Source organism: Erpetoichthys calabaricus, unplaced genomic scaffold (assembly GCF_900747795.2).
Source record: "Erpetoichthys calabaricus unplaced genomic scaffold, fErpCal1.3, whole genome shotgun sequence".
NCBI lineage: Eukaryota > Metazoa > Chordata > Cladistia > Polypteriformes > Polypteridae > Erpetoichthys > Erpetoichthys calabaricus.
This window is the reverse complement of record NW_026261601.1, coordinates 4,258-148,436: the sequence shown is the minus strand read 5'-3', so window position 1 is coordinate 148,436 and position 144,179 is coordinate 4,258. Positions and strand designations below refer to the sequence as shown.

Below are 144,179 nucleotides of genomic sequence, written 5' to 3'. Positions count from 1 at the left end.
AGACTTATAGTAATCTCTAAATGTGTGCATTATTTTATTATGGTCGATGATTTCTTCTCCATTCTTGTTGGTGATTACTGGTATTGCATTGTGAACTTCTTGTTTATGAATTTGTTGAGCTAAAAGCTTATTAGCTTTTTCTCCGTGTTCATAGTAATGCTGTCTAGACTTATAAATAAGTTGTTCAGTTTCTTTAGTTGTTAAGATGTTAAGTTCTGTATGCAGGGCCTGCCTTTTCCTGTGAAGAGCTTCACTTGGACGCCTGGCTTGTTCTTCATCTATTCTAGTAATTTCATTTCTTAGCTCTGACACTTTCTTGGTTTCTAATTTCTTTCTATGGGAAAGATATGAAATAATCTGGCCTCTTAAGAAGGCCTTTAGAGTTTCCCAGAGTGTTCCTGCAGAAACCTCTGTGGACGTGTTTGTCTGTAGGAAGAAGCTGATTTGTTTGGATATAAATTCTGTGCAGTTCTCATCTGCCAATAAAAGAGGGTTAAGACGCCATCTGCGAGGTGAGTATGAGGGGCTTATTGATTTTAGCTCCAAGACTAGAGGGGCATGGTCAGAGATAACAATTGTGTCATATTTGCATGATTTAATTGTAGGTAGGAAATTATTATCTATAAAAAAATAATCAATTCTTAAGTAGCTATAATGCACTGGTGAGTAGAACGAATATGTTCTTGAGTTTGGGTTAAGAAACCTCCAGGGGTCTGATAAGTTGTGATCATTTAAAAACTGTGTAATTATCTTTGCAGTATTAGATGTCGTCCCCCCTGTCACGGGAGTCCTATCTAAGAGTGGACTTAAAACACAATTAAAGTCCCCAGCCATTATAATTTTATGAGTGTTCACATTGGGAATGGATGCAAATAGATTTTGCATGAATTCCTTAGCATCAACATTGGGTGCATAAACATTTATCAAAATCATTTTACTGTCATATACAGTGGTGTGAAAAACTATTTGACCCCTTCCTGATTTCTTATTCTTTTGCATGTTTGTCACACAAAATGTTTCTGATCATCAAACACATTTAACCATTAGTCAAATATAACACAAGTAAACACAAAATGCAGTTTGTAAATGGTGGTTTTTATTATTTAGGGAGAAAAAAAAATCCAAACCTACATGGCCCTGTGTGAAAAAGTAATTGCCCCCTGAACCTAATAACTGGTTGGGCCACCCTTAGCAGCAATAACTGCAATCAAGCGTTTGCAATAACTTGCAATGAGTCTTTTACAGTGCTCTGGAGGAATTTTGGCCCACTCATCTTTGCAAAATTGTTGTAATTCAGCTTTATTTGAGGGTTTTCTAGCATGAACCGCCTTTTTAAGGTCATGCCATAGCATCTCAATTGGATTCAGGTCAGGACTTTGACTAGGCCACTCCAAAGTCTTCTTTTTGTTTTTCTTCAGCCATTCAGAGATGGATTTGCTGGTGTGTTTTGGGTCATTGTCCTGTTGCAGCACCCAAGATTGCTTCAGCTTGAGTTGACGAACAGATGGCCGGACATTCTCCTTCAGGATTTTTTGGTAGACAGTAGAATTCATGGTTCCATCTATCACAGCAAGCCTTCCAGGTCCTGAAGCAGCAAAACAACCCCAGACCATCACACTACCACCACCATATTTTACTGTTGGTATGATGTTCTTTTTCTGAAATGCTGTGTTCCTTTTACGCCAGATGTAACGGGACATTTGCCTTCCAAAAAGTTCAACTTTTGTCTCATCAGTCCACAAGGTATTTTCCCAAAATTCTTGGCAATCATTGAGATGTTTCTTAGCAAAATTGAGACGAGCCCTAATGTTCTTTTTGCTTAACAGTGGTTTGCGTCTTGGAAATCTGCCATGCAGGCCGTTTTTGCCCAGTCTCTTTCTTATGGTGGAGTCGTGAACACTGACCTTAATTGAGGCAAGTGAGGCCTGCAGTTCTTTAGACGTTGTCCTGGGGTCTTTTGTGACCTCTCGGATGAGTCGTCTCTGCGCTCTTGGGGTAATTTTGGTCGGCCGGCCACTCCTGGGAAGGTTCACCACTGTTCCATGTTTTTGCCATTTGTGGATAATGGCTCTCACTGTGGTTCGCTGGAGTCCCAAAGCTTTAGAAATGGCTTTATAACCTTTACCAGACTGATAGATCTCAATTACTTCTGTTCTCATTTGTTCCTGAATTTCTTTGGATCTTGGCATGATGTCTAGCTTTTGAGGTGCTTTTGGTCTACTTCTCTGTGTCAGGCAGCTCCTATTTAAGTGATTTCTTGATTGAAACAGGTGTGGCAGTAATCAGGCCTGGGGGTGGCTACGGAAATTGAACTCAGGTGTGATACACCACAGTTAGGTTATTTTTTAACAAGGGGGCAATTACTTTTTCACACAGGGCCATGTAGGTTTGGATTTTTTTTCTCCCTAAATAATAAAAATCATCATTTAAAAACTGCATTTTGTGTTTACTTGTGTTATATTTGACTAATGGTTAAATGTGTTTGATGATCAGAAACATTTTGTGTGACAAACATGCAAAAGAATAAGAAATCAGTAAGGGGGCAAATAGTTTTTCACACCACTGTAAGTTGCCCATGACCATCACATATCTCCTTTCAGGGTCCGACACTACCTCTGATGCTACAAATGGAACTGTTCTATGTATGAGAATTCCCACCCCTCTAGTTTTCTTTATAAAGCTAGAATGGAACATTTGGCCAGTCCAGTCTTTTTGTAATCTGAACTGATCCTTGGTTAGTAAGTGGGTCTCCTGTAGAAATACTATTTTAGCGTTTAAGCCTGTTAGGTGAGAGCATACTTTCTTTCTCTTTAATTCGTGATTCAGGCCTTTAACATTCCAGCTCACAAAGTTAACTGTCCCATCATGGAGACATTGATTCTGAGTTTTTAATGTCATTTATAGTTTTAATTGGTAATATGGCAGTTTTAATCTTAGTTTCAAGATTCCCCATGAGTTGTTGCATTTTAGCCTGTTGTTGCATTGATATTTATAATTATAAGGATTACAAGAATAGATTAGATATAACCTGCTCTCCTTCTCTCCCCCCTTTATCCCCCCACCCCCCCATTTTGCCTCCCCACATGAGGCTAGATCCCACTTCGCGATGTTCCAGTCCTCTGACATACGAAGAGACAGAGCACGTCCAAAACAAAATAAACCCCACCCTGCAGCGGCGTTACAGAATTAAAACAGAGATATCTTTTACAGTTATATCCTTAATACTATCTGCCGAAAATGTTCTCATTAACAATATTTAAGCTTGAAATAATCTTCAGCGCTTTTAAGTTAAGATATTAAGATTTAAAAGAAAAAAAAAAAAAAAACAACCCTGGGAATTATTTTAAAAACTAGTCCCGGATAAACCTGGTAATTCCTACTGTAATAGTATAATGGTAATTATATAAATAGTAGAACAAGCAATAAACCAAGGGTATGAAGTTAAACAGTCTACTTTAAGGTATAGTAAAATAAAAAAAAAAATAAATAAAAAAAAAAAAAATAATAAAATAAATAAATAAATAAATAAATAAATAAATAAATAAATAAAACGAATCCTACTTTAATCACTTCCACATTTTCACACTCACGTCTATAACTCTATAACTCTAAAACATAAACATATAACATATAAAGTCCAGATAAAAAGAAAAAAAAAAAGAAAATAAGGGATGTATAATTATAATACCAGTCTCTTTAAACATGGATCCAGCGATCAGATCATAGGTCCTTCCCGTGCCTTGATAGAATACGGCTCTTTAAATTTAATTAACTTTCAAAAAAGTGTCGGAAACAGCTTCTTTAATTCGTTTTCAGCTTCTTCTTTGCTGAAGAAAATATAATGTTGATCTTGAACTTCCACTTTCAGTTTGGCAGGATACAAGAGGCTATATTTGATATCGGCTTCCCGTAGAATCCTTTTAATGTCGATGTAGGATCTGCGTTTTGCAGCTGTTGATGGTGAGAAGTCGGGAAAAATACGAATAAGATTATTTTCGAATATAATCTCTTGCTTGTGTCTGAGAAGTGCCATCACATCAAGCTTACATCTTAGTCGCTCGAAGCGGACAATAAAAGACCTAGATTTAAAGGCGCTTGGTATCTTTGTGCGATAAGCCGTGGCTATCTCATTGTCGAGTTTAAAGTCATCTCCAATTATTTTAGACAGTAATTCTACTGCAAATTTCACTGGGCTTGAGCTTTCTCGTTTCTCAGGTATACCCTCAATTCTTATATTATTTCTTCTGCACCCATCCTCCAGGGCTGCAAGTCTGTCTCCAAGTTTTTTGCATTCCGAGTTCGCAGCTGTGGCTTTTTCATCGGCGTTAGGTGCCAGTTGGTCCGCTGTTTCCACTCGGGCCGTGAGTCCCTGCTTAACGTCTTCCAGCTGATCTGAAACGTCATTAATATGATCATCAAGCCTTTTCAGTTTGGAATTAGTTTCTTCAATGTGTTCCACTAATTTCTCCAACATGCCTTTAAAGTTCACGTCGAAACGTTTAAATAGACGCGTTTCCTTATCTTTGTTATCCTTCTTGAGCTCAATGGCCACCTTCTTAAGATCATTTGTGCTATCTTTCTTAAGCTCCTTCATGGCCGTAACCATGGCAGTTGACTGTGTAGCGATCATCTCTTTCAGTTCGGACAGTTCGCTTCGGCTTTCGTGCTCCGCAAGTGAAAATGCAGCTCCTGTTACAGGCTTGCGATGAGTAGATGAGAGCACGTCCTGCAGAGCCCTTTCTAGTCTCGAATGATCCTCAGAAATCGGCGATCCCTCGCGACCTGTATCACTTGCGCCTTCGCTCCCATTTTCACTCTCGACTGGAGACGATACAATGGAGCGGGGTCCCAGGAATTCTGCGCACTCTTCTGCCTGTTCCAGGTCAGTCTCCGTGAGGCCATACCTTACACTTGCACTCAGGCCAGAAGTCTGTCCGGACTTTGATGCAGCTTTAAGTTTCTTTTCCGGTTCCTTCTGACTTTTCTTCTTGTTACTCATGCTTGTATATTGTAGTGGAAGTTCCTTGGTCGGGTTAAATACAGGATACCTCTAAATAATATGAAATACGTGGGAAAATAAAGCCGCTGCTAGCGGAGCTCTGCTTCAGACGTCCATCTCCTATAAACGGACGAAACCAACACTGTTGCTTTCTAATACATTTCGTTACATTTGTTATGAGATTTGAAATAGACCTGTACTGCACCATCCTGGTAATAAATGGCCCAGCAGTCAACATGTTAAAAGTCCATGCTCTCCATCTCTGTCCCTTTTTCCACACTCGGTACTAGAATGCACTGCGCCGTGCCATTGCACAAGGAAAGAAAGATGGCGGATGAGACGAAAAATACCCGTGGGAATGGCATGAACTTCAGTGGTTGCTTAAACTTGCTACTATTTCATGAACTGTTTGCAAAACAAAGCCTCGGGTTTCACTGCAGATTCAGTTCCCGCACTAGTGACTGTGTATCGAGGAGTTCTCTTCGTGTCCTAGTGGGTTTATCTCCAGGGACTACGGAGTGCCAAGTTGGTGGGAAGCTCTCGTTTTGCCCTTCATGATGGAGCAAGTGTGACCTGTCATGGGGACCTCCTACCTGGAATCCTGAACTGCCACCCAGGGTTAAGAAGTGGATATTCTTTGTCTTTTTGTTTTTGTTTATGTGGTTTCACTTCTGGGTGTTCCTGTTCCTTCCATCATGCTGTGTTCTGCTATGTCCACTCAATTCATTGTTTTACTTTCTGGTTTTATCCACAGGCTCCTCAAGTCTCAGTGGTCCATATTATTCAAAAAGTAAGAATGCGATGCTTTTGGTCATTCCGTAATCCTAACGATTTTCCTGCAATTTCCAGCTAATTTGGTCTTTTTTTGCCACTGGAATTATTTTATGGTGCCTTCAAAAGTCTTCACCGAGCAAGTTTTCACATTTTCTTGTTATGCAACAATGAATCACTGTGAGTTGAATTCATCTTTTTGATGTCCATCAATAGAAAACCAGATCTCTCCAAAGTGGTCAAAATTAAATTCAATTTTAAAACATAAAGTACTTGATCTCATTAGCATTCACCTCCTTTAATATGACACCCCTAAATCCTCACTGGTGCAGTCCATTGGCTTTAGAAGTCCCAGAATTAGTTCAATGGAAGTCACCTGTCCGGGGTCTCGTTTTCATTGTCATTCAAATGCTCTTGAATGTGAAGGACCAGCTTGTATGGTGGACTAACCTACACAATGAAGACAAAAGAACACTCCCAGAAACTCCATGATAAGGGGATTGAAACTATCCAAGTTACTGAATATCCAGTGAAATTAGTCATGAAGAAATGAAGAGTATGGCACAGAGGTGGTAAATCTACCAGTGCAGACCATCCACAAAAACAGAGTGATTGTTCAAGAAGAGCATAAGTGAGAGGGAGACCACCAAAAGACCTCTGAGAACTCTGAAGGAGTTACAAGCTACAGTGGGTAGGACTGGCGAGTTGGTGCAGACAACTGTGTTTCACCAGTGACAGCTTTATGGTAGAGGGGAAAAGAGAAGAAGCACACAGGACATCTCAGCTAGAGTTTGGCAGGATTCACATGGTAGTCTCAGGTGGAAGAAAGTCTGATGAGACCAAAATTGAGCTTTCTGGCCATCAGACTGAACACCCCACAATATGAAAAAATGCACAATCCACACTGTGAAGCCATGGTGGTGTGAGCATCAGACTGATGGGGATGCTTTTCTGCAGCAGGTCCTACAAGGCATGTGAGGATAAAATGAATGCAGCAAAATATGAGGAATGCCTGGAGAAAAACCTGATGGAGTCTGCAAGAAACCTGCACCTTGAGAATATTGTTTGTCCTGCAACACAAGGAGTTCCAAGCATAAAGACAAAGCTATACAGGAATGGCTTCAAAACAAAAATGCGAATGTCCTGGATTGGCCGAGTCCGAGTCCAGATCTCAATCCAACTGAAAAAAAATCTGTCCACTCACGATCAACAGGCAACCCGTCAGAGGATGAGCAGTTTTGCGAAGAAGAAGAAGAAGAAGAAGAAGAAAGAGCAAAATGGCAGAACTGATAGAGTGAGAGACATGAGCACAAGGACTCCAGGCTGTCATGGCTGTCATCTACTGCAGTGGTCTCAAGCTCCAGTCCTGGAGAGCCCCAGTGGCTGCAGGTTTTCATTCTAACCCTTTTCTTAATGAGTGTCCCGTTTTTGCTGCTAATTTTGAACTAATTTTAATTGACCTGCTCTTGAAGACTTAGACCCCTTAATTATTTCTTTTTCCTTAATTAGCAGCTAAACAATAATGAGATACAAAATGTGCCAAAACAGGACCAGCAAACTGTGTCCGTCATACAATACCTGAAAATAAAGAAAGACGAAGGTCTCAGGAATGTTAATCTGCTGAGGTCCACTAAACCTTTGACAAGCGCTGCTTAGAAAAGAGAAAATCAGCAATGTCTGAAATGTCTGCTACTGCACAACGAGAGCAGCAACAAGCCATGGAATTAAAGAACGAGTTCAATTAACGACAAGACTTGGCGTTTGATTAAGCAACTGGTTGGAGTATGAGGCCGTGATTTAGTTAATCTTCTGTTGGCTCCCTGACTTCATATTTCATTTCTGTTTGGGTGCCATTTAAGGAAAGAAATGAAGCAATTCAGAGGAACGATCAGGGGAGCAAATCTTAAAAAGCAAGCAAATTAAAATAAAAGGAAAAGGAGTTAGTTAGCAGCAAAGACTGGTCAACAATTAAGAAAAGGGTTAGAATGAAAACCTGCAGCCACTGCTTGAGACTTGAGCTTGAGACCACTGATCTACTCAATACTAACCTGAAGGGGGTGAATACTTATGTCATCAATCATTTTGTGTTTTATGGTTCTGATTAATGTAGGCCACTTTGCAGAGATCCATTGTCACTCTGAAATCAAAAGGTCTTTTTCTACTGATCAGTGTCAAAAAAACCAAACTAAACCCCACTGGGAGGCAATGTTATTTAACAATAAAATGTGAAAACTTCCAAGAGGATGAAGAGTTGCACTGTACGAATGGGCCGAACTCTTAATGTCTTTGCCTTTGAATTTCTGACATTCTTCTTAAGCTTCAGTTATTGGGATAACCTCGCACAATGCCCACCATGCTACCATCTGTCTGCTTTCACAATCCGAATGGCATTCTGTAGACTAAGAAGACTTAAGAGAACTCATCAGACATTAGTGTAATCTGTCCATCACTTGGGAAGAGATTTGGTGTCTCTTGTTTCAAGTTTAATGGTGGTGGCACAGGGATTACTGCCAGCGCTCCACAAATCCCACTCCTGGTTGTAGTGAATTTCCCATTGGGATTAATAAAGTATCTCTATCTATCTATCTATCTATCTATCTATCTATCTATCTATCTATCTATCTATCTATCTATCTATCTATCTATCTATCTATCTAGTGTGTTAGGAATCTGCATATCCTGTCCTGTCTCTGTGGCTTCTCCAGTTCTTGCTTTTAGTTTTCTTCTACATCTCCAATTCTCGAGGTTCTACAATGATCTGTAAGGTCAGAGCACTGTCCCTTAGCCAGGCTAGTCCCACGTCTTGTGCCTAGTGTCACCAGGCTCCATGAGAATACGAGTAGGATAAAGCAGGTTTGGGAATGTAGTGCACGTACATAGGAAGCTTTACATTTGTATTTCTTTATAAGCCTAAGTATCTTGTTACCTGTTTTGAATTTTATTCTTGCTCGCTTTATAAAGCAGTTTGTGGTAGTAATCACTGTGAATGGCACTATATCAAATTGTGGCAGGCAGAAAGAATGTCCAGCAGCATTACCACTTGCAAAGTCAGAAGGCATCTTGGGGTTTGACATAGAGGGGTCTGTCTTTACCTCAGCTTCTTAAAACAGAGATCTGTGTTCAAATCCCACTGCAGGTTTGTCTTGGTGCAGACACGTAGCAGCTGAGAGAGAAGTCAGCCAACACGCCGTCAGCAAATTTCTTGTCAGTGGCACAAATAAAGATGGATATGCTGTCTCCCCTAATTTACTAGCCCTTTGCATTCCTCACAATCATCTTTGCTTGAAATCCCCTGGCATAGCATCACACGTTCTTCACAGACAATCTTTGATCAAAAAGTTACAAAGTAGTACTAAAGGGCTTTGATAGAGTTGTGACTCCATTGTCACATTAGTAAAAATGTTTGCTGCAAAAGGCACTATATAACAGAAAGGGACTGATTGATTTGTTCTTTCTTTCTTTCTTTCTTTCTTTCTTTCTTTCTTTCTTTCTTTCTTTCTTTCTTTCTTTCTTTCTTTCTTTCTTATAGCATCCTCATGCTCTAACCCCATTACTCTTAAAATTCTTTCTTTCTTTCTTTCTTTCTTTCTTTCTTTCTTTCTTTCTTTCTTTCTTTCTTTCTTATAGCATCCTTATGATCTTACCCCATTATTCTAAAAAATTCTTTCTTTCTTTCTTTCTTTCTTTCTTTCTTTCTTTCTTTCTTTCTTTCTTTCTTTCTTTCTTTCTTTCTTTCTTTCTTTCTTTCTTTCTTTCTTTGTTATTGCTGACCTCTTCATCTTTTACCCCACAGATGGTCTTTGCTCACAAAGCCTCGGCACATTTCTTCAGAATTTCCATAGAGCAGTGTCGGCTGTTTGCCAGGAGCTCTTTCATGCTGGATGCCACAGTGCTGCCCCCAGTGGTGACATTCAGGTAAGGTTGCCATGAATGAAGCAACCCATCCATCCATCCATTTTCCAACCCGCTGAATCCGAACACAGGGTCACGGGGGTCTGCTGGAGCCAATCCCAGCCAACACAGGGCACAAGGCAGGAAACAATCCTGGGCAGGGTGCCAACCCACCGCAGGACACACACAAACACACCCACACACCAAGCACACACTAGGGCCAATTTAGAATCGCCAATCCACCTAACCTGCATGTCTTTGGACTGTGGGAGGAAACTGGAGCGCCCGGAGGAAACCCACGCAGACACGGGGAGAACATGCAAACTCCACGCAGGGAGGACCCAGGAAGCGAACCCGGGTCTCCAGGTCACCCAACTGCGAGGCAGCAGCGCTACCCACTGCGCCACCGTGCCGCCCATAAAGCAACCTAACATACCATTTGTTATGACCGTGTGGTATGGTGGACTGGTGTGTCTCCCTGTCTGCAAAGCCCCATCTACCTTCTAATCCAATGATTACTCACTCTTCTTCTTTTTCTCCTGTCCAGGCGATTAAAGCGGCCTGCCGGGCCCAGTCTGCATTTGAAGACTTCATCAATGTTCGAATTCCACCAGAGCGCAGCTACTCTACTGGCCAGCTGAATGAAAGGTGGGCAGACCGAACGACCCCCACCCCACCCCCCCAGGCACTGCCTGTGATGATGGTATCACAGCTCACTCTCAAGTCAAGTCCACATTGAGGTGGAGGAGGAGGAGCTTTGCTTCTTCATCTTTCATTTCTACCAAAGAGTATTCAGGGCTGACAATAATTACCACACAGATTGAGTCTGCAAGTGGAGAACCCCCTAGAGACCAAAATGAGGATGCGTGCTTGAAGAACTCTGAGGCTAATTTGTTATTTCAGTTCAACTAGTAGGTGACACAAGTGTGTGATGTACAGATACCCCACCTCACAGAGCTCAGAGCCACTGAAGTGCCTTCTGAATTTTAGTAGGGGTCTCCCCAAGCACACTCATTTACTAAATTGGCCTGCGATGAGTGTGTGAGAGAGTGAGCCCTGCATGGCACTAGTGTCCTGTCCTGTCCTGTCCAGGATGTCATCCAGGAGTCCTGATGGCTTTGATTTACTCCTGAGAATGTACTGTACACGTAGAGCACAAATCAACAGAATGGCAGATGGATGAATGGATGAGTGGATGGACAACCATTTCTCTGAAGAAACGAATAGAAGGATGGAGTCACTGGCATTGAGGATATACAGATGGATGGATGGATGGATGAAAAGCTTGCTGTCTGAGTGGATGGGTGCACTGATGGACAGATTGACAACCAAATGAATAAATGGATGGACTGGTGGAACTGAATGGTTAGAAAGAAACAAGACCACATCTGTTCTCCTGATCCTTATCTTCTTTATTTGCTATTTTTCCTTTCTTAGCAAAATAGGCTTGATGGATGGATGAATGGATGGATGGATTGATGGATAACTGACTAACTGAAAGGGGGCACTGATGCATGCCTAGACATACAGATGGACTGATGAATGGGCAGAAGGACAGATGAATGGGTAGAAATATGGATACCTGACTGAAGAGACAGATGGGTGAGCGGATAAATGAATGACAAGCTTGTGTGAAATTTGCCCCTAAATTTCCAGGTGTGTCCCCGTGTTCTTGTTGAACTCACTTTAAAGTGGTATCCGTCAATAAGGGCGCGCACATAAAGGCGACCTTCAAAAGGGCGACCTCAATTGGGCGCGGCGAATAAAAGCGCACAAAAAATAAAATCGATCTTCAAAAGGACGACCTCAATTGAGCACCGAATAAATGCACGCGCAAATAAAGGAGTGCTTCAAAAGGGTGACGTCAATTGGGCGCAGCGAATAAAGGCAAATGCAACAAAATTACAGAAAATGTATTAGATAAAGGCAATGATTGAACATATAAAAAAGGTGAAAGCAAGAATATTCCATCCATCCATCCATTTTCCAACCCGCTGAATCCGAACACAGGGTCACGGGGGTCTGCTGGAGCCAATCCCAGCCAACACAGGGCACAAGGCAGGGAACCAATCCTGGGCAAGGTGCCAACCCACCGCAGGACACACACAAACACACCCACACACCAAGCACACACTAGGGCCAATTTAGAATCGCCAATCCACCTAACCTGCATGTCTTCGGACTGTGGGAGGAAACCGGAGCACCCGGAGGAAACCCACGCAGACACGGGGAGAACATGCAAACTCCACGCAGGGAGGACCCGGGAAGCGAACCCAGGTCCCCAGATCTCCCAACTGCGAGGCAGCAGCGCTACCCACTGTGCCACCGTGCCGCCCAGCAAGAATATTAAAACATCCAATTAATTAATGCATGAACTTCTAACGAACTATTTCTAAAGCTCTCTATATTTCGTTGTTTTCAGAATTACAGAAAATTAGAGTAAGGCAATGACTGAATGTATAAAAAGGTGAAAGCAAGTTACACTTGAAGCTGTAGATTATGTGCAATGCCACGTAGATATTCGAGATGCGGTCTATTAGCATAATCAAGGACAATTAATTTAATTCACTCCGAAGGTCATCCTTTTGAAGCGCTCCTTTATTTGCGCGCGCATTTATTCGGCGCTCAATTGAGGACGCCCTTTTGAAGATCGATTTTATTTATGTGCGCTTTTATTCTCCGCGCCCAATTGAGGTCGCCCTTTTGAAGGTCGCCTTTTTGTGCGCGCCCTTATTGAATAGAACCCTTTAAAGTAACGGTCTCAATCCACCGAACTAATTCTCTTTAATTTTTCAAAAGCTTGACCCTTATCATCTCCTGGTTTTCCTTATTTTGTGGTTGTTTTGGAGTCGTGTAGCGCAGGATTTACAGAGTGTGCAGCGCAACGTTTTGCTGTTAATTGTGCTGCACGTCTGAGATTTTTACCAAGACAAATGATGTTAAGAGAGGAATGTGCAGCTTTTCTTCCCAACTACAATTCCTGTTCATGTGTAAGGTGAGGATAAAAACCTTCCTTTAACTCAAATGTTACTGAATGAAATGAGAATTGCACTATCTGACTTGTCGCATCCTGTTTTCTGCGCTTGGGCACGTTTAGCAATCTCACTGTTCCTGAATGCTACTGAACTGTGCTCGGGCCCTCCTCTTCCAAGCTGGTCATTGCATGGTATGGTTGGCCCAGCAGGGAACGATCACACTAGTCAAATGAGCTTGACTTTGCAGGGTTAAATGTGGATAAACTTGCTTGGGCACGGAATTGCCAGCGTGAGTACACCTCCACTTGTTTAAACTGAGCTCCTTAATTCTCACCTCATACCTCTTAGTCTTAGTTGCTCTCCTCTGGACTTTCTCTAGTGCTGCAATGTCTTTTCTTTGTAATATGGAGAGCAAAACTGAACACAATAGTCCAGGTAAGGCCTCATTAGTGTGTTATAAAACATAAGCGTAACATTCCTTGACTGGTAATTCACACATCAGAGTGCGCTATATGACTTAAACTCCTCTTAGCCTGTTGGATTGCTTCTGCATACTGTCTTGATATAGACAGTGACCAGTCCATGATGACTCCCAGTTCCTCTTCATAAGGGGTGATGTCATGTTTCAGACCTCCCACTGCATATTCAAATCTAACATTTCTTCTTCCTACGTGTCAGTTCTTACATTTACCTACATTAAATTTCATCTGCCCAAGTCTGTCTTCTGTTCAGGTCCAGCTGAATCAACATTATCTGCCCTTCCTCCTAGCCTGGTATCATCTGCACATTCAAACAGCTCTCTATTTCTATTCTTATCAGGTCACTTATGTTTATTAAAAAGATCATCAGCCCCAGCCCTGACCCCTAAGGAACACCACCAGATTCTGATAAGGCTCCTCTCACCATCACCCTTTGCTTCCCGTGGATGGATCACCAGCTGACTGCTTGGATGCATGGGCATATTGAAGGGAATGTGAATGAACAAATGATGAAGGCAAACCTGGAGGACTGCTTGGCCGAATGGGCAGGTTGATGGACTGAGTGATCGATGTTTGCATGATGGGCTAACTGGCTGGATAGAAGGGTCTTCGGATGGATGAACAGCTCACTGGATTGGTGTCATAGTGGACAGAAACATGCAGATGAAGGGACTGATGGGCTTGTCTCACCTTAATAAGCCATAATGTACACATACAGTAGTTGCTAAAGGGGGACATTGTAGAACAGAGAAGGACAACAAGAACTGTCATGGCTAATGACACACTGGGCACAGGGCTATTTATTTCCTCGCATTTAGCTCCCCATCCTTCCAGGCTGGCGTGCTGCACATTGTAACATGGTCCATACAGTCATTTTGTTCTAGTTTTTATCCCCCTGATTTGTGCACAGGAGTTAGCAGCTCACCATTTTGCTTAATCTTCACTTCTGTGTCTGTTGTCTTAATTCATCATACAGACAATATGGCAGGGAAACTTCTGCGAGAATCAGCAATAAGAAGGTGTCTTTGGGGAGGCGTGATGGAGAATTTTGCTGATGTGTTTATTTATATTTTTAAGCTTGGGGTGGGGTGGAGTGGTGGCTCTGAGGCTAAGGATCTGCGCTGGTATCCAGAAGGTTGCCGGTTCGAATCCCTGTCACTGCCAAAAGAGATCCTACTCTGCTGGGCCCTTGAGCAAGACCCTTAACCTGTAATTGCTCCAGGGGCGCTGTACAATGGCTGACCCTGCGCTCTGACTCCAAGGGGTATGCGAAAACTAACAAATTTCTAATACGAGAAATCGTATAAGACGAAATAAAAGAACAAAAAAAAAAAAAAGCTGGAGAGGAAGGGAGTGGGGGGTTTGTGTGGATAACGTAAGAGGCACCAATGGTGGGCTCCACCACTGTGATATCTATGGGCTGTGAGGAAACAATGCAAGAACATGGGCAGGTGCCAACCAATCTGAGAGAAATAGCAGTCTATATGGGCAGGTCTGACATTATGGGATAAGTTTGCTTTCTACATGCCAGTGCAGGGTGCCCAGGCAGAAGAAGGGCAAGAAGGGTACATCAAAGTATCTTCCCATAATGCCACCCCACCTGGGGAAACACTCCTATAAAGCCTAGTAAATGTTGGGGATGCAGGGGGCACATTCAGACATGATGACAGGGCATACAAGTGAGATGTGGGTGGCAATAAGCATTTAAAACAGCTTTGGGGTTACAACCAAATGAAGACGTGAGTTCTGTTTGCCCTGAGTTGGTGAGCTAGACTGGCACTCTCAAAGTCCAGATAGAGGGTACCACGAGGGTCAGGAGGTGTCAACGTAATGCATGTGTGGATAAGTGGATAATCCCGAGTAATGCAGCATGGTGACCCTATGGTATCACAAAACACCCAATTTGTCCTTCAAATATGAGTTTTTAGTGTGGACACGTCATCAGAGTAGCTTGTGATAGTCAGATGCGTACTTAGGAGGTTGTCGCCAGTGGCATGCAGTACCTCTGCTCATCTGAAGGGGGCCTGGGGTCTGCTCACTCTTTCAGTTATTTCCAGCCCACTCACTGGGTTTTGAACTTGTGATGAATTCTTAGCTGTCACTCATTTCTTCCACTTGCTTTATTCGTGTACTTTGGGGGCCTGGGGGCTCAGCTTCTTGTCCATTTTACTTTTTGTTACCCTAGTGTTGATGATGGTGACTTTTTTTGCCACCCGATGGCTAGTTTAATGGATTACATTTGTCTTCCAGGCTACGAAAGTTCTCCGCCTACATGCTTCGTGAACATCTCAGAGAGGCGAGCAGAGAGCGGCGTGAGGATGGTGAGCCATGTTGGGGTGGTGTTGAGGCGTATCTGTTAAGCAATGATGGCTGGAAAAGCAATATGGCCTTAGAATTGGCAAAAAAAAGTGATTGTTAAATGTGTCTGGTTATAAAAACAAATCCTCAGCCTCAAGTGAAGGCGCTTTTTTGACATTCGGCACTTAGCTTAGGTTTAGGTTTAGGTTTCTTTATTTAGTCATGTTTACACAAGAAAACATGAAATTTGCCTTCTCAGTTGCATCTAATAACAGACAGAATGAAATAAAACAGACAAATAGAAATAAGAAAGCTTAAGGTAAGGCAGTTAGATAAAACATATTAACATCAAAAAAAAAAAAGGTTACAGTATATATATCAAAACCTTAAACATTATCTCCGATATTTCTAATTGAAAAGTCGTATGGCACTAGGAAGAAAGGAGTTTCTGGAGCGATTTGTGTGGGTTTTCAAAGTGCCTATCCTTCCTGATTTACTGAAGTTTAGTTCTACAGTACATGTAATGGATGTCTGTCATCAGTTGAGATGATTTCCAGTTTCTTTAGCATTGCCCTCTGACACACACTAGTCAAATCATCTACATCAGCCCCAATAACTTTAGCTGCATACTTCGTAATCTGCTGGAGCTTTTTTGAGTTTTGGTTTGTCAGACTATTAAACCAGGCAATGAAACTGAAAGTGATCACAGACTGGATCATACTGTGATAGAAGGACAACATGAGGTCCTTGTCTACTTTAAATAGTTTGAGTTAATGGAGGAGAAATAAGCGCTGGTTGCATTTAGAAAATATTTTTTTTTGTATTTGTATTCCAGTTAAGATTGTTATCTAGGTAAGTTCCTAAGTATTTATATCCATTCACTATTTCTACCTCCTCTCCCAGAACTACAATAGGTGAACATACAGATTTCTGTCTCTTAAAATCAAATATCAAAACGTCTCTTAAGCATCACGCATGTGCATGTGCACAACGAGGGAAATATTTGATTTGATTCAAACATCAAAATGATAAACTTACAATGTGTACACAAACTGACAGACATACAAATATACACCTGTGCCGGTGTGAGGTTATTTTGCACCCTAGCCAACTGTTCGGTGGCTAACCCACACAGCTGCCTAGTGCTTTCATTTTAAAAGCAACAAAACAGTGTCCAAATAAATAGTGCAGTGAATCAAAGCCTTAAATGAATAATCCATTAAAAATTGAAACATGGAGGTTAAAAAAAAACCACAATAAATAAATCCTTTAAAACAAGGTTAAAACAATGGCTGGAAGCAGTCTCTTTAAAAACAAAGCCTGGTGCCTTCTTTTAACCTGGCGGCTCCCCTGCTTCTTCCATTGGACTTTGTAACAGGGGAGTCGCCCTACCTGCAGCTAACCTTCTCTCTCCATTCTGATCTGGTTGCTTCCCGATCCCTGGCTTCGGTTCCTCACTCTCCAGACCGAGATTGAGGTTCTCCCAATGGCCAGGACGCTCATGCTTGGGAATCCATCTCTCAAGCCTCCCGACTCCCGCTGTCTTCCGCGGCGAGCCATCCTTCTTCTGGTCACTCCTGCTCCTCACAATGCTCAGCGGGAGCGACCCTGCCAACTGCCCTAGGTGTCGGCCACACACCCCGCTATGGCTCACTGTCCAGCTATCAGTGGGCACTCACCTGCTCGCTCTCTCTCTCTCCCTCTCACTCACGCACTGGCTTTCTCCTCGCTACTTGCTGCCGCCTTCTTCTCCTGCAACCTCCGTCTCCCTCTTTTCTTTTTTTCCATCTTTTCCTGCTAGCCGCTTCACGCTTCTATTTATCACGGGGATGTGGATCAGCAGTGGCAATCAGCAGCTTCCAGGAACAATCACGGATGTGGACGACTCCTCACCTGTGCACTCCCCAGGAACCACTCGGCCACACACACACACTAAGCCGCGAGTGCAGCGATTATTTATTTTAAAAAGTGGCCTTTTGACATGAGCTGTGGACCTGCTATACCACAAGGATCCCCAGCTGTCCACCACACTGGATATGTGTCAAGCATTCGCTCAGTGTTGCCCATCTCCTCCATGTCATCATTTTATCCTTGGCGACATTTTCAGCATTTGAGATACAATCAGATCTATTTCTGTTGTTTGACTGCTTGTACCACAGAAAGGTGAAGTGACTTGCTCAAGATCACACAGTGTCAGTAGCTGCATCTGAACCCCCAATCTCGGGGTCTGACGTCCAAAACCTTAACCAATATGCCAGACTGCCTACATGTTTTAAATATCAACAGAGAAAAGACAATTCTGGGATGCTGGCTTTGGGCTGGGGGGGGGGGGGGGGGGGGGCATTGGGGGGCGGTCAAAGAAAATGCCATATCTGAAAATGGCAAATAAAAAGAAAAGGTTAAAATATGCAAAAGAACACAGACATTGGGCAGAAGATGACTGGAAATGTGCATTAAGCTCAGCATCCTGGAGTCGATGTTTCTCTGTTGCAGATGTGTATTATCATCATGGTATTTCCCTCTGCTTACCCTTTACCTGTTTTCCCTCAAGGGTAAGTCTACTTGTCAAGTTCGTTATCAGGTTGGTCTACTGTTGCACTTTAAGATGAACACACACATACATAGCTATATGCAAACATACAGATCCTAACCACAACAGTGCCCCATCAATGACACACACACGCTGATTAACCTTTAGCACTTTAAACCACACAAGTGCTTTAGGTGTAACACTGCCTGTCACTCAGCACTTCAAGAGACTTACTTATTATCAGCATGAACAACATACAGTGGAACCTAGGTTCACGACCATAATTCATTCCAAAACTCTGGTCGTAAACCGATTTGGTCGTGAGCCGAAGCAATTTCCCCCATAGGATTGTATGTAAATACAATGAATCCGTTCCAGACCGTACGAACTGTATGTAAATATATATTTTTTTAAATTTCTAAGCACAAATATAGTTAATTATACCATAGAATGCACAGCGTAATAGTAATCTAAATGTAAAAACATTGAATAACACTGAGAAAACCTTGAACAACAGAGAAAACTAACACTGCAATAGTTTGCGCTATAGTGCTACGAACCGCTCGCTAAAAACACTTTTTTTTAATTAATTTTAAGCACAGGGGAAAAAATTAACACTTTTAAAAAACTGTAATTTAATAAACCACCAAGAAAAGTAACATTGCAACAATGCAGGCTACGAACCGATCACTGTAAACAGAACTGAAAACAAAAACAACCCTTCTCTACCTTATGCGTCCCTCCCTCTCTTGCTCGCTCCCTCTGTCTCTCTCTTTTGCGAGCCTGGAGCGCCTGTGTGTGTGTCTCTCTAGCGTGCTCCTGTGTGTGTGCGCGGCTCTCTCTCTCTTGCTGCCTGTGTGTGTGCGCGGCTCTCTCTCTCTTGCTGCCTGTGTGTGTGCGCGGCCCTCTCTCTCTCTGCCTGTGTGTGTGCGCGGCTCTCTCTCGCTGCTGTGCACGGCTTTCTCTCTCTCTCTCTCTCTCTCTCTCTGTCTCTCTCTCTCGGGCTGCCTGTGTGTGTGCGCGGCTCTCTCTCACGCTGCCTGTGTGTGTGCTGCCTGTATGTGTGTCGCGCACTCTCGCTCTCGCTCTCTCTTTTGCTCGCTGCACAGGAAATGCACAGGGAGAGACTGAACATGTACAAACCAAAAGGGAACCTGGCTTGTTTGTATACTGAGTGTGTGGTCGTGAACCGAGGCAAAAGTTTAGTGAACTTTTTGGTCATAAACCGATTTGTACGTGTACCGAGACGTTCGTGAACCACGGTTCCACTGTACAATGTTTTAATGATATCTCAGACCTAAATATTACTTATGCTCTACAAAAATACATTTAAACATACAAAGACTGGGCACTCTTGACTATAAGCCATTTATCAGCCAAGAATACTTTCTTTTCCTACTGTTCCAACTATCGAGTGGAGCTCTCACTCTCAGCCTTAATAAACCTTGCAGCACACATGTAATGGCAAAAAATCTGGCTACACCAGGTGCTCAAAGAAATCCAACTTATTAATTCAATCACTCTAGACATTATGACAAAGCATAGAAAGTTAAAAGCAGCATGGTATTTATTACAAGAATAATAATAATAATACCAGTGGAACAGAGAATAGTAGAAAATAGGTACTGATAGGAAAGTCTGAATATATATAGTCTTTAGAAAAAGCTTACGAAAAAGTTACAGATGACAAGGATGAATGTGCCAGGGCGGCGTTTGATTCATCAATCGATGTTCATGACGCTTTTCTGACGACCAGTGCTGTCTTTGTCTGTTCCTCTTCTCCTCTCTTTTCTTACGTCTTTACTTTCTTCTTCTCTGACGTTGCTTTCAAAATGAGGCATATCTATATATATAATTCACAAAGTCCATGGCAAGCAAGATGCACGCAAGACAGCCACGCCCGCCAACTCACAGAGCCCCGCCCACCAACAATTCACTAAGCAGCCGACCATGGCACACGCACATCAGAGCCCCACCTACCAACAATTGGCACGAGAGTGAAAGCATTTGCCAACAATGTTTTCATTAATCAAAAACGAAAGTCGGAGGTTCGAAGACGATCACATACCGTTGTAGTTCCGACCATAAACAATGCAGACGGCACACCCCGTTCCGCCCTCCACGCGCGACTGCCGTCCAGCCTCGTCCCTTGCTCTGGGAGCTGGGGGCACGGCGGCGGTCCTCCAGTTTTCAGTAACGGACAATTGTATGTTGTTCTCTCCAGAGTTCCCTTACAGTCGTATCCTCAAACCCACCCCATAAGAAGAAGCATGTTTGTCGCGGATGTGAATCACTGTATGCAGCGTGTAAAACAGTTTGCGAGGGGCATCCCATGGTCTTAAAGTTGGTGGGCGGGTCTCTGTTAGTTGCTCTTGTGAGCGGGCACATGACCAGGAAGTGTGTATGCTTCGAGAGCGAGGGTGGACGCGACAGAACCATCTAAGAAGAATCATATTTGTCGCGGATGTAAATCGCTGTATGCAGCGTGTAAAACGCTGTATTGTATGTTGCCCTCTCCAGAATTCCATCTTTTCATTCACCTACAGTCATATCCTCAAAACCAACCCCATTTGGACAACTGTGTCTTTCAGGAAGTGTTCACCCATCAATACATAATTATGCGGCATATGCTACGCCGCGGGTTGGTTAGTTTATTATGAAATGTCATGCCGTGGTTTCACAACAAATGCACCTGATTGGTTGGTTGTCAATATAATTGATGAATTTTGCTCAGACTCTTTCCCAGATAATACAGTTTTGTGATGTTGCCTCATGTCCATCTTTCACAGGCTGTAAACCAAATTGTTGTCCCAGATGTCCATATCAATAGCCTGAGGTGTCGGCTTAGTCTTCCTTTCCCAGGTTATAAAGTAATTGAGCCTCCAGCATGTCTTCCTTTCTATGTTGGAACAGCTGTTTTAAAAGTGAGGTGTAAGGGAAGAAAACCTGCTTTGATTTTTTTTCAGCTGTTGTCTTGTCTTGAACAAAATATAATGGAAAATTAAACCAAAATGTACAGATTTTATACACCATAACAAGATGCCATTGGTGTTTGGTGTGTATTTAAAGAAGGAGCCAAATGAGGACCTGAAAGGCTTTGTTTTTTTTTTTTCTAATGTCTTTCTCCTCTTATGCAATTGTCCATCTCAGCCTTCCCCTTCTTTCTCTTTCCTGGTCAGATCCTGGCTGCCCTTTCCTCTCAAGATAGTAACAGACACCATTAGGTGAAACCGTCAGTTTCTTGGCAATCGGACTCATGGATGAACCTTCTTTATACAAGAACAACAATAGACTGACATGTTTCTTGAGAAAGGTGTTTCATTTTGGCCATTTTTGAACCCAGAACTGAATTTTAGAAATGCCTGTACCTTATAACCCAATTGATCAGAGTAACTCGTTTCAGCAGTGCTAATGCAATTTTAAAGGCTTCTCGTTACTTAGCACGTAAACATGACGAATTAAGGATAAGCTAAAGGGATTTACCACTAGGACACTGAATGAATAGCCTCTGAGAATGAGTCAGATTGGAATAATAAATTAAAAATCCATCATTTTAAGCAGAAATAGCCATTAGCAACATTAGTAATGCCTTGGCCTAAATTTCTACATCAGTTTAATTGTATCTTGCTAATTAAAGGTATCAGTCTCTATCAAAAACATGAAAATTTCTGGGCGACCACAATTGTTTCAATGGTAATCTATACGCACAAACAGGCTTAACGGTACAATGGTAAGTTCATCAGTTTCGATCATGCCCTGTATTTATGAATCTCTGCCAGCCCTTACATCCATCTGTCCTTGTGATTCTTGTTGCCTTTCTATGTCTGACTTTCCAGTCCTGTTGTGGACAGCGTGATGCCTGGACACACAAACACATGCCATGCGGTTTACTGTCTTATGCTGGTTACTTGTCTTTGTTCATTGGAAATTTCTGCTCTGTTATGATTGCCGGGTGACATTACTCCCAGCAAGGGCAAAGATGCGGGACAGACAGATGGACGTCTTATCGCTGTATATAAATAGAGAAATATAAACTGCTCAAAACAATTAAAGGAACGCTTTGAAAACACATCAGATCTCAATGGGGAAAAAAACCCTGCTGGCTCTCTCTACTGATCTGGACTGATATGGTGATGTGTTAGGAACGAAAGGATGGCACATCATTTGATGGAAATGAAAATGAACAACCTGCAGAGGGTGGAATTCAAAAACACCCCGAAAATCAAACTGAAACAATGATGCAGCAGGCAGGCGAGTCCACTTTGCTGAAATTTCATTGCAGCAACTCTAAATCATACTCCGTAGTTTGAATGGCCTCCACATGCTTGTATGCTTCCATGACAACATCGGGTAGTGGCATGCTCTTAATGAGATGACAGATGGTGTCCTGGGGGATCTCCTACCAGATCTGGACCAGGGCATCACTGAGCTCCTAGACAGTCTGAGGCGTCGCTTGGACTGAAACATAATGTCCCACCCAGAGGTGTTCTATTGGATTGAGGTCAGGCGAGTGAGGGTGGGGGCCAACCTAATGGCAGTCATGGTGCCATTGTCTAGCCTGTAGAGGTCTCTGCGTCCCTCCATTGATATGCCTCCTCAGACAATCACTGAGCCACCACCAAACCGGTCATGCTGAACGATGTTATAGGCAGCATAATGTTCTCCACGGCTTCTCCAGACCCTTTCACGTCTGTCCCATGTGCTCAGAGTGAACCTGCTCTCATTTGTGAAAAGCACAGATGGCACCAGTGGTGGACCTGCCAATTCTGGTATTATATGGCAAATACCAAACAAGCTCCATGGTGCTGGGCAGTGAGCACAGGGCACACTAGAGGACGTCGGCCCCTCAGGCCACCCTCATGAAGTCTGTTTCTGATTGTTTGGTCAGAGACCAGTGGCCTCCCTCCACCTGTTAAACAATTCCTGTGTTGGGGGTCATCTCATTGTTACTCATCTAGTGCACCTCTTGTTAATTTCATTAACCCCAAAGCAGCTGAAACTGATTAACAAGCCCCTCTGCCACTTAATTGACCAGATCAATAGCCCAGAAGTGTCATTGACTTGATGCTATACTCTCATTAAAAGAGGTCCTTTCATTTTTTGAGCAGTATAGTTGAAGTCAGACGTTTACATACAATTAGGGTCAATTCTTTTAAACTCACTTCATAAGCCCTACACAGATTGTATACTAACAAACTAAATTTGGCATATCGTTTAAGACAACTACATCATGCAGGGCAAAAGTAATTTTTTCCAACAATGTATTTCACTTTTCATTGACTAGATCACAATTCCAGTGGGTCACATGTTTCCATACACTTTGTTAACTGTGCCTTTAAACAGCCTGGAAAATTCCAGAAAATGATATTAAGTCTTTAGGCAATTAGACAATTAGCTTCTGCTGGCCACTCAGCCTAATTGGTGTCAACATGTGGATGTTGGTTAATTCCTACCATCAAGCTCACTGCGTCTTTGCTTGACATAATGGGGAAATTCAAAAGAAATCAGCAAAGACCGCAGAAAATAAAAAAAAATTGTGGACATCCACAAATCTGGTTCAGCCTTGGGAACAATTTCCAAACACCTGAAGGTACCACGTTCATCTGTACAAACAGTAATACATAAGTCTAAACACCACTGGAGAGGCACATTCTGTTTGCTAGAGAAGAATGGACTTTGGCACTAAAAGTGAAATCAAGCCCAGAACAACGGTAAAGGGCCTTGTGAAGATACTGGAGGACACAGGTAGACAAGTCTATATATCCAGAGTAAAACAAGTCCTACTGTATAATAACATAACTTGAAAAGATGCTCAACAAGGAAGAGGCCATTGCTCCAAAGCCACCAAAATGACTGCAGTTTGAAATGGCACATGAGGACAAAGATCTTACCTTCTGGAGAAATGTCCTCTGGTCTGATAAATCCTAGATTGAACAAACTGTTTGGTCATAATGACCATCATTATGTTTAGAGGAAAAAGGGTGAGACTTGCAAGCCAAAGAACACCATCCCAACCGTCAAGCATGAGGGTAGGAGCATCATGTCGTGAGGGTGTTTTGCTGCAGGAGGGGCTGGTGATCTTCACAAGATAGAGGACATCATGAGGAAGAAAAATGTAGATGTAGATATACTGTGGCAACATCTCAGGAGCTCAACAAGAAAGCTGAATCTCAGTCGCAAATGGGTCTTGCAAATGGACAAGGACCCCAAGCAGACCTCCAAAGTTGTGGCAAAAAGGCTGAAGGACAAGAAGGTCAGGGTATTGGAGTGGCTGTCACAAAGCCCTGACCTCAATCCAATTGAAAAAGCATGTGTGAGCAAGGAGGCCTACGAACCTGCCCCAGTTGCCGGTTCGAATCCCCATCACTACCAAAAGAGATCCCACTCTGCTGGGCCCTTGAGCAAGACCCTTAACCTGTAATTGCTCCAGGGGTGCTGTACAATGGTTGACCCTGCGCTCTGACCCCAAGGGGTATGCGAAAACTAACAAATTACTAATACAAGAAATTGTATAAGGTGAAATAAAGAACAAAAAAAAAGTAGATGTCTTAAACAATATGCCAAATTTATCGTTTGTTAGTATAAAATCTGTGGAAATAAAGTGAGTTTTAAAGAATTCACCCTAAGTGTATGGAAACCTGTGACCTCAACTGTACATTATACATACAAATTGTAAGAGACGCCTGGCAGCTCAACCCAGCCGGGATGCCACAAGATGGAAGGATGGGGGAAGGCAGTTTTTCAAGGACACTGCCTCCCCCAAAACGCTAGATGGCAGCTCCCTTGGACTGCATCTGTGCCCCAGATTCCCGCAGGGTACTAAAGGGACATGGAGTTCGGCAACACAGCCCTGCTGGGTACCATGGATGACGCCAGGGGATGCTGCAGGAAGATGGTGGGAGAATAAATTTTCACCTAGCCCGGAAGTACCAATGGATCTCGATGAAGTACTTCTGGGCTGATTAAAGACCTGGAATTCTCCATTTGACCCGGAAGTGCTGGCAAGTCATGTGGGAGGAAGAACAGAAGCACTTCTGGGTCAAGACTATATAAAGGACTGCTGCAAATCCAGCAGGAAGTTGTGGACAACACTTGCTGGGAGGTGTGAAGGAGAAAGAATCGAAAGAGAGAAGAATATTGTGATTATTGTATTATCTGATTGTGTTATTGTGGCTGTGGTGCTTAGGGAACACTGTGCAAGAAGAAAAAAATTATAAATTCTATTTGGTGCTTTTACCCAATGTTCTGTGTGTCCGTCTGGTGGGTTTAAGGGGCAACAGTGCCACCTACCGTCCACTATATATATCTGATTGTATGGGTGATTCAGACTACGAATGCTATGAATGTAATTACCACGATCTCCAGGCTGTCAAACAAATGAACCACACGCCGTGGCACAACATAAAGAGGCTTCGCCGCTGACGTCTGAGGTTCGATCCCCGAGAGGGGGATGCAGTGAGTGTGTATGCCTGATGGGTCCAAATAAGGGCGAAACATGTGTCGTGTACTCTTTGCATTATTTGACAGTAAACTATGCAACATTCTATGATCTGCTTGTCGCAACTGAGAGGGCACCATGGCAGATGTTTACCAACCTGCAGACCAACCACAAGCATTACCTGGTAGGTAACCACCCATACAATCAGATTGTGATTCAGACTAGGAATGATATGAATGTAATTACCCCGATGTACATGTTGTCAAATAAATGAGCCAAACACTGAGGCGCAGCGTAAAGAGGCTTCGTCTCTGACGTCCGAGGTTCAATTCCCGAGGTGGGGTGCAGTGAGTGTGTACTCCTGATGAGCCCAAATGAGGGCGAAACATGTGTCGCGTACTCTTCGCATTATTTGACAGTAAACTATGCAACATTCTATGATCTGCTTGTCGCAACTGAAGGAGGGCACCGTGGTGGATGTTTGCCGACTTGCAGACCAACCACAAGCGTTACCTGATAGGTAACCACCCATACAATCAGATTGTGATTCAGACTATACTATGCTATGAATATATATATATATATATATATATATATATATATATATATATATATATATATATATATATATACTAATTAATAAAAGGCAAAGCCCTCACTGACTCACTGACTGACTGACTGACTGACTCACTCATCACTAATTGTCCAACTTCCCGTGTAGGTGGAAGGCTAAAATTTGGCAGGCTGATTCCTTATAGCTTACTTACAAAAGTTAGGCAGGTTTCATTTCGAAATTCAACGCGTAATGGTCATAACTGGAACCTCTTTTTTGACAATATACTGTAATGGAAGGCAGCTTGATGGCCGTGGGAGGCGGAGTTGAGTGTCACGTCATCACGCCTCCCACGTAATCACGTGAAAAGACTGTGAATGCAGTAGGGAGAAATGAAGTAAGAGCCGCAAACAGCGAAGAACAAAAAATTCATTAAACAATTGAGAAGGGAGCGAGTGAAGCATACAAGCATCTTCATAAGGGAAACAAAGCACCGTGTAAAACGTAAGTTTAAATTAAGTTTATTGAAACGCTCCCGTTAAGGATTGCAATAACATATTCGCGAGATAAAAGAACTCAGTAGGGAGCAATGAAGGAAGAGCTGCAAACAGTGAAGAGCAAAAAATTCATTAAACAATTGAGAAGGGAGCGAGTGAAGCATATAAGCATGTTCATAAGGGAAACAAAGCACGGTGTAAAACGTAAGTTTAAATTAAGTTTATAGAAACGCTCCCGCTGCGGATTGCAATAACATATTCGCGAGATAAAAGTTTAATGAGAAGACACGAGGTATAAACGAACCACACGCCGTGGCGCAACATTAGGGGCAACAGTTTCAACCATTCTATGATCTGCTTCTCGCAACTGAAAGACGGCACATGGCGGATGTTAGCCGACTTGCTGACCGCAACGTTAGGGGCTTCAACTCTGGCGCTGACGATAGAGATTCGATTCACGAGAGGGGATGCAGTGAGTGTGTATGCCTGATAAGCCCAGAATTAGGGAGAAACACGTGTCGCATACTCTTTGCATTATTTGAAAGTAAACTATTAAAACCATTCTATGATCAGCTTTTGGCAGGTAACCACCCATACAGTCAGATTGTGATTCAGAAAACGAATGCCATGAATGTAATTACCACGATCTACATACTGTCAAATAAACGAAACACACGCCGTAGCGCGACAGCTGTAAAAAGCGAGGTTCACAAAAAAACAGATCCTTAACAAATTGTTATTGGTATATTTTCGATCCGTTTAAAAAGGTTTTCTTTTCTTCTTAAAAAATTAAAAGCAGTACTTTGCCGCAACGAAGCGCGAGAATCTGGCTATATATATCTGCTTCTCGCAATTAAAAGAGGGCACGTGGCGGATTTTAGACGACTTCATGACCAAACATAAGTGTTACCTGCCAGGTAGGGTTACCACTTTTAATACAAAAAAATAAGGGACGCATACTGCAGCAGGTGCCACATCTCAGTGCCAACAGTTTGCAGACTCTACTTAAAAGACCCGCCCTCCTCACTGGACAGTTAAAAAGACCAATCAAACTAACGATGACATCAAGTATTACCCAATCAAAAGTAGGAAAGGAGGCATCTTCATAAAATGCGTGTGGGATGATTTGCATGAGACGCTGCTTTAAAAAAAATGATAAAAAAAATACGGGACAAATCCCGTCCCGTTTTGATTCAAAACGGGACGCGCAATTTCATTCTCAAATGCGGCACGATTACGTATTTTAAAGGACGGGTGGCAACCCTACAGTGCCAGGTAACCACCCATATAATCAGATTGTGATTCAGACTAGGAATGCAATGAATGTAATTACCCCGATCTACATACAAGGCGAAAGTCTTGCAACATTCAAAGATGATGGTTTGGGATAAGTACACCATACAACATAAAAGAGCTTATGAAGCCTTGAACAGAAAAAAGCAAGATCTCAGAGATCGTAAAAAAAAAAAATAGGAGGTAATGTCGTTTTACTCGCTGTAGATTTTAGTCAAACATTACCAGTTATTCCACGAGGGAGACCAGCACATGAACTCAACGCGTGTTTAAAATCCATGCTTCTCCCACGCTCGGTTATATGTCGCGTGTTCTCGGGTACGTACACCAAAAAATGTATACATTTAAGCATGTAATGGGCAAACAAAAAATGAGGTATACCCGAAGGCACTGCAGTAGTACTTAATGTAACTTTACTTCTTAAATGTTAATGTTTTACTGTTTAATAATTTATACGCTTCTTATATGTTGTTCAAATTCTTATATCAAAATACCAGTGACAGCGCAATGCACGATAACATGGAGTGAATACACCATACGCATCCACCCACGGCCGCCCTGGTGTGCGCAGATAGGAGTTGATTCTACAATAAAATAAAATAAAGATAAAAAGAGTAATACAATCATCACCCATAAAGCGGATAGTAGACGTGACGTACTATATGTGTACCACATTTCAAGTCAATAGGTGAAACGGTTTGCGAGCTACAGGTGATTTAAAATCCTGGACAGACAAATACATAGCCACGGTAGCAAATTACAGAAGAAGATTTTACTGTTTAATAATTTATATTTATATGAAATGTGCTTCTTATATATTACTTCATATTCTCATATGATAATGATGTTAATGTTGTTTATATTGATTTCTATGTTATTGAAACTGCATGTATGTGTGTATATGTATGTATATATATATATATATACTAGCAAAATACCCGCGCTTCACAGCATATCAACATATATATATATACACATACATAAACATACACATATATATATATATATATATATATATATATATATATATATATATATATATATATATATATATATATATATATATATATATATGTATATATATATATATATATATATGTATATATATGTGTGTATATATATATATATGTATATATATGTGTGTATATATATATATATATGTATATATGTGTATATGTATATATATATATATATATATGTATATGTATATATGTGTCTGTGTGTGTATATGTATATGTATATATGTATATGTATATATATATATATATATATATATATGTGTGTGTGTGTGTATGTGTATGTGTGTATATATATATATATATATATATATGTTGATATGTGTATATATATGTGGATGTGTTTATGTGTATATATATGTAGATATCTACATATACACATACAGTATGTATATATATGTATATGTATATATATGTTTATGTGTGTGTGTATATTATATATATATATATAAATATATAAAAGACAGCAACACTTATAACTATGACAACACAATTACATTGACAATCATGTTACGTTATTTTTAAAATGTTTCCTTTTTTTTTCATAACCTCTTTAACACACTACTTCTCCGCTGCGAAGCGCGGGTATTTTGCTAGTGTTTCATAAAATATAAAAAGGCAGAATAATCATTTCATTTTTTTCTGGTAAATCAACTAGGCAGGCACTTTAACAGCAGGAACAAAAGCAGACGTACTTTTTGCTATCCTCAAACACTTTGTTCCTTTCTTCGTACAACACAAAGATTAAAGATCTAGTCTACGACTTCATGACGACCTTCCAGGAAACCTGACTGACAGCTATCAACACCTTTGTTTTGGTATTCATTTAAAATAGAAAACTCCAAAATAAGGGCTTGGTATGGAATTTAGTTTAATATTGCATGTAGGTAAAATTTTATACAACTGACCAGCACAACAGGACTATCTGTATAAATGTGGGTTTATAAAGATAGGATTAGTAGTTTTATTTATTTATTTATTTATTTATTTATTTATTTATGTGACAAGCAGACATACTCATCCCAGCACTCTTTTCCAACTTATGGCTCTCTCTACGGATCAAATAAAAAAAAATCTGCATATGAGATGACGAAGATAAACCTTTTATATTATTTTGTTGATAATTTAGTATTAAAAGTTAACATTTACCAACAATTTTTTGGTAGATTGTAGGTGTGATCATTGTGGCATTTGTAACAATGCAAATGAGTGGCAAATAAACATAGCAGAGACAGCTCTTGCAGTGAATTTTATGATTTTCTTCTGAAATGTCATTACATAACCACACCTAATGATTACCCAGGTAAAACCATAAAATGTCTAGTAAAAATGTAAATAATATTATATATTATAAATATACATTTCAAAAGGGTAATGTAAATCAAAAGGATATTAAGATTGCAGTAAGCAGAATAAAAACGCAAAAAACAGACCAAAACCATACTGACAAGAAAAATTCCTGTATAGCCCAGTGTGGATAGCAAGGGGCAATCTTTTGACTGTAATCTAAATATGTAGAGTAGGATTAGTGCAAAATAAAAGTAGAATGGAGGCTACATAGCCCTTTGTTTTATACCTTTACTTCAATACATTATTTCAATCCAATACTAACATTACACATCATAGTGGAACAGTTTAATCCATGCTGTTTTATCAGCCTAACAACCTGTCATACTAAAAAAAGTCAATAAACTTTTCTTTCACATTATAAGCCCATGTGGAAATTAATTTAGTATGTTTTCCCTCATATCTTTCTCAGTTGTCCAGTAAACAGCCAGACCTTATTACATTTCTCTAAATTATTCTTTATTAAGCAGATCTTCCTTTACAACATCCTAGATTTTGTATGCATCTGTTGCCATTCATGAATCTTAATATCACATAAAAGGCTAGTATATATATATATATATATATATATATATATATATATATATATATATAATAAAAGGCAAAGTCCTCACTGACTGACTCACTCACTCACTCACTGACTAACTCATCACTAATTCTCCAACTTCCCGTGTAGGTGGAAGGCTGAAATTTGGCAGGCTCATTCCTTACAGCTTACTTACAAAAGTTAGGCAGGTTTCATTTCGAAATTCAAAGCGTAATGGTCATAACTGGAACATATTTTTTGTCCATACACTGTAATGGAGGAGGCGGAGTCACGTATCGCGTCATCACGCCTCCTACGTAATCACGTGAACTAAAAACAAGGAAGACATTTACAGCACGAGTCACACGCGGGAACGAAGGTAAAATACGTTAATTTTTGACTGTCTTTTAATACTGTGTGAGCATACATATTAACACATGTGCAATTAAACGTGTGCATTTACGGGGTGATTTCTCAGGCTTAAAAGCTCACCTTTTATCAAACGCGGGAAGAAAGGTAACTGACGTTGTTCACTGTCTTTTAATACTGTGTAACCATACATATTAACACATGTCCAATTAAACGTGTGCATTTACGGGGTGATTTCTCAGGCTTAAAAGCTCGCCTTTTACTCAAAAGGTAAATGCAAAACTATTTTCAATCAGTTTATTGAAACGCTCCCGTTAAGGATTGCAATAACATATTCGCGAGATAAAAGAACGAAGTAGGGGGAAATGGAGGAACAGCCGCAAACAGCGAAGAGCAAAAAATTAATTAAACAATTGAGAACGGAGCGAGTTAAGCATACAAGCATGTTCATAAGGGAAACAAAGCACGGTGTAAAACGTAAGTTTAAATTAAGTTAATAGAAACGCTCCCGCTGCGGATTGCAATAACATATTCGCGAGATAAAAGTTTAATGAGAAGACACGAGGTATAAACGAAGCACACGCCGTGGCGCAACGTTAGGGCAACAGTTTCAACCATTCTATGATCTGCTTCTCGCAACTGAAAGACGGCACATGGCGGATGTTAGCCGACTTGCTGACCGCAACGTTAGGGGCTTCAACTATGGCGCTGACGCCATATCTCAGTGCCAACACTTTGCAGACTGTACTTAAAAGACATGCCCTCCTCACTGGACAGTTAAAAACACCAATCAAACTAACGATGACATCAAGTATTACCCAATCAAAAGTAGGAAAGGAGGCATCTTCATAAAATGCGTGTGGGATGATTTGCATGAGACGCTGCTTTAAAAAAAAAATGATAAAAAAAATACGGGATAAATCCCGTCCAGTATTGATTCAAAACGGGACGCGCAATTTCATTCTCAAACGCGGCACGATTCCGTATTTTAAAGGACGGGTGGCAACCCTACAGTGCCAGGTAACCACCCATACAATCAGATTGTGATTCAGACTAGGAATGCAATGAATGTAATTACCCGATCTACATACAAGGCGAAAGTCTTGCAACATTCAAAGATGATGGTTTGGGATAATTAGTACTTATTAAGTACAACATTGAACATAAAAGAGCTTATGAAGCCTTGAACCGAAAAAAGCAAGATCTCAGAGATCGTAAAAAAAAAAAAGGAGGTAATGTCGTTTTACTCGCTGTAGATTTTACTCAAACATTACCAGTTATTCCACGAGGGAGACCAGCAGATGAACTCAACGCGTGTTTAAAATCCATGCTTCTCCCACGGTCGGTTATATGTCGCGTGTTCTCGGGTAGGTACACCAAAAAATGTATACATTTAAGCATGTAATGGGCAAAGAAAAAATGAGGTATACCCGAAGGCACTGCAGTAGTACTCAATGTAACTTTACTTCTTAAATGTTAATGTTTTACTGTTTAATAATTTATACGCTTCTTATATATTGTTCAAATTCTTTTATGAAAATACCAGTGACAGCGCAATGCACGATAACATGGAGTGAATACACCATACGCATCTGCCCACGGCCGCCCTGGTGTGCGCAGATAGGAGTTGATTCTAAAATAAAATAAACATAAAAAGAGTAATACAATCATCACCCATAAAGCGGATAGCAGACGTGACGTATTATATGTGTACCAGATTTCAAGTCAATAGGTGAAACGGTTTGCAAGCTACATGTCATTTAAAATCCTGGACAGACCAATGAAAAGCCACAGTAGCAAATTATTGAAGAAGATTTTACTGTTTAATAATTTATATTTATATGAAATGTGCTTCTTATATATTACTTCATATTCTCATATGATAATGATGTTAATGTTGTTTATATTGATTTCTATGTTATTGTAAGTGCATCTATGTGTGTATATGTATGTATGTATGTGTGTATATATATATATATATATATATATATATATATATATATATATATATATATATATATATATAAAAAATATATATATAAAAAATATATGTGTATATGTATATATAATATATCTGTATATGTGTGTATATGTGTGTGTATATGTATATATATATGACAGCAACACTCATAACAATGACAACACAATTACATTGACAATCATGTTACGTTATTTTTAAAATGTTTCCTTTACTTTTTCATAACCTCTTTAACACACTACTTCTCCGCTGCGAAGCGCGGGTATTTTGCTAGTATATATATATACTGTATATACAGTATATATATATATATATATATATATATATATATATATATATATATATATATATATATAATATCTACACAAAACAGTATGTGTATTTATTTATATACATAGACATAATTTATATTGTGAAAGAAACACAAACATTAAAGGTTTGGGCCCCCAGGGCAACCCCTTTTTAATGTCCAGATGTGAGGAAGGTCAATAAGTTGTTGCTTTTTGAAGTTCTCGCAGCACTGCCAGCATGTGTTGTTCTTTGCTGATCCAAATTCAAGCTTTCTCTGTTCTTTCATTGAATGCACCAATTCAGTCAAACTCAAAATTGGCAAATAAGAGACATAAGACACAGATCAGGAGATAACTGAGTCCAAGGGGGCAAATGCTGATTAGAGATTCCCATGTATGTCTCCTGTACCCTCTAAGTTTGTTTGTTTTTTTCTGTTGTCATTGCAGAGGGTGACTGGTCTCCAGGAAGCGATTCACACTTGCAGGTGAGCCAAACTTTTCAATGTGACTGTTCAGACTAACACCAGAAGTTAAAATGGTGGAGTGGGTCAATAAAGAGTTCAGGCTGTGGACCAGCTTTGTGTCAGATTAAAGTGACCCCTTCTGACCAGCTGTACATCCTGAGGGTGCAGGTCAACCAGTATTCGTTTCTCTCTCTCTCTCTCTCTCTCTCTCTCTCTCGCTATCTTCAGGCCAGTGTCACAGACCTGGAAGGGCAAATGGACACTCTAAATGAAGAGTTTCTTCAGCTCACAAGACAGCTGCTGGAGCAGAAGGGACGAGCAAGCAGAACTGAAAAAGAGTGGGCTGCCCTACAGATGCGATCAAAGGTGGGTCACAGTCTGTTAGGGGATAAGTTAGTATACCAAGTGAGTCTTCATCAGTGTCAACTCTCCTTCAAATCAGCAGGGAGATGCCGGACCCTCGGAAGAGATCTCCACCTCCTTGAAGCTTCTTTCCGAAGAGCTGGCACAATGCAGCCATGACACTCTGCTGCTGACCCTGAAGCGACGCTGTGTGACTGACAGGCTGGTCGAGGTGGAAAAAGACCTGGCCAGATGCATCCAGCAGCATTCTGAGAGGGTTTAAGTTTCAATAAGTGAACTGACAAACAGGATTAACAGGTAAATAAATCTCTGGGCAATGGAGGAAAAAATGAAAATGAGCAGTTCTATAAATACAGCTCTGTCACCGCAGAGAAGAGCCAATCAACAACAGGCGAGCAGAAAAGCTGGAAGAGCAGCATTTCGGTAGGACTAACAAAATGACAAGAGTATGATTTTTGACTCTGTTCATTTTCAGCTTGCTCTGATGAAAAGGCTAATTGCTGGCAAAATGCCTGATCTTTATCATCGATCTTATGTCACAAGGTGCTCTAGAAATGTCAAGAGTGGCTCCAAAATTGTTCAGACTTCCATCATCATAGTGTTCAGCTGGCACATAAATACTCTTGGCATATAAAGATTTCCTTATGAATGACATTTTACATGACATTGCTTTGAGATTTTTATCTTCTGTCCATTTACTGAACCTGTTGATTCCAATCTAGTGACACAGGAACATCTGGGGTCCCAGCAACACTGGGCACAAAGCAAGAACCAATTTTGGATTGGGCACCAGTCCATTACATGGAACCCAGCAGAATCACCAGTGTTAAATGAATACTTGAAACGCTGTCTCCAAACACAAAGTTTAACACTGTAAGAGTGTAGGGGTCTGTACATGTGGTCTTGGAGGACTGTCCCAACTCAACTTCTTAATGACTAGTAAATAAAATAACTTGACAGCAAAACTTCTGTCTTCTTAACCTAGGAAATCCATCTGTTATGATACACTGGTGTCAAATGGCTGTCTTAAACAAACCAGGACATGGTAACTCATAGTCGTGGTTTAAAGGAAATGTCAGGCCAGAGCCAAAAGTGACAGATGATAAAGGCAACTAAAACATGGGGGGTGAAAGCAGTTCTTGGTTAAAGACAAAAAAAGGGAGTTCAAAACAGAAAACAAAACTTAATGGTAGGCTTACTTGCTCAAGAAATGAGCTATCAGTAAAGAAGTTGTTGTTTATACTGCCCTATTTATACCACCATCACCATTGACGTCACAAATGCAACGATCACGGGATGAAATAAAAACCGAAAATGAATAAATGTGAATGGTTAAATAATATAAAAACAATAATAAAAAAACAAACAAAGCAACACACATGACGCACATAAGCATTGCGTTTTTTGTTGGTAGGCTCCATATTGTCACGTGTGTGGAGTCCAGTGAAACTCTGGTGCTAATCAACATGTGGCGCATTGCTAATCTGATCAGTGACTTTGAACCTTCTTTACCTGGAAAAGCACTGTGTACCATGAGGAGATGCATTAAGTCACACACACACACACACAGATGTGACCCTTCAGGTTATCCTTAACTCACCTCCAATTACAGCGGTCACACATTTGAATCCATTTACCTCTTCAGGGTTTCTATAAACCCATTGCGGTGTTTGAGGAACTGACATGGCACGCCATTGACTCACCCACTTAACCCAACTCATGGTCACGGTGGGCTATCCTGACAGTATTGTGCTACTTTTTTTTATTGTGTTCTTTTGTTGTTGATTTCCTGGTTGCTAGAGCAACACTTGTGATGAATGACATCTTTGGATTTTCAGTATTTAAGATGGTGACGTTCTACTGTTAATTCTCAATACCTGTAGTGCTAGTGTTTTTCTCCTGTTTTATAGCTCATTCCGAACAAAAATGTTTGGTTTGTGTTTTGAGCTTTGGTGGTTCAGTTGGTTGTTTTGTTCTTTTTTTTAATATTAGACTTGTGCCCATTTCAGAACTTTGTTTTCTCTCCTCTCTCTGTATATTGTCATATTGATGAACTTACTGGCAAGTGTACCACAGAATGGTGGCGACCATGAGAAACGTTGTGATTATAAAAGTACTGTGCATCAATCTCAAACAAAATTCGGTAACTAAAGGTAAATTCAAACTCTCTGAGGGTGCAAAGTTAACTGGAAATATGTTCACCTACAATAAAATAAATGCTACAACCTTAAAAAAAATGAACACAAGCTCCTGAATTCTAGCATGTCATGCCCTGATATCACTGAGACAGAGAAGAATGAATGAAGACAAGCTGCAGGTCTTCAGATTTCTCAGAGATGTCCTTAAAAATGAATCCAACTTAGTGAAATTGGGAATCACACCTGAAGATATCTAATGCAGCGGTTCTCAAACTATGGGGCGCACCCCCAAGGGGGGCACGAAGTAACAAAAAAGGGAGGAGCGAATGTTGCCATATGTGGCGTAATTTCGCTATTCGTAGGAAAATTTTAAACTTGTAGCAGTGTATCGGCAGCAGAAAATATAGGAATACATTTTATTAGGGTTTCAAAAAAACATTAGGGGGGCGCGATTAAAACTGTTATGAAAACTCGGTCGCAAATACTTAAAGGTTGAGAAATGCTGATCTAACGGACACTAAAGGATGTGCATCTAAGGCAGGAACCGAGAAGGACTTCTCAACCCAGAGAACCGTGGGATTCTGGAAGTCATTGAGTTGACGACTTGATAAAATTATTTGTTTTTGGCTACATCCGCACTTCTGTGTTTTCATTATAACAAAAATGATCTCCAACCAGGCCGGCACGGTGGCACTGCTGCCTCGCAGTAAGAAGACCTGGGTTCGCTTCCAAGGTCCTCTCTGCGTGGAGTTTGCATGTTCTTCCCGTGTCTGTGTGGGTTTTCTCCCACAGTCCAAAGACATGCAGGTTAGGTGTATTGGTGATTCTAAATTGTCCCTAGTGGGTGTGTGTGTGTGTCTTTCGGTGGGTTGGCGCCCTGCCCAGGATTGGTTCCTGCCTTGCGCCCTGTGTTGGCTGGGATTGACTCCAGCAGACCCCCGTGACCCTGTGTTAGGATATAGTGGGTTGGAGAATGACTGACTGACTGATCTCCAATCACATTAGCCTTTTCACATCACTTATTAAGGTATCAGCATCCACACTTAAATGACTGAAAATTCATGTGACGTAGATGCTCGTCTATAATAGCCATGTGCTAAAAAATCTTTGAAGGGCTGCCCACAGGATTTATTGCAAAACTGTAGTGACCAGAATATTCTGATTTGCCACGCTGAAATTGTACAAAATGTAAATTAGATGCGTACAAGTCCTCAGTGTCCGCTATGCTGGAATAAGGTTTTCTTACATGAAAGGTGACCAATCAGGGGATGAGATGTTGAAATGAGAAGGATCTAATCGGCAAAGGGCTACATAATAAGCACCAGCAAATCAAAGTGCAGTGCAGAATTCAAAATATATACCTGTCCATATTGCTGTGGAGATCATCTCCATTTTCTGGAGTTAAAAATACCAGAACAATGTGGAGGAAAAGTAAAAATGGAGACTCATTTTTTTGTTTTTGTGAACGTAGCCTGAGATACTGGAGGCTCTGAGCTGATGCAGTGAAACATCCATCCATCCATTTTCCAACCCGCTATATCCTAACACAGAGCCAATCCCAGCCAACACAGGGCGCAAGGCAGTAACCAATCCCAGGCAGGGTGCCAACCCACCGCAGGACACACATACACACACACACACACACTAGGGACAATTAAGAAGGAGGAAACCGGAGCACCTGGAGGAAACCCATGTAGACACGGGGAGAACATGCAAACTCCACACAGGGAGGCAGCAGCCCTACCACTGCGCCACCCCATTTTTGAAACATCCCATGTTTTTCTCAACTAAGTGGCTCCCTCCGCTGAAGAATAACAGCAAACGTCATTTTGTGTCCCCCGTAACAAGGATAAGGGCGCAGAACTCCCTGTTGCGGCCTTGGCAGTCGGTGCCACAGGGATCAACGCCAGGGCACATTCATGTTGTGTTCTGCCTGTCTGTCATTACCACTATTCAGTCTTTGTTCACACCTTTGGAGAACCCATCAGGAACATGAGAAGTGCAGCTCAAAATCATTTCAATAAAGGCTGTCAACATCCATGCTGTAAAATTACTAATGGAAAGTCTGAAACTGTCATACAAATTCCTCCTGAAATGAGAATCTGCAAGATTATTCTGTTTATGGAGATCACATTACAGAGCCATCAGCTGAAGAGTTAGTGTTAAACAGTGCGTGTGTCAAACTTGTGTGTGTCTGTGGCACCAAATCCTAATCCTCGATAAGAAGGATGAGGCAGACCAGAATTAAGGTAGAAAGATCTCAATTAACCGCTGAACATTGCAAAGGAAGGAATAGTTGCAATGGCTTTATAGAACTAAAAGTTTATTTGCAGACAAATATTTATGATGTGTGGTTTATCTAACAGACGCACACAAAGTCAACAAACAATTGAATAAATGCGGGTACGTAGCAGACTCCTGAAAGTGCAGCGTTTTCCGCATATCAGATACAGAAACAGCACGTGCGCCCGCTCACGCATAACCTGTGAGTGTGATGACGCAACAGACAACGTGCTCAAACTTTTGTACAGTTAGCATAGACAGCTGCAGCCCGGGAAGCCTTGGATCAGGGGTCCTCAATCACGGTCCTGGAGGGCCGCAGTGGCTATAGGTTTTTGTTCCAGCCAGTGTCCTAATTAGAACTCAGTCCTTGCTGATAATGATAGTTGGTGTTTAACTCTATGTCTTGTTCGCACTTTCATTCATCAAACACAATGTTTAGTTACTTTGTAGATCAGAGGTCCTCAATTACAGTCCTGGAGGTCCACAGTGGCTGCAGGTTTTCACTTTAACCAATTTTTTTCATTAGAACAACTTATTTACTATTAAAGCAATACATTTTTTGGGCTTAATTTGAGTTCTCTTGCCTGTTGCCATTCAGAAGCCTTAATTGCCTATTTTAGATTTTAGCAGCTGCATTTAAGTTTTAATTGTTGCCCGTTTTCTTAATCAGACATTAGTTAATAATGAGGCACAGATAACCAATAAACCAGCAGCTCTCCAGCTCATGTGCTTACCATGGAGTAACTGTGATAAAAATGTTTAGAAATGAATGAGAGAGGAATTGGAAGGACCATTAAGTTTAAATCTGTTCTGGTCCATAAAATAACATGGATAATGTTCTCACAGAAGGAAACTCTACAGTGCCATTCAAATTTCTCTTGGATGAATGCAAGCATGAATTAGCCAAACAGTTCAATACCACGTATCATCATCAACATGGACTGTTTTCTAATTGGGAAACTAATTGGAATAAAAATCTGCTGCCACCGTATCCCTCCAGGACCGTGATTGAGGACCCCAGCTCTGGATGGTAGCAGTGTTGTCATTGTTGTCCTGCCTGGTGAGCTGAGTGCCTCCTGCAACTCCAGTTCAGTCATTTCTGAGGAGCGTGAGAGGCTGAGCAGTGGACTGGCAGAGTGTCACCCACTCTACCAACATGAAAAGCCAGCTGAATATGATTGTCTTGATATGGCTAGAAAAAGTCTTCACCCTCTTGGGAGATTTCCCATTTTCTTACTGTACAACATTCAATCACAGTGAACTGCATTTGGCTTTTTTGATGTAGATCAACAGAAAAAGACAAATCTAAAACACAAAATAATTGCATGGATTGGTATTTAGTGCACAACAGTCTATGTGCCCAGGTCTCTCTCATTCTGTCATCTCTGCCACTTTTCAACATCTTCGTCTTTACAAGGCTGCTTGAGCCGTGTCAGGCTGCATGGAGATCATGAGAGATCAGCTTGGATTTCAGATGGATTGACTTTGGACTCGGACTCGGACTCGGCCACTCCAGGACATTCACATTGCCTTTTTAAGTCATTCCTGTGTAGCTTTCGCTTTATGCTTCTGGTTATTTCTTTGATGATACACAAGTCTTCTGCCAAGTGTCCGGTGTTTTGCAGACTCCTTTATGTTGTCCTCCAGGATTTCCCCGTGTTTTGCTGCATTCATTTTACCCTCACAAGCCTTTCAGAGTCTGCTACAGAGAAGCATCCCCAGAGCCGGTTGCTGCCATCCCCGTGGTTCACAGTGAGAAGGCGTGTTGTTCAAAGATGACGTCTAGATTGATGACCAGGAAGCTCAATGGTGGCTTCGTCAGACCACGTATCCTTCTTTTAGCTGACTTCAGACTCTCCCATGCGTCTTCTGCTTTTTTGTCTTTGCCATGAACACACAAAGCTGCGACCATTGAAGCCGAAGGGCACAGCTGTTGTCTGCACAGTCTCTCCAGTCTCAGTCACTGTAACTTGTAATGTCTTTCGAGTTCTTGCAGATGTCTCAGTGGTCTCCATCACTCACCTTCTCTTTGCCCAATCACAGCAGATTTACAGTTGTGCCACACACGGTTGATGTAACTGGATATTCAGTTCTCGACTCCATCCCATGACTTGTGCTTTTCATGGAGTGTTCTTGTGTCTTCATTGTGTAGATTAGCCCACCATACTGAATTACTACCGGCTAATTCTTCCATATACAGGAGCATTTAGATAACAATGAAGTGAGACCCCAGGTAGGTGACCTCTATTGTTCTAATTCTAGGACTTGTAGAGCCAGTGGGCTACACTAGTGAGTATTTAGGGATGTTGTTTTGCATTAAAGGGGGTGAATACTAATGTGATTGATTATTTTGTGCCTTATATTTGTAATGAATTGTAACCAGTTCACCGCAATCTGCCTTATTTTGACATTAAAGAGTCTTTACGTATTCATCAGGGTCAAAAAAGCCAAATTCAATCCACTGTGATTCAGTGTTGTAGAACAATAAAATGTGAAAATATCCAAGGGGCTAAAGACGTTTTATAAACACCATACCGTCTTGGAGGCATCACAGGCCTCTCCTTTTTATTTAATTCATGAGTTGTCTATTTGGTCCGGTATACTAATACGCTCCTGGTCCCATTCTCACAAGGCGGCCTTTTCCTGTTCGGATGGAGCAACCCGTTTTTGTTGATTTTTGGCGTCGCTAGCTGAACTTACCATTCTTACAGTCAAATTGTTTTGCTGTGAAACATTGTGAAGCATTGGCCTAGTTGTGTTGGGGCTTTGGGGTCCTGACATGCATGTCGATTTATTCTTATCTTCATTAGCATTACAGCTATAAACCTCACTGATGTGGCCTGAGAGGGTGCAACAAAGTTGTGACCACACTACTTGTTCGGTCAACTAAATAAAACTGGGAAATGCTTGTAAAAAAAAAAAATAAATACAAAAAAAAAAAATGATAAAATGAAATGAAACTGAAGTCCAGTACAAGAGACAATAATCGTGGTTGGGTGTGCAAGAGGGTACACGTGAGAAAAGGGCACAAACTTTGAATGTTTCAGAGATTAGGGATCAGCAGATTGGATCAGGATTTGCACCCAGAGCCGTCTCTTTATCTCATTGCATCGATTATGCATGGGTCCTCCCCTCAGAGGTCACGCCCCTAGCAATGCCTGGAAGAGGAGCTAACGATGAAAAAACACTGGTGGCATAGCGTCATAGCAAATCATGAAACTACATAACATCAGACAACAGAATAGGCCGAAAGCACCAATTTTCTTATTTTTTGGACCGTTATTTTGGTGTTTCTACTATCATTTTTTGTCATTTCTTGAACTTACTTCCACACATTTTACCTATTTTTTTCCTAACCCTAGCAACCAAAAGGATACACAGACACCTGTCCTTTAATTAAGGTGGATTGGAATTGTGTAACAATGTCTTCTCTGTTTTCTTGCACTTTCCTGCTGCTAACAACTTTCCCTCTGGGATAATAAAGTCTACCAAACCTAACCTAACAAAGTCCCTTGCGGTTCATTGAATGCACTTGGTGTTGTTGGTGAGTTTCTCTTTTGTTTATTACTGTGATGGTGGGGATTTATTGGATTCCTTTTTTTTTAAGCCTCTGTGCTACATGTTTGATTTTGCCTATTGGGTTTGTGTTTTCGGGACTTGTTTGCTTTGGATTTCTTTTGTTGCAGAAGGCAGTTCCACCTGGGCCTTTTTGTGCTCTCCAGAGCATCCTTGTTTTAAAGCATTTTTGAAAATAAATCTTTGCTTTTTACAAAGTTTTTCTGTGTGCCCCTTTTGCCGACAACTGATGACTCCTTTTACTTGTGGGTCTTTTTGAAATGTTTCATGGGACGTTAGTACTCAGGAACTCCTAGTTCACCCAGAAATAAATATTCAGCTGTAAATAATCTAATCTAATAAAGGTTAGCTGAAGATTTTCAGTTAAAGGACTGGAAGACGAGACATAGTCAAGAGGAAGGCAAGTGTCAGAATCCAAAACACTAAACAAAAATCGTGATCATCAGTCCCAGCAGAATTCCTAAGGTCTAACTGAAAATTAACACAGGGTTTATTTAAATATGAACAACAAGGAAAAGCATAACACTGACCATGATGATGACGTTCACTTCCAGTCATCCAAGGAGGGCAACATCATAAATTGGTGCTGTTCATGAAAACAAAATGGCATATAAAAAAATACTAATTATATCAAAACTAAACTAAAAACAATACTGAATTCATCATAACAAAACAAAAATAAACTCTAAATAGACCATAAACCTAACCCTAACTCCTAACCCAAACCCTACTTTTTCAGAATTGTTTGGTGCCCTACTCAAAACCTTTCCATCTGCAGCCCTGGATATGACACAGATCCCACCATATTCGGGAAATCAAAAAATAAATCAAAGGATTTCCAAATTTAATGGAAACATTCTTCATTACTTTAATGTACTACACAATCTAAATTTTCCTGTCGTAAGAATTCCAGACTCAGTGGTGCAGATGTCTGTGGATTCGACCAGGGAGCCTTTCCTGTATTTGCTTTTTCAGATATGGATCTCACCAGCATTGTAAGCAGCCTTCATTCATTTATTTATTTATTACTTTCCTTACTGTTTACCCATCTACCCATCCATTATCCAACCTGCTATATCCTAACACAGGGTCACGGGGGTCTGCTGGAGCCAATCCCAGCCAACACAGGGCACAAGAAATTGAAAAAAAAAATTGATTTCAGCCCTAATTTTTATCCCCTATCATTATATCCATTTTATAATAATTTTAATACTATTTATATTTTTTTATTAAGGATTTATTTATGTATCTACATTATTAATTTTTACCTTTTGCTGTTTTTTTTAAATACCCTGACAATACCTTTATCAATTTTTTTAAAACTATTTTTTAAAGATCTGGAAGACTTTTATTATTTTTAGCTTCTGGATTTAAAAATTACATTTTATAGCATGTTTTAAAATTGGGTATGAATAGTCAGTCAGTCAGTCATCCTTCAACCCGCTATATCCTGACACAGGGTTACGGGGGTCTGCTGGAGCCAATCCCAGCCAGCACAGGGTGCAAGGCAGGAAACAAACCCTGTGCAGGGCACCAACCCACCACAGGACACACACACACACACACACCAAGCACACACTAGGGACAATTTGGGATCGCCAATGCACCTAACCAACATGTCTTTGGACTGTGGGAGGAAACTGGAGCACCTGGAGGAAACCCACACAGACACGGGGAGAACATGTGAACAAGAGAACCCAGGTCTCCTTACTGCGAGGCAGCAGTGCTACCACTGCTCCACTTTGCCGCCCGGGTATGAATATTTATATGAAATTTTATGTCAGCAATATAGCAGTATTATATTCCCCAGGTGGATGAACCCAATATATGTTTTATATGTAGATTAGTGTGCCCGTGCCATACTGTCCTCGCAGGCAGAAATCTCCACTACCCTAACCTAACCCTAAAGAAATAATCCAAGAAAAAACATGGAAACAATTTAAGATGGAACAGCAAGAGAAAAGAAAACAAACATTAAAAAGAAGAGCAGGACAAACACCCCCCCCACACACACACACACACCAGTGCCCACAGACAATTGCTAAAAACCCTAAACAGGTGAAAGGGAGCATTTCAAATGTCAAGACACTCCAAGGTGAAGACAGCACCCGGGACAAGAAGATTATCAAGGAGAGTGACGCCAAGGGTCTCAGCCTACCGGTCTCTGGGTCAACTGCACCATGATAGGCCATTTTGTAATGCTAAGGTCGGAAGGCCCATTAATCCTCACCTCTAAAAGTTCAAGACTGAGATTAAAAAAATGAATGGAGATATTCAGCAAGAGGCAAGCTGAACAGACTCCCTGTAGCGTTCGATTCAAATTCTGGATGCTTGGCTACAGCGTAATCAACGGGTCAGCACCTTTATATGGAGACATTGTAAGATCCTGTTCTCCTTCTTGCCCACTTAGATCTGCTGATGAATTTCGATCTGGTGATAGCACCTCTCTGTGACTCTTACATTGTAACTCCTGGCTGGTGGAATGAGCTGCCCATCTCCATCTGAACTGCCGACTCCCTCAATGTGCCTAAGAAACGTGTGAAGACTCTCTTGTTATACGCATTTCTTCCTAACAGATGATGGCTTTCATAGATTCTTGTAGCTATGGAAGTGTAACGAGTAGTTTGATTTTAGTTCTGAGCTCTTCACTTGTAATGATCTGTTTTGTACACAAGATGATTATTTTTAGTACCCTTTAGGGCAGCCTAAAATCCTAAAGATATCTGAGGTGATAAAGACCTTGTTGTACCTTCTTCACCAAGGTGTCGATGTGCTTGGATCAAGTCAGGTTCTCTGTGCTGTGGACACCAAGGTATCTGAAACCGTCCACCCTCTCCACCTGAGTATTGTTAATACTCAAGGGGTGGTAGTCTCTCAGATGTTTTCTCCCAAAGTCCGCAATCGGCTCCCTCGTCTTTTTGACATTCACCAATGTGACAGACTCTCCACTTTATTCAGGCAAGCCTGTTCATTGTTGTTAGAGATCTGACCCACCACAACTCTATCATCAGCAAACTTGACAGGAATGTTAGTGTCACGGGTGGCTGTGCAGTCATTTATATAGAGAGAGTACAGCAGATGACTCAGCACACAACCCTGTGGAGCAACCTGTGTTAAGCGTGAGGGATGATGGACGGTGGCCACTTGGGATCTGCCTGCCAAGAAGTTAAACATTCAGCGGAACAGTGAGGTGTTCAGACACAGGACCCTCAGCTTGATGATGACCTTAGAGTGGTTTATTTTGCTAAACACTGAACTTTAGTCTATAGACAGCATTCACATGTAATTCCTTCTTCTGTTCAACGCTGTATGTATAGTCAAGTGGATCTACTGTATGATATGCAGACCTTTAAAGGTCAATTCCTTGGTCCTGGGGCAGTGAAGTACATATGTCGTTCTTGACTAACCTCTCAAAGCACGTTATTGCTACAGGCGTCAGTACGATGGGACGGTAGTCATTTAGGCAGTTTAGTTGTGATTTCTTAGTTAGGAACAATGGTGGACTTTTCAAAGCATATTGGTAAGACAGATTTGGTTAAGGAGAGATTAAATATTACTGTGAACACTGGTGCAACCTGATCTTAAAAACACATCCTGCACCTGCTGCCTTACTTAGAGCTTCCCCAAACGCTCTTGTTACGTTGTGTAACAGCAAAGTGAGCACTGGTTCCTCACTGTGTTGTATCGCTAGCCGGTGTTAACAGCATTCAGATCGAAGAGTGTACAGAAATTAATAAATTCGTCCAGAGAGGTGTCGAGGTTTCAATGTTTACTGTAGTTATTAGAGAAGAAAAGCAAGAATCAAGTAACAGAGCCAAGAACATCAGAGCAAAAAAAATCAGTCACAATTTGAAAAGAGAAAGAGAGTCCACACCGAGAATTGACAATTAAACTGAACCAAAATGATTGTTGAAGATTGTGTGTCAAAGTTCGTAAACAGAGTTTAGCCAAAATTTTCAAATAAAATAACACAATGTTCTTTAGGTTGTAAGAAGTGTCCAGTGCCAGCCATTATACCTGCAACCCGGTGACTCTTCATGTTGGACCTTGCCTAACAACTGCCTAGTAACAAAAGATAAAAGAAATGGTGGCACCCATTACAACAACAGAATGGCATTGTGGGAGAAAGTAATTATGAAAATGCCATCCAACAGAGACAGCCTCTGGTATATTCTGAGAGTGTATGGCACGCTGCTGGACATCCACAGTTCATCACATGTTTATGTGGGAACTTTGCCTGCAGCCTGGATGGCGGTGACATTTGCTTCAAAGTGAACACCAGGCTTAGGCAACGTTGTGTGATATCCAATTTGCTCCTGAGCCTAGTCATTGACTGAGCAACGTGACGTCCAGTTGTTGGCAGACCAAGAGGCATCAGTTGGATGCTCTGCTCCACCCATGAAGACCATGATTTTGCTGATGATTTTGCCTTGCCGTCACATATGGCAAAGGATACACAAACCATCATGAACTATTTGGCACAGAAGGTGGGACTGCAGTTGAACCTGACCAAGACTGAGGTCTTGACACTTAATGTAAACAGCCTGACACCTGTGAAGGTTGAAGGAGAAAACCCACCTATGGCTGATAGCTTTTCCTTATCTGGGCAGCACCATAAGCATCTGATGGAGGAGCAGGCCATGAAAACTGGAGCAGACTGTGCAAAGCAAGGAACACCTTCTGGACCCTCGACAATGTGAGCAAGTCCCCACAGTACTCTAGCCACACCAAGCTGAGGCCGTACCAGCGCTTCTGGACCCTCAACAAAGTGTGGAAATCTCCATAGTAGATTACTGGCCTTTGTTATGTCTAAGAGCATCTTTGACTTTTGATTTGTAAACCACAATACAAATTTCCAGAAAGATGAAAGTCTCAGCTACAGGCCTTACATAACCCAGTGTAGATTTGTAGAATTTGCCGTCTTTCTATGGCTTTTTCTCATTACATCTTCTTCAATTTTAATGTCACAGGCAGGGCATAGTTTAGCTCACAGAATACAAAGCCCTGGAGAAAATGAAGTGGCTTCAAGAAAATATGTCAGGGGGAACAAAGAGCAGCTATTAGCTCTGGAACCAGAGTTTGATGCAAAGTGTTAAACATAAAATCATCAGATTTCTCAAACATGCACATACATATGTCAATATGGAAAGACTTTTGACTTCCGGGGCACCTTCTAGTGTCCTGTCTTAATTCCACCCAGACATTTGTTCACTTGCTCTTTCAGTGTTGAGCTTATAGGTCCGTTTCTCATGTAATGTCCTTCTTCACCAACTGGTGAGATTGCACACCAGCTGGGCCGTGTGAGAGGTTGAGTTTTGAGGTCCATGGGTGTCACCAGAGGGCGCTGCCTGCAGAAGACCTCCCTACTTTAGAGAGCTTCTCCAATACCCAGAAGTGGTCCTACCATACAATGCTATGGCACCAGACATACTCCTGGGTCCAACATAAAACAAGCAAATCTTCACTTCGATGTTAATTTATCAGACATTTTACAAAACAGCTGAGCCAATTTAACATTTGTGTCTCATCCTTCACCTGCAGGCAGAAAGTACAGAAATGAACACTTCCTCTGATGAGGATGTGAAGCTTTCATTTGAGAGAACAGGGAGGTAGCTACTAGAAAAGATAGTAAGAATGAGGAGGATGAGAAGGAGGAAGGTGTTGTCAATTCAAATATCCTTCAGATTAATTCAAATGAACCTCCATGGAAATGATGTGCACCTGAACAAGAGATTCTTCTCCATGTAAAGTATGCAAAGCGGCCCTCCAATAATGAATCAGACTTGTTTAGAAGACAGTTCTGATGACCATATCTCTTGGGTGAGGACCCTGCTCACAGTCCTCTTGCTTAGCTGGTCTACACAGGGTTGTCAGGTAGCCTGGCTGTTTAAGTATTTTATTTACTCCTCACTTTAACATGGCACTGATTAGACTCGCCAGTGTGGTATAGCGGTCAAGGCTTTGGACTTCAGACAATGAGGTTATGGATACAAATCCCACTACTGACACCTGTATCACCCTGAGTGAGTCACTTCACCTGCAGGTGCCCCATTACGGGAAAACACAAAAAATGTAACCAATAATGTCCCAAATATTGTAAGTATAGGCTAATGAAAACAGACCAATTATAATAACAGCCGTGGAGACTGTCATGTGAATTATGTACCGGGTTTGAGAAATCTTTACTGGTTTTACACACAAAATGGTGCACGCTCGTGTGTGTGTGTGTGTGTGTGTGTGTGTGTGGAGAAAGCTGAATGTACAACAAGTTGCAGGGGCTCAGCCCATGCCTTTTTCAACATTACTCATATTTCACAATTCTAGGTAATGTGCACCCTCCTCCCTTGACACTCCAGAACCTGAGATGCACCAACACGTCATAAGGCTTCTGCATTTTGACTTCAGCCATTAGGCTGCCAAGGTGACAGAACAAGTTATTTTCCTCAAGGGTCTGAGCCGTGCATTCCAGGCAAACCAGTCTCCATTTTACCAATTCTAAAAAAAAAAAAAAAAAAATCCTGAATGTTCTGGTTCAGTTTCTTTATCCAGTAACCTGCAACTTCTCTCTCTCACACACACGCACACGCACACACACTCCTACACGCAATGCCTCCACCACCAGCACCACTTCTTCTTATTTGCTTAAAAGACACTTTATGGAGCACTGATGTAGAATATCGGCTGCAGGAGTAAAATGGATTCTGGAAAGAACGAGTTTATTCTTGCTTGTCTTACAATGTTTGAAAGTTGAAGTCAACATGAGGTATCAGGAAATGTCCTTATGGTTGAGATAACAGAGAAAAAATTCACTTACCCATACCAGTGAGGAAAAGAAAGAACCTGCGATAGCCAAAAAAAAAAATCCAAGCAGTGGAATGAAAGATCACCATATACAACCATCTTTGGTATGATGTAATAATGGCAGAATAAAACTCTATTTAGGGGAAAATGAACAGAGCCTATGGATCAACAGGCAGTTCTGGCACTATTTCCTAACACCTTTAGGCATTTGTACTGGGATGACAATGGTGCCCTCTCTTTGCTTATCCATGTCTTTCATTTCCCAGTGCTAGTGCATGACAGGCAGCAAATGTGGCTTGAAAGCTGTGCCAGACGGACCTACCCTCCTCAACTTGTAATGTCATTCTGTTTCACAAAATAAAGGCGGTTTGTTGCCATGCACATGCCTTATGTTTTAGTCGATCTGTAAGGATCTAAATACTCTAAACAATGGAATGGAGACAAACCTGTCAAAGAGAACCTCATAAAAAAATACAGCTACAATGAACTTTGGTTCACTTACTCTAGGAAAAAAAAGAAAAGAAAAACAAAACAATAAACCATTATTTGATCACTCAGCCCGAGTGAAATACTGACCTGCGTTCTTAATGAAAGACAAACATCTCAAACGACGCTTGAAGGGCGTGTCCGTGCGATGTGGGCGGGTGACCGGCGCATTGGGGGCGTGGCTACACATGTATTTGAACAGCGTGTCGAAGCGACTTGGCTCCACTGTTCCAGGTCTTGGAGAGAGTCAAACATGTCAAAGTGCGGGGAGGTACAGAGCTAACACAGGCTTTGCCGTTGGGAGCAAGGGCCACAACCTCTGCGAGCGTTTGCACTTGGAAAAAAAAATCTTCCTCGATTTGTCGGTTTATCCGCACCAAAGCGAGAGTTAAGAGTCCGAGATCCCTGCGCCTGACAGCTTCTCTCCAGCGATCATCTCAGCCCTGAGTAAGAGCATCGACATGGATGACAAAATCCCAGTAAGTATAGGGGACACGAAGTGCCAACTGGAGCATTACGTGACTGTTTTACATTTCTTAATGAGGTGCTTCGACCAGTGAGATGGAGGTGCAGCCCGCACCTTGCAATTGTGCCAATAAATTGTCACAACTCACCAGGTTAATATATCAAGAACAATATGGGACATCGTAGTAAATATAACATGTTAAAGGCAGCGTGTGGCGTAGTGGTTTAAGGCACTGACTTCAACTTCTGATGTTGTGGGTACAAATCCCGCTCTTGACAGTTTGTGACCCTGAGCAAGTCACTTCACCTGCGCTCCGATTAGTACGCCACAAAAAATGTAACCAGTTACCTTAAAGGCGTGTAGCCCAATAACAAGAGTATAAAAATGACCACCAGTCCATTCATCCATTTTCTAAGCCAGCTGGCTCACTCACAAGTTAGTAGGAAGAAACTGGGGTCTCTCTGGCCGAAAAAACAAAGGTGCGCAATGAGCGCTGAACGACGATCAGCATTAATAGCAGGCTTTTATCAAACAATCCACATATTATTTTGGTGACTGCTATGCTCAATACTTTGTATATAATCACTCATGCAGTATTTACATATTGTACGGCTCGCGGAGAGCTTAAACCTGCTGATGTGACGGTCAGTTCGTCCACACGATCGCCTTCATCAGCCTCTTTAAGTCTCCGCGTCCGGGCGCTTTTAGCCTTGCGTCCGTTACTTTCCCGTTAAAAACTTCCAACATCACCAGAACAGAAACATCATATTTTTTTCACAATAATTAAGCAACCAAACTCCCTTGATGCGGGTATTTAATGTTTCATGCGCCACAACTTCGGATCAGCCTGATGATTTGCCAATATAAATTGTATCACATTGCACTAGTGCTCATTATTTATTATTCCAACCCTGAATAAATGACTTCATTAAAGAAGTTCGCATTATCGCTCCACGAAATGCAGGATCAGAACAACAGAGGAAAAAAAAATCCCTAAAGCCCCTTAAGTCCACTAGTTTCGAACACTCCGTGATTAGCGTCGCGGACCGGTGGATGGACATGGAGGTCTTTGCCGCTGATTGGTGCTCCCAAACTTTTAAAAACAAAGGCTCATAAATTGCTCTTTAGGATATATGGTTCTACACAGAACCATAGCTAGATAAGAACCTGTGAAAAGTTCTTTCCGACTGAAGTTGCTGCTTCAGCTTTCCAATGGTTCCCATGCACTGCGTGGGCAAAGCAGAAATCTCTAATTGTATGCAGCGACGGTCATTTAAAAATGCGATCACATTTAGTTACTTTGGTGTGATGTCCCCGAAAGTCCGCCTCGTTTAGGTAGACGATGTTAATTTCTCCTTGGGATTAATAAAGTATCTATCTATCTATCTATCTATCTATCTATCTATCTATCTATCTATCTATCTATCTATCTATCTAGACGAGAACACACCAATCGCACTCGGTTGCGGACCAAGGGAACGGTACGGCAGCAAGTGAACCCTGGAGCGCTTCGCATGAGGGCTGAATGCGATCCGACACGGGACCGGTCTAAATGCAAGAACTGCTGTGCATTGTGGGTGAAATTGTCTATTTTTGTGCTCTACTATGGAAATGTAACCAATTGTTTCTCAAATGTTGTATGTCGCCTTGGATAAAGGTGTCAGCCAAAGAACACACACATATTGTGGCTAGCGCTTTGAGTACTGACAAAAGCGCTAAATGTAATGAATTATTATTATTTATATATATACCAATTATCAAGTGTAGCAGAGAGGAAGGCTAGGGACCTTCAAAGTCTCTACTGTAATTTTGAGCTTCTTGACTGAATGTCCTGTTCTCGTCACAATTTATTCTAATGTTCTAATTTTCAGTCCATGTAAAGGACAAAATCAGTAGCTGCGAAGTGGCACATCACAAATCCATGTGTAAATATCGTTAAGCAGTGGAAATGTGGCAATAATATAGAGCGCTCCTCCGAAGACTACTAGTCTAACTCAACGTGGTAAACAATTTGCTTACGAGATTCGCAGTAAAAAAAATATTTGAAATACGTCGTTGTTGGGCATTTTGTGCCATTGAAGGGCGAGCGGCTGTGGTATAGCGCCTAGCACTGAGGGTTTGAATGCGGCAGTTGCGCACTTGTTAACAGAGCTGGGTCTAAGGATATACTTTCAACTCCAAGCCCGAACCCTTAAAAAGTGCCGGTTTGCTGTCATACGCCAAAGGACACTCGCGTTAGACGTCATTTGATGACCCATAAGCTGCCGCTCTGTGGAACGCTTGAACCCGCACTGAGCACAAGAAATGGTATAAAGGATTAAAAAAAAAGGTCGTTGCACCTATTCAGGATTGGGTTGGGTAGTGGAAGGATGCGAGGAGTCCAGCCGTGAATTCTGATGGACTGTAAGTGTGCAGAGTGGTACGAACAAAACCTTAGTGTGCTTTTGTAGCCAGCAGCATCGAGAACCTGTAATTCAAGGCCGCTCTAAGCCGTGGCTGCCAAATGTGTCTTCTGGGCTGTTTAGTGAAAACGAAGTTGGATGATGATATCAGAGTCTGCGCTGAAATCTGTAGCCTGCAGCCGTTCTCTTTTTTCCTACACTTCATGGCGTTTGCTTAACGACTCGAGAAAGTGGCAACGTTTACAAAGTGACGGAGACAAACAACCGTGGGGACAGCGAAGCGGTCCAATAATTAACGTTGACCGCCGACGTCAGAACACTTGAGGTGTCAGCTAGTCCACACAGAGCGCCGGGCAGGACGACAACCCCCGCGGGATTCGCTGGTTAGGCCCGCCGACTCAGTGTAATCTGCGCCGCTGCAATGGACGAGATATTCTGCTGTCATCACGCGGTCATGAGATAATCACGCATTCATGATCGGATTCGCCAAAAGCTGGACTGTCACTCTGTAGCCTACTCTGCCTTCTATAACATTGCGGCCGATTGTGGCTTCCCAGCGACTCTGCGAAAAATGGGAATATAAGGTAAAAAGGGGGCGGGGGGGTAGGGGGCTACTCGATTATTTTGGCTGGTGGGATGCAGACCACTGATCTCCATGAAAGCCCGAATAACACAAATAACACCGCAAGGCTTTGGAGAGAATCGTAAGAAGTAAGACCTTAAAATGAAATATACTTACGTGCTGGTGTAGAGAGAACCGCTACTCTCCTTACCAGAATTCGGTGTCAGTTCTTCCTGGCTTCAGGGCGACCTCGTTGGTTTAGCAGACTGAGTCCTCGGTCTAGGCACACAGAGATGGTCACCCCAGTTTGTGGACTACTTGCCAATTGTATTTTTATTTCTTTTATAACACAATGGTGAAGATACAACACTGAGATACCCAAGAACACATCTCTTTTTTCTTCTACAGTTTTTCACCCATTGCTCCTCCCTTTTCCCTTAAATAATCAGTTTACTTCATTAAAAACCTCCTGACATGAACTCAGCAAGTAGGACAAACCGTCAAGAGACGGGCCGTTAAAAATATCAGGATTAAAACTGTCATCGGGATCTTTAAATGGACCCAAAGACTGGAGCGCTGAAAGGAAACTGCGTTACTAATGAGGGAGACGCGCTTGTCACAAATTACTTCCAGTTCAGACCACCCCTTGTACTCAGCTCACTTGCATAAGACCCCCAATCCTTCTTTCAATCCGACATTAGTCTTCAACTCCTATATATCAGTGGCACTGTCTTTAATCATCATCATCATCATCATCATTACATAGCATAATTTACCACTCTGAAACCCAATTTCCCCACTTAAAGGGAACTGAAGCCTACACTGGCAACACTGGCTGCAAGATGGAATCCCATCAGTCAGTCACCTTCCATCCCCTCCTCTCTCTCTCTCTCTCTCTCTCTCTCACAAGCCGTCACCCCCTCCTCTCTCTTTCTCGTTCTATCTATCTCATTCTCTCCCTCAATTCTCTCTCTCTGTGTCTCTGGTGGCCTCTCCCACCCTCTACCTCTTTCTCACTCTCCAGTTCGCTTGATCCACGGTTTCCTTCTCACTCCGAGTGCCTGCCTGGCGTACGCAGTCTGCACTGCTAAACTCGTTGTGCCGTTTTGAGGGACTTTCATGGCAAAGGCAGCTCCGTCCGTTTCACTGAATATGAAAGGGAATGGATTGTCCTAAAGAAGGACACTCTTCAGTTTGGTCATCGAGATCAATAAACTGGGCGAAGTTCCAAAGTCTATTGATCGTGCCTGTGTGTCGTTCATCAACAGGGCTGCCAAGCTATGTTTAAATCACAGTGGGAAAGACACTGGAGATGCTAGGAGCCTTAGAATCAACGGATGGAAAAGATGAGATTGCCCAACACAGAACCAGAAAGGGTGGGCAGCCAGATGACCGAGGTCTCCAGGACTGTCATTGTGTCTGACTTTGTCTGTTCTAACTGACTGCAGACCCCCAAAAGTTTATTTTCTGCAAGGATGCTGCTGATTGGAGTTTTTTTGTTTTCTTCTCCTCCATTGTCATCTTCACTCAGTTCAACAATTAAATTATTGGCCAGTTATTATTAACTTCTGTTTAAGTTAATCAGTTTAGAAGTACTTTGGTTTAAACACGCGTCTGCTCATTAGCAATTGGTAACGCTCATAATTACGTATACGGTATATGAAGAGAAACACAGTGATAACAGACTCAGTGAATTCTTTCTTTCTTTCTTTCTTTCTTTCTTTCTTTCTTTCTTTCTTTCTTTCTTTCTTTCTTTCTTCACTTCATATATTCTACTTTTTCAAAGTCTTTTTTATTGTGTGTTGTGCTTGTTTTCCACAGAAGAAACATGCAATCTACGCTGTAGAAACCCATGGCACCGATGACTTAAGTAAACCGCCTCCTGATGGCAAGGAGAAGAAGTACAAGGGCCTCTGGAAGAGGAAGAAGGCAGGCCGGAATATGGACGATCTCAAGAAGGAGATTGACATTGTAAAGCACTTTACTTTCAAATTCTTATTTATTTATTTGTTTATTTATTTGTTCACCTTTCTTTGGTTGGACAGGCTAGCTAAGACTTACAAATTTCATATTTACCACCACTGATGGCCCCCTAACCTGCCTGTCCCCATTTAGGTGGTCTCTGATGTTGTCACTTCTCTTTGTTTTGGTTTTAGCCAACATGGCCTACAAGGACTAAGCAGTTGTCTGTTTTAATGAAGACATTTTTGATATTACAAGGGAACTGAGTGGAGCACGCAGGCTGTGCAAGGCGCTATATGAGACTCTTTGGCAAGCTTTTCATTTCAGGCTGCTCTTGCTCCATTTTACTTTTACAGTATATGTGGATTCCTTAGCTCCATAAAAACATCAAGCTACTTACAGTGTGTGCTTCCACCTGTCTTCATCGTGTACAGCACACCTGAGAGGGCACACTGTCAAACTCACAAAGCAGTTGGGCACAGAGTGGTACCAAGTGGGCACATCAGGGGGCTGTGATGAGTCAGTGTGCCAAAGTGGGATATGAGCAGTCCTTCAGGGAGCCCAATAATCTGCTGTGCTGTGTCCAGCTCCAAATACTTACATGTGCTGGGACAATTCACTGGTGTATATGTGGGGGGTCCGATAGTGAAGTACTCTGAATGAGCCTCTCAGCAGACAGAGAAGTGAGGCGTAGCAGGAGCTGACCTAAAGGTGTGATGAACCTCTGAGGCACTTTGAGCTCCCAATAATTCTGTCAGACTCTTAAGGAGCAGGACACCGGCAGGTTACAGAATGGAGCTCGTAAGATGTAAGATCGAGCAGCTCCTGAGGAATAAAGAATTAGTGAGATGTTACAGGAGAAGAGACACAATATCCTGATGTGCCAGGACAAACTGCTAGGAGGTCAGACAATGAATTTCTCCATGTGAGGCTTCCCAGTGGGCAGAGTAGTGAGGTGTGGCAGGATCAGACTTCAAGGAGCAGCATATCAAGTGATGGATAGATCTCTTTGAGGTATGCAGTCATATCTTGTGAAATGTGACTTGGTCAGACTACTGTGATGTGACCAGATGAACTGCATGGTGCAGGGCATGGCTCCTAAAGAGTGAGTGACCTACAGAAAGGTCTCAGGATCAGACCTCCAAGGGAGAGGATGTGAAGGTTTAACAGGATCGGGTGCAGACTTGTGTTAAGCTGGGTTGATAGTGCAATGTCACAAAGGGGGGGGGGGGGGGGGGGGGGGGCTTTTACTACCCCTACAAATGATAAAGCACCGGCATAACCCCCACAAACTCAACCTAAGCGCCATTAGGTTTAATAAAAACAATTCCAGACATGAAAAGACTGAGGTACAAACCAAATAGCAGCTCAGTCCAACAAGTGGCGCGTTTATTTAAAATAAATCTTTACTCGATACGTCGTAAAGTTTAACAATCCCGGCGGTGCGAGGCGTTTAAACACCGGGGTTCTGGGGGCCTCGAATAACCAACCCAAATTGTTATCTTAATACATGCTCCGTGCACAGTAAAGCCGAGGATTTAACATCTGATCGTTTTCATCTCTTTCTCTAGCCGTTGAAGTTTTCCTTCACCTTGTTTTCCGCTATTGTTACGGTCGCTTTCTTCATTGGGTAGTCCATCACTCTCAGTGCACCTCGTCACTTTACTTCTCTTTCTCTTTGACCAGGTGGAAGTGTCGATTGGCTTAAAGCAAAAAAGTCAATGTGTGCGGAATCCAAGTTGATTACTGAGAGCTTTTTTTAAACCCAAAGCAGGCTACCACGTAGAGTTATAGGCTTGGAGCGACGCGATTTGTTTACGTCATCAACGTGTACCCCGTTTACACTTGGCTGCCTTGTGTTACAACGTGCTGACCTGATCGTGGGTTGAAGAAAGGCAGGCGCCACATTTCGCATGTATGATCAACCAAAAGAACAAATGATTAGGATATGAGTCTCAAAGCACAAGAAACAGAGCGCTGATACCGCGAGGAATCGCTTAGATTCTTAGAATGATAAAAAAAAGTCCAAGAACGGCGCACAACCCTCTGACTAATACCTGCCATTTGATTGACTTGGGTATCTTGCGGCTCTTGCGCATGCTCAAAGTGGTGACCAGTGGCGCCACGGGGGTTGGTGTAACGAAGTGTGCTAACCAAAACCGGATTAAGACCCCAACAGTACTTTAAATAATGCGGTGCGTGGACACCCTGCCGTTTAATACTATGCGGTAATTTCCACTATTAAAAGCGCTCGGAGACTCGACCTTTGAGCTGTTGGTTGGTGGGGGATGTTGTTAGGAGCGTTGGTCTCCTTTGGATGATGACTTGATCGTTTCATCGAGCGGAACGTGGGCAATTTTCAGGGACTCTTCAAACACAGCACACATTTTTTAAATAGACAATAATTTAGGCATCACTTCCTTTGATGGTGTCACCCGGTGCGGGCCAAACCCCCCAACTGACGCCACTGGTTGTGACCGTCGGATACGAGTGGAATAAAAAGCTACCCAGAATTACTTTGCAGAGCGACAAATTTAATTTAAGAAACACCGGAGTCTCCATTTGAAGCGCATGCTGTAAACGTGGCACTTGATGGCGTGAGGTTTAGCTTGGGACCAGGGATTCACCAATCAAAACACAGCACTCGCTTAGGCCCGCCCCCTCAGCTTTGACGAGTGAAAGTGACAGTTCCGGGCGGATTGCAAGTTGCGGCGGCGCCACAGAAATAAATAACCGGAGAAACAGTTAAATAATCACATCCAAAAATAAGCTGCAAAGTATATTTCGTGACACATTAAATTAGTTATACTCACATTTCATGTTCTTATTGTCTCATTGTCACTTGCCTGTTTATTGAATTTTGTCTGACATATTAATAATTCATTACATTTATATAGCGCTTTTCTCAGTACTCAAAGCGCTATCCACACAGGGAGGAACCGGGAAACGAACCACAATCTTCCATAGTCTCCTTACTGCAAAGCAGCAGCAGCAGCACTACCACTGCGCCAATTCCACAATTAAGCGTGCTTTTATTTTCATTTTATTCACACATTGTTTTAGCTCTCGTCGCAACTATTTTTACCAGAAAACAGTTCCTGTTTCAAAACAAGATCGGAATCTCTAGATATGCACTGAAGGGTGACTGCAGTAAGAACTGCAGCGATGTAACTATATGTTGGTTAGAAATGTCACCAATTGTGTGTCACCTTGGATTATGGCCGCAGCCAGATAAGCAAATGTAATAAATGTTGCTGCTCCATGATTAAGATAGTAAGGTGTGACAAAATGAGACCTCCGAACTGCAGGGCTTTGGGTGTGTATAGGATCAGGCTACCGGGGAGATCGATGGTGATGTATATGCCAGAATCGGATCACCAAAGAGCAGGACAGTCTCAGACCTTCATGAGATAAAGTTCTAGCAACATCAGGCTGTTTAAAGGGGACCAGATTAGGCATGTGAAGAACCCTAACTCTAAAATACAGAGTACTGCAACATCCAGATCCAGTCAGATTTTCAAGGAGCAAACAAGAGTGAAGTAAAAACGACACACCATAAGGAGCAGAGAACAGGGACGGGACTCCAAGGTGCGCAATATTCAGAGATGCAAAGGCAAGTTTCCAGGGCGTAAGGACAGCGTGAAGAAGCTCTTAAGATGTAGGACTCTGGGGCAGTGGGGCAGCTCGAGTTCGAGCCACGCGGGGCGGGGCGGGGCTTCAATTTGCCGCCCTCCAACGTATCTGAATATGTTAACCTATTTAAATAAAAAATTAAAATGACGTATAGAGAAAAATTAAGGTACATTTTGCATAGATTTATTTATATACAGATAAACAGCAATATTTTTTTCACATATAATTATTTATAAGCATCAACTAGACAAGAATATAATATAGACGCACTGATATACCGTGTTCTATTAGTGTAATATAAATACGCTGCGAAAACCAGAACCGGTGTGGTGTACAAGTGATAGGTGGGGATGAGCAAGAACGCATTAGCATTGATAACGTAACGATATTATACATTGTGAATTAGTTGTTTATCTTCCTAGAAATTAATTTCGGTGTAATGTTTCTGTTTATTTTTGTTATTGCCTCATAAATTTCAACTGCTGTGTCTGATGCCGTCACAGAAGGACTGTCTGAAAATGATTTTTGAAGCATTTATGGATGAAAATCAGAGAATTTGACTTTTTTCATTCATGAGTGATGCTTTTCCGAACCCTGCTGCTTACACGTGAAGTGTTCTGAGCCTTTTGGCCAATAATGCCGTCCCCAAAAATGTGCCGCCCGGGGCGGACCGCCCCCTCCGCCCGCCCCTAGCTACACCACTGCTCTGGGTGTGTTACGGTCCGGCAGAGGAGTAGAGAGAACTGAGGTGTACAGGCGCAGGTCTCTAAAATGTAATGTTACTGACGACACACTTTTTGTTTTTATTTTATTTTATGTTTTTATTATTATTATTTTTTATTTTTATGAGGCCTCGTGTTGAGGTGTGACAACATCAGTAGCCATTAAAGTAAGGAATTCAAGTCCCCTACTGAAGGGCTGTGACGCAGGTAGACCTCGCTGAATGTCTGCTCTGACAAGAGCAGTTTAGGCTGATTAGGAAGTTTTTGGTTTTTAACCTGGTAAATGCATAAGGCTGTACACCCTTAGCTAATCGTGACTGTCATTATTTTGTTTTTGATCTTGTAGGATGATCACAAACTGACTGTGGAAGAACTTATTGATAAATACGAAACAGATCTTGTAACCGTAAGTGTGACTTCTAATTGAATTCTACTTCATGTCCTGCTGCCTTACTGGTATCAGTGCTGTGTGGCTCCTCACAGGTGACCCAAAGATTCATCTGCCTAACCTTTAAAGATAGGAATCTGACTGAACTTTACTGAATTTATATGATTGGCTTCAACATGTTCTGCTCCTGCAGGGTGTGACCATCTGAGGTGGACACGCTCAAAATGGGCAGCAAACACTAGTAGTGATGGTGGCAAAGCTCGTGTCTCTTTGTTGATGGCGCTGCTGGTGTAACAGGTATCACCTTTGATCAAATCTAAAGTTCCTGCAATAACAATATTGGCAGGTTTTATTGATGGATACACTCCCTGATACCAAACCCAGGGTCAAATTACAAAAACTAAATAACAAGTAGAGAGAAAACCGCAGAATAAAGCAAAACAAATACACAACCAACTGTAATAACTTAATAAAACACAGCAGCATTGGCCATTGTGCCAAAGGTCACCCCTGAAAGTTGAAGACCCTGCTGAATGTGACATGTGTGAACACTGCTCAGCAAAAGCTTTGAACCATTTGGCACAGGGGTCCTGCTTGTCATTTTGAAGAGAGCTGCTTGTGCTGTCACCCGGGACCTAATGGCCCTGCTCATGGTCTTGGTGACTTTGTTATTCTTGATTGCCCACTGGCTGACTGTGGAACATGTGACCTCTGCTTGACACTTGCCATGCTGACCTTGTTGACTTTCTAACAACGAATCTGCTGCTCGCTGACGGCTTCAGTCAGTTGGTTGTGTGTCGCCGTAGCTTGTTGGTGGCTGATGTCACTTTGTCTTGAGTGGCTTTGATCACATTGTCAAATTGCTTTTATTTGTTATGGGATCTTAGAACAGGTGTGACCTGCTTTTAGATAGATAGACATGAAAGGCACTATGTAATAAATAAATAGATAGACGTGAAAGGCACTATATAATTGATAGATGTGAAAGGTACTATATAATAGATAGATATGGAAGGCACTATATGATAGATAGATATGGAAGGCACTATATAATAGATAGATAAATAGATAGATATGGAAGGCACTATATAATAGATAGATAGATAGATAGATAGATAGATAGATAGATAGATAGATAGATAGATAGATAGATAAGGAAAGGCACTATATAATAGATAGATGTGAATGACACTATATAATAAATAGATAGATAGATAGATAGATAGATAGATAGATAGATAGATAGATAGATAGATAGATAGATAGATAGATAGATAGATATGGAAGGCACTATATGATAGATAGATAGATAGATAGATAGATAGATAGATAGATAGATAGATAGATAGATAGATAGATAGATAGATAGATAAGGAAAGGCACTATATAATAGATAGATGTGAATGACACTATATAATAGATAGATAGATAGATAGATAGATAGATAGATAGATAGATAGATAGATAGATAGATAGATAGATAGATATGGAAGGCACTATAGATAGATAGATAGATAGATAGATAGATAGATAGATAGATAGATAGATAGATAGATAGATAGATAGATAGATAGATAGATAGATATGGAAGGCACTATAGATAGATAGATAGATAGATAGATAGATAGATAGATAGATAGATAGATAGATAGATAGATAGATAGATAGATAGATAGATAGATAGATAGATATGGAAGGCACTATATAATAGATAGATAGAGGATTTTGCTTGTCCCAAGTGGTCCTTTTGATAGGTCTGGCTTGGCTCTGGGCACTTTGTCACAAGGATTCTTCTGCTTGTTCTTCTTCACATATGTCCCCTTACCTTTACGTGGCTGTGTTGTCCTGTGTGATGAGCTCCTTTCCAATGTCTCTGGTCACTGTTGCCCATGTTAATGACTGTGTGTACTTTGACATGTGCGACCAGCTTCTGGTCAAAGGTCTCAGACCTGCCACTTGCTGAAGACCCTTGTGACTGCTGACTATGGCCGCTTCCTTCTCCGTCACACACTTTTCCTCATTGCTTTTGTCCCTGGATGATTATATTAAATAACTTAGTCACATATGGCCTTTGACATTTGTCACATGTGGCCTTCTCCTGGTCCCATTACTTTTGCTCCACTGGTCGGGCTCTTTGCCAGGAGGGCACTTGGCTGGGTGTTTTCCCTTGGCAGCTCCTCAGCTACCTCTCAGTAATTGATGTGCTTTGTCTGCTTTTAAACCGGTCCTGTGCAGCTCAGTCCTGCTCAGACTGGTGTGAGCCGACACACTGCAGGCCTTCTCAGAACAAAGCTTCCTGATGCCTTGGTGAATACCAGTTGACGACTGTAATGCTCTGGGCTTCCATCAGTCTGGCAGTTCCCTTTAGTGTGGCTGCTGGTCGCCTGCATCTCCAGAGCTCACTGGACAGCTGTCTGCTCCCTGGGGCTGCAATTTCAGATGTCAGCTTTACATAAACTTCATATGGAAATGAGCTCTAAAGAATAAGGGGGTCATCATCAATGAGATTTTGATGGAACTAAAACCAGTTTTCAAAGGACTTGGGGCATTTGATACCCCCACAAAGTGACTCCAGCCAGCAGAGACCCCTGCTCTTTAAATCAAAAGAATTGTTGCCCACTGTGTTGTAAGTCACTTTAATAATAGCAACACGAGGGGCTCTGCAGAGCGAGTGCTGCAGAACATGGGGCAACGACAGGGGGGGGTAGTGGTGAAGGCTTCAGGCCTCAAACCCTGGGGCAGTGGGCTCAAACCCCACCACTGACACTGGGTGACCCTGAGCAAGTCACTTCACCTGCCTAAGCTACATCTGGAAAAACAAAAGAAATGCAACCAATAAGCGAGTCAGCTAAATACCTGAGTGTAAGGCCTTGGAGGTTTCCCTTTGTATCAGTCCTGTTTCAGCACAGGCCAGCCTGCATTCTCAGGTGCCTCCACCATGTGGCGCTCTGGCTGCAAAGGGGGCTGAGCCTATAAAGTGGGTCCAGCGTCACGAGGAGCTTTAAAGCCTGTCCTTCATCCTTTGTTCACCTTTTTCAGTAGCACTGTCATTTCCAGCATTTTTGATAACCTAAACCTATTTTGGGACCCTCCTACCTACTTTTTGCCCACCAGAAATTTTCAATTAGATACAGAATTTTTTTGGGGGGATAACAATTTGGTACACTTTAGAAATCCCTGAGGGGAAATATATATATATATATATATATATATATATATATATATATATATATATATATATATATATATATATATATATATATATAGATAGATAGATAGATAGATAGATAGATAGATACTTTATTAATCCCGATGGGAAATTCACATTCTTCAGCAGCAGCATACTGATACAATAAATAATATTAAATTAAAGAATGATAATAATACAGGTGAAAAAAAACAGACAATAACTATGTATAACGTTAAATATTAACGTTTAACCCTCCTGGTGGAATTAAAGAGTCGCATAGTTTGGGGGAGGAACGATCTCCTCAATCTGTCTGTGGAGCAGGACAGTGACAGCAGTCTATACATACAGTATATATATATATATATATATATATATATATATATATACTATATATATATCTATATATATATATATATATATATATATATATATATATATATATATATATATATATATAGTCATATGAAAAAGTTTGGGAATCCCTCTTAATTCTTTGGATTTTTATTTATCATTGGCTGAGCTTTCAAAGTAGCAACTTCTTTTAATATATGACATGCCTTATGGAAACAGTAATATTTCAGCAGTGACATTAAGTTTATTGGATTAACAGAAAATTTGCAATATGCATCATAACAAAATTAGACAGGTGTATAAATTTGGGCACCCCAACAGGGATATGACATCAATACTTAGCTGAGCCTCCTTTTGCAAATCTAACAGCCTCTAGACACCTCCTATAGCCTTTCATGAGTGTCTGGATTCTGGATGGAGGTATTTTTGACCATTCTTCATACAAAATCTCTCCAGTTCAGTTAAATTTGATGGCTGCCGAGCATGGACAGCCTGCTTCAAATCATCCCATAGATTTTCGATGATATTCAAGTCAGGGGACTGTGACGGCCATTCCAGAACATTGCACTTCTCCCTCTGCATGAATGCCTTTGTAGATTTCATACAGTGTTTTGGGGCATTGTCTTGTTGGAATATCCAACTCATGCGTAACTTCACCTTTGTGACCAATGCTTGAACATTATCCTGAAGAATTTGTTGATATTGCGTTGAATTCATCCAACCCTCGACTTTAACAAGGGCCCCAGTCCCTGAACTAGCCACACAGCACCACAGCATGATGGAACCTCCACCAAATTTGACAGTAGATAGCAGGTGTTTTTCTTGGAATGCTGTGTTCTTCTTCCACCATGCAAAGCCCTTTTTGTTCTGACCAAATAACTCAATTTTTGTCTCATCAGTCCAAAGCACTTGGTTCCAAAATGAATGTGGCTTGTCTAAATGAGCATTGGCATACAACAAGCGACTCTGTTTGTGGTGTGAGTGCAGAAAGGGCTTCTTTCTCATCACCCTGCCATACAGATGTTCTTTGTGCAAATTGCACTGAATTGTAGAACATGTACAGATACACCATCTGTAGCAAGATGTTCTTGCAGGTCTTTGGAGGTAATCTGTCATACAACATCAAGTCAATGACACTTCTGGGCTATTGATCTGGTCAGTTAAATAGCAGAGGGGGTTGTTAATCAGTTTCAGCTGCTTTGGCGTTAATTAAATTAATTAGAGGAGCAACAATGAGAAGACCCCCAAAACAGGAATGGTTGAACAGGTAACATTTTTCCCTCCTCATCTGTTTTGTCACTCGTTTTGCATTTGTCTACAGTCAGTGTCACTACTGGTAGCATGAGGCGATACCTGGGCCCTACAGAGCTGGCACAGGTAGTCCACTTCTCCACGATGGCTCATCAATACGTATCATTGCCATAAGGTTTGCTGTGTCTCCCAGCACAGTCTCAAGGGCATGGAGGAGACTCCAGGAGACAGGCAGTTACCCTCGGAGAGTTGGACAGGGCCCTTCGTAGAAGGTCATTAACCCATCAGCAGGACCCACTGGTATCTGCTCTTTTGGGCCAGGAGGAACAGGATGAGCACTGCCAGAGCCTACAAAATGACTTCCAGCAGGTGGCATCTGGCTACGTTGTCCCCCATATTTCGACCCCGGTAATTTTCATCCCAACCACACACATTTCTCCACCACTATATTTTGCCCCAGTATTTATGTACATATCTATAATTGCAGTGAAAAATGTAATAAACCTTACCCAAAACTGAAATTATAAAAAGTTTTTATATGACTTACAGATCAACATGCTCCACTGAAAATAGTGGAAATATGGATTGCCTCCATAAGAGGTGAGTATTGTACTTAAAATGTAATCCGTGTTATCTGATACAGTATTGTACAATTGTACTGGATTTTGCACGTTTTTTTTGCCAGCACCACAGCCGTTTCAAGACGTGCTTTTCTGGTTTATCGGTGGTGTGTGGCCGTGTTAAAGAAGCATCAACACCTCGCAGACAATGCAATATCAAAACTGTTGCGAAATAAAAATTTCTATATGTTTTCAGAGCGTTTCATTTAAGTGATGCACTATTGCTAACTTTTTATAATTTTGCTACAAAAATGTTTAAATTAGGAAAGTTAGTTTTGAACACTGAGAGCAATTATTCAGTTTATTTTTTCTAGTAACTTCTAACACTCAAAACGTCTGGGTGTGGATATTAGAAGTTATTGGGGTGGGGGAGAAATATCATGGACGCGAAATTTCCATAAACTCCAACAGGGTGGCCACTAGTGTGAATGTCTCTGACCAAACCATCAGAAACAAACTTCATGAGAGTGACCTGAGGGCCCAACATCCTCTAGTGGGCACTGTGTTCACTGCCCGCCCGGCACCATGGAGCTCGATTGGCATTTGCCATAGAATACCAGAATTGGCAGGTCCACCACTGGTGCCCTGTGCTTTTCACAGATTAGAGCAGGTTCACCCTGAGCACATGGGACAGACGTGAAAGGGTCTGGAGAAGTCATGGAGAATATTATGCTGCCTGTAACATCGTTCAGCGTGACCGGTTTGGTGGTGGGTCAGTGATGGTCTGGGGAGGCATATCCATGGAGGGACGCACAGTCCTCTACAGGCTAGACAACGGCACCTTGACTGCCATTAAGTATCAGCATGAAATCCTTGGACCCATTGTCAGACCACTGCTGGTTCAGTGGGTCCTGGGTTCCTCTCGGTTCACAACAATGCTCAGCCTCATGTGGCGAGACTATGCAGGCAGTTTCAGGAGGATGAAGTAGTTTATACCATTGACTGGCCCCTCTGCTCACTCGCCTGACCTCAATCCAATAGAACACCTCTGGGTGGGACATTATGGTTGAGTCCATCTGACACCTCAGACTGTCCAGGAGCTCAGTGATGCCCTTGTCCAGATCTGGGAGGAGATCCCTCAGGACACCAACTGTCATCTCATTAAGAGCATGAAAACTCCCCCCCCCCCCCGACATTGTCAGGCATGCATACAAGCACGTAGGGGCATATAAACTACTGATTACGATTTGGAGTTGCTGCAATGACATTTTGTCCAAATGGACTCGCCTGCCTGCCACATCATTTTTTTCCCTTTGACTTTCGGGGTGTCTTTGAATTCCGCCCTCTGATCATTTTCATTTCCATCAAATGATGTGCCATCCTAACTCATTACCCAGTCCAGATTAGGAGAGAGAGCCAGCAGGATTTGTTTTCCCATTGAGATCTGATGTGTTTTCAAAGTGTTCCTTTCATTCTTTTGAGCACTTTATATATAAAGTATGTATGTGCCCCTTGTCATTTAGTTGAGTGTCCCCACACTGGCTGTGGTGCCCCAAGTGCACACTCTGCTCTCTCCCAGCTGCGGGGAGTCTTTTGCATAAGCAATGGGACTAAAAGCCAGCCTCAGCATGCCCATTTAAGGGGGTCCGTGGCAGGAAACTTGGCTAAGGCCCAACTGTTTATTCTTGTGACTGAGAGTCCCAAAAAAGCACTTCCACTAGAGGGGGATATACTTCCAAACCCTGGCTAGATAAACTGGCAAACACAAAAAAAAATAAAAAGGTTGGCATTTGTTGAAATGATGCTGAGTAATATTGTGAAGCTCTGAAGAGCACAATGGCAAAACTGAATTGTATACAACAAGTCCCAAAACATAAATTCAATGAATGGTCACGAGCAGAGTAAAATGTCAAAATATCCAACAAATTCCATTTTCTTCTTCTTCGTCTTTTGTCTGCTCCCGTTAGGGGTTGCCACAGCAGATCATCTTCTTTCCATATCTTTCTGTCCTTTCCATCTTGTTCTGTTACACCCATCACCTTCATGTTCTCTCTCAGCACATCCAAAAACCTTCTCTTAGGCCTTCCTCTTTTCCTCTTCCCTGGCAGCTCTATCCTCATAGTCCTTCTCCCAATATACTCAGCATCTCTCCTCTGCACATGTCCAGACCATTGCAATCTCGCCTCTCTGACTTTGTCTCCCAACCGTCCAGCCTGAGCTGAACCTCTAATGTCCTCATTTCTAATCCTGTCCATCCTCGTCACGCCCGATGCAAATCTTTGCATCTTTAACTCTGCCACCTCCAGCTCTGTCTCCTGCTTTCTGGTCAGTGCCACCGTCTCCAACCCATATAACATAGCTGGTCTGGCTACCGTCCTGTAGACCTTCCCTTTCACTCTTGCTGATACCCATCTGTCACAAATCACTCCTGACACTCTTCTCTACCCATTCCACCCTGCCTGCAGTCTCTTTTTCACTTCTCTTCCACAATCTCCATTACTCTGTACTGTTGATCCCAAGTATTTAAACTCATCCACCATCACCAGCTCTATTCCCTGCATCCTCACCATTCCACTGACCTCCCTCTCATTTACACACATGTATTCTGTCTTGTTCCTACTGACCTTCATTCCTCTCCTCTCTAGAGCATATCTCCACCTCTCCAGGGTCTCCTCAGCCTGCTCCCTACTATCGCTAAAGATCACAATGTCATCAGCAAACATCATAGCCCACGGGGACTCCTGTCTAATCCCCTCTGTCATCCTGTCCATCACCATTGCAAATAAGAAAGGGCTCAGAGCCAATCCCTGATGTAATCCCACCTCCACCTTAAATGAATCCATCACTCCTACCGTAGACCTCACCACTGTCACACTTCCCTCGTACTATCCTGTATCACTTTTACATACTTCTCTGCCACTCCCGACTTCTTCATACAATACCACAACTCCTCTCGAGGCACCCTGTCATATGCTTTCTCCAGGTCCACAAAGACGCAATGCAGCTCCTTCTGGCCTTCTCTATACTTCTGCATCAACAGCCTCAGAGCAAACATCGCAACTGTGGTGCTCTTTCTTGGCATGAAACCTCCAACAAGTCCCGTACACTGAGGGAAAAAAAAAATAAAAACAATACAAAAAGTTCTAAAGAGCAAGAACTCCCCACGCTCCCTGAGCACACAATAATATAATAATAATAATAATAATAATACACAATCCCATGACAAACTCTAAAAACAGAGCAAAATGGTCAAAATGCTGAGAATCAAAATTGCAAATCAGAGCACAAACAAAAGTGACGCTCACCAGTCTCCATAGCGCATTCACAGTGAACTGCCAGGACCTGTGGGAAGGCAGAGGGCAGGTCCTGGCGGTGATGGGTAGGTGGCTCCGCCTCTTGGGGGACAGCCCACAAGACACATGGAGCAAGAACCCTATCTGAAATGTAACAAACACAAGCAGCCTGTGCCAGTGCCATGCAGAAGTGACGGGAGCTGAAGGTGCGAAGCTTCAATTCAATTGAAGGGGGAAATTGGGTGTGCCAGCAGGTTTTACAGTAGGACCCCGACTTAAAGTCTGGTCATCCATTCCAACCTGGTTTTCAAAAATGCCTTGCACACCCTAATTCCACAAGAGAGACTGGGGTATTGGTCTCGGAGTTACCGGGTTGGCAGATGAGATGTGTGGCCATGTAAACCCTAAACCGGGTTACAGTTGTAGTCTGCACATGATGGCGGCACTCTGTCACCTTCACATGAGCTTACAGCGGCCACGGGTTGGAAATACTGGAAGTGTCCACCAGATAAATTTCCAGAGGCAAATGCTGTTAAAATGATTTGTCTCAATATTTCAGAAATCGCTACATTTACATTGATGAGCTGAATGTACAGTAGACCCCTGTGCAGTCGCGGTTCAGTAGTTCACAGATTTTTCCTTAGAACCTAACTAGAGGCAACCGCAAATATCCTAATTTTTTAAGGCTTTTTTCGTGGCAATACTGCACTGTAGAGAGAACACAAAGCAACTGTAGAGGAAAAGGTGGCTTGGGATGGCGAAAGTAGCCAATCTCTCCTTGCTGCTGATTGGCTGCTGCTCTATGACGCGTCTCCAGCAGATCCAGCCCAACATTCCCGTATCCTAACAGTTTAGCTGTCTCAAGTGTTTCGCTGAGCATTCTCGTGTTTTTCGTTTTGTTCTTCTTAAAGCCCTAAGATGCCACCCACATGCCCTGCACCTTCTAAGGCTTCTGGCAATGAACCTCAGCGCCAGAAAAAGTTTAAGACACTCCAGGAGAAGGTTGAATTATTGAATTTGCTCCTGGAACTAAAAAATTATGCTGCACTAGCCACCTGAGGAGCTGAAAATCCTTTGCTTTGCAGTCATTATTTTCATTACATACCTTCATCATACTGCACAGCTAATTCATCATCATCATCATCATCATCTTCAATCAATATCATTCATTACTGGTGAGTACTCGTACATTTTACTCTATTTTTATTAAATTACTACATATTTACCCTACTTATACCAAAGAAAACGCACTTACATGAATTACAGTACATATAGGGGTAACGCTGGTATTTGACACTGTGGGAAACAGTACTGTACAGTATACGGGGTTACCTTTACATTCTTTTATTTAGGATAATGTATTAAGCTGAGTTTGAAATTAAATGAAAGTGTTTGGGGGGCATATATTCAGGGTTTAAACTATAAAAATAGGCATTTTTTTTTTACCACATCCTAAATTTGCGGTTTTTCACAATTCGCGGGTGCTCTAGGAACGTAACCCCTGCGAATTTCGGGGGTCATCTGTACAGTGCTAGTTTTGCGGGTAATGCATTAAGACTTTTAAAGTAATTTAATGAAGCACTTATCTTATTTAAATGACAACATCTGCGTTATTATCGTGCCCACAGCACTGGACGCAAGTCATGAAGCTCACAGATGGGTACACCGTTGCTCCCTCTGGGCTCAGTGGCAGGCACCGCTAACAGAAACCCAAAAATCAGGCATCAGTTTAGTTGCCAGCCCATTATTTGTTGCAGACATGTTGAAACAGCGTGGTGAGCAGGTGACATGGCAGCCCAGGTTCAATCAGCGGGTTGGGTTGCCATAGGTCGAGGATGCAGAAAGGGGGGTGGATGGGAGTTACTTCACAGCATGTGAAGGGTTAAACTTATTTATCAAACTCAAGAAAATGGCGACATTTGGCCATTTCTGGCCCATCTCATTTATGGGCTGAGGATTTAATAAGAAATGCTGGCCAGTCAAATGTGCGGCTCTTCATACAAGCGATTACAAAGATTACAGTTTATGATACATGGCTAACGTGTGTAATTACTTACTTACTTAATAAATAACTAACATCTGTAATTACTTTTTTTGTAACTAAGTCACTTTTAAAAGTAACATTCAGACTCTGCTCGGGAGACACGGGGGTCATGGCAGCGGTTGGTGATTTTTAATGTTGTTTAGGTTTGGCTGAAGGAGGACTCTATAGGTGGGCTCACACTATAAATGGGGTACTCTATAAGAAAGCAGAGTTATACCTTACCCGGCTTCCTCACCTTATCCCAGTTTTGTGTGTGTGTGTGTGTGAAAGCACTCGGTAGACGCAGGGCAGGAGACACCCCTGGACGGAAATGCCAGCCAATCAAAGGGCACACTTTCCCCCACAGACCCTCATTTATTTATTTGTTTAGAGTTGTCCGACATGCTTATCCTTAAGGAACAAAAGAGGAAAACCCACTGACAGGTGGGCACTCTGGGCAAACTTCACTCAGGCTGTAACCTTCAGTTGTGAAGTGTTAAGGCTCAGTGAATGCCATTCGTTAGCCTGGGTGGCAAACATCAAGATGGAATAATGCGTAACAAGTAAAAGATGCTCTCTCTGCCATGATCATGAAGGCACTCTAATGAATGTGTCCCTTTACCATTTGCTGTTCTGTCTCTGCATAAACTCTCACTTCATTGCCAGTGTGACCCTTCATTCTGGTTTCTCATCCAAGGAAGGAGCTACCAACCATTCCAGCTGGGATACCAGCTCATTCATCTCCTCACTCACAGGCCATTGTGTCAAATGAAAGTTAATAATCATTACATAATATTCTCAAACATGCTTAATCCAGTTCAGGGTCACTGGGGATGGGTGCATGTCAGAAACCAACCAATTCACCGTAGGGCGCATTCACGCACACACAGGGACAGTTAGAGGAAAAGGTACAAAGACACCAAGAGAACATGCAAGCTTCGTGCAGATAGCGACCACGTGTGGAAATTGAACTCCGACATGCTGGAGCATTGTAGGCAACACTAACCACCTTTATTTAGGGGAAACACTAACCACATTTATTTAGGGGAAACACTAAAAACCTTTAGTTAGGGGCAACACTATCCATCCTTAGTTAGGGGCAACACTAACCACCTTTAGTTTTTAACACTGATATCATGCGGATGGCAACTAGGCTGAAGCTGCAGAATGACTGACCTGACATCTTCCTCGAATTGGAAAATGAACGGAGCCCCCCATGTGTTCATGAGACGAGCGTGCTGTGCGTGTGCTTAGTATGTGCAGCAGCTCACAGGCATGTCCCCAGACAATGGGCTCCACACTCCGAGAATTTCAAGAACGCCTCTTTTCCATTCCAGTAAGACACATGGACTCGCTAAGCAGGTTGGGCAAGGCAGGCTTTTGAGAGGAATTTCGGAGCCTTGTGGACGCATTGTGTTACCTGAGTGTGCAGCTGCTAAAAATAAATCCATCTGTGCGGCCCAAACTGGTTGGGTTGGAAAAGCATCAGAGCTTTCAAAATACATGGGAGGGTGGCCTAGAGGCGAAAGTGAGAGCCCCTCCGGACACCAGGAGATCACAAGTATGTGCTGACTGTCAAAGGTGAGGAGCACAGTATGTGCCGATCGTCACACATATGGGGGCAGAGGTTTGACAAAGCGCTCAGAACCTTCACTAAGTTCACATGTTGTTGTGTATGGCGCTGCACATACTGAGGACATTTACCGTACATGTGATATGTAAATAGCAAGCCAGGCGGACTGGCAGATGTTATAGAATCAACGTGGACAGCATCTCGTGGCAGATGACGTTAAATGTAAATGTCAAGTGTTAATATGTCAGAAGTAGAAATGTGAGATCTGAATGCACAGTGGGAGGTCTGAAAGTTGAAAGTCCTCCTTGTGAGATGGTCCTAGGAGCCGTATGGGACTCATCCCTATCCACTGGCCACCTGGACTGTGAACAGGAGCGATCAACAAGCCTGATAGGACGTTAGGTTTCCAACTGCCCAGACATGTGGAGTACAAGTCTAAAGGGGGAGTACAGCCGCCCTGACCCCAACACTGACAGACAGGGCACAGGTTTGGTCCACACAGCACAGCACACAGTCCCTTCTCTCTCCAGCCAGTCCTTCCGTTTCCACTCCTCCTTCACGAGCTTCGTCCTCTTCCTCCCGACTCAGGCCATTGAGAGGTGGCGACTGGCTGCTTTTTCAGGACAGCTGGAAGGAGTCCAGGTGCCCAGCGACCTTCTTCTGGCAGCACTTCTGGGTGTGGCAGAGGTATTGCCAAATAGGGCCCTACAAGTTTCCAGGCACCCCTTGGCGGTGGCCACAGGCCCCAGCAGGGTTAAGCTTCCATGCTCATGACCCATGGTAAGAAGCCAAGGATGCTGCCCTCTGCCGGTGCAGGGGGGAAACGGTCTTGAAAATACTCTCTCTCCCAGTCCTTCCATGGTCAAGGCATCCCGGGTGGGTAAGGGTCCAACACAGGGGTTATTCTTAAGCTTTATGACACACACTTGAGGCTTCACCTGGAGTACTGGTTTTCATTTTGGTCTCCATATTACAAAAAGACATAGCAGCACTAGAGGAAGTCCACAGACACAAGGAATAGATGAACGAGTAGTCTGGTTAAGGGAATAGGACTTTAGGAACCTTCATATGTCGACCTGATGTTATTTTGGACCATCTCTGAAAATTGGACTGAAAAGCTTGCTGGGCTGAATGGACTTCTTCTTCTTCTTCTTCTTCTTTCGGCTGCTCCTGTTAGGGGTCACCACATAGGATCTTCATTTTCCTATTTTTGTCAGTAGTACTAGGGTGTTGTACCGTGTTAGCCATTATGAATGTAGAGAAAAGCCAAGCAAAATGACACCTTTTATTGGCTAACTAAAAAGATTACAATATGCCAGCTTTCGAGGCAACTCAGGCCCCTTCTTCATTACATCTTGATTACATCTTGCCTGGCTTTTCTCTATTTTTGTCAAAAACACTTTTAATGTTATGATATTGTAAAATATAAGATAGAGTAAGAAAGAGAGAGAGTGAGGGTCCAAGTTTGGACACCCCATTTAATGGCAGTTAAGGAGAGCTTATGGAAGCTAATTATCCTCAGGACAATACCTTCAGTATGCCTCTTTGACAGGGAGGTCTTTGTATAATAAGCATCATGGGAATAGTAGTCCTATTACTACACCTCCTCCTTTTAGCTTTAGTCGTCTTTTCTTTTTTTTTTTCTTTCTTTCTTAACAACACATAATGAACACTTTTTTTTTCTTTCTTTCACACAGCAAAACATATGCAACCACTTAGATTTAGAACACTTGTGCGATGTTATTTTCTCTGATAGTTCACAAATCCATTCTGTCAGGCGCTTTCACCATTCGACCAGACCTAGTAATAGTTCCTGTGGGTCGAAGATGGCTTCTATTTCGTCTGAAAGTACCCCTATCTGTTTCTACCACATATGATCTGGGAGTACTGGCAGACCTGACAACTGCACCACTAGTTCCTTCTGTAGTGATCCAAACCTTCTGTCCAGGTGTGAGTTGTGACAGAGGTCTGGACCTGTGTCTCCTGTTGTAATATTTTGCCTGCTGACACCGTCCCTCTTCATCCTTCTTTCGAAAAGCAAGCAGGTCCGGCCACTGAGGATCCATTTTAGCTGTTGGTTGGGGTAGGGACGTACGCAGGTTTCTCCCCATTAGCAGTTGGGCTGGTGAGAACCCATGTTTCAGTGGAGTGGCTCTGTATGCCAGTAGTGCTCGGCTATGATCAGGATCCTTCTTCCACAAGTCCTTTATAGTCCACTGCACGTTCGGCCTCCCTGTTGGCTTGGGGATAACGTGGGCTGCTGGTGACATGTGTGAACTGATACTCCTCTGCAAACATTTTGAATAGCTCTGAGGAAAACTGTGGCCCGTTATCAGAAACAACAGTCTCTGCGGTTCCATGTCTTGCAAAGATCTCCTTGATAGCTTTAACGGTGACTTCAGCCGAAGTGCACTTAAGCTCAACTACCTCAATATATCTTGAGAAAAAGTCTATTAAGAGAAGGTGTTGTCTCTTGGACCATTCAAAAAGATCCATACCGACCTTTTGCCATGGGTGGTCTGGGACCTGAGTTGGTATCAGTGGTTCGCAAGACTGTACCCTGTGTTTTTGACATATCTCGCAGCTATCCACCATGCGACCAATCTCTGTGGAGATGCCTGGCCACCACACAGACTCTCCAGCTCTGGCTCTGCACTTGGAAATCCCCTGATGGCCTTCATGCAAACGCTCTAGAATGTTTGCTCTGAGGATCGTCTGATCCACTTCGGCCAGTCTGTGGGACAGGAAAAGTCGAACGGCTCTGAGGGAGTTATTTGCACAGTTGTCGCCATCCTGGTTGGTAAATCCCTGTTCTCCTCGCGTTCAGGATCCAAACTTTCAGATGCGTCCTCCTGCTGCGCGTCTCCCTCCGCCTGCATGTGCCTCGCAGCGACTCTCACTCACACCAGCTGACTCTCCCTGACACAGCCGTGCGCACAGCCTCTCATCTGTCCTGTGACGGTAATAACAACATCTTCCGAACTTTTAAAACAGACTGGAGACTTACAGTTCATAGCTTCTGACACCATGTATAATGAGGACGCGGGACTCAGAGTCGCAACCTTAGAAAAACGTTTATTCAACAAGCAGCAGGAAGTTCCCTACCCTCCAACATCCTGGGCATACCGCAAAGCATCATGGGAATAGTAGTCCTATTACTACAGTCTTCATAAGTCTTTTTGAAACCACTGGGAAGGTCTTTGGGTATTTTGCAGTGTAGTTGCTGGTAGATGCAGGTGGATTGGTGGAGGTTGGTCAGGCGTCTTCCAGGTCAGCCGAGAGATCACAGACATGTGATCCATTATCCCACCATGACCCTTTAAATCAATCCTCTTATTGTCATTAGGAGTGTGTAACTTTATTACAGTATATTCAGAGGACCTTGGTTAGCAGTATTGGGTACAGTGTGTTGGCTTTGGCTCAAGTGATAGGTTGCTCTCCATTTTGAACCTTCATGTTCTCCCAGAACTGGGCATGTTCTGTTAATAGCTGATTGCTCTTGTATGAGTGAGCATCTCCATGACTGGGGTCTGTGATGGGTTGGTTCCACCTCACTCTTGGTCCTTCCAGAATAGGTTCTGTCCACTTGTGACCCTGAGCTGGATTAAATGTCTTTTGAGAATGTCATGTTTTGTTATCTTCACTCTTCATAATGCCCAGTGTGTAACTTTGAATGCATTTCCCCTTAGGGTCTCACTAGTGCAAAAGCGGCAGAGGTTCTGGCCCGAGATGGTCCCAACGTACTCACCCCTCCCAAAGGTACCCCTGAAATTGTGAAGTTCCTCCGGCAGATGATCAGTGGCTTCTCACTCCTTCTTTGGGCTGGAGCTGTCCTCTGCTGGATCGCGTATGGAGTTCAGGTTTCTCAAGTGCCTGGTGTCCCCAGAGATAACGTAAGTGTCTTTCTGCTCTTCGTGAAGGCGGGAGTGATGATGGGTGGTTTCTCACTGTTGTGTGTCTTGACTAGGGTTGAGGCCTCTTTGTCTTGGGGTGGGTGGTGGAGATGACCGCCTGACTTGACCTAAGAGAAAGAGCCCTTTTTTATACATGTGCGGAGGGGATGACTGATGTCCTGCTGGCCGTGGCTGAAAACCTTGGTTAATGTAAACTGAGAAGGCCGCACATTGTGTCATATCATATCACACTTCCCTCTTTTTTCTACAGCTCTACCTTGGAGTGGTGTTGGCCGGTGTTGTCATCCTGACTGGTTGTTTTGCCTACTTCCAGGAAGCTAAAAGCACTAACATCATGGCCAGCTTCCGAAACATGGTCCCTCAGGTACTGAACTTCTCCTTCATTTCTGCTCCACTGGGACACTCCTTGAGGAATTTAGCTTGAGCTAAGGCTGAGGGAAAGATGAGTGAGGAAAGCTGTAGTGATTTTGGGAATTTCTGAATTATTATGTTAGCCACTACTAATTAGATTTTCTGCCATAAAGACAGAGGGACAAAAATGGATTGAAGTTCTGGTAGTTGAAACAAAGTTTAATGAGAAGACTAAAAACCAGAAGATCAGAATTTGTTCCACAAAAGCCCAAAATGCTGACTGATTCCGAGTTAAAATTGGTCTGCTAATAATTCATCACCCTAATCACTAAAGAATTACACTGACTTGCAAAGGAATCCGCGATCTTGGGTGACCTGGAAGTGTACGGCGCTGACCTTTATACCGTTGCAGTGATGACATCACATGTCACGTGGTCATTCTTGCATAGTAATTGGGTGTCAGTGGTGCACAGAAAATCTACAAAAAAAAGTAGGAGCCATGAGGAAACAAAATGATGCCACGTATCAATATAGCTTGACAAAATAAGAATATTGTCAAACTAAATCAGACAAACAAAAACAAAACAAAACTGCAGAATCAAGTTCTATTTGAAAATATAAATGAAATATATAATATATATAATTTTATATATGTGTGAAATTTATATATATATATATATATATATATATATATATATATATATATATATATATATATATATATATATATATATATGTGGAATAAACTAACGGAAAATACAAACTTAAATTAAACAATGCAAAAGATCTGAACACATTAGATTTACGTAATTCTCAAATCATCTCTTTTTCCTATTAATGGCTGTGATGGTAACAGGTCAAGCAGGTCAGCCCAGACTTCCCTATCCCCAGCTATGGATTCCAGCTTTTCCTTGGGAATTCCCAGGCATATATATAATCCCTCCAGCATGTCCTAGGTCTGTTGCAGTGCCTTCTTCCACTGGTTCATTTGTGGAGATGCCTAGCGGGCATTCTTATGATTTACCCAAACCACCTTAACTAGTTCCACCCAATTCAGAGGTGCAGCGACTCTACTCTGAGGCGCTCCTGAATCCCCGAGCTTCTTACCTCATCAGGGAATGTCATCCCACCCTATGAAGAAACCTCATTTCTTCCACTTGAACTCGCAATCTCCTTTTTGCGGTCATTACCCACAGCTTATGACCATAGGTGAAGAAAGGGCTGTAGATCGACCAGTAAACCTAGACTCCTGCTCTACCAGCATAGACAGGTCAGCGTTCAGAGACCAGCTGCTGCCCCTCCAATCTGCTTGTCAATCTCACATTCCCTTCTTCCATCACTTGTAAATAAGATCTCGAGATACTTGAACTCCTCCACCAAGTTGCATTTGTTCCCCCTGACCAGACGAGAACAATCCACTATTTTTCTGAGACAGAACCATGACCTCAGACTTGGAGGTGCTGATCCTCTTCCCAGCAGTGAATCACTTTGGTGTGTTCAATAGTCACAGTTAGATGATCAGTCAGAAGGCATCATCTGCATAAGGATTTGCTCAAAACTGAATTCTCACTTAAAACATAGACTTTCACTTTGAAAAACAAGTGGTGTTTCACCACAAACAAAATTTTCTCCATTACTCCATGTGTTTTCATTTCAACTGAAGTCTTTCCCCTCCATGTGCAAATCAGGGTCAAATTTATTCTGGTGCTTTGCGTCAAAAGATGATACAGATAGAGAGGATGGACCTCCAAGAACCCCAGAGACACTTGGGTATGTATGGCCTCCAATGAGCCCCTCCTAAAGGATCCCAGCTTGGATTTGGTTTTCCAGGGGGATAAAACTGATGAGCCACAGCATGAAGTTATGGGAAAGAGTAGTGGAAGCTCGGTTAAGAAGTGAGGTGATGATTAGTGAGCAGTAGTATGGAAAGAACACCACAGATGCAATGTTTGCTCTGAGGATGTTGATGGAGAAGTTTAGTGAAGGCCAGAAGGAGTTGCATTGCGTCTTTGTGGACCTGGAGAAAGCATATGACAGGGTGCCTCGAGAGGAGCTGTGGTATTGTGTGAGGAAGTCGGGAGTGGCAGAGAAGTACATAAGGGTTGTACAGGATATGTACGAGGGAAGTGTGACAGTGGTGAGGTCTGCGGTAGGAGTGACAGATGCATTCAAGGTGGAGGTGGGATTACATCAGGGATCGGCTCTGAGCCCTTTCTTATTTGCAATGGTGATGGACAGGTTGACAGACAAGATTAGATCTGTAGCGAGAGTAGGGAGTAGGTTGCGGAGACCCTGGAGAGGTGGAGATATGCTCTAGAGAGGAGAGGAATGACGGTCAGTAGGACAAGACAGAATACATGTGTGTAAATGAGAGGGAGGTCAGAGGAATGGTGAGGATGCAGGGAGTAGAGTTGGTGATGGTGGATGAGTTTAAATACTTGGGATCAACAGTACAGAGTAATGGGGATTGTGGAAGAGAAGTGAAAAAGAGAGTGCAGACAGGGTGGAATGGGTGAAGAAGAGTGTCAGGAGGGATTTGTGACAGACAGGTATCAGCAAGAGTGAAAGGGAAGGTCTACAGGACGGTAGTGAGACCAGCTATGTTATATGGGTTGGAGACGGTGGCACTGACCAGAAAGCAGGAGACAGAGCTGGAGGTGGCAGAGTTAAAGATGTTAAGATTTGCATTGGGTGTGATGAGGATGGACAGGATTAGAAATGAGGACATTAGAGGGTCAGCTCACGTTGGACGGTTGGGAGACAAAGTCAGAGAGGCGAGATTGTGTTGGTTTGGACATGTGCAAAGGAGAGATGCTGGGTATATTGGGAGAAGGATGCTGAGGATAGAGCTGCCAGGGAAGAGAAAAAGAGGAAGGCCTAAGAGAAGGTTTAGGGATATGCTGAGAGAGGACATGAAGGCGATGGGTGTAACAGAACAAGATGGATAGGACAGGTAGATATGGAAGAAGATGATCTGCTGTGGCAACCCCTAATGGGAGCAGCTGAAGGAAGCAAGAAGAAGAAGATAACTGGAATTGACAACTTTCTACATTGTAATATTGTCCAGGTGGTTCTTCCAGGTTCTTCCAGTGACACAGTCTGTACCAACTCTGCTTTAAGACAGACTGAGGATTTTTAAGTAATCATCACAAGTTGGGACATCTGCACAAATTGTTTGCTTTAAGTTGCTGGGCTTCAATTACTTAAACTGCTGCAGAACATCTATAATTTGTAACCTATTCATTGTTCCCTGAAGAAGGCATCCATCCATCCATTGTCCAACCCACTGAATCCGAACACAGGGTCACGGGGGTCTGCTGGAGCCAATCCCAGCTGAAGAAGGCATATTTGTAATATTCTGAAAGTTCCTTTTTTCAGTTTTTGCTAACCTAACCTTTACATTTAAATATTTACTGCTTACCTGTACACCCTGTTATGTCATTCATTCATTGGCTGATGTTTAGAGTGGTGTTCCACAGGGGGCAGTGCTGGGGCTGCTGCTAATTTTAATATATAGAAATGATTTAGATAGGAATATAAGTCACAAGCTGGTTAAGTTTGCAGATGATACCAAGATGGGTGGATTAGCAGATAATTTGGAATCCATTATTATCATTACAGAAGGACTTGGACAGCATACAGGCTTGGGCAGATTTGTGGCAGATGAAATTTAATGTCAGTAAATGTAAAGAATTACACATAGAAAGTAAAAATGTGAGGTCTGAATACACAATGGGTGGTCTGAAAATCGAGAGTCCACCTTATGAGAAGGATTTAGGAGTCATAGTGGACACTAAGCTATCGACTTCCAGACAGTGTTCAGAAGCCATTAAGAAGGCAAACAGAATGTCAGGTTATATAGCGCCCTGATGTGTGGAGTACAAGTCACAGGAGGTTCTGCTCAAGTTTTATAACACACTGGTGAGGCCTCATCTGGAGTACTGGGTGCAGTTTTGGTCTCCAGGCTACAAAAAGGACATAGCAGCACTAGAAAAGGTCCAGAGAAGAGCAACTGGGCTGATTGAGGGGCTACAGGGGATGAGTTATGAGGAAAGATGAAAAGAGCTGAGCCTTTACAGTTTTAGAAAAAGAAGATTTAAAGAAGAGTTTAAACTTATGAAGGGAATGAGTGCTGTGTATCGAGACTGTGATTTTAAAATGAGCTCATCAAGAACACGGGGACACAGTAGGAAACTTGTTAAGGGTAAATTTCGCAGAAGTTTTTCTTTACACAAAGAACGATAGACACTTGGAATAAACTACCAGGTAGTGTGGGAGACAGTAAGACTTTAGGGACTTTCAAAACTCGACTTGATGGTTTTTTTTTGGAAGAAATAAGTGGACAGGACTGGTGAGTTTTGTTGGGCTGAATGGCCTGTTCTCTTCTAGAGTGTTCTAATGTTCTAATTGCATTTCAACTGATTAAATTTGAAGAGAAACAGGAAAAGCTGATGGGTTGTAAAACATTTGACTGGTGATTTCTGAAATATTAAGACAGGTTATTTCGATTAGGAATAGGAATAATGTGATTGCCTGATTGTTTATTTTTTAACCATTGCTTTACTTTCATCCTTCTAGTCTAAATATTAAATTCATTCATGAGGTTCAGCATTAGTGTCTGGCGTCACTCCATAACTTCCATTCTTTTCTTGTTGCTTCCACTTGCCATGTCCAAATGATTCTGATGATGTAACTAGCGGCGGACATATCCAGCTTCACAGACATGCACAAGTGACAAAATCCTTAACTGTAGCCTGCTTAAGGGTTTACATGACCACATAAACGGGCTTCTCCTGGAGATTACCACATGTGTTAGCCCAGTTTCTCAGAGACCAATACCCCAGTTTCTATAACTGGAGTAAGGGTATGCATTTCATTTTTGAAATGTTAATAACCAGGTTATTGAATTGCACGCAAACACATTGTCTCTACCTCTCCGCCAGCTCATCATCTAACTTTTTATTCTTATCACTGAGGCTCAAGCTTTCTTCCTAGAGGGGGAAGGCATACTTAAAAAATGTTCCTCCTTCCAGAGTCTCTTAAACTGGTCCGGTACCTTTCATTTTTTCAGAGTGAAGGATCTAATGTTCCCCCGTCTCTGATATTTCAGAGCTGACAGAACTAAATCTGTGCTTCTGAAATCACAAGTAGAACGTCAAAGTGAACTCGATATTCAGGGACAGTGCTTCTAAAGTATGTCAGAAGCGTCTGGTTGAATTCAGAAATGATCGCTTGTAAAACATGGCAGAAGTGGCAGCTTTGTACCACCTAGGTGGAGTGGTGGCTCTGAGGCTAGGGATCTGCACTGGCAATTGGAAGGTTGTGGGTTCGAATCCCATAAATGCCAAAAGAGATTCTGCTCTGTTGGGCCCTTGAGCAAGGCCCTTAACCTGCAATTGCTGAGCGCTTTGAGTAGTGAGAAAAAGCAATATATAAATGCAAAGAATTATTAACTCCCTCCAACTCAACCACAAATTTCACATTCTGAATCTGCTCACAGTTCTGGAAGGGGAGGTGAAGTAAACGTCAAAAGAAACGCAGCTGCTCTTATCACTCTTTCACTAGGAATGTAAGATAAGCCATCAGGAAACAGTTTCTTTCTTTTCAATATCCAGTTCAGGCTTAGCTTATCCTTAAAAGACATAACATATATTTATAACATGGCTAGATATTCTAAATATACAACAGCAAAAAGAATACTAATAAACGACTGTTCAGAAGCACTTTGTGCAGTTTGGGTGGGCTTCCGCTGCTGTAGTCCCTGACCCTTCCATTTCGGCATTGTGACAATGCTCATTGACAGAGCGAATGCTTTATCGGTTTTGGGGCTAAGCCCTTAGTAGCTGCTGAAGCTAGTGATGCCCCTGCTGTGTGCACTCCTTATCTTGGTTCATTTCTCATTTGTGTATTTTAATTTTGGAGCATTTTTTTCAATCCCATTATAGTCGCCTCCATCCCTACCAACCAAAGCCCTTAATTAACAAACCCCTTTTGTGTGCTCTTCCTACAGCAAGCCTTGGTCTGGAGAGATGGAGAGAAGAAACAGATTCTGGCCAGTGAGCTCGTTGTGGGAGACCTGGTGGAAATCAAAGGTGGTGACCGGATACCAGCAGACGTGCGGTTCATTGCTGCCCAGGGTTGCAAGGTGAAAAATGATCAACCTCTGTGGTGGCTCTCGCTTCAATGACAGAGAAGTCAAGTGACACGATTTTTTTCTCCTCAAAGGTCGACAACTCCAGCCTGACAGGAGAATCGGAACCCCAGAGCCGATCCCCGGAACTCACTCACGACAACCCCCTGGAAACAAAGAACATTGGCTTCTATTCCACGACCTGCTTTGAAGGTTAGTTCTCTCTTTTTTCCGTGCCATCCTCTACTTTCCTTTTAATGATCACGAGTGCCTACTCCTGGTGAAGTAGATGATTAATATGCTTAGACCTGTTGTCGTAGCCACCTCCTGTATTGCTCCCGAGACACTGATAGGTAATTCCTTGTTCACCCATATCATCCTTGACAGGAACAGCCACAGGCCTTGTGATCAGTACCGGTGACCAGACGATCATCGGCAGGATTGCATTTCTGGCCTCTGGAGTGGGCGACGAGAAGACACCTATCGCCATTGAAATTGAACATTTCGTGCACATCGTCGGAGGTTTTGCTTGCTCCGTCGGGGTCATCTTCTTCGTTATCTCTCTTGGCATGGGCTACAATATTATGGATGCCATTGTCTTTCTCATTGGTATCATTGTAGCTAACGTGCCAGAGGGTCTAATCGCCACAGTCACAGTAAGTCATTTCTACAAGTCGGGTTGTTGTTCGTAATTGATAGGGGACAATGGATGGACTGTACTACTCGCATCAGAGCTTCTGCCTGTTCTCAGGGAGACACTTGGGACCCTGAGCTAGGGACTTCCATGGCTTATATCTACAGAGCTATATGATGATCCAGATGGGGACACTTTAACATGAGCACAATAGTTCTTAGGAATGTTACCCCTCACTTAGGAAACAACTGCATTTCACCCGAGTTCAGACGGCTGCACTCAACAGCAGGGTCACAAGTATGCAGCCAGAAATGATAACTGAGGGAAAGTCAAAATACTCCTTCAGGTTTTTACTTTTGCTAAAGTACGAGGTACAGTATGTCATTTAAAAAATACCTCTTAAATACGAGTAAAAGTAATAAAGTATTCTTCTTTCATCATTTCAGTACAAATGAGAAGGTGCAAGGCTTTGCCTTGTGTATTGTCATGGGTTCTGTGGGATTTGCCAAGTCCGTTACTAAGGTGGTCTACTCTGGCACCTTAAGACTTGTGCAGAAACACATACACGTCTCAGGTGAAAGCCTAATTGTCAGTCACCCTGCAATGTCCCATTCATGCATTGATATCCTCCCTTCGGTCCGCAGCCACTCTGTCGGATTCGCGCAAATAAATCGGTTCCACAAACGAACTATGATACTCAGCGCGATGAGAGAAGTCACAAAATCAACCGGAATGGTCAAGCAAATTCTAGTAAAAAACCCAATCTAAATGCATTAAGTAGTTCTCTCTTTTGAAAAGCGGACAGACAGACGGTGGATTTTATATATTATACTATCCGTCCCCCGTGGCTCCGTCCGCGTAGTACTATAACAGGACAAACTTTAAAGATCAAGAAATAAACATATATCGCTAGCGAAGTGGAGGAAAAGTACGCTGCAAAACACAGAGGTAGAACGACTTGAACGGAGACTGGCGCATGAATGAGGAGGGTCCTGCCCGGCCTACCTCTCCTGATGTCATGCTTCCCCTTCCCCTCGGCCCACAGCCTCTGTCTCGGATTCGCACAAATAAATCGGTCCGGTAGGTAAACTATGATACTTAGCACAATGAGAAAAGTTGCAAAATCCACCGGAATGTTCAAGCAAATTCTAGAAACAAACCTCATCTAAATCTGTAAAGTAGTTCTCTCCTGAAAAGCCGACAGACAGAAAGACAGACAGACAGACAGACATTGGATTTTATATATAGAGAGATATCTAGATGTACATTTTTCTTTGTGTTTCTTTATTTATTAGTAGAGATGGCCTAGGTTATGTCCTTTGTGTTTTGTGGGTGGTTCCCCAAGAGGCAGTCCAACCTGCCAATCACCATCACGAACGGCCCTCTTCCCTATCTATGGGAGGGCCTTCCATAGTTTCTGGAGGTTCAATACAAATGCACTAGAGCGTGGAGTGTTTCGTGTGTATTTCCATGCTTTGATATTACATTTTATGCCTTCTGGATATTTTGAGCCTCTGCTCTGTTTTTTGAAAACAATTTTTAGATTCTGTATTGGGACTTTGTTTACTGTGTATGTTCTTACCTTTCTGGCAGTTTGTTTGTGGTCTTTGTGTTTACCCAGCCTTTTGTGAAAAAATTAACCTTTTATTTTTATAAAGATTTTCTTTGGGTTCCGAGTCAGGGTCTTGACGGTATTTTCCCCCCTCTAGTGGGCAAAGTGTTTTTGAACTTGTGCTTTAGGGACTCCCGAGTCACCAGCACTGACAAACACATGGGTGTCATTGTGACACAATTAAAAGCATAACTCTTTTAATTATTTGCCACTTATCTAACCAAGCGATATGCTCTGCTTTTACCGGCAGTTGTGTTCCTTTTGAGGAGCAACCTCTTAGCCTTGATAACCTTATGAGCCAGTAATGTGGCTACTCCTCATACAGATGTCTTCATTTTCAAACTTATAATTTCAATCAAGAGACAAAAGCAAAGTGTAGAAAAATGTAGAAGCAAAGTGGTATTTATTAACAAATAATAATACTATAATACCAAATATAACAAGATGTGATAGAAAATAAAACTGATAGTAAGAGTCTGGATAAAGTCTTTAAAAATAACTTACGGAAAATGTCAAGGATTGGATGTTGTCCTGGGGCGGCTTTTGACCTAGTGATTGAAAATCTGGCACTCCAGAACAGGGGGGCACGATGGTACAGTGGTAGCGCTGCTGCCTCGCAGTAAGGAGACCCGGGTTCGCTTCCTGGGTCCTCCCTGCGTGGAGTTTGCATGTTCTCCCCGTGTCTGCGTGGGTTTCCTCCGGGCGCTCCGGTTTCCTCCCACAGTCCAAAGACATGCAGGTTAGGTGGATTGGCGATTCTAAATTGGCCCTAGTGTGTGCTTGGTGCATGTGTGTGTGCCCTATGGTGGGCTGGCACCCTGCCCAGGGTTTGTTCCTGCCTTGGCTGGGATTGGCTCCAGCAGACCCACGTGACCCTGTAGCTAGGATATAGCGGATTGGAAATTTGATGGACGGATTGCACTCCAGAACATCTTGAGAACACAATACACTTATTTTATTATTAAACAACACCTCGCACAGTATTGTTTCACTGCAGACGTTCACCACAGATTAACTCTTAAACCACCACATACTTGGGGGTTAATGCACCCCGGATGTCAAATACTTTTTTGCTGCACTTTTTAGGAATTGTCACAATTCACAAAGAAAATGTCAAATTTTAATGGAACATGTGTTTTTTGTCGTGCAAAGAGCATCACAATTACTGCAACAGTGATCATTTTACACATTGCCAATGAACACGTTGCCTAATGAGGGTGTGGAAATATGAACATATTTCACCAATCCTTCGGTCACATAATACAAACTTTTTTTGCTCACTCACCAGTGTATCCATGGAAATGCTCCACAAAACCTTAAGGAACTTCTTATATTACAATCCACTACAAGAAACCTTCACCCCCCATGACCAAACTTTGTACAATGGGTGACCGAGCCTTTGCAGTCTCTGCTCCACGGCTTTGGAATGCCCTACCAGAGAGCCTAAGAACACAGAAGATTGTGGGCTGTTTTAAAAAACAGCTAAAGACTTTTATATTCAGGAAAGTATATTAATTAAATTGCCTCTAATTATTGTTTTATCTTTGTTTTTATCTTGTTGTGTCTTTGTGTAAATTTTTTTAGACAGACAGACAGACAGACAGACAGACAGACAGACAGACAGACAGATAGATAGATAGATAGATAGATAGATAGATAGATAGATAGATAGATAGATAGATAGATAGATAGATAGATAGATACTTTATTAATCCCAAGGAGAAATTCACAAATTTTTACAACAATACAAAACAATTTTTGTAGCACTTTGTTTTTATCTTGTTGTGTCTTTGTGTAAATTTTTTTAGATAGATAGATAGATAGACAGACAGACAGACAGACAGACAGACAGACAGATAGATAGATAGATAGATAGATAGATAGATAGATAGATAGATAGATAGATAGATAGATAGATAGATAGATAGATAGATAGATAGATAGATAGATAGATACTTTATTAATCCCAAGGAGAAATTCACAAATTTTTACAACAATACAAAACAATTTTTGTAGCACTTTGAGGTTTACTACAAATGTAAAGTGCCTTATAAATAAAATGAATGATTATTATTATTATTAACTGTAAAAATTAAAAAAAAAGCTACTGCAACAATCTCTTATGATATGTACAAGGTGCAACTGACGCCATTGATGAAATTCAGTAAATCACCGAGCCAACTGCACTTGAACTGGCTGCACGCAAACACAGAGAGGCCAACGCTGATGCAGGGACAGTCAGTGGTCATGAGCTAGCTGCTCAACGAATGTATGGTACTGACTGATCAGCTCCGGCGTGCTGGCAAATTGCTCTGTGAAGCGACTTTATCCAGTCCCGGCGGTTTAAAGGTTAATAAATCATGAAAATGTAATCCTGCCTTTGATCAGTACATAACTGCAGTCCATGTCACGGTGATGACCTCAAGTGTGGCACTGGTGAGTGTGGAGAGGACATCCACTGCGCCTCCCCTATGGGAATCCCCGGCAGCAGTAGGTGAGGCACACTTAATAGAAAAATCAGAATAAAAAAATTAAGTGAACAGCTCACAAGCTTATTACTTGAAGAGATACACAATATAAATATACAATAAAAATCAACACAGATTGGGCTTTACTGTACCACACTGAAGTAAAGACTTTTAGAAGGGCAATTATTACATTAAATAGTAATACACTCAAAAGAGGACAGCTTGTGGCAGAGGACAGATACATTTCATATGAAGAACTCTAGGAACTCGTCTCACACTGGCCATTTACTGTAGATCAGCCATTCTCAAGCAGGTTTTCTTTCTCCCATTTACCCCATTACATAAACTGATGACAATTCTTTGAATAGGCGTGTCAGTCAAATTGATCAAAACAGAATCTCACAAATGCAAGCAGCTGAGCAGAGCTTCTTCTATCGGTTGATTCATTTGACTGGAGTGTAAATTTTTCACTCTGTTAGATTCGTTCAGTCAACTATGGGAAAGGTGCTATATAAATAAAAATTGTTATTATTATTATTAATTAACTTTGAATGTGACAGCAAGGTACAGGATGGCCTGTGCAGGTCATCAATGTGTCACACAAGAGAGATTTTGGATTCAAACTCTCACGAATTGTGTGATTCTGTTTCATGCACCATTTGAGCTTTATCAGAAATTTTTCTGTCTTATAGATTTGACTTCAAACCAACCTATGGATGAGTATTTTGGAAATAAATTAGTCAATATCCAAAAAGATTACAATATGCAAGCTTTCGAGGCAACTCAGGCCCCTTCTTCAGGCAAGATTCATCCCGAGTTGCCTCGAAAGCTTGCATATTGTAATCTTTATAAGTTAGACAATAACAGGTGTCATTTTGCTTGACTTTTCACTACATTCATAATGGCTAACACGGTACAACACCCTAGTACTAAATACCCAAATAAATTAAAGTACTATGAAATGTGACAACTAACATCCTCTCTCTATATATAAAATTGTAAGCCTAAAAGTGCAACGATTTTATGTGACTTTTTATGTCACATTTTTTTGTCACACTTTAAGTCGGGCTTATTTTAAAAACTGCATATATATGTTTGGTATCATTCTTTTCAGAATTTATCGAACTTTAATGTGATATTGTTAGATTTTCAGATTCCTATTCCGTTTTTAAAGTATAAACTAAAAAATATCAAGAACTCACGTCCCGTGAGACGAGACTTTGTGCCAAGATATTTAACTACGCCCAAGGGCCAGAAATAAAAGACAAAGAGTAGGACAGCTGCTGTACAGGTTTTCAAATGTTCGAAGCACTGCGCAAGATGCAGATCATGCGGCACGGCAGCAGCAGCAAGCAAGCAGCTGATCGAGCAAAGAGGAGGTAAAAAAAAAACCTGTATTTGTTTCCCATTGTTTCACCGTTTAAGAGGGGGTGTCGGAGGAGCGACTATGTCTCCTTGGAGTGCATTCAGCCCCCCTCTTCAAAACACGAGCGGCAGAGACACAAAGTGGCTGGCGAGTAGCGCAGGCCAAAAGGGTTGGCTAGCGAAACGAGGAGAGGGTGAACCACCTAGTATAGTAATAAAATGGCACGCATTCAGTCAGTCTGTCAGTCATTTTCCAACCCGCTATATCTTAACACAGGGTCACGGGGGTCTGCTGGAGCCAATCGCAGCCAGCACAGGGCACAAGGCAGGAACAAATCCCCGGGCAGGGTACTAGCCCGCTGCAGGGCACACACACACCAAGCACACACTAGGGACAATTTAGGAACGCCAATGCAACTAACCTGCATGTCTTTAGACTGTGGGAGGAAACCCACACAGACACGGGGAGAACATGCAGACTCCACGCAGGGAGGACCCAGGAAGTGAACCCAGGTCTCCTTACTTTGAGGCATTCATTAATTATCCATCCATCAATTACTCAACCCGCTATATCCTAACTACAGGGTCACGGGGGTCTGCTGGAGCCAATCGCAGCCAACACAGGGCGCAAGACAGGAAACAAACCCTGGGCAGGGCACACACACACGCACACACACCAAGCACACACTAGGAACAATTTAGAATCGCCAATCCACCTAACCTGTATGTCTTTGGACTTTTATATAATAAAATAATTAAATGGGTCCTGAAACCTATGCCTGTTTCATTGTGCATTCATTTGTTACTTATTGATTTGTGTATTTCAGTGGTGGTAATGCAACACGACCTAAACACTGAAATGAAAACTGTCACTTTTGCTCTTCAAAGATGTGAGGGGGCGCTCGACGGCTATTTCAAAATTTCCCAAGCAAACGACTCTGGAGTAACCGTGTGCCATTTCATTAACAATGCTTGTCGGCACACACGCTGTATTCCTGTTTGGAGGTTGCATGTTCAAAGAGAAGATCTAAAAATCAGGCAACTGAGTGAGTTCACCTACAGGCGGATGGAAGACATTGTTCTTGCCCATGCCTAGGACATCATGCTTTCCCACACTTAGACAAGCGGCAATTGCAGGAAACCCCAACTGTATCATGCTTTGGCCAAGTATCGAGTATTATATTGTTGTGAGTGTTAGGCAAATATTAAACAGAAGCTCATATAATCTTCCTTTAGTGTTATTCATACTTTCTACCTTTTAGATCACCACCGTACAACTAGGGGATAATATAATACTTTATTTCATGTACAGTAAAACCTTGGAGTAACTTGGTCTGCGAGTGTTTTACAAGACAAGCTAAAATGTGTAGTAAATTTTAACTTGATAAACAAGCGAGGTCTTGCAATACAAGTAGTATATATATATATATATATATATATATATATATATATATATATATATATATATATATATATATATATATATATATATATATACACGCTTTGTCGGCCGAGCGTCACGTGATCACAACTGAGCTGATGGTTTTCTCTCTCTCTCTCTCTCTCTCTCTCTCTCACTGCAGGATTGTGGGTAATCGTCTCCCATGCGCAGTCTGTCTGCGTGCCTCACGCATATAGTCACATCCATGCGAGCGTATACTGTTTACTACAGCATTGTGACCACATGTGTGTGTGCTATAACATGTGAGTCCCTGTCTTGCACTCCAAAACACGAGGCTGAGTCTCAGTACTTCAGCGACGCCAGCTTTATTCAGCTTGAAACAGGAACAGCACGGTTATTGATTGCAGTGAGATATGCCGCTCTCCTATACACAGACACAGCAGTCAGGCAGGGTCTTGAACAGGTTAGTGGATAAGTACTGCTGTGCCCTGCGCATTTGTACTGTCCGATTTTTTTGGATTCGCTTTTACCGTGAATTGCTACAGCGCTTGGGAGCCTGCGGTTGCTTCGGGACGCCCTTCCGCGTGTCGTCCCGTTGGGTGGAATCCTAAAAGAGTTTAGAAACCTTACAGTTCGTAAAGCATTTTTTTAAAAATTTTGTGTCCAAGTGTATTGACTCTTCAGGCAAAAGCAACTGTCATTGGATATGTTCCTTGTTAAAGTGAACAGACAGCAGTGACTCTGTTAGAGTGAAAGTCGCCTTACACAATCACCCTCCTCCTCCTCGCCTCTCTCACGTCACCCTCACACCAGCCACAATTATTTTCAAAAGTAAAGTGCAGGTTAATTTGTTTTATGTATTTTTACTTTAAATTTTGTATTAATCATTTTTATATGAATATTTTTGGGTTGTAGAATGAATCAGATCTGAGTTTCCATTATTTCTTATGGGGAAATTCGCTTTCATATACGAGTGCTTTGGATTACAAGCACGTTTCCGGAACAAATTATAGTCGCAAACCAAGGCACCACTGTATATCTTATAATAAAGGCGCTATATAGGCGCCTGACCCGACACAGACTCACACCAGAGGCACTTGTAAAACAAAGATCTTTTATTTTTCTTCACCTGTGGGACACGTCTTACCCGTGATCCCCACAGGCACAACAGAGTCCCACAAATACAAACGCAAGCACAAAACACTCTTTTCTGGCACCATCACTCAGCCTCCAAGCTCCTCGTCGTCGTCGTCCCGACTCTGGCCATTGAGTGGTAGCTGCTGGCCCTTTTATAGTCCACCCGGAAGTGCTCCAGGTGGTTGACTGCCAACCCTTTGGGATTCGGGGGTTCGGCCATCTAGCATCCAGTGGGAGGTATTGCACAGTCCATGGCTGTTCCCCCTGAACATATAGTGAAGGCTTTGTCTTGGCCACCCGCCACAATCTTTATGTATATATATTGTTGGTTTAGTAAAGGCTGCAATCTCTGACAAAACTCTTCCCCTGCTGGATACAATTGGACACACACGCTCATAAATGGCTCCCAAGGCAAGCAAAACATAACTCAAAGTTGTGACTGTGCTAGTCAGTGGTGGACACGAGTTACAAAGAAATGTTGTCCTGAATGACCACACCAAGCAGCTGCTTTAATTCAACAAGTCCTGAATTCGTTACTCCCCAGGGAGTCTGCGTCTAACGTGTGGTGTCTACCTCTAAAAGTAGCACTTGACAACCAATGATTGATGGGCGACTCTACTGATGATTCACCAATCAAAAAACAGTACTCTCTAGAGCCCGCCCTCTCAACGTTAGTTAGTGCAAGTGACAGTTTACATTTTGAGCCATATTTATTGTTGCCTGTGGCATCACTGACATAAATAAATGAATCAATAAGCAACAAAAGATGTATTTCAAGTTGTTTTCTAACTCACTTAATCCACACCAAGCTCATTCTGGACTCCTTCCCTCTGAGCTATTTATTTTATAGGGTGTCTTTTTTTCTCTTGTCTAGGTCATCTTTTATTTTTGTTCCTTTCTAGCCTCAAGTGAAAGCTTCAAGCAGCCCACCAGCATCTTAATTCCTAACTCTTACCCTGTCTCCAACTCCGTCGTGCTGCTCTTGGTCCTTTACTCAATATATTCATTCAACTTCTGATCATTGACGATTAATATTAACGGGTGTGTCGTGACGTTAATATTCATGTTGAGAGTGACATCAATGGACATGGGATGAAGTTAGATCATCCTTGCGCTTAGTGTCACCGCTGGCTCAGAACTTTAGATGGCCCTGGAATAGAAATCGACTATCCTGAAAGACAAGCTGAAATTGTTCCAGTATTATGTGCCTAATAGCAACATCTAAAAGCAGACATGAAGTGTAGCCTATATTGCTAGAAGCCCTAGCAGGAAGTAAGTTGAAAAGCAGCAGATCTACCATACGGCTACCAAGGCTGAGTTGAAAAATCAAAGTCGAGACGTCAAGCATAGAAACGACTGACAAAAAGGTGTTTGAATCCACAGACTTGAATGCTGAAATGGCGACCTTGTAACTCATCGTGTCCTTACCGGTGGCCCACCACCTACGAGAACACACACACACACACACACACACACACACACACACACACACACACACACACACACACGCACACACCCCTCTCAACATGGAGATGTCCCGATGATTGGCTGGCCAATAACCAAAACAGCCACAAAAACCAAATATAAGACTGTGATCCCAAAACTGGTGTTAGATTCAGAATGAGGGGCTTAAAAAACGTAAAGACAAACAAAAATGAAACAAAGGGAAGAGTCAGAACATGGCAGACTGCAGCCCACAAGAACATATACACTGTGTGCCAGTTTCTCATCGTCTGATGTCTACATGTCAGTACGTGTGACACCAATGTACCTATGGGCACCTGCGTGTTTGTAATTCTGTTCTTGATATTGAACATTAGTAAAGAATGCTTTGATATTGAAGGAAGATTCTGAGACAGTGAAAGGGGACCTCCTTGGTGACCTGGTGCTTGTCTTCTTTCAGGTCAGTCTGTCGTTGACAGCCAAGCGAATGGCAAAAAAGAACTGCCTGGTGAAAAATCTGGAAGCTGTGGAGACCCTGGGCTCGACCTCCATCATCTGCTCTGACAAAACAGGAACCCTCACCCAGAACCGAATGACGGTGGCTCACTTGTGGTTTGACAATGAGATTGTGTCGGCAGATACCAGTGAAGATCAAAAGAGTAGGCATCTTCAGCCCAGGGAACTTTTTAATGGTTTATTTGCTGTTTAAACTGGCAGCTTGAAAGTTTCTAAAGAGATCAATCCAGTGAAGGTACTCATCGAAAGAGATAATCCATGAATGATACAAGTGGTGTCTTCTCCTTCTGTTGTATTTCTAGATCAAAGCTTCGATCAAAGCTCAGTCACATGGAAACACCTGTCCCGGATCGTGGCCCTCTGTAATCGGGCCGAATTCCTTGCCAAGCAAGAGAATGTCCCCATTATGAAGGTCAGTTCAAGAACTTGAGGTAAAGAGTTAAGCAAAGAGTTAAGGTCGGCTTTGACCTGATGGCATAGTTGACTCGGAGTATTTGTATTTGTTTGGACTACTGTGAGATCAGATGGTTGAGCAAACTGAGAGTGGGAAGTGGAAGGCGAGCACAATTTCTGTCATTTGATTTTCCAATAGACAACAATAGTCATATGAACCTGTTCTTGGGTGAGATGTAAAGTAAAGAGGGGTCAGGCTATTTGACTTTAACAAGGCATCCACATAAGACATGTCAATGGGACCACAGCCCATATTGCTCCTGCTTTTCAAACTGTCACCAAGTGGAGGACGCATTCCTTTAAATGATAGCTCTGTTCTTCTGTCTCGGTCTTACAGAGAGCCGTAATGGGAGATGCTTCTGAGACGGCCCTCCTCAAATTCTCTGAGGTCATCTATGGAAATGTGATGGCATACAGAGAGAAAAACAAGAAAGTCTGTGAAATCCCCTTCAACTCAACCAACAAGTTTCAGGTAGGAACCAAAATGCTGGGACGCAACATCTCACTGGACCTCTATCTATCTATCTATCTATCTATCTATCTATCTATCTATCTATCTATCTATCTATCTATCTATCTATCTATCTATCTATCTATCTATCTATCTATCTATCTATCTATCTATCTATCTATCTATCTATCTATCTATCTATCTATCTATCTATCTATCTATCTATCTATCTATCTATCTATCTATCTATCTATCTATCTATCTATCTATCTATCTATCTATCATATAATGCATCATCTATATATGCAGTAAAGAGGGCAGAGGCTGACTGGCATTGCCATTGTGAATACTCAGAGCCCACATTTCATCACATGTTTATTTGGCATCATCAAGATTTTCAAGGGAGACTCCATTTAACAGTATTTCTTAGTCTAATAGATGAAATGTTAGAGGGGATGCCTGCATCAGGTGTGCTCCTAAGATAGGTCAACCAGTCCCGTTAATGTAAAATTTGAATAAAAGAACACCAGGTCAGTTGCTGTCACCAAACTGCAGTTTTCCCTGGTGGCCATCAGAAGTAGTCCCAGGGCTGGGTTGGAACTGAAGTTCATAGAGGACTTTAGAACCTTCTGCTGCCAATGGCAGGAGTAGTGGCTGGAGATGAAGGCAAACAGGGCAGTGACAGATGCAGAGGGCAGAGGGAGACAGCGGTGAGTAATCAGGCCAGTATGAGTACATTTGGGTACTGTGAGATGCTGGGTGGTAGTTTGTTTCTGTTTTAAGATAAGATAAGAACTTTATTTATCCCGAGGGAAATTCTTTTGTCATATACATGCTCATTGCAACAAGAGGAATAAAGATAAGGTAGTAAAGAGTTTAAAAAGAACAATAGTAATAGTGCAAATAGAATAACAACTCTAAACAAAGTAACAAATAACTCTAACTAATAGTTTGTATTATAACTGTATAACTAATTTGTGCAAAGCAACAAACAACTATAACTAAAACTATAACAGATATAATAAAACAACAGATTATTAGTGCAAGTGGTTATGAAAAGTGACTTAGTGTTTGTGCCATGAATAAATGAGATAGCAGCATGTGATGATGGGATGAAACAAACATTCAGTAACATACAGATGAGTAAATAAAAAAAAACAAAACAAAAAAAAAAACGAATGAGACCTAATGACAAAAATTTTGAAAAAGATCACCTACAGAATGAGGAAGAGTTATACAGTCTTATTGCCACAGGTAGAAAGGATTTCCTGTGGCGTTCGGTTCTGCATTTGGAGGCAATGAGTCTTTTGCTGTGTGTGCTCTGATGACCCATCAAGGAGGCGTGCATGGGGTGAGAGGGGTTGTCCATGATACCGAGAAGCTTTTTCAGCATTCTCCTCTCAGACACCTCCACCAGGTTCTCCAGTCTGACACCCAGAACAGAACCAGCCTTTTTAATCAGCTTGTTCAGCCTGTTGGCATCAGCTGTCTTCACCCCACTGCCCCAGCACACAGCTGCAAATAACACCACGCTCTCTACCACAGAGTGGTAGAACATAGTCAGCATTTTCCTACAGACATTGAAAGACCTGAGCCTCCTCAGTAGGTAAAGCCGGCTCTGCCCTTTCTTGAAAACCGTGTTGGTGTTCTTGGACCAGTCCAGTTTACTGTCAATGTGTACCCCCAGGTACCTGTAGTCCTCAACCACCTCAACATCTGTTCCTCTGATGGTGACAGGGGTGGAAAGAGGAGCCTGCTTCCTAAAGTCCACAACCAGTTCCTTTGTCTTTGTGATGTTTAACTGTAAATGGTTCAGCTCACACCACTCCACAAAGCTGTCCACCACACTCCTGTATTCATCCTCCTGTCCATCCCTGATACAGGCCACAATGGCAGAGTCATCAGAGAATTTCTGCAGGTGACATAACTGAGACCTGTACCTGAAATTAGACATGTAGAGGGTGAAGAGGAAAGGTGATAGGACAGTTCCCTGCGGCCCCCCGTACTGCTCAGGATGCTATCAGAGCAGCAGCTCTTCAGCCGGACATGCTGTGGTCAATTGGTTAGATAGTCCGTAATCCAGGCTACCAATGGGTCGTCCACCTGCATTTCCGTGAGCTTATTCCCCAGCAGTGATGGTCTGATTGTGTTAAAAGCACTGGAGAAGTCAAAAAACATGACCCTCACAGTGTTCCCAACAATGTCCAAATGAGAATAAGCCTGGTTCAGCAGATAGATGATGGCGTCCTCCACGCTGATACGGGGCCGATAAGCAAACTGTAGCGGGTCCAGCCAGGGCTCCACCAGCAGACGCAGATGTTTCTCCTTATGTAAACTCTGTCTTACATTTTTTTTTAATAAAAGTGCTCATAACAGCAGAATACATTTGACAAATAACAGGAGACCATTCAGTCTATGTGCTGCTCATTTGTTTGGCTAATAGCTAAGCTTCCCCGATATCTCATCCAGATATTTCTTAAAGGTTGTCAAGGCCTTTGTTTCATCTCCATATCTCAGCAGTTTGTTTCAGATTCTCACAATTCTTTGCGTAAAGAGGTTCTTCCTGACTTCAGTCCTAGATGCACTTACCAGTAATTTCCACTGCTGTCTTCAAGTTTGTGATTCAGTATTAAGTTCAAAGGATTCTGCTGGAGCTGCTTTATCAATGTGTTTGAGAATTACGTAGACCTGGATGAGGTCCCCTCATAGTCTCCTCTGCACAGACTAAACATGTTTAATCCTGACCTGAGTCTGTCACAGGAGGCCATGTCCTTAAGTCCCATGATGCACTTGGTTGTCCTCCCTCTGATTCAAGAGCTGCTTTGTCTTTCTTGGTGTGTGATGACCAGAACTGCACACGGGACTCCAGATGGGGTCTCTCAAGTGCCTTAGATAATCTTACTGTAATGTTTCTTAGTTTCTATTCAATGGTCTTCATGACATAACCTAACATTTTATTTGCCTCTCAATTTGCTTCTACACATTGCTTAGATGATGTGCCAATATAACCCTAAAATCCTTTTCTGAGGTTGCTTCCTGTAGTCTCTCAGTTTGGTGTATTTTGGTGCTTCAGTATCATTTTCATAAGAGTGTAATGACGCAGAGAGTCTCCCATATGTCAACTTGGCTTCATGCTCTTGTTTTGCTTTAAAATTTGAACTGTGTTTGCACACATAGTAATGCTTTATTATAATGCGATGAATGGAACTCACCAAGTTTGCTATTGGATTGCTCTGCACTCGCACTCCAAACTTCACCTCCACAAAGTCAGACCCAATCCACATAAGCACTGATTAGGAGTGAAGCCTCTCATTACTCTACCTCGGGACTCACTAGCTACGGTGAGAACAACACATGGGATATAACTTCAGATGTAATGTAAACCTAAGGCCACCTTGGTCACTGAGAATAATCTGGACACATAAAGGCTGAATCACCTTCACTGTGCCCCTGGATGTAACCTACACCTACAACTGACACATGTTGGACCCCGAGAGTGAACTAGACACATAAATGTCCTCAGGTATAGCCTTGAGCTCAAGGCTCACACACTTTGATCCCCAAGAATAACCTAAACACACTTGTTTAAATTCACTTACCATCTAATTACCATGACGTTCACTCTATTGAGGCGTCCCCCTCAGCCTGGTAAAAATACAGTGACAGTCTCCTCACCTTTGGTACTATGTGTGTACTTTATTATCACAATCATTCTAAGTTTAAAAGCAAAGTACAGGAAGATTCACTCAAAAGAGGCCCCAGATATCCTGTAATAACTCTCACTAGGACAAAGCGATCTGAATGAAACAACGTGCAATGTGCTTCTTGGTATATGGAGCTTCAAACAAGCTGGGATGCTCCTGCATCGGAGTGATGAGGGTGCAGGACAGCCATCGTGACGTTTAACATCCGTTTGCATCTTCTGTGTGCCTACCACCCGTACCTCTTCACTCAGTCACTCGACTTCTCATCAGGATGGTGGTGTACTGTATTGAACAGTGGGTCTTCATGGTGAGAAGCTATTGGGTCACCAATTCGTTTAAGCGATGTCAGAATCAACTGGATGATCGTAAGTTAACGGAAGGTTACTTCCAGCATGGTGGAGCAACGTGTCACACAGCGGTAAGTAGCATGGCAGAAATGGAGTCCTTCTTCGGCGATAGGGCCTTTGACCACCACGGTCGCCAGATCTGACACCACCAGACTTCTTCCTTTGGGGTCTACTCAAAGGAAAAGTCTATCGGGGTAAGCCTTGCACTGTGGAAGATTTGGAGGAAAACATCCAACGTGAAATTGCTGCTATTCCCCCGAGACACTTGCTGTTCCATTCAGGATCATGGAGCGCTGTGTCGAAATGTGTCTGGCAGAAAACGGAAAGCACTTCCAGCATCACATGTAATGCAATCGATTACACACACGTCAAGGTACAGAGTGAAGTGTTTTGGTTCCGATTACTTCATCTAACGGAAGTCACAACAGAATATTCAGGGCCTCTTTTGAGTGAATCTCCCTGTACAGTGGAACCTCAGGTCACGAATGTCTTGGACCACGTACAAATCGGGTTACGACCAAAAAGTTTGCCAAACTTTTGCATCTGTTCACGTCCACACACTCAGGTGACGAACAAGCCAGTTTCCCTTCCGGTTTGTGCGCGCCGATGATTTCTGCATGTGTTCAGTATCTCCCTGTGCATTCCCTGTGCAGAGAGAGAGCATGAGAGAGACGGCTGGCCATGTAAGGCCGAGAAGGCAATTAAAGAATGCACTGGACTTGTTTTTAAAGAGACTGCTTTAAGCATTGTTTTAACCTCGTTTTATTTAATGAAGACTTTTTTCTATTGGATTTTAACCTCCAATTCACTTCTGTTTTTATGGGATCATTTATTTATTGAAGGATTCTGAAAGCACTGCACTTTATTTAATTTGGACTTTGTTTTTGATTGTTGTTTTGTTGATTTTAATAAAAGCACTTGGCACTTTTTGCACCATCCGATTGCTCCATTGTAGTGCCTCACTGTCGTGCTCATCGGTAACATTACCGACGGTGATGGGTTTAAGGGCTCCCGGAAGCGAGATGGGAGCATGCAGCGAACCCGCATCATCACAGACTTTACCTCAAAGCTGTAATCTCCTCTCCACCCAGTTCCTCCTCACTTCCTTCATGCCAGAACTCAACTCATGCAAGGTTAGTTTATGGTTAGTTTTTATATTACGGATTTTTCAAATGTTAATTTTTCGGTTCGTAGCATGAATTGTTGCAATGTTAATTTTCTTGGTTGTTTATTAAATTACAGATTTTTCAAATGTTCTTTTTTTCCCCTGTGCTTAAAACTCATTGAAAAAAGTCTTTAAAGCGAGCGGTTCATAAGGCTATAATTCTTGCAATGTTACTTTTCTGTGTTCAAGGTTTTCTCGGTGTTATTCAATGTTTTTACATTTCATTTACTATTACGCTGTGCATTCCATGGTATTATTAACTATTTTTGTGCTTAAAAATGTTTAAAAAAATATATTTACATACAGTTTGTACGGTCTGGAATGGATTAATTGTATTTACATACAATCCTATGAGGGAAATTACTTTAGGTCACGACCAAATCGGGTTACAACCAGAGTTTTGGAACGAATTACGGTTGTGACCCCGAGGTTCCACTGTATAGCAAATTAAAAGCATTTTTTATATTAAAATAGAATAATAGCAGTGAAAGAAAATATTGTGAAGTCTTAAATATACAGTTTATTCTTGGAAAGCTTACTAAATATGAGCAGCAGATGTTAAAAAGAATGTTGTCCTCAGCGCCTTTAAGATTTGGGCTGATGCATGAATTCCATTCTTGGACGTCCAGATGAAACAGCGTCTCTTTATCTGACGCCTCTCTGTCTCTGAAATCACTTTTTCTTTGTTTTTAGTCACTCAGACAGCCCTTTGTTTATCTCAGGTGGAACTCCAGACCTTATGTTATTATGATATTGTGAATTAGACGCTTTATAGTGCCCGACCCTCACAGTCTCAGACAGAGACATGTGTAAAAAACACAAAGACTTTATTTTTTTTTAGCTGGATGGCACGTCTTCCCCGTGAACCCCCCAGCCACAACACAGTCCCAAAATTCACTTAATGTAAGTCACACAACACTCCCGTTTGGCACCACCACTCCTCCTGTCTAGCTTCGTCCTCCACCTCCCAACTCTTGCTCCTGAGTGGTGGTTGCTGGACCTTTTTATAGCCTACCTGGGTGGGGCTGTTGAGTCATCCAGGCCATCTCCAGGACCCATGCAGCACCCCCTGGCGGCCACCCCAAATCCCAACAGGGCGCTGGAGAAATCCATCTCCCATGGAGCCCTGCGGGAAACTGAGGCACCATCGTCAGCCAGGGAGGCTTCCACCAAGCATCCCAGGGGAGGTACTGAGAAGCCTATGGTTGCTCCACCGGAACATTGTGTAGAAAGGGCATCCCGGCTGGGTCCCATGCCCACCACAATATGACAGTAATGGTGCACTGTACGATAACGTGCAGTGAATACACTTGACTTCATTCGTAGTTTTCATCCTCTTTCTCTGTACGTTTAGGATTCATTTGCTCAGAGGTTGACGCGCTTGCTGCTTCCTGAGCAGCTCTTCTGTTATCCTCCCTAGCGATTCGCTTATCTTCTTTCATCGACACCTTTCTGCGTTAAAGCTGATTAAGTCAGTGTTTGTGTTGTGATTACTTAGTACGTTTTCTTTCATTTTTCAGTTAAGCTGGCGCTTAAGTCTTCAATTTGCCTCAAGAATTATTTAAGATATGAAGAGGTAGGAGAAGTGACGGCAAATGTGGTAGGAGTGGGAACGGTGCCTGTACGCATGCGCCGCATGGCTGGCTGCTTCCCGAGAGTTGATTCTACAATAAAATAAAAAGAGGAATAACCTTGGAGGTCAATCACCACCCTGAAAGTGGATAGTAGATGTCACATAGTATATGTCTACCAAATTTCAGGTCAATAGGACAAATGGTTTGCGAGCTACAGGGGATTTAAAATCCTGGACAGACAAACGAACAGCCAGGGTAGCGTATTTTATAAGAAGATTTATACTTTCAGACCCCTTCACTTTCTTTGAATTTTGTTTTGTTGTCGTCTTGTGCTAAGAGCATTTTAATTTAAAATCGTGGACAGACAAACGGATAGCCACAGTATAGAGCAGGGGTCCCCAACACATCACTCGCGAGCTGCCAGTAGCTCACAACCCCTTTCCAAGTAGCTCGCCAAAGGGTTAATGAATCCTACATAAATTTGAAAACTTCATTAGTCAAATTAGGGGTGGAACGATCTCTCCAAAAAATCATATCACGATCCTTTTAACACAAAATCACAATCCACAATCTGAATTGCAATCTGTCTTTTCAATGTGGCTTACACTTAAAAGAATATCCAGACTCAAACTCATTAAGACGTAAGTAATACTTTATTTTAAATATAAAACAAAGTTGAATTCAATTGTTCTCTCATTTGCTAGCTAAGCGAAGTTAAGGACCACGCGCCAAAGATGGCAAGTGAGTGAGATACACTAGGAAATGCAGACAGACGTACAAAATGCACTTGCAGGTGAACTAAATATTTTTGTGATGTTTTAATGCAAAATGTGAGTTGTGGACACCAACATTTTGTAAATGTTCAGGCAAAACAAGCTTATTCAGTTTGTTTGGGTTGAAATAAGCTATGAGAATAAACGTTCAAAAACTTGAGTAGCCATCGGCCATTTTCATTTCGTAAAAGTAGCTCTCAGGGGAAAAAAGGTTGGAGACCCCGGTATAGAGTATTATATAAGAAGATATGCTGGATGGCTCTGCCTAAAAGCTTCGATCCTCCTACTTTATCTGTGCCATCTCTTGTTGTCTACTCTCCTTTAACTGTTACGTTGTACATTTTCTGATCATTTTTAAACTACGAGTACCATAAATTAGAAGAAAGAATGAAGTCATAGATGTAGTCAGAGCAATGAAAACGAGAGAAGGCACAAATGTATTTGGGTCATAAATTATTAGACACCACAGTGTAGTTCATCACAGTTCATTTGAGCCAAATTCAAACAACTTTGTGTCAAATGAAACACCGAAAAATGATAAGGATTTGGGGGGGCACCCTCAAGCAAACCCCGTATATTGAAGAGCAAATATAATCAGCACAAGTTTTAATGTGTTTTACGAGTATCGTCTTCACGGACGCGGGTCTATCATTAAACTGGGGGAAGATAATGGTGCCGCTGGTTATGAAGGCAGTGAGGCGGAAGGGGCAGGTTCAGGACCCCCAGGGTTGGAAGTGATGTCATATGCCGCCAGATCTGCAGAAGTTAGGAGAGGAGACAAGGCAGTGCCATTCCCTGGCTCGGGTGGAGTTACAAGTTGTCAAGCCCACACATTATCTCCCAGGCACGCATGCGTGACAAACATTTGAAACATGTTATTTATTTATTTAAATATAGTGTCTTCAGATTCAAAATGACAATTTCATCTTTCAGCTTTATATCCCAAGATCTGCACAGGTCTGTGTAAATCTCCGCACATGGAGCCCCATGTTTTATTCATTTTCTTTCTTTCCTCCATAGCTTTCCATACATGAAATGGATGACCCTCATGACAAACGCTTTCTTTTGGTGATGAAGGGGGCTCCAGAGCGAATCCTGGACCGCTGTTCTACCGTCATGTTAAATGGCAAAGAGGTGCCGCTGGATGACAGCTTTAAGGAAACCTTCCAGACAGCCTACATGGAGCTTGGAGGAATGGGAGAACGTGTTCTTGGTAATTCTGCCTGGTGTCAAGGGGGTACAGCCTATCCTGCAGTATTCTTTTTAAATTGGCTGAAAAGCTGATGCCTGCTGTTTTGGCTGACTGGCCACACTTCTGTGAGTGAAATCTATTTCACCCACGTGACATGCTGATTAAGAAGACACCTTGCCATCCTTCGCTTCCTCAGGATGCTTTGAAGGCACTGATTTCTCATAATGGTGCTGCATGGCATCACGTGAATCAGACCAATACAATCCTCACGCTCTAAATTCATGTAACGTAAAGCAGAAACACTTCTCTATGACCCAGCCCACCTCTTCACACACACACACACACCATCATGTCAGGCATTGTTTCAACTGTTTTCCTGTTCCAATTTCTTCCTCCAGGTTTCTGTCACCTGTTGCTACCTGAGGATGAGTTTCCTGACTCGTACCCCTTTGACATCGAGAGCATGAACTTCCCAACCACCAACCTCTGCTTTGCTGGCCTCCTGTCCATGATTGATCCACCTCGGTCCACGGTGCCTGATGCCGTCAGCAAATGCCGCAGTGCCGGGATCAAGGTAGGTGGCACATACCAGGCTGTTTGTCATCTTCATCCTATCAAGAGTGTACTGCAAAAAGGAAGTTTTGTTTTGTTTTGCCAAGTCAGTAGCATGCAAATGATGGCAGCGCCATCTCTAAATGTATTGCAAATATCTTAAAATGTAAAGGAACATATTTTGAGATATCTGTAAATGATCTGGAGATACCTTAAAACGTAAATTGCATGTTAAGATATGTGAAGTTCATTTTGAGATATCTCTAAATGTTAATTCGACTTGAGGCGGCACAGTGGTGCAGTGGTAGCGCTACTGCCTTGCAGTAAGGAGACCTGGGTTCGCTTCTATTCTCCCCATGTCTGCGTGGGTTTCCTCTGGTGCTCCGGTTTCCTCCCACGGTCCAAAGACATTCAGGTTAGGTGCATTGGCAATCCTAAATTGTCCCTAGTGTGTGCTTGGTGTTGTGGGTGTGTGTGTGTGCACGCACCCTGTGGTGGGCTGGCACCCTGCTCATGGATTTGTTCCTGTCTTGCGCCCTCTGTTGGCTGGGATTGGCTGCAGGAGACCCCCGTGATCCTGTAGTTGGGATATAGTGAGTAGGATAATGGATGGAAGGATGGGTGTGGTTGGTGTGTGGGGGTGTGTGTGTGTGTCCTGCGGTGGGCTGGCGCCCTGCCCACAGATTTGTTCTTGTCTTGCGCCCTCTGTTGGCTGAGATTGGCTCCAGCAGACTCCTGTGACCCTGTGTTAGGATATAGCAGGTTGGAAGATGACTGACTGACTAATTCGACTTGCCATAGGCCATCGAGATTGAAACATTAAAAAACTGAGAGCTTCACCACTGCCCGCTACTCGGAATAACTGATAAAAAATAAATTAATCCAGCAACACCACAAGTTTAGACTCGAAAAGGGAAAACCATAAAAATATGGAGAGAATGGGCAGACGATACACACAACACTACATGAAGTGTACAATGCACCTCCATTAGGAGCATTAGTGACAGCCATTGGCAGGTCAGAAAAAAAAATCAAATCCAATTTCGACATACACACCAGGACTCTCTGCATTCAGCTTTTTCAAATCGAGTGCAGTCCTCCACAATGGAGGGTGACAATGACGACGTAGCACAATGTCTTGTGAATGATTCTCTGCTGGCATAAATTACTGTGCCTGCCTTTAAGTGAGCAAATGGCCCAGTTTGTGCTCGTCCTCGCTGGCATGTGCTCAGACCAGTAGTTTTAGTTCGTCCTCGCTGGCATGTGCTCAGACCAGTAGTTTGTGCTCGTCCTCACTGGCGTGTGCTCAGACCAGTAGTTTGAGCTCGTTCTCACTGGTGTGTGCTCAGACCAGTAGTTTGTGCTCGTCCTCGCTGGCGTGTGCTCAGACCAGTAGTTTGTGCTCGTTCTCACTGGTGTGTGCTCAGACCAGTAGTTTGTGCTCGTCCTCGCTGGCGCGTGCTCAGACCAGTAGTTTGTGCTCGTTCTCACTGGTGTGTGCTCAGACCAGTAGTTTTAGCTTGTCCTCGCTGGCGTGTGCTCAGACCAGTAGTTTGTGCTCGTCCTCATTGGCGTGTGCTCAGACCAGTAGTTTTAGCTCGTCCTCGCTGGCGTGTGCTCAGACCAGTAGTTTTAGCTCGTCCTCGCTGGCGTGTGCTCAGACCAGTAGTTTGTGCTCGTCCTCATTGGCGTGTGCTCAGACCAGTAGTTTTAGCTCGTCCTCGCTGGCGTGTGCTCAGACCAGTAGTTTTAGCTCGTCCTCGCTGGCGTGTGCTCAGACCAGTAGTTTTAGCTCGTCCTCGCTGGCGTGTGCTCAGACCAGTAGTTTGTGCTCGTCCTCATTGGCGTGTGCTCAGACCAGTAGTTTGTGCTCGTCCTCATTGGCGTGTGCTCAGACCAGTAGTTTTAGCTCGTCCTCGCTGGCGTGTGCTCAGACCAGTAGTTTTAGCTCGTCCTCACTGGCGTGTGCTCAGACCAGTAGTTTGTGCTCGTCCTCGCTGCTGTGTGCTCAGACCAGTAGTTTGTGCTCATCCGCACTGGCGTGTGCTCAGACCAGTAGTTTGTTCTCGTCCTTGCTGCTGTGTGCTCAAACCAGTTCCAACAGGGCCCCCCTCATTTGAATACAGGCGACGACCTTTCTGTGTCTTTTTAAAGCCGTTTGATTCTAATCTTGAGGTTTTGCTGTTTTCATTTACTCAGTCCAAGTGCGTGCCGTACGTGTGTGTAGTTTCATTTGGATTTCACATGAGCTCTGCCACCTCATCCATATTTGTACTGGACCAGGAAGTCATCTGAGCTGAACAGCAGACAACTGCTTCTCACTTGTAGCTCTACAACATTAGGACTCTCTGCAATGAAGCTGGAAATGCGACCATTTGAAGAATAAACTGTTTCTGTTCCTTCTTCTTTGTTAGTATGTCACATTGTACTTTGTGATGTGATTTATTCCTCTTTCAATACCTTCATGTGTTGCAAACAGTTCACAACATTCTTTGAGCCATTCTTCTAGTGATGTATTGAGAAACAGTTGAGACCTTTCTTTGTTTTTCTCTGTAAGAACTTCATAGAAAGATGTTGTTCTTGATTGTTACCAGGTCCTCCTACTTCACATGTTCACATTTCATTTGACAGCTGGCGATGTTGACAAATGTCTGATAATGGCGGCCACTGCAGGCTTTGCACAATCTTTTCCTTTGTTTCTGCTGAGACGTTGACATCAAAAAGGGCTAAAATAGAAATCCCAATTTACTACTAGAATGTTCTTGAACCTCCTCCCTAATGCTAGAATGTTCTGAAAACATCCACTTACTACTAGCATGTTCTTGAAATTTCTATTCAATGCTTGAATGTTCTGGAAACTTCCATTCACTACTAGAATGTTCTTGAAATTTCCACTCAGTACTGGAATGTTCTAGAAACATCCACTTACTAGAATGTTCTTGAAATTTTTACTTAGTGTTTTGGAATTAGGATGTTCTGGAAAGCACCATTCACTATACTAGAATGTTCTTGGAATTTCTACTTAATGCTAAAATGTTCTGGAAACGTCCACTTACTAGAATGTTCTTGAAATTTCTACTCAATCTTTTGGAGACTTCCTTTTACTATTAGAATATTCTGCGCTCGTACAGCTTAAGCACAAGCAGGCAGACACAGACAGTACCGATTTGATTTTACGTTATTTTTTCCAAATACAAATAAATGGCAAAAAATTTGTATGTAATAAATATTCATAAAAATCCACTGTTTGTACTTATCCGAAAACCATATTCGGATTCGGCTCCAACCCCTACATTACTGGGTAAGGCAAAACGTTTAATGTGGACCAAAACCAGATCGAGAATGTCACCTAAAACTGAACTCGCTCACGTTCAAGTTCTTCACTTGCAAATACGTTACGTTTAGTTCACCATTCTTAGAAAACTGAGCCTGTTCAAGGAACGCGCTTGTTTTGAAGTAGTTCATGCACGACACTGTTGGGATGTTCCTGCACATGTCGTGAGACTGTCCGCCCATGGCTCCTCATCTTCGGTCCTATGCTGCTGACTCCTTCTCTCTAATTCTTTCCTACCACGTGCCTCTATCTCATCAAGTGCTGCTACTACTAGATTTTCTCTAATTGTCTTTCTCTTCTCTCCAGTGGAGGATTACAATGTTGGCTTCATTGGCAGCACACTTGCTGTTAGCCTCACTCTGGGGACATCATGAACTGCGCTCTACCCTCACTTGGCAATCTTCTCTCTGTATCCCTTGGAGAACTTTCAGCTGCCTGGGTCCACCATTCAGACTTGGACTGATGCAGTTAGTGCTAGGCGGTATACCGGTTCATACCGAAAACCGTTTTTTATTTTATTTATGATATGGATTTTTCTTATACCGTAACACCGGTTTAAATTGCCTAAACGACGTTCGGAACGTGGCGCAGCGGGAAACTGTTTAAGTGGGGACCTTTTTCACTGCTACACCGCTAAACAAAGATTTGTTGCACTAGGGCTGTTTTTCACTGCTACACCACCATATAGTGGGCGGTAGCATAGGTATGCCGCGCGGTGAAAATGGACAGAGAGCATTCCGAAAATAAGCTGACGATAAAGTTGAACATAATGACACAGAAGAACTTTTGCCGAAAAAAAAAAAAAAAAAGGAATCACGTCCGTTTCCTGGAGATACTTTGGTTTTAAAAGGTCAGATGTGTAAATACTGTTTCTATACTACTGGATAACACTGCAAGCCAAGTTGTACTTGTTTTTGTTTCTTGCTAGTGTATGTTTTGCTTGTATTGATTCTGCGATGTGCTGGCGACTTGTTCAGAGATGGGCGCAACTCTGAATGGATGGCATAATTAAACATGTATAACGAAGATATTTTTAAAGTTCTGAACACTCCGTCGGCTAAGTTAATAACTAGTTTTAATTTCCCAAAGACGTTTATCTGTGCGGTGATTGCTGCAGGCGCCTGCTCTTCGTGCGGAGGAAGTCAGTTTAAGAAGCGTAGTGATTAACGACTGGGTCGGGGAACACAACACAACGTATTTGATGTGCTGCATTAACTTGTGACGGGGTTTGACAAAATCTAGTGAATTAAACATTGATTTTAGGATGAAGTTTAGTTTACAACATTCTACTTTAATTATAAAATAAACTATGAGAATAAAGTGGAAATGTCGACTTTAATCTTGACATAGTCAACATGTCGAATTTATTCTCGACATATAGTTTGTTTTTTTCTTCCGTGTCCATATTTTTTTTTCTTCACAGTGGCCCTAATGCGCTTCCATAGGACTATACCACAAACAGCATTATAAATGCAAGTTGCAGTTTTTATTATTTATGTATATAGCTTAGCTTGAAGCAAGGTCCATATTAATGCAGTTTGCCTAAATGATGGTACAGTTGGTAAGATGTCATCACCAAGTTGCACTTGTTTTATTTTATTTTAATTTGGTGAATACTGTGTAATGCACCTGGGCTTGAAGCCTTGAAGTAATGGTGCAGCTATCAGTAATACTATTATGTATTTTGTATTTTATTGTTATTATTTATTAGTTTAAATATTATGCAGTTTAATGATGGTAAAATTGTTTAAAAAGTCACTTAAACGTGTCAGTGGACAGAGATTGTTAACATTAACAGAAAGTGTAGTTGGTTTACAAAAAAATATTTACTATTCCTTTTCTAAGACGCGTTCAGTGCAATCCAACTTTTGAGAAACACCTCTGGATATTTTACTAAGTCTAAATGCCTCTTTAGATGGTTGAAAATATGTTGTCAAAATCATAGTTTAAGCTTTTGCAAAATTTGTTCAATTAAAGGTTCTATATTTTGACTGCATCTGTCATGCAATGTGATTCCTTCTCTTTAGTGCCACCCCCTTGAAAACTATCACTTTATGGGGCCAAGTAAACCTGGAATAATACTTGTGTGCACATTAAAATGTCTTTTTGTACGATGTACAATTCTCATAACAGTCTAATAGGTTATTCTTAGCCAGTCTACTGCAGTAATTTTTAGTGGAAACTGTGGTTAACATCCACTCATGCATGGGGAAAAAAAATACCGTCTAATACCGTGAAACCTGCAGAATTTAGAAAAATACCGTGATATAGAATTTTGGTCATACCGCCCACCTCTAGATGCAGTCCAGTTAGTTAAAGCCTGGCCAGCGGTTAGTCCACGATTCCGGTTTCTTTCCATTTTACTCTTCTTCTCTTTTGTCACCCCAGGTGGTCTGCACCTCCCCTTCCTGTGTGAGTCTTGGTTTGAGAAACAAGCTCTCTTGTTTGTTTGTTTTCAGGGCAGTTAGTGGAGTTGGGGTGGGGGGGGGCAGTGGTGGGTGTGTTTTGTGTTATTGTGGTTTCTTCTTATTCTATTGTTATATCCTCCTCTTTCCTTTCTTGTGCTTCTGTCAGTCTTTGCACATTTTATACATTCTTTTATGACAGGTGATTATGGTGACTGGAGACCATCCCATTACTGCCCAGGCAATTGCAAAGAGTGTCGGCATCATTTCAGAAGGCAGCGAGACAGTGGATGAAATTGCCAGACGCCTGAACATTCCCATTTCTCAAGTGAACAAGAAGTGAGTCCACTCGGTCAAAGGTCCACTGGGTGTGGGAAGGGTGCCAGATTGCTGATTCTGATGCAGCCAAAAATGCAGCTGACATGATCCTTATGGATGATAACTTTGCCTCAATTGTCACTGGTGTGGGCTCATAATCACAAAGCCTGTGAGATATGAAGCAGGTTTTCATCTTATCTTACAAGGACAGGATTTAGTCCACTTTGCTGATCCTGCAGATCGCCTACAGTATGTTGATGTTATAACCACCACCATGCTTTTCTCCTGCAGAGATGCCAGAGCAGCTGTTGTGAACGGAATGCAGCTAAAAGACATGACGGATAGCGATCTCGATGAGATCCTGATGAACCATGGGGAGATTGTGTTCGCTCGCACTTCACCTCAGCAGAAGCTCGTCATTGTCGAAGGCTGCCAGCGAATGGTATGGCTCTTCTTGCCACTGTTTGATGGCCATTTATAGTATCTTGTCACCTGTTCAGTTCGTTGCTAAAATAGTAAATGGATGTTTGTCATTAGTTTGGGCATGTTGTGAAGATGCTCCCTGGGCAGCACCCCATGGAATTACTTCAGGCATCTTCCAATTGGTGGAGACCCAGAACAGGCTGGATGGATTATATTTCTGGGCTGGTTTGGGAATGGCTGGGAGTTTCCATGAAGAGATGGAATCTGTAGAAGTTTAAGCTGACCTGCTTGGCCTGATTCCACTGTGATCCTCACCAGGAGAAGTGGTTTCAGAAGATGAAATGAGATGAGATGCAATAAGATGTTTATTTTTCTTATACTACTAGCAATAGTAGTTATAATTTTAATCATAGTAGTAATAAAAGTATTAAACTTCCAGCTGCATTTGAAATATAACATGCTATAATAGAAATAATAATTTATGAGGCTTTGAGGCAGGAGTGCTAACTTCTGCACCACCATGTGGCCCGGTACCACTTTTTATTTACTTATAGACTTAAGAGAATGGTATGTTAGCAGTTATTTCTTGTGAATATGGAACACGGACTACTGAGCTTACCTATTATATACACAGAAAACTGAAGCAGCTTCAGTTAGACCATCACTTTTATTTCTAGTATGTTAGACTACATTCTTCTTATATCTAGACTGCCTCAAAATCCTCTTGAATTTCTGTATGGAGTCACTTTCCTTTGTAGTATGTTAAACTAAATTCAGTTTTTCTCTACCCCAATTCAAAATCCTCTTGGTTATTCTGTCTGGGGTCACTTGTCATTGATCTTCTACCCACCCCAACTCAAACTCCTTTCAATTTTTCAGATAGTCATTTGCCTTTGTAGAATGTGAAACAACATTCATCTTCTGTCTAGCCCAACTCAAAATCCTCTTGTTTTTGTCTGCATAGACTCACTTGCCTTTGTAGTATGTTAAACTTCATTCATTTTCTGTCTAATCTGACTCAAGATCCTCTTGTTTGTTTTCTGTACGTAGTCACTTGCCTTCGTGTTCCATAGTTGCCTGGCTCAAAATCCTCTTGATATTTCTGAACTGAATTACTTAACTTCTGGCACGCAGTCCAGGGTTTAGTCCTGCTTGGTGCCCGGTGCTGCCAAGATGGGATCCAGCTTCCATAATCCTGATCTGGGCAAAGTGGGCATAGGTAATGGATGGGATTATGGCCAGATACTCCAATGTTCCAAATCTGCCCCTCCTGATCATTCTGCATTGATTTTCTTTCTCGTGGGGACCTTACAGTCCATTTCTGTTTTCATTGGCTGGCATTTTGAGGTCAACATTTTGCTTTTTGTTTCTTTTCAGGGTGCCATTGTTGCGGTCACCGGGGATGGTGTTAATGACTCCCCTGCACTAAAGAAAGCAAATATTGGCATCGCCATGGGGATTGCTGGTTCTGATGCAGCCAAAAATGCAGCTGACATGATCCTTATGGATGATAACTTTGCCTCAATTGTCACTGGTGTGGAAGAAGGTAAACTGTTTAAGATAAAGTCCATTCTGGTCAGAGGTTCAAGGCCATCTGAATGGAGTTTATATTGAAATGTTGTAATTAACAGAGCTTACTGATCAGACTGACTTGTTTTTCTATGCACTTTGTATTGTCCTGACCCCAAACCCTCTGTCTTCACCAACTTCTCCAAAATTAACTTCCTATTGACCATTGCTGTATACACATACTGATTTTTAGTTTACTTTATTCATTGTGGCCTTAAAAACTTCACAATGAACTGTTCACTGTATATGAGCAAGTATTAAATCTGCAAATAGCAAAGGCAGAGCCCTCTTGGTAGCTGGTTTGATTTTGAACCACCTCATGTGGGAAGGTGCAGGTCGAGATCAGTGACCTGGTACCACTTTTTCAGATTGATGCACAGTTGAATGAGGATGTTTGTTAGTGAAGTCAACAGCATGTGCCCGTGGAAGGACAAGGCCCCTGTTGAGCAGAGTGCTGTTTCTGAGCTGCACTGTGATGTGTAACTCAAGTCAACATCAAGAGAGTCTCCACAACAACTAAAAAGTAACATCCAAGGCAGTATATAACCCAAAAGGACATTATAGACAACAGCACAGGGGTCGTACAAACAACATTAAGCCAACAGCTTGGTTTCAGTACAAGCATGTGTTTCCAGTAGCCTTGGTCCTGATTAGTGACTGACGATTTTTCTAGAGGGACATGTAAGATGGGCTCATCAGACACGTGCCGCACAGCTCACTGTCACCTCACCTGGCTTCCGCTTTCACTTCTCTCCACAGGTCGCTTGATTTTTGACAACTTGAAGAAGGCAATCTCGTACACCCTGACAAAGAATATAGCTGAGCTCTGTCCCTTTCTCATCTACATCATTGTCAGCTGCCCCCTGCCAATAGGAACCATCACCATCCTCTTCATTGATTTGGGTACCGACATTGTGAGTAGCCTGAAACAGCTCAGATACTTTGAAATTCTGTGAGTCTTACACTTATATGGTGGACAAAATGGGATGGCAGAAAACAAAGTTGAAAGCAAATAGTGAGACATTCTTATTTCTCATGGGCAAGAAGTTGGTTAGGGTCCCACATGCCCTCACACGAGTCCCTGAATCATTAAGCCAGGGGGTTTACCCACCTATGCTAAAGGAGAACTTAATCAGCCGGTCAGGTTTTCTATCTGCACTGGTGCCCCTTGCATAGCCCCAAGCTTTCACTAACCCTAAGCCTAACCTCCTCTCAGCCTCTGCTGCACTCAGTCCTCCTGCTTCACATGCCCTTTATCTCCTCAGCTACCAGTCCTCTCTGAGATGGCAGCATTAAGGTGTGAACTTGAGTTCTTTGGATTATGCTGCTGGTCTTCTTAACCAAGGGAATTCTGCTTTAGTCCAATAACACCGGAGGCTGTTGACTAACTCAGTAGCCCAATTTTGAGTCCTGCTGATGGAGGATTAGTGGCCGATGTGAGGGCTGGTTTTTTTTGGTTCCTGCAAGATATGCATGAGGAATAGGAGGAGGTGCAAGTCCACTCTAAGGGGTACACATGGACACAACCATATGGGACCAGTTTAGAGTCACCAATAAACCTAACCTGCTCATCTCCATTATGTGGGAGGAAAGTCCACACAGACGTACGTAAAATAGAACTCCATGAAGACAACAACAGGATAGATAGATAGATAGATAGATACTTTATTAATCCCAATGGGAAATTCACAAGATGCAGGATCCATAACCAAGGCCACTGGATCCATAAGGAAGAAGTACTCGCCACTTCACCGCTGTCCAGTCCTGGCTGTAAATCAGCCAGATATGGCCCATCAGTCAGAAGAAAACTAAAGCTGTGGACCCAGGGGAATATATAGCACAAGAACCTCAGCTGATCTCTGGTTCAATGAGGTGGTGCTTTGGCCTAGAAGAGGACTCATTTAGAAAGACATCTTATTGGCTGCTGCCAACACTAAAATGGCACTGCATATTGTGATTGGTCATTTCCCCTGTCAGATACAACATATGAAATAGAAATAAATTTATTGCCTATGCCCTTAAATAACCAAAGTAAGACTTACTATTCCCAGTTCAAGTGACCCCCCCAATCCCCCAAATAGAGGCCAATTGAAAATGCAGTCTGAAGTGTTTCTGACCGGAGACTAAATAAACTCGTTCTGATTCAATTCATGACAGCCTGACTGATCTTCTCCTTTAAATATTCCACAGTATCGTCAGCTCCACGGCACTTGCACCTTTATTACCGTTTTCTTTAACATTTTTGAAAATAGTGACTAATTTCCCATCTTCCTTCCACGTCTGCGACTGACTTGGCTCCTCTGCCCTGCAGATTCCATCTGTCTCACTGGCCTACGAGAAAGGGGAGACTGACATCATGAACAGGAAGCCCCGTCACCCAAAGAGAGACCGCCTGGTGAACTGGCAGCTTGCCCTCTACTCCTACTCTCAGATCGGTGAGTCCACAGTTACATGTCCTCCCTGCAAGACGGCCTCAGTCTAGCTGGAGAATATTTGGAGAAGGGGTAGCAATGAGTCAAAGACAATCCCGCCAACCTCCTGTCACTTGATTATCGACATTTCTCAATTTTCCTTTCTAGGTATCATTCAGTCTATAGGAGCGTTCTTCTGTTATTTCACTGTACTGGCCCAGCAAGGTTTTTTGCCCACACGCCTCATCAATATACGAGTTTCTTGGGAGGATGAAAATGACCAGGATCTGGAAGACAGCTATGGCCAAGAATGGGTAAAGTTGATTTAAAAGAAATAGTGCTCACTTCATTTAGGATCATCCTTCTTTAATCACATCCCAGACAGTGACTCCCAGAGCTCTAGTGAATTTCACTTATATGCCAGTCAGACCTGAAGGCACTGGTGTGTTTCCATATGCTACACCAGATTTGGTTTCTCTCAAATGCTTTCATATGCCAGCTAAGCTGCCATCTGTTGACATTTCTTAAGCCAATTCATGCCCCATACAATAGCATCATGAAGTATTGCTAAATCTTCCTTATGTTACAGCCTATCTGCTGACTATAAGAATGGTTCTCTATGCCAGTCCTTTACTATGCCCACGTGCCAGACACTCTTGAGTCTTCAGTCCTTTGCCATGCCCAGTGTATCCAGCCTCTTCATTTCCCAAACCTGTGGCTCCCAAATTATCTCTGAATTTCCATCTGCCAGCCTAGAATTGACAATTCTCCAACCTTTTCCTTTTCCAGTATGTCCATCTTCATATGTTTCCCCTACATCGACTCCTTGTGTGTAATAAATGCCAGCCCATTCCAAATGTCTCCTTTAAATGCCAACCCCGCAAATGAACATCATACGTTCTAATTGCCTAGAAATGCCAGGCAGTCCTGTTGTGCCTCAGGTCCCATCATATCCTAGCCAGTGCTATCATTGTGTCCTTCATATCCTACTTGAACCCATGGCTTCTGGTGTGCCTTTTGTAACATGTCCTACATTTGGTAGCTCCGGGTGTGTCCCTGTGTCTTCTTCAGTGCCCAGCTTTGCCACATTTCCAACCCCTTCCTTCGCAACTATCTCCCAATGTGTCCAAATACCACCACAACAAATGCCTCTTTTACATCTCCCTGTGGCACCTTCTTATGTTACCCCACCATCAACTCCTTGTGCGTCTTAAACAACACCCCAGCCAAATGACACATTGCCAACATCTCCTTGAAATTCCAGCCCAGCAAATGAACATCATAAGTTCTAATTGCCTAGACATTCCAGCCCAGTCCTGTTGTACCTCAGGTCGTGTCATATCCTAGCCAGTGCTCTCAGCGTATCCTTCCTATTACAGTTGAACCCATCGCTCCTGGTGTGCCACCAGTAACGTCTCAGACAAAAGATGGCTCCTTGTTTGTCCCCATGTCTCCTTCAATGCCCAACCACTGCAATCAAAAAGCTCAAAATCTGTGACATCTTATCAAGTGAAGCTATACTGAATATAGGAAGTCATACAAGAAGTTCATTTGAAACTGCTGCATTGCTAAGATTTCTTGCTCATTGACAGCAGCAAATTGTGGGCTTCAGAATGTTTATGTATTTCCAGTGCCCACTGCAACCCTGCATCAGATTAGGGGGGGCTTGATGGTTTCTGTGTTTTTTCTAAACAGACATACGAGCAGCGCCGGTACCAGGAGTCGGAATGCTACACCGCCTTTTTCGTTAGTATTGTCATTTCTCAACTGGCTGACCTGATTATTCGGAAAACAAGAATGAACTCCATTTTCCAACAGGGAATGTGGCGGTAGGTATTATACTGTAGAGCTCTTAGGCTTCAATTATGTCAGTCATCCCTTCATTTCAAACCTCTTCAAGTGAGCTTGGGAATGTTAAGGGAAGTAGGGGGGCTGCCAAAAGGAACCATCAGCACCCATTTCATTGACTTGGGTACCGACATTGTGAGTAGCAAGTGACAGCTCAGATGTGTGGTGGACAAAAGTGGGACGGCAAGAAACTGAGTTGAAAGTTCAGGGTCGGAGTCGTAGGTGAAGTGGGCACCAGTCGTACACTTGGGCACAGTTACTGGCACTTAATGGCAAGATAGATAGATAGATAGATAGACATACACACTTACTCTATGATCTGAACACACACTGAAATGACTAAAGAGAAAGATAAGTTCTGTCTTGGCAGTGCCAGTGAGACGTATTGCTGTCAGTATCAAGAAGCCCCATTATTGTGTTTCTTCACACTCTTCTACTGAATGATTCATTGGCTGAAAGTCCTCAGTGTTTGTGTGTCACACAGAAGATGTGCAGCGTTGTTTTTAATGGCATTCAGTTTTGTTCTAGTTTACTCTTTCACTATGACCTCCAGGGGGTCCAGAGTGCATCCTAAAACTGAGCCTGTCCTTTTAATAAGTTTTCTGATTTGGTGGTCCTTTCTTGAAGTGATGTTACCAGCTGAGCACACCACAGACTGGCCATCACAAAGTTATGGAAGATGTGAAGGATGTCATTTCCCACATTAAAGGAATGCCACGTCCTAAGAGAAACAAGTCTGCTCTGCCCCTCCTTATATTGTTCTTCTGTGTTCCAAGACCAGTCTAACCTGTCAGTGATGTGGACCTCCAAGTACTTGTAGGAGTGGACCACCTCCACTTCTACTTCTCGCACAGTGCCCAGACATAGAGGGTCTTTGGTGCAGTGAAAGTCAATAAGCAGTGTCTTGGCTTTGCTAATGTTGAGTTGCTGACAATTCTCAAAATTCTCCCCCTAGCTCCTCTCCTCTGTCTCATCCCCCTTATCAATACTCCCCATAAGTGCAGAGTCATCTGAGCAAGTGACGTGTAGTAAAGTCTGTAAGCGTGGTTACTGGTGAACTTGTCAAAGCTGTCAGTGACCACACTAAATGAAGTGTGCTATACAAAAGTACATTTTTGAGTTGAATTTAGGAGAAGTGTGCATCACTGTATAAAGGTGAACAATAAGGCTTGAAAAACATACATCACAGAATGAACTCCACTCACCTAACCAAGTGAGAGCCTCAGTGATGTGATGTGGCCCTGGACATACTTAAATGATGTATTATTATAAATTAGCACATAATTGGGTTTCTTCTTTCATCCATTGACTTGCATACCTTTATTTCTACAGCAACAAGGTCCTCCTTTTTGGTTTGGCCTCCCAAATCATCATTGCTGCTTTCCTGTCCTACTGTCCTGGAATGTATGATGCACTGCGGTTTTGCCCCCTCAGGTAAACCAGAGTTTGGTGGGTGGGCTGGCTGGTGGGGAGAGTGGGTAGAAATGGTCAGGAGGTCTTCCTCCAGTACTAAGTGCCTTATGGGGGCTCAATGTTTGTAGCTTTCCATTCCAGAACCAGTGCATGAGGGGTTTTGGGGTCACAGGCTTTAAATACTTGTACTGTATGTCTACTACTGGGCTACAAAAGGAATTTCAGTGTCCAGTGTCAGGCGGACCCTCACTCTCTGACTAATGTTAAATATTTGCAGGGCCAGCTCAAGGTATAGGGCGAGCTGGGCAACCGCCTGTGCCACAGAAAATTCATCTATGGAGTGTTTTCTGTCCAAACGTTATATATATATAATACGATAGCCGTCTGATGCAGAATACCGAAAAAGCGACATAAAGAGTTTGAGAGACGCGCTGCTACAATCTGTGGCATACAAGAAATGGAAACCATTGGATGACATTGAATTTTAACAACCAAACAATGAGTAAAAGACTGTAGAGTCCGAATAGAAGAAGAAAAGCAATGCTGATAGCAACATTAATGTCTACAGCGCCTGTGATTGAGTAACGCAGTGTTACTGTTGGACCATGGCTGGTAAATAAAACGATTCAGCTATGAACAAACAGTACATACAGTCATTTGAAAACGTTTGGGAACCCCTCTTAATTCTTTTGAGCTTTGTTTATCATTGGCTGACCTTTCAAAGTAGCAACTTCATTTAAATATATGACATGTCTTATGGAAACAGTAGTATTTCAGCAGTGACATTAAGTTTATTGGATTAACAGAAAATATGCAATATGCATCATAAAAAAATTAGACGGGTGCATACATTTGGGCACCCCAACAGGGATATGACATCAATACTTAGTTGAGCCTCCTTTTATATAACAGTCTCTAGACGCCTCCTATAGCCTTTGATGAGTGTCTGGATTCTGGATGGAGGTATTTTTGACCATTCTTTATACAAAATCTCTCCAGTTCAGTTCAATTTGATGGACAGCCTGCTTCAAATCATCCCATAGGTTTTTGATGACATTCAAGTCAGGGGACTGTGACGGCCATTCCAGAACGTTGTACTTCTCCGTCTGCATGAATGCCTTTGTAGATTTCGAACTGTGCTTTGGGTCATTGTCTTGTTGGAATATCCAACCCCTGCATAACTTCAACTTTTTGACTGATGCTTGAACATTATCCTGAAGAATTTGTTGATATTGGGTTGAATTCATCCTTACCCTTGACTTTAACAAGGGCCCCAGTCCTTGAACTAGCCACACAGCCCCACAGCATGATGGGACCTCCACCAAATTTGACAGTAGGTAGCAGGTGTTTTTCTTGGAATGCGGTGTTCTTCTTCCGCCATGCAAAGAACTTTTTGTTATGACCAAATAACTCCATTTTTGTCTCATCAGTCCAAAGCACTTTGCTCCAGAATGAATCTGGCTTGTCTAAATGAGCATTGGCAAACAAACAAGTGACTCTGTTTATGGCGTGAGTGCAGAAAGGGCGTCTTTCTCATCATCCTGCCATACAGATGTTCTTTGTGCAAATTGCGCTGAATTGTAGAACATGTACAGATACACCATCTGCAGCAAGATGTTCTTGCAGGTCTTTGGAGGTGATCTGTGGGTTGTCTGTAACCATTCTCACAATCCTGCCCATGTGCTGCTCCTGTATTTTTCTTGGCCTGCCAGACCTGCTGGGTTTAACAGCAACTGTGCCTGTGGCCTTCCATTTCCTGATGACATTCCTTACAGTTGAAACTGACAGTTTAAACCTCTGAGATGGCTTTTTGTAGCCTTCCCCTAAACCATGAGACTCAGCAATCTTTGTTTTCAGATCTTTTGAGAGTTGCTTTGAGGATCCCATGCTGTCCCTCTTCAGAAGAGAGTCAAAGGGAAGCCCAACTTGCAACTGACCACCTTAAATCCCTTTATATCTCATGACTGGACACACCTGTCTATGAAGTTCAAGGCTTAATGAGCTCATCCAACCAATTTGGTGTTGTAAGTAATCAGCATTGAGCAGTGACAGGCATTCAAATCAGCACAATGACAAGGGGACCCACATTTGTGCACAGCCAGTTTTTCACATTTGATTTAATTTCACACAACTAAATACTGCGTCACTAAAAATCTTTGTTCAGAAAACACCCCAGTACTCAGATGTGCCTAAGAAATGAAAGACTTACCACTGTTATCTTTTTTTGTTGAAAGGAGAGTCAATTATTATGCAGGCTGAGAGGGAGTCCCAAACTTTTTCATATGACTGTAACTGTAACAGAGCACACCAACAGTGTCAAGTCAGTCGAAAACAGTGGACCCTGTTGATCAGAACTTGATATCTCAACATCACAAATAAAGAAACTCAGTGTGGACGATGAGCAGTTTCCGCCTGTGCTTTTTGACTTGGACTTTGAACGCTGAATCGCAAACCATGCTGAAGAAACAGAGACGCGTCTACACAGTGAGCGTGTTTACTTGCTCGCACATAACCGGGTTAAGGTGAATAACCCGATTAAGGTAGAAACCGGATTTCTTAAAACTCCACGTTTACATACGCAGGTAGTCATCTAGAGTTCTCCTTTGACAAAACGCTGCATCGTCATTACACCGTGCAAAAAATATTTAAATGTCGTCATCGGCCACCGTAATCAGAAAATACGCCTGCCAAACTGTGATCATTTTTTGTGTGTATTTTATAAGAATGATTAGTCAAATTGACCAATTATTTATAGGTTTCTGTTAACGGGACTGCATGTAGCTCACTCTTAAAAGCACGTGCTTTGTGTGCTTCTTCCCATACAGCCGGGAGTGCGCTCCCCTCGACTTTCTCATACACTGAGATAAGGGAAAGGTCATTAGAACCACTTCCACTTACGCAATATTTCTCAAATATCATAGGCCTTTGTTTCTCATCCTAACTGATAATATTGATACACAATCATTTATCTATACTGTATTTATAATCAAACTTTATATTAAAATTATATTTTCCCACTTCGGGAGGTCGAAAACGGTGGTGGGATTGTTTTTACCGATTAGGTATGCATTACGGGCAAAGTAAAAAGAGTTATAGTCACCTAAAAACAGAAAAAGTGTTACTGAGGGTTGTGATGGGTTTCATATTGATCAGCACATGCAAGTCAGAATGTCACAGGACTCTGTACACTTGACAGTCATAACTCTAGAAACATGTCCTGGCACCGTGTTTCCATCCCACAATTTTTAATTTTGTGCTCACATGTTGTCCAAGAGAGCGTTGGAGATGATGTCATTTAGGGGTTCATGTGACAGCTTAGTTTATTTTATTTTTTTGTATGTCTTTCGCAGAGTCCAGTACTGGTTTGTGTCTTCACCTTATGCCATACTGATCTGGGTCTATGATGAAATGCGGAAGCTGGCCATTCGCAGACACCCTGGAAGTAAGCCACCTTGTTCTTGTCCTGTGTGTTGTGCTTTATGATGAGATGCATGTGTTCAGTTGCTCCTCTACTATCCCAAAGTCGTCCTGCTGTATCTGCCTTCAGGATGCTTTCTGCCAGCATGTGGGGCAGCTGATGGCACAGCTTACACCTTCAAAGGTGTCCCATTGGTGGGGGATAAGCAGGGCACAAGAAATCACAAGCCACATACTACGCCACAATAGGGGGTCAGATATTTAGATTTTATATTGTCATTCATTCACTTGGACACAACAGGATATCACATTTATAATTCAACAGGAAGTGCCTTGGAGTGCGTCACAGTTTAGAGCCATTAAGATTGGACGTGAAAAAGGCTGGTGACACCATATTTACAAGTAATCTCACGAAAGCAGAAGGTAACAGTCTAAATAGATATCAAAGTTAGTGTGGCTACCTCACACCTGCAGGGGGCTGCCTTTGAAGGAAATGAACACTAGTATATTACAAAGAAATGACTGCCATCTGCTACACCACCGTGTCTTAGGCCATCTTCTTTAGCTGAAAAGATGACAGAAATCATTCAACCTGTCTTCTTGTTTTGTGCAGGTTGGTGGGAGAAAAACATGTACTTTTAGAAAATCTGGGCCTGTGCTGGTGGATCCCTGCTTTCACAACCTCTACAGACTGCAGAAGAAAAATCGCCTTAGTCACCCAAAGAGAGAACCACACCTGCACACCTGCATTCATGGAAGAAATCTGCAGTCCTAATGCCAGTGTACACTTGAAATTACAACTAACCTTTGTAAACCTCTGAAATTGCTTGCTGTGTTGGAGCTAATGTGTATATAAATTAGATAAATAAGTGAATAAAGAGGTGGAAAATCCTTGGTTTGGATTCTTAGTTGGATAAATCATTAATAAAATATGAGGATTGACCACAAGTTCCCAATGGTAAGTTTCCTGGCCATGGACCCCAAATTTCGATGTTTTGTTCTCCGAGCCACTTAAATGTCACTTTTGACTTATGGCCTGGTGCTCCATCATGCTGGAAAAGGCATTGTGGGTCACCAAACTGTTCTTGGATGGTTGGAAAAAGGTGCTGTCGGAGGATGTTTTGGTCCCATTCTTTATTCTATATCTATTATATAGTGCCTTTCACATCTATCTATTCTTCTATGGTGACTTTCATATCTCTATTTCTCTCTCTGTCGGTTTGTTGCTCAATTACTGTGGTCTGGAGTGGGCGTGTCTGATTCGTGGCGTTTGCTAGCTGAAGTGGATGTCTCCATGTAAGTTTGTCCTTTTATTTTTCACTTTACTCTCTGTTCTTTAATGGTGTTTTCACTGTACATTCGCTGTTTCCTGTCGATAAAACGTGGCTTTGGTGTCTTTCGCCATGGCCATGTTTAAGACCGCAATGCCTGGCTTCTCACCTGAACAGTTATAGAATCTTTCAAACCGAAACGAGGTTTAGATTTTTGGTAGACTCACTGGTGTCTTCTGAACGGTGTGTAGGAAATCGATCGGCTACAAAAATGTGCGTTCTGCCTTCAGAATCAAAATATCAGTGGAGGATTTTGTGAAGGGGGTGAAGAACGTTAATAAAGTTTTGGAAGAAGGATTAGCGATTAATGGCACGTGTATGTTGACTTATCAGCATGATATTTTGTATGGATAACTGAAACACTACAGATAAGTGGGATGTCACAATTATAATAACTTTAGTCCGCAGCATACAAGAACTGAAGCGCATTGTTTCCTTTTAGTGGCAAGTGTCCATGATTTTAAATAACATGAATGGTGACATAAACGTCACACTTCGATTTAGAGCTGATGGCTTCGACAACGTGGTATTTGTCCTCTCTGACACTCTAATTGCTCAGACCTGGACATAAGACGTCACCATGTAACTTCGGGTCGCTAAATTCCTGCAGAGGAGAAATCGGCTGAGGTAAACTCGGGGAACGACGAGACTGAGTATGTAAGTGAACTGAAATGTGAAAGTATGGATGTTTGTGAGATTGTTATCAACGGGTCTGTGGCAGAAACGGGTGTTGCGACTGATGAGCCCTCAAACACTTTGTTAGAAGCGCCTCCGAAGCAGAGCCTGACTGGAGTTGATAAAGAAGCGTCGGTTGAGGCTAGAAGTTTGTCCGACTTGTGTCCGTTATTTGTATGCCATGTGCGCCTGTGAAGAAAGTCAATGTAACGGTGAGGAAACGAGACGGAGAAGGTGAGCTCAAGAGGAAGCTGCGCTGAAAATGAGACCCGGACACCGGCAATAAATGAAGACCTTTAAGAGAAATTGCCACGGGAGAGGCAGATGATTGAGAAGAGCCAGGCTGACTGTGGAGTGAGTACGCAGAGTGGGAGCGCAGGTCTGTGTGTGTCTGGATAGTCTTTTAAACTCCCCCTCCAACTCCAAAAAAATAAAAATAAAATTAAACAACCAAGTCTCAGCAAAAAAAAGGAAAGAAAAACCTGATGTCCGATGAGTCGTGTAAAGGTTACAACAGCCTTTTTAGAAGCCCGAGTGATGTTGCCAGTGAACTGAGGGTGACATTTAGCGCGTTTACATGAGCATCCAATTATTCACAAAATCCTGATTTCTACAATGCCAGGTAAACCGTTGCTGTAATTAGAGAATTGGTCTCTGAGAGACCTGATTAACAGGTAGATTTCTCCGCGAATAATCCAATTGTGTGTCCATGTAAACCCATAAATGGGTAACTACTGTATTAAGGATTTCGTAGTCTGCGCATGTCCGTAGCGCCCTGTCAGGCCATGGCAATGACCGTATCGTTGTGTCAGTCCGCTCATTTAATGCCTTTCAACTCGCTTTTAGCAACCACGAGTAGAAACGTCGACAAAATCCATTTCCAGAGGCGAATGTTTGGACGATCGCATTAGACCTCCTGGCTAATCTGTCTCCTCAATTTTAGAAATAATTGAATTCTTGTTGATGGGCTGGACGTATACAGTGCTAAACTCAACAACACAATCTCGAGAACAGTAGAGCACGTTAAAAGTATCATGAGTTATGTACAGTACTTTTAAATGTGACGTATCCAAACGCAATGCTTATTTTGTTTAAGTAAAAAAAAAAAAAAAAAAAAAAAAAGAGAGTCGTCTCCCCTCGTCTTTCTCATATACTCAGACATGGGGATGGACATTTGAGGAATAAACCTAAAGACAATTATTATATTTTTATATTATGTGCATCAAAGAATCATCAAAACAAATCAAAGTTAATAATCCATCCATCCATTATCCAACCCGCTGAATCCAAACACAGGGTCACGGGGGTCTGCTAGAGCCAATCCCAGCCAACACAGGGCACAAGGCAGGAGCCAATCCCAGGCAGGGTGCCAACCCACCGCAGGACACACACAAACACACCCAGCACACACTAGGGCCAATTTAGAATTGCCAATCCACCTAACCTGCATGTCTTTGGACTGTGGGAGGAAACCGGAGCGCCCGGAGGAAACCCACGCAGACACGGGGAGAACATGCAAACTCCACACAGGGAGGGCCCGGGAAGCGACCCCAGGTCCCTAGGTCTCCCAACTGCGAGGCAGCAGCGCTACCCACTGTGCCACCGTGCTGCCCCAAGTTAATAATATATTGAACAATTATTATAAAAGTAAAGCTGAATAAATCAAACTCTGCCAATTTTATAAAGGGTAAAATATCACTCCCGGTTAGTGGAAATAGCCCAAAAGTTGACAGAAATCCACGTTTTGTACCTAATACTTGTATGCAAAATTTTGTTGTGCATCCAGAAAGTATTCACAGCGCATCACTTTTTCCACATTTTGTTATGTTACAGCCTTATTCCAAAATGGATTAAATTCATTTTTTTTCCTCATAATTCTACACACAACACCCCATAATGACAACGTGAAAAAAGTTTACTTGAGGTTTTTGCAAATTTATTAAAAATAAAAAAACTGAGAAATCCCATGTACATAAGTATTCACAGCCTTTGCTCAATACTTTGTCGATGCACCTTTGGCAGCAATTACAGCCTCAAGTCTTTTTGAATATGATGCCACAAGCTTGGCACACCTATCCTTGGCCAGTTTCGCCCATTCCTCTTTGCAGCACCTCTCAAGCTCCATCAGGTTTGATGGGAAGCGTCGGTGCACAGCCATTTTAAGATCTCTCCAGAGATGTTCAATCGGATTCAAGTCTGAGCTCTGGCTGGGCCACTCAAGGACATTCACAGAGTTGTCCTGAAGCCACTCCTTTGATATCTTGGCTGTGTGCTTAGGGTCGTTGTCCTGCTGAAAGATGGACCATCGCCCCAGTCTGAGGTCAAGAGCGCTCTGGAGCAGGTTTTCATCCAGGATGTCTCTGTACATTGCTGCAGTCATCTTTCCCTTTATCCTGACTAGTCTCTCAGTCCCTGCTGCTGAAAAACATCTGCACAGCATAATGCTGCCACCACCATGCTTCACTGTAGGAATGGTATTGGCCTGGTGATGAGCGGTGCCTGGTTTCCTCCAAACGTGACGCCTGGCATTCACACCAAAGAGTTCAATCTTTGTCTCATCAGACCAGAGAATTTTCTTTCTCATGATCTGAGAGTCTTTCAGGTGCCTTTTGGCAAACTCCAGGCGGGCTGCCATGTGCCTTTTACTAAGGAGTGGCTTCCGTCTGGCCACTCTACCATACAGGCCTGATTGGTGGATTGCTGCAGAGATGGTTATCCTTCTGGAAGGTTCTCCTCTCTCCACAGAGGACCTCTGGAGCTCTGACAGAGTGACCATTGGGTTCTTGGTCACCTCCCTGACTAAGGCCCTTCTCCCCCGATCGCTCAATTTAAATGGCCGGCCAGCTCTAGAAAGAGTCCTGGTGGTTTTGAATTTCTTCCACTTATGGATGATGGAGGCCACTGTGCTCATTGGGACATTCAAAGCAGCAGAAGTTTTTCTGTAACCTTTCCCCAGATTTGTGCCTCGAGACAATCCTGTCTCGGAGGTCTACAGACAATTCCTTTGACTTCATGCTTGGTTTGTGCTCTGACATGAACTGTCAACTGTGGGACCTTATATAGACAGGTGTGTGCCTTTCCAAATCATGTCCAGTCAACTGAATTTACCACAGGTGGACTCCAATGAAGCTGCAGAAACATCTCAAGGATGATCAGGGGAAACAGGAGGCACCTGAGCTCAATTTCGAGCTTCATGGCAAAGGCTGTGAATACTTACAGTATGTACATGTGCTTTCTCAATTTTTTTATTTTTAATAAATTTGCAAAAGCCTCAAGTAAATTTTTTTCACGTTGTCATCATGGGGTGTTGTGTGTAGAATTCTGAGGAAAAAAATGAATTTAATCCATTTTGTAATAAGGCTGTAACATAACATAAGGTGGAAAAAGTGATGCGCTGTGAATACTTTCCGGATGCACTGTACTTCGTATATGAGAAAGTGTTCTCAGGGCCGGATTTACAGATTTCTACGTCCTAGGTCAAAGCACATAATTCTGCCAAAAAAAAGTTTCTTTATAATTTTCAATTTAATATCTAATAGCTTATTTTTGAAACATATAAGCATTTAATAAATCTTTATAATCTTTGAACCACATTATACTTTTAATTCAAAACCACACTACTACACTACTTATGAAATTTGATAACATTAATACCTGCAATAAAAAAACTTTCCATCGAATATCTTCAAGTCGTCTTAAATGCCTACTAGAATTTCTTCCTTCACGCTTTTGTCCATGAAAAGGCTTCAATGGTTTCATTGAAGTCGACAGATCTTGTTTATTCTGCTTCAATTCAAAGAAGTGCAAGGGCATTCACCTTATTTTGCTGCATCGTAGATCTTAAATGATCCTTGATTCTTTTCAGAGAAGTAAAAGATCTTTCAGTGGAGGAATTCGTCTCTGGCGTGCAGACAAACATTCTTAATAAAATGTCAATGTTTGGATAAACTGTTTGTAGTCCTTTTTCTCATAGCCACTTGCAAAGTGCTAAGGGGTTTTTAGTCCCAACACCCCTGTCAACTTTTTCTGCTTACGGCTTTCAGGCTTACGGTCTTGTGTAAAGTAAACAGTATATAAAAGTAGTAATGATATATTTTATGTACCTACTATCAGTAGATACTGTATGTACAGTAGAAGTCAAGCGATATGAGCATAGTGAATCACTTGGGGCGGCACGGTGGTGCAATGGTAGCGCTGCTGCCTCGCAGTAAGGAGACCTGGGTTCACTTCCCGGGTCCTCCCTGCATGGAGTTTGCATGTTCTCCCCGTGTCTGCGTGGGTTTCCTCCCACAGTCCAAAGACATGCAGGTTAGGTGTATTGGCATTCCTAAATTGTTGCTTGGTGTGTGTGTGTCCTGTGGTGGGCTGGCACCCTGCCCAGGACTGGTTCCTGCCTTGTGCCCTGTGGTGGCTGGGATTGGCTCCAGCAGACCCCCTGTGACCCTGTGTTGGGATGTAGATGGATGGATGGGTAGAATCACTATTGTAATGCCAAATCTGGAACTTTCTCATAACACGTGGTTAACGCCGAGTGTGTGAGAGAGAAATAGCAAATGCTTTTTGTCTGTGACTGAGGAAGACAGCGCAAGCTGTAGAGATGGGCAACGTAAATGTACCACTCAATTTATTTAATGTATATGGATGTAAATTTAAAAAACAGCATTTTATATGGCCTTTTCAAAATAATATTGAAAAATTTGTAAATATTTGGATGTTATTTCTTCTGTATATACGCCCCCACTGACTGCTGCGCCCAAGGCCATGGCCTAGGCTGGCCTTATGGGAAATCCAACCCTGTGTGTTCTCACTATTCCAGCAGGAAGCATAGGTTTCCGCTCCTTTGTGGGATTTAATCCCACAGTCAAGCACAAACTATGAAAATCCAAACAGGACATAAATCATAATTTTTTTTCTGTGAAAACTGTTAGTTTACATGCTACGAACACTATTGGTTTATGAATATTTGCTATCGGTTTGCGTATGTACTTGCGTGTGTTTAATAAAGTGTCACTTTGACTGAACATTTTTACAAAACACAAGAAAATGAATGCTGATGTCAGGCTTATTTTCTCATTCATGGCGGCCAATGATGGCGTTTAACTTTCGTGCGCAATTTCATGACATCGGAGCATTTTGCCTTGAAGGAGAACTCCAGAAGAGTTCCTGTGCATGTGAACCCGGATTATCAGGTTTCTACTTTAGGTGGGTAACTCACCTTAATCCAGTTACGCACTAAGTGAGAGTGGGGGCCGGTGACACAGGGGTTGCAGTGAAGAGCAGGTCCTCGACATGGTCTCAGCCTGACAGTTACAGTATTGCCCCCATCAGCACATTTTTAGAGTTAATTGACGGTAAAAGTAGATAGATAGTGTAAAAGGCGCTATATAGCGCCCGACCCGGCACAGACTCAGGCAGAGGCACGTACTTAAATAAATACTTTTTTATTTCTCTTCAGCCGTGGGGCACGCCTTCCCCATGTCCCACAGGCCCAACACAGTCCCACAAGCACTTAAATTGCACACAAACCACACTTCTTCTTTTCACCTCAGCATCACCACTCCTCCTCAGGCTTAGTCGTCCTCCTCCCGACTCTGGCTCTCTCGAGTGGTGGTGACTGGCCTTTTTTATACCCCACCTGGAAGCGTTCCAGGTGCTTGATTACCTGGTCCTAATTGACCTTCCAGGTGGGGCTGACGAGTCAACCAGCTGGGATGGAAAGTCCATGCAGCTCCCCCTGGTGGCCATCCAAGCCCCCAACCAGGCTGTGGAGGACTCCATCTCCCATGGAGCCTTGCGCCAGGTTGGGGAATCATCGTCCACCAGGGAGGCTGCCACCAAGCGTCCCGGGGGAGGTACTGAGCTGCCCATGGTGGTTCCCCCGGAACAGATGCAGCAGGGGCGTCCCTGCCAGGCATGGGACCCGGCTGTCCTTCACAATAGATAGATAGATAGATAGATAGATAGATAGATAGATAGATAGATAGATAGATAGATAGATAGATAGATAGATAGATAGATAGATAGATAGATAGATACTTTATTAATCCCAAGGTGAAATTCATTTAATTCAAAGTAGAGGATGACTTTCCCGGCACCCACCTGTTTCTGGTATGTCTGCTCAGAAAGTCGCAAAGTTCATTGACGAATGGGCCTGCAGAAAAAGAGTAAAGTGAGCAAGGCTATCAATTAGAGGTCTTCTCTTCCCCCAATTGAGTTTTACTTAGTCATTTGGGTGGTTTATTGTATTGTTGTTTTCCAGTAGTTGTCTCACCAATGCAGTCTTTGCATATCTGAAGCTTAACCCGTTAAATCAGGGGTTGCCAGCTCCAGTCCTGGAGGACCACCGTGGCTGCAGGTTTTCTTTCTAACTCTATCCATAATGAGTGACCATTAACTTCTTTTGAATTAATTTTAATTGACTTGTTCTTGAAGACTCAGCCCCCTTAATTGTTTCTTTTTTCATTAATTAGCAGCCAGACAATAGATAGATAGATAGATAGATAGATAGATAGATAGATAGATAGATAGATAGATAGATAGATAGATAGATAGATAGATAGATAGATAGATAGATAGATACTTTATTAATCCCAAGGGGAAATTCACATACTCCAGCAGCATACTGATAAAGAACAATATTAAATTAAAGAGTGATAACAATGCAGGTATACAGACAGACAGTAACTTTGTATAATTTTAACGTTTACTCCCCCAGATGGAATTGAAGAGTCACATAATGTGGGGGAGGAACGATCTCCTCAGTCTGTCAGTGGAGCAGGACGGTGACAGCAGTCTGTCGCTGAAGCTGCTCCTCTGTCTGGAGATGACACTGTTTAGTGGATGCAGATGATTCTCCATGATTGTCAGGAGCCTGCTCAGCGCCCGTCGCTCTGCCACGAATGTCAGACTGTCCAGCTCCATGCCTACAATAGAGCCTGCCTTCCTCACCAGTTTGTCCAGGCGTGAGGCGTCCCTCTTCTTTATGCTGCCTCCCACCACCACACCACACCACACCACACCACACCACCGCGTAGAAGAGGGCGCTCGCCACAACCGTCTGATAGAACATCTGCAGGATCTTATTGCAGATGTTGAGGGACGCCAGTCTTCTAAGGAAGTATAGTCGGCTCTGTCCTCTCTTGCACAGAGCATCAGTATTGGCAGTCCAGTCCAATTTATCATCCAGCTGCACTCCCAGGTATTTATAGGTCTGCACCCTCTGCACACAGTCGCCTCTGATGATCACGGGGTCCAATGAGGGGCAGCACAATGGCGCAGTGGTAGTGCTGCTGCCTCACACTTAGGAGACCCGAGTTCGCATGTTCTTCCCATGTCTGCGTGGGTTTCCTCCCACAGTCCAAAGACATGCAGGTTAGATGCATTGGCGGTCCTAAATTGTCCGTAGTGTGTGCTTGGTGTGTGTGTGTGTGTGTGCCCGTGCCCTGTGGTGGGCTGGCGCCCTGCCTGGGGTTGGTTTCCTGCCTTGTGCAGCAGACAAACCCGTGACCCTGTAGTTAGGATATATTGCGGGGGTGGCAAACTCCAGTCCTGGTGGGCCACAGTGGCTGCAGGTTTTCATTCTAACCATTTTCTTTTAGTTTTTGCTGCTAATTAACTTCTTTTGCCTTAATTTTAATTAACTTGATTCAGGCCCCTTAGTTGTTTCTTTTTCCTTAATTAACAATAATGAGACACAAAACAAGGTGCCACATGACCAGCTCACCCGTGCCCTTCACACAATATCTGAAAATAAAGAAAGGTGAAGGTCTCAGTAAAGCTGATCTCTCAGGTCCCCAAAACATTTTGACAATGTTCTTAGAAAATAGAGAAAAGCAACAGTTCTGGAAATGTCTGCTGTGTCAGAATGAGAGCAGCAACAAGCCAAGGAATTAAATAACGAGATTAATTAACAGCAAGAATTGGCTTCTTTTTAAGAAACTGGTTGGAGTGAAATTAGTTGAGTTTGATGTCCCAATTTAGCTGGTCAAATGTTGACTTGTTTCACATTTGATTTCTGTTTGGCTGTCATTTAATGAAGAAAATAATTAATTAAGAGCAATGAATCCTTAAAAAGATGGCTATTAGAATGAAGGGAAAAAGAAGTTAATTAGCAGTGAAAACTGGTCACTGATTAGGATAAGGGTTAGAATGAAAACCTGCAGCCACTGCGGCACTCCAGGACTGGAGTTTGCCACCCCTGATATAGTAGATAATGGATGGATGAATGGACAATAATGAGATACAAAATAAACCAATACAACTGGTGTCCATCATGCAATATGTGAAAATAAAGAATAATGGAATGCTGATCTGCTCGGGTCCCCAAAACTTTTGATCAGCGCTCTTAGAAAAGAGAAAATTAACAATTTTGGAAATGTCTGCTATTGCACCATGAGAGTAGCAACAAGCCACAAAATTAAAGAGCAAGTTTAATTAACAACAAGACTCGGCTCCTAATTAAGCAACTGGTTGGAGTGAAATTCGTTAGAGTTTGAGGCCCTGACTTAGTTGGCCTTCTCTTGGCTCACTCTCTTCACTTTTCATTTCTGTTTGGGTGCCATTTAAGGAAAGAAATGAAGCAATTCAGAGGAACGATGAAGAAAATCAGGGGAACAAATCTTAACAAACAAGTCAATTAAATTGAAATCACAAGACGTTAATGAGCAGCACAAACAGGGCACTCATTTAAAAAAGGGTTCGAATGAAAACCTGCAGCTATGGTGGTCCTCCAGGACTGGAGTTGGCGACCCCTGATTTAAACTCAGACTCATGTTTGTCAATGTTCTCCTTCTTTGATTTAAATGGCCACTTTACTCAGTATTCATGTTCTAACCCTTAAAATAAAGGTCAAGCATGTCAATTTCAGAATTTTTACTCTAAGAGAAATTACTTACATTGCACACATATGTTTCAGCAGAATAAACAGCAAAATCCAGTAATGCTTTTACCAAAAAAAAAAAATGCACTCTGTATGTGTGTCCAGTAGGGGGCATCACAGCACCCCAAACACAACTGCACAGACACAAGTCCCGGGTGCAAACACACTTATTCATTATAAAAAATACCATAAAAAGGCTTCAATAAAGGCACAGTAATATAATACCCTTCTTCTCTCTTTCTCCACGCCTCCTAGGCAAGCATTGTCCTCTTCCACCTAACTCCTACTAGCCTGGATGAGGTCAAGTGGCTCTTTTTATCTTGGACCCAGGAGTATATCCAGTGCTAGGACACCGCCTGATGAAAGCACTTCCGGGTCAATGAAAGCCCCATAAAGTAGGGATGATTGCTCATGGCAGTTCCCACTGGTGGCCCCCACTTTATATTTCTGTAAAATGCTTTGTAACTTTGAAACCTTGAAACGCAACAGGGCTGCCCCACAGGATTACTGGTCCCAGCATGCCCAATCAGAGTCAATGTGGGAATCCAGACCCAGGGATGCTGCCAGCTAGTGTACTGGGGGAGCTGGTACTCTTTACTGTTAAATCTCCCAAAGTCCTTCTGTCACAGTGGCCTTCCTGCCTTGTATTGTCCTGGCATCTTCTGCCATTCTCCTGGCTAAGGCAGGTAACACAAGTTACCACAAGTTCTCAATGGGGAGTTTCCATGGAGTTGCCATGGAGCCCAAACTTCGATGTTTTGTTCTCTGCGCCACTTAAGTTGTCACTTTTGCCTTATGGCCCGGTGCTCCATCATTCTGGAAAAGGCATCGGGGGGCACTAAACTATTCTTGGATGGTTGGGAGAAGTTGCTGTCAGCGGACTGTTATGTTAAGGAATCATTTCTGAGAACACAGGATCCGATTCTTTTGTTCATTAAAGATTACTTTATTATTTTAAATATTTTTGACTATCCTGATTGAGAAATTAGATGGTTTTTCTCAACCATAAATTCATTTGTTTAATCTGTATTCTCTACTGTTGATCCCTCCTTACCCACCTTCGCCAACTCTACGCCCTGCATCCTCACCATTCCGCTGACCTCCTTCTCATTCGCACAGACAAGACAGTCAGACAAGACGCAGTAATGACGTGATCGTGATCGGCTAGCGGGGTAGATGGCGTATGAGCAGTGTGACGTAGTGGCTAAGGATTTGGACTTCAAGTCCTGAAGTCGTGGATTCAAATCGTTGTGTGACCCTAAGCAAGTCACTTTACCTGCCTGGGCTACAGTCGGAAAAAAAGCAAAAGAAATGTAACCGACCTGCGTGGAGTTTGCATGTTCTCCCCGTGACTGCGTGGGTTTCCTCCGGGGGCTCCGGTTTCCTCCCACAGTCCAAAGACATGCAGGTTAGGTGGATTGGCGATTCTAAATTGGCCCTAGTGTGTGCTTGGTGTGTGGGGTGTGTTTGTGTGTGTCCCTGCGGTGGGTTGGCACCCTGCCCAGGATTGTTTCCTGCCTTGTGCCCTGTGTTGGCTGGGATTGGCTCCGGCAGACCCCCGTGACCCTGTGTTCGGATTCAGCGGGTTGGACAATGGATGGATGGATGTAACCGATTGCAGGTCAGATGTTGTAAAGCGCCTTGGATAAATGCGTCAGTCATATAATAAGTCGAAATAAAAAAAAGATGAAATTACCCAGAAGTGTGTATCGGGCATAATACGTAAGTGAGGTTTCGACATACTAAATAAGCGTAAGAAAAATCTTTGAAAGACAACTGATGAAAAACACCGATGAACAGACGGCCCTGGACAGAACACTGCAGCAAGTAAACGGATAACAGCAGGAGCACAAATCGTGTGACGTGTGTGCGCGAGGCCACGAGTATGAGGTCAGTTTTATACTTCACGTGACGCCGGACGCTACTTCTACGTAAACGTTTTACTGTTTATACTTGCGCGCGTACTTTACGTAAATCTGGAAGAATCCACCAGGTGGCAGTGCGAGATATTATCACGGTGAGAAAACGTTCGGCTTCACTGTGTTGTGAATCGCCTGGAACATCCATTAAATTACGAGGACACCTTGCCGCAATATCTCTGAAAAGGATTAATAATGATTACATCCATCTATCCAGGGATGTGCCCATTCCAGCTAGCATTGGCACGCGAGGCAGCCATGATGCGTGAGCGTACCCGTTCTGAACGTGAAGTATAAATGAACCCTAAAGTGTGACAAGATGGGCATATGGGGTCGGGGGGGAAGGGGTCTATGCGGGGATTGGGGGGTCTTCACTCCTTGTGTTTATGCGGTTTAACAACATTCAGATACCCATCTTAGGGAGGATTTGGAAAACCTCAGCGTTAACAACCGAACAGCAAAGCTCTTGTACTGAACACGAGCTGATTAGATCAGATGGAATGGAAGTCATTTGAAGTGCTTGGTTAGCCGACTCTGTCTGTCTGTCATATATTATCTCTCTCTCTATCTATCTATCTATCTATCTATCTATCTATCTATCTATCTATCTATCTATCTATCTATCTATCTATCTATCTATCTATCTGTTATATAGTGCCTTTTATCTATCTATCTATCTATCTATCTATCTATCTATCTATCTATCTATCTATCTATCTATCTATCTATCTATCTGTTATATAGTGCCTTTTATCTATCTATCTATCTATCTATCTATCTATCTATCTATCTATCTATCTATCTATCTATCTATCTATCTATCTATCTATCTATCTGTTATATAGTGCCTTTTATCTATCTATCTATCTATCTATCTATCTATCTATCTATCTATCTATCTATCTATCTATCTATCTATCTGTTATATAGTGCCTTTTATCTATCTATCTATCTATCTATCTATCTATCTATCTATCTATCTATCTATCTATCTATCTATCTATCTATCTATCTGTTATATAGTGCCTTTTATCTATCTATCTATCTATCTATCTATCTATCTATCTATCTATCTATCTATCTATCTATCTATCTATCTATCTGTTATATAGTGCCTTTTATCTATCTATCTATCTATCTATCTATCTATCTATCTATCTATCTATCTATCTATCTGTTATATAGTGCCTTTTATCTATCTATCTATCTATCTATCTATCTATCTATCTATCTATCTCTCTATCTATCTATCTATCTATCTATCTATCCTGTCTTACTGTTACTCTGTGTGTCGATTGCTTTGGTCTGGAGTGGGAGTGGCCTTTGTGCTAGCAGGAGAGTGAGTGCAGCTTTTTCTTTTTTTTATTTTATTCTTTTTTTTTCTTCTCTCTAGTCATTTCTCTTAATTTTTAGCTGTGTTATTTATATATAGTTATTATTTCAAGTTTATATAGTATTTTGTTTTTAAAAAGAAGTGGCTAGGATGGCTGTGTCCCGAGGGATACAGCCAGGCCTTTTGCCACATGGCTTTGAAAATCTTAGCAGAAGAAATGGCATCAAGTTGATTGTTGATCCAGTAGTTTCAGTAGAGAAGTGTGTTACTGAAATTGGAAAAATACTTGGATGTAAAAACATTATTTCTGCTTCACGAATGAATAAGGCAGTTGTGGTATTTCTAAATGAGGAGGCCTTAGTTCACCAACTGGTTCAGGAAGGCCTAGTTATTAATGGAACCCTCATTTCTGTTTTGCCGCTTTCAACTCCTGCAAAGAGGATTATAATCTCTAATGTTCCTCCTTTCTTGAAGAATGAACTGCTACGTAATGAATTGCGCAGGTATGGCGAGATTATTTCTGATATTACTTTGTTTCCTTTGGGGTGTAAACAGCCAGAATTAAAGCATGTGGTTTCATTTAGGAGACAGGTTTTTATGCTCCTCAACAGAGGTTACAATGAGTTAGATGTTGCTCTGAAATTCAAAGTTGATGGATGTGATTATATTGTGTTTATATCTTCTGAATCAATGAAATGTTTTAAATGTGGCCGTGCAGGGCACAAAGCAGTTGATTGTAAGAGAACTGATGGAAGTTATTCTATGGGAGGTAACATACATGTAGTGAGGGAGTCAGATGTAGAGAATGAGTCTGAGGACTCCGACTCCGATGCTGAAGATCAGCAGATTGTTATCTGTGAGGTATCCACAGGTACTCTTAGCTTGACATCAGGAAGTTCTGAAAATCAGATACCCAGTTGTAGCTCCACAGTTGAAAGGAGTGAAATAAAGAAAGCTGAGACAAAAATGCCTGAAGTGGACGGATTGGCTAAGGCCGAGTTGAAGTCCTCTAATCTAAATATACATCAGGTTGAAGAAAAGGGCCCGGCTGAGGTTATGCAGCTTATCAGAGAAACAGCACCAACTGAGGTGGATGACATTGAAAATCTGAATGCTGCTGCTGCTACTGCCTGTGAACCATCTAAGGTGGATGAGCGGGCCGAGGCCAGTCCTGAGTCCACAGTCCACAGTGAAGCTGCTCGCCCTCTCTTGAATCTCAAAGCTGTGGCAGAAACTGAAACAGGCACCACTTCAGGTAGTGCAGTTAGGGAAGAAAAAGCTGGAATTGTTGAGGAAATGAATGTTGAAGAAGAATGGACGACACTCCCCAGAAAGAGGAAAGAAACCTCAGACGGTGGAGTAGGTGCAAAGAGAAGTAACAAAATGAACCTGACAGAGGGGGCTGACATGTCTTTAAAAAATCGCTTTTTAAATACCAGAGAGGTGACAATTAGCCCAGAGTGTGAGGAGAGTCAGCAGGGTGGTGAGGACAGTGACTCTTGCATGTCAAGTGACAATTTAACTGGTACTCTTGGAAAAACGGAGTACAGCACTGAAAGCATTCTGAGCTTTCTGGATTTTCTTGAAGGCAAAAGGAGGGTCAATGTTGTAGAACATTTTCCTGACCTGGAACTTTTTTTGGTTTCAGCCAAGCGTGTTATGCACAATGCTGTTCCTTTGGGAATGGAAAGAAAAGAATTTAATCATTTCAAGAATGTTATCAGCAAAGTTAGAAAGTCTCTCACCTCCAGCACATAATGGCTCCACACCAGTTCCTCTTTGCTTCATTAGTTAAAGTTCTTGTTGTTATTGCTGCTCCATTTCTATTCTTTCTAATGCCTGCTCTCTTTTTGGGCTCTTTGAACGTTAACGGCTGCAGAGACTCCTCAAAGAGAGCCGTACTTTTTCAATATTTAGAACAGAAAAAACTTGATGTGATTTTTCTTCAAGAAACTCATACTGACCCAATGAATGAATCGGAGTGGCAGAGGGACTGGGGTGGCATGACGTTTCTGAGCCACGGCTCCAGTGCCAGCGCAGGGGTGGCAGTGCTCTTCAGTAAAGCAATTCTCCCAGAGTCCATCGACTGTATTGAGCAAGTTAAAGGCCGTCTCATGAAGGTTGTTGTTCATATTCAGGGGAAAAATATTATTTTTATAAATGTCTACGCTCCAAATGAGGGCAAAGAGAGAATTTCTTTTTTTCTTTTGTTAAAAGACGTACTCGCTGAGTGCAGTTCAGAGGATGTCGTGTTCTTAGCTGGTGATTTTAATTGCACTGACAATGCAGTGATGGACAGGAATGGCGCTGAGCCTCACCCGGGGTCAGTCAAGGTGTTGCAGTCGGGTCCTTCATCAGCAAGAATTTGTGGATGTGTGGAGGGAGTTGAACCCGACGGCGAGACAGTACACATGGCTCAAGGCCTCCAGTGGCATGGTATCTATGGCACGGCTGGACAGGATTTATACTTTACAGCACAATTTGAACCTCATTTTGGGCTCTTGCCTTCTGCCCACAGGGTTTTCAGACCATAGTTTAGCTCTCACTCGTTTTTCTTTGGGGTCTGAAAGTAATTTTAAATCTTTCTGGCACTTTAACTCTAAACTTCTTAAAGACTCTCTATTTCTTCAACACTTTCATCTCTTTTGGGACAAATGGAGACTCAGTAAAAGTGAATTCTCATCTCTGAAACAATGGTGGGATGTCTCCAAGGTCCAAATTAAACTGTTTTGCCAGTTTTATTCTGAACATTCTTCTAGAAAGGTCACCATGGCCATTAAAGAACTGGAAGAGGACATTGGGCTAATTCAAGCCAAACTGGATAGCGGTTTTGATGCCACTTTGCTTGAGTCCCTACAAGACAAAAAGGATTCTCTGAGGTCCCTGCTGGATGAACAGGTGAAGGGCGCCATTGTCCGGGGGAGATTCCAGAATATTTCTCACATAGACGCCCCTACGCAGTTTTTCTTTCTTTGGAGAAAAAGGTTGGCTCAGGCAAAAATCATTCACTGTCTGAAAACTACAGATGGGACTGAAATGACGGAGACTGAGGAGATCAAGGAATTTGCCTTAAAATTTTACAAAGACTTATTCTCTGCAGAAACCGTGGACTTGTCTTCAACCACAGAATTTTTCTTTGATGACTTACCACAGTTGACTCCATCCTCTAAGGAAGTACTCGACCTGCCACTATCGCTGGAGGAACTCACTAGTGCTCTTGGGAGTCTAAATCAGAACAAAGCCCCTGGGATTGATGGACTTCCCGTCGAATTCTACAAGTCCTTTTGGGATATCATGGGTAAGGACTTCCTGACTGTGTTCGTGGAGAGCATCAGGGATAAAGAACTTCCTGTGAGTTGTCGGAGAGCTGTTTTGACTCTTTTGCCAAAAAAAGGGGATCTTTGCAACATTAAGAACTGGAGACCAATCAGCCTACTATGCTCAGACTACAAAATCTTTTCTAAAGCGTTGGCTCTTCGTCTGAGGACTGTTATGAACTGCTTGGTGGCTTTCGATCAGTCATACTGTGTCCCTGAACGATGTATTTTTGATAACATTTTCTTTGTGCGGGATTTGGTATCTGCATCTGAGATTCTTGGGTTTAAGGCGGGTCTTATCTCATTGGATCAAGAAAAGGCCTTTGACCGGGTAGACCACCAGTATTTATTTAAAGTTCTAGAGAGGTTTGGTTTTGGTGAGACCTTTCTAGGTTATATTAAATTAATGTACACAAATGTGTTTAGTGTTTTAAAAATTAATGGAGGATTGGGAGCCCCATTTTCTGTTACAAGGGGCATTCGTCAGGGGTGTGCACTCTCTGGTATGTTATACTCACTGTCCATAGAGCCCCTGCTCCACAGACTTCGCCAATTACTTCATGGCCTGTCATTGCCTGTGTGTCCCACTGCATCCTTTAAAGTGGTGGCATATGCTGACGATGTCACAGTTGTCATCACTGAACCCAATGATGTTGTCCTGCTGCAGGACTGTTTACAGGTGTTTCAAACGGTGTCATCTGCCAGGGTCAACTGGTCCAAATGTAACGCCTTTCTGATGGGCAAGTGGGACTGTCCTCCCCCAAGCCTCCCAAGTGGTTTAACATGGAATTCTAAGGTGTTTAAACATCTGGGAATTTACATTGGGAAGTCTGGAGCCACAGCTGATAACTGGGAGGGCTTAATTGATCAAATTCAGGGGAGACTGAAGAAATGGAAATGGGTGGTCACCAAGCTCTCTTTTAGGGGTAGAGTGCTGATTATTAATAATTTAATCGCTTCAATGCTTTGGCATAAATTTAGGTGTACAGATCCTCCACTTTGGCTATTAAAAGAAATTCAGAGAATTTTGCTGGATTTTTTTTGGGACAAAATTCATTGGGTTAAACGCAGTGTGGTACATCTGCCTGTGGATGAAGGTGGTCAGGGCTTGGTGGACATTCTGTGCAGAATTGAAGCTTTTAGGCTGACAGATTTACAGCGTCTTTTGTACGCCCCTCAGCCTTTACTGTGGAGGAGTTTGGCGTTCGCTTTTTTTCATAGGGTTGGTAATCTTCATTTTGATTTGCAACTCCTTTTCATTGACGTCAAACAATTGCCGCTGTCTGTACTGCCCGTTTTTTACCGCAATATGTTATTAATTTGGCATACTAAAGCAAGCAGAGTGGGAATTAATCTGGACTCAGTCTTCTGGTTACTTGAAGAACCAGTAGTATGGAATCCAACCTTGGAGTTTGACTCGGTTAGTTTGAACTCCCTGCTTATGAGCAAAGGCTTTACTAAAGTAGCTGACTTTATTGATCCGGTCAGCAACCAGTGGAAGTCTGAGGCAGCTGTGACACATGAGCTCGGGATTAGGTCTGTCCGTTTTGGGGGGTCGATTATTAACAAACTAAAAGTCTCTTTAGTGCAATTGGGTGCAGGTCCCCTGTGTGAGGAGTTTTTCTCTGGTGATCTCATAAAAGAGGCGGAACCTCCTGAATGTGATATTAGAATTAAACCAAATGTAAAGGATTTTATCAGGCCTATAAACTCAATTTTAAAATTAATCACATAAATGGAGTTTTGTTCCAAGATTTGTCAAAAAAAGAATTGTATGACTGGTGTCTTAAAGTGTCCCATTTTATACATTTGAAGGAAATGACTGATACCCTCTGGAGGAACACTCTGTGTCTGCATGACACGACATCTCCAGCATGGAGGACTTTATATAAACCTCCCATTGAGAAAAGAGTTGGGGACCTGCAGTGGAGGATTCTACATGTAGCACTAGCTACCAATTCATTCTTAAAAACCATTGGCGCCAGCACAACAGGTCAGTGTCCATTTTGCCTTCAGAAAGAAACAATTTATAATTTATTCCTGTATTGTACCAGATTACAACCATTGCTGACTTTCCTTGCTTTATTGTTGTTGAATTTGGGAATTGTATTTAATGAACTCATTTATATTTTTGGAATGTCGGTGTCGAGAATTCATAAAAGACAATGTTTACTTTGCAATTTTTTGTTAGGCCAGGCCAAGATGGCAACTTTAAAAACAAGAAGAAATAGAGATAAAGGTCTGAAAACCACTGACGCCCTATTAATGTTTAAGGTCCTCCTTCAAAGGAGAGTGAAGATTGAATTTGCATATTTTAAACTAATTAATCAATTAGATGTATTTAGTGAAATTTGGGCTGTAAATGATGTTTAATGACCATGGAAAATGAATGTCTGGTACTAAAGTCTGAGTAGGAAAACTTTACTTTTAAATGTTGGCTGTTAATTTGACTGCAGTTGTGTTATAATTGTTAATAAAGGTCATTTTAAAATTAAAAAATTATCTATCTATCTATCTATCTATCTATCTATCTATCTATCTATCTATCTATCTATCTATCTATCTATCTATCTATCTGTTATATAGTGCCTTTTATCTATCTATCTATCTATCTATCTATCTATCTATCTATCTATCTATCTATCTATCTATCTATTATATAGTGCCTTTTATCTATCTATCTATCTATCTATCTATCTATCTATCTATCTATCTATCTATCTATCTATCTATCTATCTGTTATATAGTGCCTTTTATCTATCTATCTATCTATCTATCTATCTATCTATCTATCTATCTATCTATCTGTTATATAGTGCCTTCTATCTATCTATCTATCTATCTATCTATCTATCTATCTATCTATCTATCTATCTATCTATCTATCTATCTATCTATCTATCTATCTGTTATATAGTGCCTTTTATCTATCTATCTATCTATCTATCTATCTATCTATCTATCTATCTATCTATCTATCTATCTATCTATCTATCTATCTATCTATCTATGCTGTTTCGCTGTCCGTCTGTGGTTTGATTACGTAGGTCTGTCGTGGGCGTGTCTGTGGGTTGCTGGCGGGAGGTGGTGGTGTGCGGAGTCGTCTTGTGAGTATTTTCTATTCTTTTTCCTAATCTTTATCATTTTTGTTTTTTCTAAAGTGTAGTGGTTCTTTTGCTGTCTACATATTGTTTTTCTTATTGGACCCAGTATTGTATTTGCGGCGTGGCCGTAATGGCCGCGCCGAGACAAACGCCGCCTGGCTTGATGCCCTGCAATTTTGAAAACTTAACACGCAGGCATGGCGTGAAGTTGCTGGTTGATCCGATGGTCTCTGTTGAGACGTGCGTAGTGGAAGTCGGCAAGTTAATCGGCTGCAAAAATGTCCGTTCAGCGTCTCGAATGAATAAAACTTGTTGTTTTTCTAAATGATGAGAGTTTGGTCCATGCTCTTGTCCAAAATGGTGTGATTATTCATGGCACGTTAATTTCTGTTTTGCTTCTTTCTACTCCTGCACGGAGAGTGATTATTTCAAATGCTCCCCCGTTTCTAAAAAATGATATTCTTATTAAAGAACTTGAAAGATATGGGCAGATCATATCGAAAATTTCAATGATTCCCTTGGGCTGTCGATCACCTGACTTAAAGCATGTCGTCTCTTTCAGGAGACAAGTTCACATGATTTTAAACGATTTACAGGGTGAACTCGATGTGGCTCTCAAATTCAGAGTGGATGGGTTTGATTATGTGGTGTTTGTATCATCAGAGTCCATGAAATGTTTTAAGTGCGGACAAGTGGGGCACAAGGCTAACCAGTGTAAGCGCTCTGAGGTAACAGCAGACTCAGAAGTACCCGTAGTTTCAAAAAGTACCCGTGAGGACTACTCGATATTATATGACGATGAAGGCAGTGAGTCTTCCATCATTTTTTTCTGATGTGGAGGAGGATTTAATGGAGGGTCCTGGTCAGAGTGTGCAGGATCAGAGCAGTTCTTTTTCTGCTATGATGGCACAGCCGGCACCTGAACGTGCAGCTGAGCCGGCGGCTGTGGCTGAGCCCGAGCCCGCAATTACAGACTCGCAGAGTGGTGAGAGCGCCCCAGAGAAGGACGCTGCGGCCGAGGCCGGATCAATGTCTACGGACGATTTTACTGTTAATTCTGCACACACGAGTGGCAGCGCTGAGCAGCCTGTGAGTGTGGCTGCCGTACATGATAACGAGGCTCTGCCCAGCGCTGAGATCATAGACGCAGAATCCATACAACAGATACGAGGGGTTGAGGAGAATGTTAGGGCTGAAGGTGCGATCGATAAGATGAGCACCCCAGCGGATAACAGCGTGAGTGCTGTTCAAGAAATGGAGGATGAGACAGAGCGGGTAAAGCCCGTGACGAAAAAGGAAAGACGTGTCCGCATATAGCGAAGCTGCTGTTAAGCACAATAAAACTGAGAGCTCAGTCTCCGCAGCTGACGACTCTGTGAATGTTCAGGTTGAGCCTGAGGTGCCTGCAGACACGGGTACAATGAGTCAGGATGACGGCGGTGGCTCGGGGACATCAGTGAAGTCCAGTCTGTCACCTCAGCTGAGCTTCCGTGGTGGCTACAGTAACGACAGCATAATCCGCTTCGTGAAATTTATTGAGGGCAAGAGGGGTGTGAATGTTAGTCACCATTTCCCTGACCTTCAACTGTTTTTGAGCTCAGCTAAGGGGGTCCTACGCCAGGCTACAGTTTTAGGCCTTAAAAGAACTGAAGCGCTGCGGCTGAAAAATGTTATGAGCAGAGTGAAACACTCCTTAAATCCCAAGCCAGTATGATGCGCTGCTGGACACGTCCTTCCATGTCTTTTTTAAAGTTGTTTTTGGTGACTGCTTTTCTTTTTTGCTTTTTGATGCCTTTGTGTAACTTTGGCACTCTTAACATCAATGGATGTCGACATGACAACAAGCGGGTCGCCGTGTTTGATTATCTGCTTAATAAACAGCTTGGTGTTGTGTTTTTGCAAGAAACTCACACAGACCCTGCTAACCAGGCAGACTGGCACAGAGGGTGGCAAGGGCAGGTGTTTTTGGGTCACGGGTCAAGTGTTAGTGCCGGGGTCGCCATTCTCTTTTCTACTTTTTTCTCGCCCGACTCGACTAGCGTGACAGAGGTGGTTAAAGGCAGACTGTTGAAAGTGGAAGCCAGCTTAGCGGGCACAACGTGGGTCTTTATAAATGTTTATGCACCCAATGAAGGCAGAGAGCGTTTGCAGTTTTTTTCATTGCTCCATGACTTGCTTTTGCAGTGCAAAGATGAAGATCTTGTTTTTGTGGGGGGGGGATTTTAACTGCACCGATGATGCCATGTTAGATAGAAATGGCCTGGAGCCTCACCCCAGCTCCGCTGCTCACTTGAAGTCAGTCCTCGGTAAGGCCGACCTTTTTGATGTCTGGAGGGCATTACACCCAGGAATTCGCCAGTTCACGTGGGTGAAGGGTTCGGTGGGCTTGATCTCCATGGCACGACTAGACAGGGTGTATTGTTTGAATCACCACAGCAATCTCATAGCGAACTGCTCCATTCATCCTTCTGGCTTCTCTGATCACAGTCTTGTCCTTCTCAAAGTTTCTCTTCCATTTCAATCTTCTTTTCGTTCATACTGGCACTTCAATAACAGTCTACTGAAAGATGTCCGCTTCATTGAAGTTTTTGAATTCTTCTGGAAGAGGTGGAGATTGACAATATCTTCTTTTTCATCTCTGCGGCAGTGGTGGGACTGTTCAAAAACTGAAATCAAAGTGCTGTGTCAGCAATACACACAAAATGTAACTCAGAATATGAGGAAGGCAATGGCAGAGTTGGAGAAAGACATCTTAGAACTCTCCATCTTTGGAAAGTTCATTCAGCGATGGTGTCTTTGAGAATTTAAAGACAAAGAAACAAGATCTTATGGATTTACTGGACAGACGGGTGCATGGTGCTCTTGTGCGCTCAGGAATTCAGGAGTTGGCTGAAATGGATTCTCCTTCTCAATATTTTTTTGGACTTGAGAAAAAAAGATCACAGAGTAAAGTGATTCACGCTGTGAAAAATGAGGATGGTCGCATCATCGAGGAGCCTGAGGCCGTCAGGGCTCTAGCTCAAGATTTTTATAAAAAGCTGTTCTGTGCCGAAACAACAGAAGATTCTTCTGAGACCAGGAGTCTCCTAGACAACCTGCCACAAATCCCCGAAACAGAAAAAGAGCTTCTAGATACAACCCTCAGCTTGGAGGACTTGACTACAGCCCTCAGCGGACTAAATACGCGAAAGTCACCTGGCATAGACGGCCTGACGGTTGAATTTTTTTAGAACATTTTGGACTTTATTAGGTGCAGATTTATTAGCAGTCTTCAGGGAGAGCATAATGAACAATGAACTGCCATTATCATGTCGAAGGGCTGTTCTCGCTCTGCTCCCAAAAAAAGGAGATCTGTCTGACCTCAAGAACTGGCGTCCTGTTAGCCTTTTATGTACGGATTACAAGATTCTGTCCAGGGCTCTGGCTACTCGCCTGCGTAGGGTAATGGGGAGCGTCATCAGGTCAGATCAGACCTACTGTGTGCCAAACCGCTCCATCTTTGATAATATATTTCTGGTGCGAGACCTAATTACGACTTCACAGCTTTTTGGTTTAAAGGCAGG

The 144,179-nt window shown here is 42.4% G+C and overlaps 1 protein-coding gene across 1 annotated transcript; it reads left to right on the top strand.

The window, feature by feature from the left end:
* Positions 1-49,579: 49,579 nt before the first annotated feature.
* LOC114643427 (potassium-transporting ATPase alpha chain 2-like) lies at positions 49,580-120,949 on the top strand. Its single transcript, XM_051922007.1, has 23 exons — positions 49,580-49,840; positions 54,613-54,762; positions 59,455-59,514; positions 75,427-75,630; positions 75,902-76,015; positions 82,013-82,147; positions 82,228-82,345; positions 82,520-82,788; positions 92,654-92,852; positions 93,012-93,121; positions 93,500-93,634; positions 102,197-102,389; positions 102,767-102,942; positions 108,862-108,998; positions 109,269-109,419; positions 110,778-110,946; positions 111,729-111,883; positions 113,281-113,404; positions 113,549-113,694; positions 115,076-115,209; positions 116,561-116,662; positions 119,992-120,083; positions 120,672-120,949. Exons 1-23 carry the CDS (start codon positions 49,823-49,825, stop codon positions 120,698-120,700), a joined length of 3,120 nt encoding a protein of 1,039 aa, XP_051777967.1. The 5' UTR covers positions 49,580-49,822; the 3' UTR covers positions 120,701-120,949.
* Positions 120,950-144,179: the final 23,230 nt, after the last annotated feature.

Bases quoted from the DNA above. Each gene is read 5' to 3' on its own strand.
- LOC114643427 (XM_051922007.1), top strand. The intron at 59,515-75,426 runs GTAAGTGTGACT...ATTTCCCCTTAG, and splicing joins ACGAAACAGATCTTGTAACC to GGTCTCACTAGTGCAAAAGC. The intron at 113,695-115,075 runs GTAAAGTTGATT...TTTTCTAAACAG, and splicing joins ACAGCTATGGCCAAGAATGG to ACATACGAGCAGCGCCGGTA.